Source organism: Stegodyphus dumicola, chromosome 3, assembly GCF_044657685.1.
Source record: "Stegodyphus dumicola isolate Sdum_Otavi_A_Nest chromosome 3, ASM4465768v1".
Classification (NCBI taxonomy): Eukaryota; Metazoa; Arthropoda; class Arachnida; order Araneae; family Eresidae; genus Stegodyphus; species Stegodyphus dumicola.
The window spans coordinates 225,596,975-225,741,153 of NC_140770.1; the positions used below are offsets into that span (position 1 = coordinate 225,596,975).

Consider the following 144,179-nt stretch of genomic DNA (forward strand, 5'->3'; position numbering starts at 1 on the left):
GGTGTTAAACTAAAACCTGCTTACCAACATCAGATTAAAACTTTTTTTGATTTTACAATTTTTGTTCTTATAAAATAATTTTCCACTTCTGAAATTAAGAGTAAATTTTTCGAGGTGTTACACAATGAGACATCAAAATCAAGGTTTAATATCAAACACCGATGCTTATGTAGTAAATACTCTAACGACTAATATCACATTTCTGCATCCCAACATCATCAATTCAGTAATTTTCAAAGGAACTGTTCCTATTCTGTGAAAAATTTTAATCATGCCTCACTTTATTTGTACATTAGTTTATGCACATCATTACTATCATATATTGCTGTAGCCAATTTCCCCTTTTTCATTATTTATGAAAAGAAACATGATAAAAATGAATGTTAAAGGTATTTCAAAATTAGATACGATAGATGAGTTTGGAACAAATCTTATAATGAATTTTGACCCCATTTCATTTCACTTTTAGTTTGAAAGCAACAATGATTTTAAATCAAAATTTTTCTAGTAAAATTTCAAGTGTACAAAACCTAATCATTTTTATTGTATATTTTTTAGTCATTTCTCTTCTAAAATTAATATTATTTCATGTTTAAAAAAAAGATTTTAAAAATTGACAAGTTTTTTTCCCTTGATAATTTTCATATTTAGATATTTTATTTTTAGTGCTTATTACCAGTATGAATGCAAATTTGAATCGAAATATTTTCTATTTCTATGAAGTATTTTTTCTTTCCACATTTTTATTGGAAAATCCAATGGCAGACGGCATCTTAACTATAACAAAAGTTTATCACAATTTTCTTTCATTCTCGCATTTTTATTGGAAAATCCAATGGCAGACGGCATCTTAACTATAAAAAGTTCATCACAATTTTCTTTTATTCTTACTCAACATAACTAAAAATAGATCTTTACAGTAATATTGTAATATAATGTGAATTCATTATGCAGACTACAGAATTACTATGCAAATGATATATATGCATCTTAGTTTAATAGCTATTTATTACATACGTGGCTTATAAATTTCTACACTAAAAAATGACATAAAAGTTGGGACTTGATAGAATTTTGTAAACAGTGTTTTAAATCTTTATTTGAACATTTAAAATATTGTACATCAGGTGGTTATGAGAATTAGAAAAACTACAGATTTCTAAACTATTCAAAATGTCCCCAAGTTAATAACTAAAACACTGAAAATTTTCATAATATAATATAAACAACAGGATGAATATTTGTACAAGATGAGTCAGCAAAAGAGTAAGCCTATCATTATCTAAATAAAAGCCATATGCAAAACTTTTTTAAAAGATTAAGTAAAAACGTGTTGTTTTTTACTACACATGGTTATACTACTAAAGCTACTATGCTTTTTTTTTTTACTTCAAAATAAATTCAACACATGTATATTCACACATAAATAAAACTTAAATAACAAAAACCAGTAATTTTGCAAAAAAAACAAATATTAAACTAACAGAGAACAAACTACAAACATTTTATACATTAAAGTATCCACAAGCAAAAATTCAAAGCAATCAAACATTGCATTTATACTATATGACAATAATCTCTTTTAATCCACGTATTAATTTAGGTGACATGTTCTTATTAATAAATTTTTAACATTTTAACCGCCCCCTGCCCCCACAGAAAACTAAATACTCAAATATTAAATGGATTAAAAATTTTACTGACACTTCATTTTTTTTTTTTTTTTTTGAAAACTTTGGAAGTTACTCCAAAACATATTTCTTAAGAAAAAATTATAACGACTAGTTTATAGCTCATTTTAATCACCGATAAATTTATAATTGATGTAAAAATTACACTTTTTGTAAACTAAGTCTATAAGTAAAAGTTATACTTATTTGCTTCCAAAAATATAATGAACAGTTTGTATTATATTACAAGCTACTTATAACTGAAGCCAGTGCTCATTATCTTTTTCCCAAAATTCTGTAAGTTATTTTTACAAATTCTTCAGCAAACTTAAAAATGTGCAATTTTTTTACAAATATTTCAGTTCTTTCGTATCTACACAAACATATGTATACAAATAAATAAAACCTTTTACTTTATTTACAACTACCGAACACACAAAACACTCACCCATTAGAAATTTTTGTAGTCATATTACTAGATGTACTAATGTTTAAAAGAAAATATGCAAAGAGTACATTTGGAAAATTAGAAACTTCTTACAAAACAAATTTCAAATTTTCTGTCTTTTAGCCTCCATCATATTTATTTAATACTAAAACAATTATGAAGCTTTCTTTCAAATGCTCCTGAAGGAACCTTCATTCTGTTATATGAAGCAAATGTCCAGCCTAAAAGTGTCCTGCTCAGAGGTATGATAATTTAAAGTCCAAAATTAACAACAAAATAATGTTCATGAAAGAACTGCAGGCAATAAAAAAAAAATCATATTCAAAGGAAATTAAATTTCTATGAAAATATTCTATTGTGGTAGTAAACATCAATCACACTAAAAAAAATTAAACATAATATTCGTGTTCACAGAATATTACGATATATTAAAATCATCATACGAAAAATTATAAATATATACTGAATTCTTTATATACTTAAATGTACAATATAGCCATAATGATTAAATTTAATCAGTCCATATCAGTAACTCTTCTGGGCTTTTTTGCATTCTTTTTTAGTCTTTGACCCATTTTCATTTTACCAGGAAAATCTGGAGTATTTTGCGGAGACCTGTTTCCATTTACAGTAGACGATGACGAACTACTGCTACTGCTTCGTGAATCAAGACCAAGAGAATTTATATTAACTGAACCCTCAGCAATAGGTATATTTTCATTTGAGTTTGCATTCATATCTGTTTCATTATTTCTTTCAGTCTCAATAATTCCATTTACAGATGCCATTGATGTAATAGAAGATTTTGAAAAGAGTCTCTCAGCTTCCTTAAACTTTCTGTTCCTCTTATCAGCTTTGCTACTGGTGTTCCTATTTGTAGCTAAATACCTTTCCCATCCTCTAATAATATTTCCATACAGCTGAGTATCCTCCAAATAACTCCCTTCAAAGGCATAGATTTGCCGCTCTAAGTTTGCCAAAGTGTCAGCAATCTCGGCCCTCTTCTTAACCAATTCTGCGAGTTCATTTCGAGCATCTGCAGATGAAGTTTTTGACATGATTTCTTTACTTACGCTCTATCAGTACAACATTCTGAAAAATATAATTTGCAGTTTTAGAACATATTATTGCTTTACATTCACATATTATAATAGCATTATTATTATCTTTCTTATATGAATATAAAAAAGTGTATGGCAACACAAGAGGATGTTGCCACAACTGCTAATGGCACTATATTAAATAACCTATTGAATATAAAAAAGTATTTCAACACAAAACAAAAGGATGTTGCAAATATTATAACCATTCGTTATATTTAAATAAATAGGGAATATAAAAAATCTAGTGACACTTAAATGTATCAAGAATTCTAAACAGCATAAACAGTTATAATCCGGGGAAAAGACTGAAAAAAAAACAGAAAAATGTATGGCAACACTTAACACTATGCTGGGATTCTGAAACTATGCCGCTTTAAAAATTTTCATGATTTTACTGTTGAATTTTGGTAGCATAAGTGGGAAGAAAACAATGTTGAATAATAAAGTTTCAAAAAAAAAAAAAAAAAAAAAGATTTCTTATCAGGCAATGAGTGCAAAAGCACCTTGGTAAATTGAGCTTAGCAAGAGCGTAAAAAAACCTGAACAAATCCTTTGATGTGACATTAAATTATTTCAGATCTTTCTCTCCCCCTCTTTTATTACTTCCTTGTACAAAGTAAAAAAGTATTGTTATTGCGAAAAATTTCGGACATCACATTTCAATGAAAACATCCATTTTTATTGCTATCAAATGCCAGGGCTTAATTTCTAAAAATAGAAGTGCCGGAGCCCTGCGGAAGACTGTCAGGAAAGAGCAATAAGAGTAACTAAATAAATAAAATGACTATTAAAATCATTAATAATTTAAAAATTAAATTGCTAACGAGTATCAAATTAATAATTATTTAATTAATATTTATTAATTAGTATTTAATTTATAATTATTATTTAATTAATTCATATCTTATTACCAAAATAATTAAAGATTAAAGTAATTAATTAATTTAAATTAAATGTAAAGAGATAAAATAAAATTTAATAAGCGATTTTTATATGATTTTATTGCTAAAAATAAAACTCACTAGATCAAATTTCTACTGAAATAACTGTTCCCGAGTTACGTAAAAAACAGGGTTGCCACTCAAACACGAGAATGAAATTCCCTGACTTTTCCAGGTGTGTTTCAAGAAAATTCCAGTCTATCCGCGTAATGTACGTTGGCTGTACTAAGAGGTAAATTAATTATGGTATTACTTGTATTGTGTAGCAAATTCACTTAATTATTTAATAAATTCCAGAGGACATTTATTAATTATTCTTGGTATACTTTGTTTGATAATTTTGTTTAGTTTGCCACTTAAGAAACTTAATAAAATTTAACATATATATATTGGATAACAAATGTATGTTTTATTTAATTATTACTCATGATCATCACCAGTTCAACACAAGGCTAATCCGGTCCTTAACAATGCAATGCTAAATAGTTAGGTTAGATTTTAGGTAAATTTAATTTGCGTGAGGTATGTTCTTAAAAGGCACCTTAACACTTGAAAACACAAATATAATTATAATAGTTGTTGTTTTCTCCACTGAAGATTGAAATTAGAATCTTCCCAATCTGGAATAAAATAAGGCTTTTTTTGCAGACATTCTGCAGCTAAACGAAAGAAAGAAATCTATTTTAATAAATTGAGGTATTTTATATTTATTTCGCAGCATACATAAGGAAAAAATATGTGCATTAAATTTGTATTAAATTTGGTATGTCATCATACTGCTATAATTAATTTCCGGATTATGCCAGAGAAAATTTCCTGAAATTTGGAAATATTATTTACTAATAAAAATAAATTTAGAGGGAAGAAGCGACATTAAATTATATGAATAACATAAAAATAATTACTTAAAAATTGAATTAGAATAATCAACGATATTTTAGCGAATATAGTTATATTACATGGCTAGCCTAGATGACTGATTACTATTTTTTATTTTACTGCAAAATGGCAAGGTATTTATTAAAAAGAAAAGAAAAAAAAAAAAGGTTTAAAAAGATTTTGCGGTAAAATTCTAGTATACGGTAAGGCTTTGGGCACGATTTTGAAAATTGTCGCCAAGACCAAAATGACCCGTTTACTGCGCATCAAGATGTCGCCAAATCCCATTATTATTCTAACCAAAGAACGTCTATGTAAAGAAGAAAAGGTTCCATACAAGTAAAATGCTTTTACGCCGCTAGAATGCGGAGGGAAAATTTGCCAAGGGATTTGGCGACGGAACCTGGCGGCCAGAATTTCCCTCTCCGCTATGTGTACAGGAAATTGAGAAACACGTGTTAAGAAGAAACGCTTTTTGACAAAAAGAAAACTACGAAAATCCGTTTTTAAATTATTGCGAAAAATCCAAGAAGAAACGTTTTATCAAAGGACGTTTCTTCTTGGATTTTTCGCAATAATTTTAAAAACGGGTTTTCGTAGTTTTTTTTTCCCCTGAAAATAACTAATCCATGAATTAATTTACTTGCGCCAAAAAATATTTTCTTTTCCTTTAGAGTTTAACCACTTGCGCTAAGACTAAACTTCACAGTTGCGCTGCCGTGCGCTACAATATAACAAGCGGTAAAGTGTCTCATTTACGCCGCTCCGCATCTGCGAGTGCAATCCAGAGCTGTAACTCGAGAAATAAACAATCTCGTTGTTAGGCGACGTGTGCACCACGTTATTTTCATTTTTGCGATAAATGCTTATCGACGTGTTCACGTCGCTCGCGGTTTGAGACAAAAGCATCTTGACGTGCGTGGCACGTCTTTTTAGTGCAAGTGGTTAAAGAAATTTTAAACGATATTCATTTTATGAACTCTTGATAACGTGACCTTCGAACTTCGACATCAGTTTCGAGCTTTGGCAACAGATATATCAGACATGCAAAGCTGTTTTCCCTCTATGATGGAACGGAGCCACAGCCACGTCTGTTGCAGAGAGGTTTTCCTTCTTTACAATACATATTCTTTGATTCTAACCTCCATGGTACCGTATACTAGGATTAAACCCATTTTGTTTTATACGAGAACAGGTACTTTCTTTAGTTCATGCACTGTACATGCGATTCTCGAGAATATTGGAAACCAAAAGTTGCTTTGCCTTTCTAAAAGACAATCAAATTGGAGCTGCGAAAATTGGCTCTATGCCAACAACCCGAATGACACTCACGTGATACATAATTCGCCAAAAAAGTTACCTCTTCCGACGTCGGCGCAAAAATCGCTTTTTTTGGCTGGATCGTTGTATGAACTTCCCTGACTTTTCCAGATTTTGACAAAAATACTTAAATTCCCTGACTTTTCCCTGAATATTTTGGTCAATTTTCGAATTCCCTGACTTTTCCCGGTTCTCCCGGTTTTCCAGGTAGCGTGGCAACCCTGGTAAAAAAAGTGGAGCCTTCCTATTTAAGACTCCAGTGCATTCCGACTAGAATTAGAATATATCCCAAAAACTAAGAAGCACCGGAGCATGCTCCGTCGCAATTTAAGTTCTGTCGAATGCAATTAACGATGTTTTTGTGGGACATCTGTATGTAAGGACAGAATGAAAGACTCTTTTTCCCCAAAATACCACAAAACTGATTTAAAATGAATTCTGAAGAGATTTTTTCGTGCCGTACGTATGTATCCATCTCACATAACTCAAAAAAGGATAATCTAAGCACATTGAAATATTGCATGCTGGACTGCTATAACATATAGATATGCACTTCCTTTTTGGTTGCAATCCCGCTGCACCAAAAGAATATAAATATATGTAGATATATATTTACTAAAGAAATATTTATTATATTATCTCCTAATATAAATTTAGTAGAATGTATCAAAAAAGAGGGAACCCTTATGAAGGAAGTTTAATTCCGAAAATTGTGTTTTAAAGTAACTTGAAGGTAAATCATGAAAAAAACGTTTTAAGGGGACAGATTTTTTTCTTAAAAATGATTGAATTATGTTGTTAGCTCACGTTAAAGGTTTTTATGCCTTTAGTTAATCTGCATGCAATATTTGTAGAATTATCAATGTTGTTTAAGTGTGGCTAAGCCTAATTATTTTTACCACGATTCGCAACAAAGATAACGCCTTCTTTTATTATTGCGAATTAAATCATGCTTAATACATTCTGGCATTTATTTCACGAAATAAGTGTTTAAGATTTACTTCGTAATTTTTAATATAGATATTTCGAGTTTTTACGTATTTTTACTTTGTCACAAAGTGAGAATTGAATTAATTGAATGAGAAATAGTAAATCGCCTGTAAACAGCTGCTGCTGCTTTTTTTTTTTTTTAATATGTAGTTTTAGATTTATTACAGTATTTAAATAGGGGCAACGATTAGAAAATTCTTCAGATAATATAAATTCTGTGCATTCTTATCTGTCAGTTAAGGTTCTTATGTCTTTAGTTGACCTGCATGCAATAATTGTGGAATTATGAACAATTTTAAGTTTTTTAAGTGCGGCTAAGCCTAATTTTTGTCTGGCATGACAGCCATATTTGTTAACATTTGAAATTTAGCAGAATAGTTGATTTGTTGTCAATCTAGAGAAACTAAGCTTTCAACAGCAAAGTAATTATTGCTAATTAAATTATGCTTAATTCATTCTGGAATTATAATTTAAGTCACAATGACGTTTGCTTGCTTCTCAAATAAGAATGTTTATTTTTATCTGGATATAGATTTACCTGGGATAGATAAGGGGTTTCGAAATCACAGTTATTTTATTACTAAACAATACATGCCCAGTAAAAAGTTCTTGTTTTTCCAGAGATCTTTCTCTAACCTCAACACACTTGCTCCCCAAGCTAGTATTGTGATTTTTTAAATTATTTGTGGTTTAAATTTAATGTAAATATACTTAGTTTTAATTAAAAATAGAAATCGCGTAAAGTTTTATTTAAATTAAAAATATTTTCTGAATATTTTGGGACGAAATACGAATAAAAGTAAGTATGAATGGGAAACGAATGATCCGTACCAAAGTCAAAAAGGACCCAGCACCCCCCATTAACATAAAAAAAAAATTTCATGTGCCAGATGAAAAGAAATTAACGCTGGACACCACCATAATGCTGGACGGCGGTGTACATTTTGTAGCAGAAGGAAGAAACCTCATAGAAGATACATGTGCGAAACATGCAATGCGGGTCTACGCATGTCCCAAAAAGACAAAATATGCTTTAAACAATGTCACAAAAAATGTGTTCTTTGAAATTTAAGAAAAAAAACACCGAGTCTTTATTTTACTGAGTTTTTTTATCCATTTAGCCAAACGTCCTTATTATGTATGTACTTATATTTTCACTGCTATAGAAAAATTATATAAATGTTTATTTTTTAATTTTTTCTGACGACTTACTTTGTAAAATAATGTAAAAAATTATATATAAAGCAATTTTTGCATGCATGTTTTTTTAAATTTCATCATTTATTGGAAACACGCAAGTTAGAAATGCAAGTTTTTTCCCCTACTACCTCAGTAAATTTCAAAGTCCTAGACGTGCGGTGGTTTCACAGTGCAGCTACCACCCACAGAATATAGGGCAAGAGTAGATTTTTTTAATTCATATATTATTTGTCTCTAGGATCATAATATTCAATTTCTAGAGTTTTTAGTTAAAAAAATTATAAAAATAATATCAAGCGCATCGAAGGGTTAAGCTGATGCAGCAAAGGCAGTAACGGTTTTCAAAATAGCAACATGCTAGCAATTTCATGAAGTAACAGATGAAGAAAATTTCAAATTTAAGAAGCAGCAATAAAGAATGAAACCACCATAAATTAAGACTTAAAAAAAAAAAATTCGTTTCTCTGCCACCCATTTTTTCACTTTGAAAACAATGGATAAAAAAGCTCTTCATATTGTTTCTACTATACTTAATGCACCACATAATTTCTATGCAGTGGGAGCAAAAATTTTAAACTTGCCATTATAAAGCTTTATAAATTTCCCATCATTACTGAAAACTAAAGATTCATTCTTTGGGGAGGGGGAATCTTGCTGAAGTGATAACATCATTCCTACCCACTACTATACTTGCCATTACTTTAAATGATAAAGAATCTTAAATTCAACAATCAATCTTATTTAGTTAACCATATACTATCTTCAATGATTCATATCGGTGGAATGTTAACATCCTTTATACCTAAAAATTTCTGCAGATATTGAATCATTTGCAAACTAATAAACTGGCTTTTCATATTAATTCATATAAATAACTTTTACAACTGAATCATCGTGCAAACTATCTTTCCATGCAGTGTACTTCAGACCTTGTCACTAACATAAGTATCATGTTCTCAAACAACAGAACATGAAGATTGAATGTCAGTATTACTGTACGAGGCTTGAGACATCACAATAATACAAAAATTATATTCCATGAACCTCGATTTTGATTTTTTACCACTTGCACTCTACTAAAAAAAATTTAAGAACATTCTGCAAACTTCAAGTTGTTAAAACTTTTGTTTACTTTTCACCCAACCAAATATATCGGTTCAGTTGCTAAAGCAGCAGCTGCATATCTTACTTTTTCATTAGGCTCAAAAATGAAGATAGCCATGGTTCACTGTTATTTGAACATGACAAAGCATACCAAAGCTACTGGCCCAAGGGCAGCCTTCATTGAGGATTTTCTGAACTACTCTTACTGCATATAATATTCTTGCAGAAAAATAAATACAACACAAATATACTTTTTATAACTAGTACTATTTCAGCTTTTGAATACATAGATTTAAACTTCAAGCTGTGTCACTAACATAAGTATCATGTTCTCAAACAACAGAACATGAGGATTGAATGTTAGTATTACTGTACGAGGCTTGAGACATCACGATAACACAAAAATTATCTGAAATCCATGAACCTCGATTTTGACCTTTTACCACTTGCACTCCACTAAAAAAATTTTAGAACACTTTCCAGATTCATTCAGGACTTTCTGGAGTACTCTTACAGTATTCAATATTTGTGTAGGAACAAATATGTTTTTTATAGCTACTATTTCAGCTTTTGAGTACATAGATTTAAACTTCAAGCTGTGTCACTAACATAAGTATCATGCTCTCAAACAACAGAACATGAGGATTGAATGTTAGCAATACTGTACGAGGCTTGAGACATCACAATAATACAAAAATTATCTGAAATCCATGAACCTCGATTTTGATCTTTTACCACTTGCACTCCACTAAAAAAAATTTTAGAACACTTTCCAGATTCATTCAGAACTTTCTGGAGTACTCTTACCATATTCAATATTTGTGCAGCAACAAATATGTTTTTTATAACTACTATTTCAGCTTTTGAGTACATAGATTTAAACTTCAAGCTGTGTCACTAACATAAGTATCATGCTGCCAAACAACAGAACATGACGATTGAATGTCAGCATTACTGTACGAGGCTTGAGACATCACGATAACACAAAAATTATCTGAAATCCATGAACCTCGATTTTGATTTCTTACCACTTACACTCCACTAAAAAAATTTTAAGAACACTCTCCAGATTCATTCAGGACTTTCTGGAGTACTCTTACTGCCTTCAATATTTGTGCAGCAACAAATATGTTTTTTATAACTACTACAGGGTTCATAGCCACATTTTAGTTAAAAAAATAAGCACCTATAAGCACTTTTCAAGGGAAAAAATAAGCACCTGTCTAATTACATTATACACAACTGCATAACCTTAAAAGAAAAATTAGACTTGTAATTTAAAATATGAGCAATGCAATATTTATTAAGAGAATGAGCATTACCTCAACAATGGAAAACAATTAACTTTTTTTAAAAAAATTTAAATGACAGTTCAATTTACAGAATTAGTTTACAATGAGAGGGAAAAAAACTATGCAGAACTAAACTATATTACAAAATTTTAATGATGATATTTCAGTTGAAAATATAGAAAATAAATAATAATAAGCCATATTAATTGTATTCGTTCAGCACCTAATAATAAATACAATTTATTTTTCCACTCATATTAATATTTAAATAATTTAACTTAAATCAAAATTCTGAACATTTTCTAAATTTTCATTGCATAACAGTTTTCCCTTAACATATATCCCAAGCAAAGTAATTTAAGTAAAAAAGAGGCACATTTCTGAAATCAGAAGACGGAAAATTGCTTCATTCAGTCATCCTTTAACAGTAAAAGCTTAACTAACCAGCATACACAGAAATTCCCGAATTTTCCGGATAGTAACTGGAAAAAGAGGAGTGAGGGAGATTGTAGCCGTTCTTTAGATTTAAATTTAGGCTAAATAAATGATTTTGACATTTCGATATGTGCATCATATAAAAACCAAGGGAACTGAGAAATATTCTGCTTAGAAAGCACAGTAAAACTCTTTTAAGTGTTCATAAACAAATCTCAGACTGAACATCAAAATTAATTATCAATGCAAAATACCGCAAACGTTATTGTGCAATATGTGCGGCCTAATTCTTCCATATGTGATATTACGCAATCAGAATCAACACCTGCCGATATTCGGAGAAAGAAAAACTAAATAAAGGAAAAGAAAGAGACTTACTAATCTGGGGTACTTTCCTTTCATTTAAGGCATTCCGAAAATTATTCCTTAGAAAGCTAATCTGTTTAAAAACACACCCATTTTTGGAAGTTTATCTATACTTCAGCAGTTACTGCAATTATATTATTATAAATATTCATACATATACTCATAATATAAGCATAACGATCATAATAAACACGAATATGAACTGACCACACGGACCGAGAATGCAAATTTATTAAAATGTTGATAGAAATTCAAACGTGTGTAGTATTTGGGTGGGAGGAAAAGAATACCGAATGTACCGGAATTTTCTAGGTGGGAGGAAAAGAAAAACCGAATGTACCGGAATTTTCTACATTTTCGCAATTCTTTGGCCAATAGAATGACGTGCATTTATCTGTACTCTCGCGCGTACCACAGGTTACGTTAATGCAGAGGAAGGGAGAAAGCAATTTTTCGGGAGTATGATTCACCATCTGACGTTGCATATAAGGAAGAAAAGTTGTTTATTTAGTTTCGGCTTTGATACGGGGAAAAAAATGCGCGTTCATTAAAAACAAAGGATTAAAAAAAAGCACTAAAAGCAAAAAATAAGCACTAAAAACAAAAACAAAAACAAAAAAAATAAGGGCTTTAAAGAAAAAGTAAGCATCTATAAGGGCCTTTATATTTTATTTTCAAATATAAGGGCTTATAAGCACTTGTAAGGACCGCTACGAACCCTGTACTACTTCAGCTTTTGAGTACAGAGATACATTTAAACTTCAAGCTGTGTCACTAACATAAGTATCATGCTGCCAAACAACAGAACATGAGGATTGAATGTCAGCATTACTGTACGAGGCTTGAGACATCTCGATAATACAAAAATTATCTGAAATCCATGAACCTCGATTTTGATTTCTTACCACTTGCACTCCACTAAAAAAATTTTAAGAACACTCTCCAGATTCATTCAGGACTTTCTGGAGTACTCTTACTGCCTTCAATATTTGTGCAGCAACAAATATGTTTTTTATAACTACTACTTCAGCTTTTGAGTACAGAGATACATTTAAACTTCAAGCTGTGTCACTAACATAAGTATCATGTTCTCAAACAACAGAACATGAGGATTGAATGTTAGTATTACTGTACGAGGCTTGAGACATCACGATAATACAAAAATTATCTGAAATCCATGAACCTCGAGTTTGATTTTTTACCACTTGCACACTCTACTAAAAAAATTTAAAGAACGTTCTCCATACTTTTACTTGTTAAAACTTTTGTTTACTTTTCATCCAAACAAATACATTGGTTCAGTTGCTAAAACAGCAGCTGCATACCTTACTTTTTCATGAGGCTCAAAAATTAAGACAGCCATGGTTCATTGGTTATTTGAATATGACGAAGCATATCAGAGCTACTGTCCTAAGGGATTGACTTTCTGAAGTACTCATACTGCATTCAGTATTCGTGCAGCAGAAATACATCTTTATAACTACTATCTTAGCTTTTGAGTACATATATTTAAACTTCAAGCTGTGTCACTAACATAAGTGTCATGTTCTCGAACAACAGAACATGAAGATTGAATGTTAGTATACCTGTACGAGGTCTGGGACATCCCAATAATGCAAAAATTATGTGAAATCAATGAACCTAGATTTTAATTTTTTACCACACGCAACTACTTTTTTTTTTCCATTTTTAAATGAAATCACATACATAAAAGGAACAGTATTTTACATAAAGGTTACATATTTGAATATGGCAAAGCATACAATAGCTATATGCCTTAGGAAGCCTTCTCATGGAACTTTCTTAGGAAAATTGGCCGATATTCATGTCATGGCATGGGGAAAACCATCAAAATCAATCACGCTAGACAGCCCATTTGCTCGGATTCAAACCCAAGATCAAATATATAAGTATTTAGCAGTTTTTAACCTCCCAACTATTGATGAGACTTACTTTGCGTGAAAGCAGAAATCAAACTAAAAGATGTTATTTAATCATTCAGTTTTAGACATAATATTAAGTGTGCTTAACATATTTAAGATGTTATTTTTTACATTAAAAAATTCTATATATATTAGTTAATATATATATAAAATTATATATACATATTAATTAAACCTACAAAAAGTTTTAAAAGACTGTACTTATAGTTACCACAAAAAGTTTTAAAAGACCGTACTTATAGTTACCACAAAATGTTTTAAAAGACTGTACTTATATGCTATAGACGACATACTGAAAAACAGGTAAAAAATAATTGTTGCTGATACACACAAATAATTCAGGTAATGTCTAACAACCTGCTCATAGTTACACAATTCCTCACTAATTCATTCTTAATTTCATTCCTCCTTGTGCATTATATATTATTATTTTCAATTTTCCACTATATGAGGATCAGCAAATTGTTAGTATAAGAAGTACAGGACAGGGGAAGAAGTACAGTACAAGGCTTGCCATCAACTAAAACCAAACCATCGAATCTCGCAGACATACTCAGGGATGTGATCAGTCGTGTTAGTTGTTGTTGCAATAGTTGGTGAGCAGTAACTACCAGATGTGTACCAGTATAAAGATCAAAGAGCCATGTCTCCATTTAAAATGAATTTCAAGTATGTTTTTAAATGTTGTTAATTTTCATAAACTGTTTGTAAAATCGTAGTAAATTAAATAAAATTTGAATGAACTGCTTAATTATGCCAGTAATTATGATTCTTAGCAAGCCTGACACTCGGAATTCCTAAAAGAATCTCAGAAAAAATGAAACATTCATACCGCATTTTCAAATGCTAAATGTTCAATCGGATGATATGATGAAGTAGAGGATTTTTCACTTTTACAAAACAGACCAGTACTATGCTTTTCTGGCTTAACCCCTTAACAATTAGATAATTTTCAAGAAAACGGTCATAAAAGTGCTTTTTTTTATTGAAGAAAACTGCATAGAAATAAATGCATGTACAATATATGCCTTTTCAATTTCTGGATTTTTTTTTTAGCTAGAAATTTTTAAAATATAATTTTTTAGGAAAAGCCAACATTCAGATTTATTTTGACTGAATGTTGGTTTTCCAGTAAGCCAGGAAAATTTCAGAAATAAGTTTTAAACATTAAAGAAATACTTACGCATAATATAAACAAATTTTTTTCGGTTTACTTTCACAGTTCCGTAAGTGTCTGTTTGAAACTTTAAAAGCATGTCTGCAAATTAATTCAGGTGTTGTACCACTGGCAAGATTTTATACAGCTTGGGATTTGGATGTGTGTTACAATCAAAAGCTTCATTATCTACAAAATGCAGAAACTTGTGTATTTCGTAAAATCTATTACAAGGCATTATGCTTCTGAAAAAAGGTGTTGAAATTGAATGTTTTTCCCTCCAATACATTTTCGTATTGGTTTTTTTGTAATACCTTGTAAAAACTATACTGAGAAATTTAAGAATTTCTTCCTTTGTGGCAGGTATCCAAGGTTTCTATTTTTGGATAGGCGAAATCCTCGAGAATTTTGGTATTGTTTGGCATAGCTATTTGTTTCTGAAACGATGAGATCCACTATATTGTCATTCACAACATACGTAAAATATTATAAGACACCAGAACTTTACAATTTTAGTCCATTCTCATCCAGGCAATAGTACAGATCACTGTTCTCAGATTCACTAACCGAACTTTCATAAAAATCAGTTACTTCAGAATCACTTTCAGATCCATTTACTATAATCTGAATCCAATTCACCATCTGACTCCACAATGTACAGAATAAACATATAAGTATATTTTGTCACAAAACAAAGCCCCGTGCATTCACAATGAGACTAAGTGACTGAGCTAACGATAAAATTACAAAACACATAGCATAAATATATGTTCGATTAGTGCTGACAGTTTAAAATAAAACTATCTCTAATTGCATAAAATATTATTCTGGTGCTGCCATCTGGTGTGTAAAATGAGAAATAAAACTTTTTCCGGGCAAAAGAAATTAATAGGTTTTAATTCGTTATAGCATGCTGCTTTTGAACTCTCCAGCCCGGAAAAATCACGGGCACGAGAAATAGAGGGCGAAACCTGTAGAAAGAGAGAGAGAGAGGGCGCTGTGCCGCCCGTATGTTTCGCTAATTAAGAGTTTTCACTAGAGAGAGTTGAGAGTGGTAGGAACTAGATATACTGTAATATATATATAATATTTGTACATAGTCTTCTCTTCATTAAATAGATTTAGTTAAAAGGAAAGTGTCTTTATTTGGGCCAACAGAACACAAGAACCACCGATAATTCAAGATTAATTTATTACAAAACCTCACCCCGTCATTTTGACAGGAGCGAGAAGGAAAGGGTTAAAAAACAAAACTATTACAAGGGTTTTTCACTTTTATGCACAAAGGTTACAAATGGCAACAAAATGCAAGATACTACCCAAAACAAACTGCAAGGGTTTTCACTTTTATGCACAAAGATAATTTAACAAATGGCAACAAATTGCAAGATACTACCCAAAACTACTTCTACACTAATTTCATCCTGTGGCAGAAGAAACAGATGGTTGAACTTGCTAGGATAAGCATTTGCTTTGCATGCTCATACATGTTCACGTTAATTTTTTAACATTATTGGAAATAAACTAATGATAAAGCAGAATGTGAAAATAAACCTGAATCCAACAGTAAGCAATAACCAAGCTCTGAAAGTGAGAAAGTGATTAACATTGAAATAGATTTAAATGAGCTATTAGCTGGCACTGTATCAACATGTGATGTTACTGAATAGATATCCTATTCTGGAATTTACATCTGACTGGACACATGAATATTTAAAAATTAAATTTGTTTAACAGATATTGAAAACAATAAAATAGAATGCCCTTTCATGTGGTCAAAGAAAGTAAACATCATTTGCCAACAAAAGCTTTTCTTAAGGTGCTGGGATATTTAAGACCATATTTTAAAATTTGAACAAACTAAATAATTCTAACATATGATAATGATTACGTTTATTGAGGCATTTTCAATATTTAAATAAAATACATTTATAAATGATGCACAATTAACTCACAAAAATTAATAAGCACTGCAAAAGCAGTTTGAAAAATCTTACGTTCATGAACATGTATAGCATCTAAATTCAAAACACATCACACACACACATCCATTTCTTCACTTCATTCAAACCACGCATTGGGATTCATACCAAGGTCCTTCAAAATGATAGCACAACTAACCACTATTCCCATCTTCGCAGGGAATAACATCGTTTCAAACCTTCTGAATGAATACAGATACTGCAACCAGGAGATGAGCTTTTAACTGATTTTGAAGAATCATTAGTTCTACTGGCACAAGACAACAGGAAATAAGCATCTCCATTACCTAAACATAGCAGAAAACTACAATTTCAGCATAGGTTTCTGCTATGTAATTCATGGAAAAAATTATATAAGTATGCATCAGCTAAATTTTACACAACACTGCTGTAAAAAATGCATTTTTAAATATAACTGTTTCAAAACTTCTGTCTGAATACAAATGCTGTATTCACAGGATGAGTTTTGAATTACTTTAGGAGATTTCACCTACCCTACTAACACAAGTCAAAGGGAAGTAAGCATCTCCATTACCTAAACCAAAACGTTCAGTTTGTTTCTTTAATCTTTGCATCAGCTGAATTTTACACTACACTGCTGTAAAAAATGCATTTTTAAATATAACTGTTTCAAAACTTCTGTCTGAATACAAATGCTGTATTCACAGGATGAGTTTTGAATTACTTTAGGAGATTTCACCTACCCTACTAACACAAGTCAAAGGGAAGTAAGCATCTCCATTACCATGTTTTAAATTCAAATGTCAGACAATGCTCAAATCTCATCCTTGAACTAAAACTGGATAGGAAAAGAAAAAAAAAGGTCACAAAATTATTAATTCTTTTAATATAGCCATTATTCAACGGTAAAGATGAACATTATTAGATCCCTTAACCCTTTGAATGGCTCGAGGTTTCATTAAAAAAAAACCTAAATTTACCTTAACTGGCATGAGAAACAAGTATCTCCTTTATTTTATTTTAATGTCAAAATGCCCCTGCTACTCTAGACCTATATTTATGTGCTTTTAAAGTATTTGGGGATGACTACAAACCTATTTCAAAAATCTTGATAAATACAGTGAAGTTAAAATTCCACATAATTTTAAATGATGGTTGTGAAACTCTTTCTTACATATGTATATACATACATACTTATGTACATACATATATACTTTTAAGCTACTTCACTAACAAAGCAAACAGTATAACTGTTTAATTTATTTAAATATATTTGTTTTACTAGCATCCATTCACAAAGTTTGCCTATACAGGTTTTTAATACTTTTTAAAATAATTGCTAAGATTCCTTTTTATAAGTGGGGGTTAGAATTAGAGAGCTGCTACACTTACATTTTTTTCATTAACCCTCCGACTGCTCAATTTGTGGACCGAAATCGCTTCAAAAAGTGTGCAATTTGTTTTCTCATACTCTAAATCTATATATATTGAAGAATTGAAAAATGCACTTTTCTTTCTAGAAAGCATTTTTTATATAGATTTCTATCATGAGAAACTAAGTTGGCAGAAAACTAATTTCAGATGTTATCAGCAAATTTTTTTTTTTTTTTAAATTTCAGTTTAATTAAAGTACGTTCTAATTCAGAAGTCAAACAACAAAAATCAGCGTTATATTTACAAAATTTTCACAGGACTAGTTTCGATGGTTTTACCGAACCACCATCTTCAGCTGCAAAACCGCAAATGAACAAGATAGGAAATAATGATTAGATAAGATAAGAAAGCCTGGACAAGAATAAGCAAGTGGCTCTTATCTAATCATTATTTCCTAACTTGTTCATTTGCGGTTTTGCAGCTGAAGATGGTGGTTCGGTAAAACCATCGAAACTAGTCCTGTGAAAATTTTGTAAATATAACGCTGATTTTTGTTGTTTGACTTCTGAATTAATATTTATTCGGCATGTTACTGTGTCTTAATTATAGAAGCCCCAAACAGGCTTACTTTTTGCTTTCTTTTTTGCACGTGGTGTGGCCGCAATTTTGTGATTGCATGAGTTTCGGTAAGTACTTTTTTGCAATTTTCAAGTTATGTTTATATTTTGTATATTTGGATATTGTGCTTTGCTTGTCTGCTTTCATGCATTTTGCTTACAAACGTTTTGTTTTCTATTAATTTCAGTGAGGGATTTTTCTGCTGTTTTGTGTGTGCTTTATTATTGTTTAGTTAATTTAGTTTGATTTTCTGTATTGTTTATTATGCCTTCATCCGTTAATCGTTTAACTAAATTATGCCTGAAACGACAAAAATTCCTGAATCATCTTGACTTTTTACTTAAATGTAAATGTAAAAAATTGATCCTTAATTTTATTCAAATCAAATCTAATCAAAAACCTTCGAGTCGTGTTTCAAGAATTCTGTTAAATTGCAAGCTTGCCTTACTTCGGTCCGTCATAAGGGATAGACGTCCGCAATTGTCCAAAATTGAACGTGAACTCTATAAGCTTCATCTGGAACTCGCTAAATCATATCCAAAATTCACTGCCCTTGAACAAAAGTCTTGGTCTAGAACGGAGAATGCAGTTAACCGTCATAAAAACACCCCTGCAGTTAAATTCGAAAAACTTCTTTTACAATCTTCCAGTTCAAGTAGTTCAAAAAATCTTCCCATTGTAAACATCAAGCCAATAGTTAATATTTCTAATGTTAGTCTTTCAGAAGAACAAGAGAGAATTCTAAAATATAATTTTAACTTCTCACAAACCTGTAAACCCTCGATTCCAAAGATTTTAGCTCCTATCGAAAAAGCTTTCAAGTTCAGTAAAGTTTCAGATTCACAGAAGGAAATGATTAGGCATCTTATCGCTCATAATGTGAAATTCAATAATAAACCTTTGAAACCAAATCTAACTGCGAGAGAAAGAGCTACATTGCGTGAAATTCATTCTAACCCGGATATTATTATTTCAAAGGCCGACAAAGGTGGCCAGATAGTCGTCATGGATAGGAACACTTACATCGATGGTGTCACTAAACTCTTAAACGAAGGACCATATAATCCGATCCCTAAAGATCCTTCACCTTCGGACTTATCCAAAATAAAAACTGCAATCAAATCTTCGCAAATCATTTCAAGCAACTTAAAACATTCGCTTATCCCATCTGTTGCGAATTGTGCCAGATTATATACTCTTCCCAAAATTCATAAAAGTGGTATTCCTTTCCGCCCTATTGTATCAAATTTAGATACTGCCTCGTATCCATTAGCTAAATATTTAGTTTCTAGATTTTCAACTCTATTAGACAATAACATTTACACCATAAAAATTCAATAGAGTTTGTAAAAAAAGTTAAAAACATTTCTCCTAGTAATTTACTCATGATTTCTTTTGATGTAAAATCATTATCCACCAATGTCCCAGTGGAGGGTGCATTAAGATGTCTAGAAACCAGACTTCGCGAATTTCATTTCTCTTGCATCGAAATTGATGAGCTAATTTCTCTCACTCAACTCTGTTTGAAACAAACACATTTTGTTTTCCAAAATAAATATTACAAGCAAACTGAGGGATTAGCCATGGGAAGCCCCCTCAGTCCCATCCTGGCTGATATCTACATGCATTATTATGAATCAAAATTGTTTGAAACTTTAAACTTCCCGGCATGGTTCCGCTACGTAGACGATACTTTACCCTGTTTGAAGGTAATAAAGATGTTTTAAATAGAGTTCTTTCAACAATGAATTCTATTGATCCTGCTATTCAGTTCACTTTTGAACTTGAGACTTGCAATTCTCTTCCGTTTCTCGACATTCTGGTCACACGTAACACATCCAACTTCAGTACTACAGTTTACCGTAAACCTTCATCGGTTTGCTTTCCACCACACTTTAAATCATGTCATCCGACTAAACAAAAGTTAGCTTCATTTTATTCCTATGTTTTCCGTGCTCTTCAAGTTTGCTCCTCCAAACTAGCCCTTGATGAAGAACTAAATTATTTAAAAGCAATAGCTATTGACAGGGGCTTTTCACCCAACATTATTAATCAAACAGTTAAAAAATTCTCATCTCAACACACTAAAAGGCACACTCTTGTTTTAGGAGATTATAAAAATTCTGTTGTCATTCCCTTCTTTCCATCAATAAGCTATAAAGTTGCCACATATTTTGCAGAAATTTAACTTTCGGGTTGTGTATTCTCCCATCAATAAAATTCCGAGTTCCATACTCAAGGACCCCATTCCAAATATGAATTCCTGGGGTATTTATAGGATTCCTTGCCAGTGTGGTTTAATTTACATTGGCCAAACTAAGAGAGCCTTAAAATTTCGTGTCAAGGAAAATGAGGCATATGTTAGAAAAAAGAAAACACAGAGGTCTTCTGTTGCTCAACATTGTTGGTCCGAAAACCACACTTTCAGTTTTTCTGCTGCCAAAATTATTCAAAAAACATCTTCCATTGGAGAACTGGATTTTCTAGAGGCATTTCACATTCATAAAAATCTTTTTGTTCTAGTTAACGATCCTAATTCCATTCCAAATTTGCCTTCGGCCTTTAAAGAAATTATGTTTTAGTTCTGGTTTCACCAACAGATGGCGCCACTTGCTTATTCTTGTCCAGGCTTTCTTATCTTATCTAATCATTATTTCCTATCTTGTTCATTTGCGGTTTTGCAGCTGAAGATGGTGGTTTGGTAAAACCATTGAAACTAGTCCTGTGAAAATTTTGTAAATATAACACTGATTTTTGTTGTTTGACTTCTGAATTAGTATTTATTCGGCGTGTTATTGTGTCTTAATTACAGTATGTTCTATTTATTGCATAATATAAAAAAGTAAAATTTATAAAATTTAAGAAAATATGAAGCACTGAGGAAAAAATACCTTAGAAATGCAGTTTAGTATGACACAGTTCAAAACAGTAGAATTCAAGGCAAAGTCCAACTTCACAATCTTTGCACCAATTTATTGGTTTATTATATTTATTGATTAGATTATTAATTAAATTCAATACATCTAATTACTAATCTAATCAATAAATCTAATTAATAATTCAATAATTTTATTAAATAATCAAGATAATTGCTGAACATTTTATTTTCTAGGAGCTATTTATTTCTGTAAAAAAAAATGCGGCAAAAAGTGAAGTTTGAGCGGTAATACCACGTGCCTTCAAATGCCACAATTTAGTGAACAGCTAACGATATCTGTTGGCCAAAATGTAAACTAAACGTCTAATACTGCATATAATTTGTTTCAATGGTTAAATGGGAAAAAAACAGAATGCGCTCCTCAATAAAGGAAGAAAAACACATGTCCACGGAAATCACAGGATGAGCAGATTTTGTTACATTTGAATTGCCCGTGGAAATCGTGAGATGAGCAGCCAGAGGGTTAATCATTAAAACTTCAGGACTAGAGCTTTCAAATCAACTCTTTGAATACTCAATTAGAACTTGCAGTATGCATATCAATAGGTAAAGAAGATGAAACTGCTAAAAAGAGGATGGTTCGCAGAATGGGAGTAAGCTGTCCACTAATACAATAAATTATCATAAAATCTTAACCAATAGTCATCAGAAGGATTTTCTGACCCAATAGTCTTGTGTAATAAGAATAAATAAGTATGTGCAGCATCTACGCTACATATTCAAGGAAGTTCTTTATTGGGAAATAGTAGTGGGTCCATAGAAGCAAATTAAAACGCATTACACGAGTCGATATTGGATATTCTTTTAGTCTTTAGAAAGTAAGTTTTTCCCCCTATTTCTGCGCAAGACAAATAGGAAAAATAACTTTTTTGTACAAGACAAACTTTGTCAGCACAAACAAAAAGTTTGACCTTTCATTGAATTTTATAGTCTAAACATTTAAAGTTTATTGAATAATATATTTTTTCAGATTTTATTTTATAGATTTATTGTTTATGGAGTCTATATTTGCAAAACACGAAATAATGGATTTGAGGAAGTAAAAAATTCAGAATTCCACCTATATCTGGACCGTAATCATTTCAGTGTCATAATTTCTTACGCACATTTCAAGATGCATAGTTATATAATTTCTGAAAGAGATGATTAAGAATTCTAGGCAACATATATATATATATACGGCACTGCTGTTCAGAGGATTAATACAGCCATTAAACAGTAGGTAAGCAGACTGCAGGTTAGAAAGTCTATATGAAGCTAGCCCACTACATTTTTCAGGAGCTGTTACTTTTAAAATCCGAGAAGCAATTTTTCCCTCATCATTATGCAGTTTTACTGAATTTGGGTATTTTGAGCCTTGTGAGCAATGCATGAAAAATAGCTTTTGTTAAGCAGTGCATGAGCATTAAGTTTTGTACATATTTTGGCAAATGTCAATAGAAATTGTAAAATGTGCAAGATTTGCAGTGATAAAATAGCATTTTTTAAGAGTTTTGAAACTGTTTTTAGTTGGTGAGGAAATAGATGTTAACGAGGGATGTTGTTCTGGTTAACGAGGGAACAAGACTCTAGCCTCCGAAACTTCCAAGTCGGATGTTGTTCTTAGAGGGAAAAGCGACAGGCAAATGAGACAACAATAACAGGTCTGTGATGCCCTTAGATGCCCGGAGCCACATGCACGCTATATTGAAAGAATCATTGTGTGCTTTCCCCATTCGATATGTCTGGATAATCCACTGAATGAGGAAATCTCATTAAGTAAGAGTCATAAGCTTATGTTGATTATGTCCCTGTCTTATGTACATACCGCCCGTCTCTACTACTGGCTGAAAGATTTAGTGAGGTCTTCAAACTGACTCCCAAAGCAGCTTTTAAGGCCATGCCGGAAAGATGACCAAACCTGATCATTCAGAGGAAACAAATTACATAGCGTATTCGGAAACTAAGTACCGTTTCATTCTAGCACCGTTGCAGCGCTGTAATAGGCGTCCCGCGCATGCGCACTAGTCTTTCTTGTTCACTGACTTTCAATTGTTGCCATTTTGGTTGCTCTATGTTGTGTTTTCAGTTTGCTGTGCACATTCAAAATGTTTAAGACACCCTTTCGTGGGCCGTGGGAAGATTACTTCCCACCTACATGATCCTGGGAAATACACCTGTGGGAAGCACAAAACCCACTATAATATATTAGCTTTGGTATTCAGTATTGTGCTGCCATCTGTGTTCAATCGATTGAAAATTGAATTACCACATTTGTTTTGAAAGTTCGAACGCGTTGTGCGAGATCTGTTCCACTGAGACACCTTTTTTGATTTGACATTTGCATTGCTATACGATTCTGCTACAAATGCAAGTAAAACACTGTTTTTATTATAATAACGTTCTCTTATTTTGTATATTTCTGCAAGAACTGTCTAATATTAAATAATAAATAATGGGTGTAAAGTGAAAATGTTATTGCATTGTGTATAAAAGCCACGTGCAATAGGTATGTTGGAAAAATTAGAATATTTTTTAAATATACATTTGAAAATATCATTCAATTCTACTGAGAAAGAAAAGGATTATTTTGGCATGATTTTTACCAAGGAAACTGTACAGAATATTGTTGAGAAAACTCAAATGCAAAGCAGCCTAAGAAAAGGAAGAGATTGGGACGTAACACAAAAGACATTATCCTGAACTGGAAAGAAATCACATCAGAAAAATTGAAAGCATGGGTAGGTATGCATATACTCATGGATAAACATCAATTGCCTGAACTGAAAAACTACTGCAGCACAGACCCTATTCTCAATGTTCAATCAGTAGGAAGAATAATAATCGCAGAGAGGTTCAAAAAAGTAACTGAGATTTTACATGTAAACGATAACAGCACAAATCCATGTGGGCAACTTGGGCATGATAAACTCGATAAAGTCACTCACAATCCTCTTGCAGCTCAATGATTCCATACCTAAAGTCTATGAACCTTCTTTAACATTATGAACAGATGAATGTATGATAGCTTTCAAAGGGAGAACTTCATTGAAGCAGTATATGCCAATGAGGCCTATAAAAAGAGGTTACAAGGTGTGGTGTTTAGCAGACTCTAAGACTGGATATATTCAAAAATTTGAAATTTATTGTGGAAATAAAACTTCTGATAATAAGGGTAAAATATTGAGCTTAGGGGAAACAAACTAAACTATGGAAGATGTGAAACAGACAGGTCATCTTATAGCCTATGATAACTATTTGACATCTTTTAGGCTCGCAAAAAGTCTACTTAAAAGTGGTCTGTTTTCTGTGGGAACTGTGAGGCCGCAAAGGAAGGATCTACCACCAATGCTGAAGGCTAATAACAAACTACAAAGAGGGGAATCAATGTTCCTAACTAAGGAAGGTGTTGCTGCATTAAAGTGGATGGACAAAAAGGTGGTTACATTGTTGACTACAGCACACAATTCAGCGATTATTACATCTGTAAATCGTACACAAACGGATTATACTAAAACAGAAGTACCTTGCCCTAAAGCTGTTGCAGTATACAACGATATCTTGGGAGGGGTTGATTGCTTCGATCAAAGAAAAGACAGATACCAAATATGAAGATGTGTAGAATGGTGGCATTGTATTTTTGATTTTTTTATTGATCTTGGCATCGTAAATGGTTTTATACTGTGGCAAGTAAACAAGAGAAATAGAAGTTTAGACCAGCTAACATTCTGTATAGCATTAGCTTGTCAACTAATAGACGGATATTCCTCAAAAAAGGAAAGGCCGTCCTGCTAGCTTCCAAGCAAAAAGGTGTGCAGTTCCGGATGATATACGCTTAGCCAATGTGGGAAATCATATGCCAAAGATGGTTTCCAACTATAGACGATGTAAGAAATGTAGCACAAAGGCCCAAGAAAAGAGGACCCGCTATATGTGTGCAGTATGTGACGTACCCTTGTGCATTGCAACATGTTTCTCATCTTTTCACGGCAAATAATCGCCTTTAAATTGAATTTTCTCTATGACCATAAAAGGTCCCGTGGGAAGTATACTTCCCACCCCTAGAATTTAAATGTAAACAAAAAATCTGGCAAAATAAAATATATTTCCTTAAATGCTATTGTTTAGTTGATAATAAAACATAAAAAAAAATGGGAGAAATTCAAAAGAGAAATAAATGGCCCACGAAAGGGTTAAGACAATTAGTTCTCCCGCTGACTGTGAGATTCATGCCGTGAATAAATTTTTGAACGCGAGGAATGTAAAACGGGCCGAAATTTATCGTCAAGTGACAGAAGTTTACGGTGAATTCGCGATAAGTGATGAAATGGTGAGAAAGTGGGTAAGAATGTTTAATTCAGGTCGAACAAATGTCCACGCCAAGGCTCGGAGTGGTCGGCCTTCTGTTGTCACCGATGATTTGGTAAGGAAAGTTGATGAAGCAATTCATGAGAACAGACGCTTCACAATGACAACTCTTTCAGAGTCATTTCCACAAATTTCACATACTGTTTTGTTCAAAATTGTGTCTGACCGCTTGAATTATCGCAAACTGTGTTCCTGATGGGTTCCAAAAATGCTCACTGATGTTCACAAAACAAAGCGACTTGGTAGTGCCCTGACATTTCTCACGCAGTACAGTGATGAGGGAGAAAACTTTTTAAACCAAATTGTGACAGGTGATGAAACTTGGGTGTGTCATTTCACACCAGAATCGAAACAACAATCGATGGAGTGGAGACGCACTCATTCTCCGAAAAAACAAAAGTTCAAAGTGACAATGTCATCACAAAAAATCATGTGCACTGTCTTCTGGGATAGGAAAGGCGTTTTGCTTACTGAATTTCTTTTCATAGGTGAAACCATTAATACGGCACGATATTGTGAGACTTTAACAAAACTAAGGCGTGCCATTCAAAACAAACGAAGAGGAATGCTTAGTAAAGGAATTGTGTTGCTCCATAACAATGCTCGGCCCCATACTGCTGGTGTCACTCAATCGTTAATTCGACAGTTTCATTGGGAGCAGTTCGATCACCCGCCGTACAGCCCGAACTTGGCACCGTCCGACTATCACTTGTTCCTGCACATGAAGCGCGAGCTTGGTGGCAAGCGCTTTGGATCTGACGATGACACGAAAAATGCTGTGGAGTCGTGGTTATCGAAACCGGCGGTTTCTTTGACGTTTGGTATACAAAAACTGGTCACCCGCTATGACAAGTGTTTGATCATTGGCAGAAACTATGTTGAAAAATAGTTTAACACATGTATTTTCAGGTAAAAATAAAATTGGATTGGAAAAAATTGTTTTACTATTTTTTTTTTTTTTTTCCTTCAAAACGGTACTTAGTTTCCGAATACGCCTCGTATAACATGGTTTCCGTAGGTAAAACCTAGGCGGGGGGTGCATTCCTTCTCTGTCCTGCACACCATAAAGGGGTGTGCTAAGTGCATATTGCTTACATTATTTCCAGAGAAGATATTAATGAAAACAATTGTATGTAGCATAACTATGTATGGATAGTACAGCAGCAAAAACTGTAGTTGACTTTAATTGTAATACAGTAGTACTGGCACATCAATACATGCCCTTAATCTAGAAAGGATATACACCATACAATTTTCTCAACTTTTAAAAAGTAAGCTTAGTAAAAACAAGGAAGGACAAGCAAGATAATTTTCAGACTAATAATTAATAAGAGTGTCCAGCTCTAAAATGCTATCGATTTAAGTGGCACCTCATTTTTAATACTACTATATGCTTGAAAATGTATATTTAGATTTACAACACAGCTTAAACGATTTACCAGCTTGAATTTTTTTAAACTACATGACTAGATTACAGGAAAATAAATAACAAATATAGATTTTATAAATACAAAATAGAGATGTTTATAAATCATAACTTCTGAGAAATTTTAACACCATCTTAAGTCTACTATTCTCATGCTATATTTCTTAATTCTGAATAATAGAGATTGATAGTTTCTGATTAAAAATTTAGTTTTATAGTACAAGAATTGCCATCAAAATAATATCATGAAATATCTTCATTTCTTAAATTTCTTCAGTCTTGAGTAAAATATGCACCAGAAATCCCATCCTGCATAAAAAATTAATAGAAAATAAATTATATAGAAATGATTTTTGTAAAAATGTATAAACAAACATTTAAAAATATCTCTCTCTTCTAAACTTGGAAAATTAGAGAAAAGTAACATGCAAATTATCTTAAGACACTCCCCCCTTTATCTACAATATTGTGTTTCAAGGCAGACCTGCACTAGAAAATTAACAGAGCTAGAAGAAAAGGAGAAATTAATAGAGGGCCATAAAAATACCTTGACAAGAAGGAACTCAGAAGCAACAACCAAAGGAGATTGTGTAAGCAACAAAAAACGGAGACTGCAGAACAAAAGGAGAAATATGTGCAAAATAGGGTAAGATGCAAAGTATACATGCAATGATACCTATTTCCCTGAAATATTCCTGATGTACCTGATGCTTTCATGGAATGGAATCCGTACACAATCAATAACATCTTCAGCCTGTCCCTTAAGCTGCCAACTTTCCTCAGTACAGATGCAATAAATTAATTTTGTCTATTTTACCTACTTCATATTATGGTTATCTGTTTTGTTTTATATTTCATGATTTCCAATTATTTTCGGTTAAGTTATTTTTGGCATAGTGCCATTGTAAAGTTTATATAAAAAATAGCCAGTCTGTGGTTCGGGAATGAATTAATACATTTTGCATTATTTCTTATGGGGAAATTTGATTCGGTTAACAAACTTCCTTTAGGAAAAAATTTCTTGAACCGAGGTTTCACTGTATATTGTAGAGAAAACGGTAACTGTGAAGATTTCATTAAAGGAAGACTCAGAGATTTTTTTTTTTTTGAACATGCAGTTAAGGTTAACAGCTCTGACAGTGATTAAAGGTTTTATTTAAGTTATTTTCGAGGTTTAAAACAGTTGGGTTTAGAATCAAACTAGAATTCTGTACAAAATGTAAGCACTTATATATACATGGCCACACAAATTAATTTAAAAAAAACTAAAATTATCTATAAGTTACAAATAAATAAAAGCAATATAAAATGTTATGACAAGATGCAAAAACAATACAATTAAATAGATTAAAATATTTACAGAAATTTACCATATATTAATGCAGAATAAACATTTACTACCAAAAAAATTAAAGGTATGTATAGATTAAAATGCATTAAATCATGCAACTAACAAACATGTTCTTCAAAAGAACAGAATGTTGCACTTCAGCACAATGTTTGAGACATAAAAATGAATGATCTGAAATCCATGGAACTGCTTCATAATGGAGTTGCACCTATATGCCAGTTGGCTGATATTCAAAAATACAGAAAGCTTCATAATGGTGACACTGCTTACGGCAGCAAGCACAAACTGAAGATCAGTTTCTTGCTTATAACTCATCTTTAGCACTCTTATGACAATGCTCAATTTTTCATAAAGGAACTCGAACAATCAAATCGATGCAGATGACTTGGTGAGAAAGCCCTACATGTTAGAGAACATACATAGAATATATATATTTACTCAAAAGTATATCTTCCAATGATAAACAAAATGCACAAATATGACAAACAGCAAAATCTACTCTGGATAAAATATTAACTTTTAGAATAATTTTGTCTGCTCACATATATTTGAATATATTTCAGTATACTGAGCCAGTAACGAACTATTTTCAGACTAAAGGGTTACATTACATCTTAGCAAATAATATGGTTAGGGAGGCTGAAAGCTCTTTAAAATCCGTTTCTAGAAACTTCGAATTAATATTTAATGCAAAATCATTTGGATTGCAATAATAAACTAGAAAGGCTGGGTTGTGATATATAATTATAGGAGATGAACTATATCTATTATAAGTTGATAAAGAGTGAAACACATGGACTACAAAAAAATTGTCCAACTATAATTTCAATCGCTCTATCAAAAAATTCGAAGTTACTGTATTTAATTTTATTATGGATAACAATATTTCATCTAGGAAAAGTAGGTTTAAAGGACATAGGAAACTGTATGAAGACATATCACTTCTTGATCCCAAAACCTTTTTCAAAGCCATTGTCGCTGAACTCTTTCGGCTATATATCTACATGTGTAACAATTGATAATCTTAAGAATAAATATCATGACCTACTAATTAAATGGGAAATACTAATAAATTCAATTGAAAATCATTATTATGAATTTTGAAACAGAGTCAGGAGAGTGCTATATCTATTAATGAGCATTCATCCAAAGCTAAATGTAGTTTTTGAGAAAATCGAATCTGGCATGTACAGTGGTGGCCAAAATTGTGGAGACTTTTAGAAATTTTTATGTTTTTGTACTTTGTATGCTTATAGAAAACGTTACGTTTCACAAAATGCAAACTTGTATATATCATTTTAGAGAATTTATTACTGAATTCAATACAAAACACAAAATTCAATTATTTGCAATACAAAAAAAGTTAAACGATAATAGTTATTGATATACATTAGATAGTGATGATTGCAGTGAGTTATCAGTACTTAGTAGCGTACCCTTTATTTTTTATTACAGCTTCACATCTACATTTCATTAAGCTGACAAGAGAAGCTCTTCTTTCGTAATTACATGATGCCAGGAAACAATTATAGCCTCAATTAGTTCCCTTTTATTGATGGGCGCCTCATTCGAACAAGAGTTTTCAAATGGTGCCACAAATTTTCGATACGATTGAGGTCAAGATTGTTTCCTGGCTATGACAGCAATTTAATGCTCTTTGTACAAAACCACTCTTTCGATATTTTGGCCGTGTGGCAAGGCGCAGAATCTTGCTGAAAAATAAACGAAGCATTGTTGGGAAAGAGATCTCTGATGGAAGGTAGAACTTTTGGTTCTAGAATAGTGTCAATGTATTTTCTGGCATTCAGTGTCCCATCGATGACATGAAGACCAATGCCATCTGCTGACATGCATGACTAAATCATAACACTAACTGGGTTCTTCTCAGTTGCTTGAATGCAGTCAGGATGTAGCTCTTCTCCTATTCTACGTCTTACATATTTTTGCTCATCACTACCGAATAACGATATCTTAGTTTCAGCACTCCATATAACTTGTGACCACTGATCATCTGTCCAATTAATGTGTTTCTTTGCCTACGTAGTATTTTTCTTTTTCGTTGCTGAAAATTAAGATAAGGCTTTTTTCGTGGAATTCTACCTCTCAGTCCAACATCTGTTAATCTTCTCCTGATTGTTCTTGAACTGACAGAAACATCAACATCACTCAGATCTCTTCTGATGGTCGCTGATGACTTTTTCTATCTTGGAGACATAGTCTTTTTATTCTTCTGTCATCAATAGATGTGGTGCACCTTTTTTGGCCTTTTCCTTCTTTGTTTTTTATTGAATTTGTCTCCTGATATCGTAAACAAAACTTTCGGTTTTCAGATGAACTGGAACTGAACCACCCACCTGTCTTGCAATTTCAGCATAGGAAAGACCACTTTCTCGTAACACAGTAATATTACACCTCTTTCTAGGTGTCCAATCTACTCTTTTATTTGATGTCATTGCCTCTTGACTAGATATTAAAAAATTTTACAAAAATTCCTACTTGTAATTGCAGTGTGTAAGAAAACAGGTCCTCCTTCTACAGAACAAAGCAAAATAATGAATTGTTTCAAGTGTAAACATGATGTCAGCTTCTACTGGCAGTTAATAACATTTGATTGGTTCTCAGAACAAGAACAGTGATTGGCCAGGAAAGCTAGACATTACAAACCACTTCATGACTGTGTTGTTTATTTATATTAAAGTACGAGGGCAATTCCAAAAAAAGGTCTCCTATTTTTTGGGGATGTAGAGAAAGTTTTAATATGGTTGTTGGCAACACTGTTGTGAGTGGTGCCTTCTTCGCTACCACATAAACACGCAGGCTCTTTGCACGGATGCTCAGTCTTGGCTTGGCAGCCATTCGAAATGGAGCTCCCGATAAACGTTACCACCAAGTGCAAAGTGCACCCAATTATTCAATTTTTGAATGCAAAAGGCGTTAAACTGGTTGAAATTCACCGCCTATTGACAGAAGTGTATGGACAGTCATGCATGGATGTCAAAAACATTCGCAAGTGGTGTAGAGTTTACAGCCTGTCGTACTGAAATTCATGACGAAGAAAGGAGCAGGAGGCCGTCAATTGCCGACGAGACAATCGCGAAAGTTGAGGGGCGATTGTTGAGTTCGTATTTGTTGAGTTTCGCGATTGTTGAGTTCATAAAATGTGTAAAGATCGGAGGATCACCTGGATGCTCCTAAAGCTCCCCAACGCTTCCTGAAGGGCATGGCGGCAAGCTGATATGACATGGGCATTGTAAAACTGCCACAGCGTCTACAAAAATGCATCGACCGAAATGCCGATTATGTTGAAAAATAAAGCATTCTGCAATCTTTAAAGTGATGTAGCAATTACAGAAAATAAACGGTTCTTTGTATATCTAAAAATCTAGGAGACCTTTTTTTTGGGATTGCCCTCGTACATATAACTTTTTTTGTATTGCAAATAATTGAATTTTGCGTTTTGTATTGGATTCAGTAATAAATTCTCTTTAATGATATATACAAGTTTGCATTTTGCGAAACGTAACATTTTCTATAAGCATACAAAGTTCAAAAACATAAAAATTTCCAAGTGTCCACAATTTTTGCCACCACTGTATATAAATTACTTCTGAAATATAATTTATATTACGACAATGTCTTTTTTGCTTATTAGTTAACAATTAAATGGGTAAATTATGAATCAATCATTGCTTTGTTTAGTCACTGTTATTTGTTTATAATAAACTATAAACTTATGAATAAAGTGTTACTTTTCTGCAACAATATATTTTTATTTTATAAAATTTTTTAAGATGATAATGACAGTGATAACTTATATGTATAGTGTGACATTTCATATGGGAGCTTTTGCGAAGCCGGCTGGTACAGCACTTGTACCAGAAGAAGGACCTTTCTCAGACGCCGGCATTGGTACAACTGTCGTACCATCCATGTCCTCCCCATTTTAGAGAATCGCCTATCTGTAGATCTCTGGGTGGTCCATTGTCGCTGCTCAGAGTAGCCGCTGGCTACGCATTATTTCCCTCTTCTTATCAGTTTGGCTACATTTTGGCAAAAAATGCAGGTTTCGTCTCGCGCCAATATACTTGATAATCAAATAGAGGCCATCTCTTTCTCAATCTGTCTCATAATTTTAATGCTAACTTTTTTAGTACTGACTTTTGCTATGATTAAAACTTCAGCGATTTTGCACGCTCTTTAATCTTACCATATTTAATGTTTTTTTAATCATAACAAATAAGAATAGATTAATATTTTAGATTTAATGCCATTCTAGAAAATAGGTAAAACCGCTTTTATCGTTTACTTCCTTTTCATACTTATGAATAATAAGATTTTATTTTGACTTTTTTTGGGGGGGGGGGGGGAGTGCATGAAACCTTTAAGAACTGTTTACTCTTTCGAAGTGCTTCTATTATGTAAGGAATTTTGTTTGATTTATCACAAGATAAATAAGAGACAATTGTATGCATGATAGTTTTTGTGATTTTCATTCATTCAGTGATTGCTTTCAATGATTTTCATTAATTGTAAATTAAATAAAATCAATTTATCTTTAGACCCTCTTTTAGGATGAGATCTGCCAAAATGTATTTAAATATCAGTAAAGCTCACGTTACTTCTAAATTGAATCAAAACATCAGTTACATTGTATAAAATTTCGGCCAGTTTTATTTGCTGAAATTCTTATACTCCTCAAGAGATAAAGGGAATTCAGACAAGTTAATAAAAAATATCTTTAAAAAAGGGTTGTTATTTTGTCTGTAATAAGGTGTATGTCAACTTACTATTAAATGTATGAAAATTAGGATTGGATTACAGAAAAGCATGTGAATGCTATCTGCTTAAGAAGATGGATGCTTTCGTTTAAACCTTTTTAAGAGAGAATTGCTCGCATTTACGTTCCTGGTGGAAAACTCCACATGTAATCAACCCGTTCTTCGGGTTTGATTGGATTAATTTTGTTCGCTTACTGAATTACATCAAAGCACACAACAATTACCTGTATAAGGGGAGTTATGCCTTCATGGAGGACTTTCTAAGAGAAGCTGGCTTGCATTTACGTTACACAAAAACCGTGAATCCAACTATTTAGCCGGGATTCAAACCCAAGCGAGCTACAAGTTTTCAGCCACCTTTACCGTTCTACTGAAGAGCCCGTAAAAATATTGATAAAGGAAAAGTATTGAAATAACCGGTTTAATTTACTAACCTACATTTCTCAATCGACAGTACAAAAATTACGCATATGAGGGGGATTATTTGTGAATAAATAAACTGTATTGCACTTTTCTCCACTATTTCATATTACGATAGAATTATTGCATTTCAAAGTTATTTCTCATGAATTAATTTTGCTCTTCATGAATTTTGATATTTTCAAAGAGAAAATTCCACATTTTAAATAAAAAAATACACGAGAAGATACTTTATGCAAAATTTGGCGTAAACGGTTTTCTTAATTTTGCTTTGAAAATATTCCAGGGTAATCGTTTTCATTACTGGAAGAAATATGAAAAACAGATTTACTACATTGTGTCAACACCCAGTATTTCCTTATTCTTTTGAAAATGTGAAAGATTACTCTTTCTAAAATAAATTAGAAAATATATTATGTGCAAATAAAATATTCGTTGAAAACGAAATAGATTTCAACTTTTGGATATAACGATGGTTTTAGACAAAATTTCTACCTATGAAAAGAAATTGAAGTATAATTAATTCTTCATGAACATTTAAAACTGTTCTCAAAATTCTTTTGATGATTGCATGTATAGGTCACGGATTTTTTTCTCTGCTAACATAAACAAAAGCCAATTTTACAAAGAAAAATTCTCGTTAAAGATATACCTTCTTTGCCTGATAGTCCAATGTAATACTTGTTAAAGTTAAATGATTAAACGCAACCAATGTATCTCGGATTTTGATTTTTATATTATAATAACAAAATTATCGAAAAAAGCAGATTTAAATCTCTGTTATTGTTATGTAAAGCTTTATTATTGCTGTAAGTTCATCTCAAAATCTAATTGTATTGCATCTCATTCTAATTATCTAATGGTAATAAAGATTGTTATTTATTTCATTAAATTAGTCATTACCATTATTTTATTAATGAAAATATGTTATTAAAAATCGCATTCCAGCCTGCAGACTTACAAATCTAGTCCGTATTTACTATATTTTGTTAAATTGTGTTCTCGCTTTCTAATTTCTAATACGAAAATACACAAATATAAATGAAGAGTGAAAACAAAGTTAAACATTCACAAATTATTTATGAGATTGATTAGAAATAGTGAGTGAAATATAAACATTGCATACATTTTGCTCTAAATAAATTGTGCACTGAATATGCATCCAGTACAGCATATTTATTTATGCACCATTTATTTAGAACTTCATTTAAATGAAAGCAAAATAATCATCGAAAAAATTGCAAATCTAGCAACCCCTCTACTATGGTACGTAAGGGTCCGACAAACATGTAAATTTTACTTCATCCATGGAGGGGGACTAACGACTTTTCTCATTAGGAAAATGTCAAAGAGGAGGCAAAACTGTTTCAGATTGCGCCAGTCTGAAGGCTATATTATGAGAATTTCGGGCCGGTTTTAGAAGGTTATGGCTTTATAACGAAAATTCTGTCTTTTTGGACTACAGTCCACTTGTATAAATTATATAATACTTAATATCCATCAATCTCGATTTTAATCTAAAATCTAAGTTTTTACTTGCACTTGTCTATAAAATCTTGGAACTACTCTGATATGCGGCCTCAAGTCGCCATCTTTCTCGCCAAACATTTTTGGCGCAGCCATATAACTCCACACTGCCATATAACTTAAAATTTTAACTTAAAAAAATATCCAAGAATGGCACAATCTAGGCAACGAACGAATCTACAAACTAGGCACACCTCACTTTAATAAATTAACATAACAATAAATTTCAAAGAATACCATGTATACAGCACCCTGTTTAAACTTAAAAAAACATCTACGAATTGCACAATTTAGGCAACAAACGAATCTACAAACTCCTCACTTTAATAAATTAACATAACAATAAATTTCAAAGAATACCATGTACACAGCGTCCTGTCTCAAAAAAACACCTACGAATTGCACAATTTAGGCAACAAACGAATCTACGAACTACGTACACCTCACTTTAATAAATTAACATAACAATAAATTTCAAAGAATACCATGTATCAGCATTCTGGTTTCAACTTTAAAAAACATCTATGAATTGCACAATTTAGACGGTACGCACTAATCAACAAAATAACTAAAATAAATTTCAAACAATAACGACAAAAATTCATACTAAAAAACAATGAACATAACATTCTACAAAATAAGAACAAGAATAAAATAAAATGCACTTACCATGAATCAATGCTTTTTCGAACAGCAGAAATACCAATTTTATATCGCCTTTAACATGCCGCCACGTAATCACTATCGTATTTATATGACAGCCAGACACACTATCCAGAAAATTCTTACTATGGTTCACAAATAAATAAAATAACAATCACAAATCCCTACTTCTATCATGCACAGCCAAGCCACTAAAAATAATCTCCCAGAACCTCTTTCCACACCTCCAAATACCCACTGCCCCTCAACAGGATTGCCACGATGATATTTCCTTTTGCCGAACTTCAATTCAACAACTTTCACCATTTTAGCTTCTCAGACACAGAGCATGACGTGAACCAACGAACTCCAGCGAAAGATTTTTCAACGTCAACAGGGTTGCCATGCAACACGCAATCGCGCCAAAAACCAGCGCAGAACACATATCACCACATTTGGTGAAATTACGGCGTATATCAGAGTTGTACCAAAATCTTTTGTAGTTATTTTCTACATAAGGAAAATTATTTTGCATCAAACCAAAAATAGAGTTCGATTATGTGGATCCAAATATAAATCAATAATATATAAAACAAACTGAAACATGTATATTGCAATTAACATTAAAACAGCATAAGTTTTCTTTAAAGAAACACCATTTCAACTTTTGAGTAAATGTATTTAATCAAACTATGGCACTAACATAAAAGTCATCTTCTCAAGCAAGTGACTATAAAATTGAATGCTAGTTATGTATGAGGTTTGAGACATCGCAATATAAAAGCTATCCAAAATCCCTCAATGTCAATTTTAAATTTTTTCTCCACGTTATTAAAAAGTATTTACTAAATGAAAGCAGACATAAAAAGTGGCGTTTTTTAAACAAAAGCATCAATCTAATTAAAAGAATAACTATTTAACCATTAAGTACTTATTAGTTACAAAATTCAACATGAAAATATATCTGATGTATCAGTTTTTAAAGCAAAATAACATACATATAAAGACAAACTTTCAGTTGTGTGTACTTTCATCCTGGTACTAAGCTACCACACTTAAAATTCAGCCATCAAATCAGCCATGATGCATTTATATTAACAAATGTTGTATCATGGCTACTAGAATGTGTCTTGTTGTTTTTTAAACAAAAGCATCAACCAAATTAAAAGAATAACTATTTAACCATTAAGTACTTATTAGTTACAAAATTCAACCTGAAAATATATCTGATGTATCAGTTTTTAAAGCAAAATAACATATTAGTTGCAAAATTAAGCATGAAAATATATCTGATGTATCAGTTTTAAAGCAAAATAACATGCATATAAAGACAAACTTTCAGTTGTGTGTACTTTCATCCTGGTACTAAGCTACCAGACTTAAAATTCAGCCATCAAATCAGCCATGATAATGCATTTATATTAACAAATGTTGTATCATGGCTACTAGAATGTGTCTTGTTTAAAATGAATTTGTGGTATGTTTCTTGTTATTTATTTTACATAAATTGTTTTTTACGTCACATTATATTAAATAAAATGCATACTGTACTCACTGAATGGATTGCTTATGCATAGTTCAATAGCGTTTCTTGCCAATTGCTGATATCACTATAACACAGAAATAAAAAAATTATAAATTAGGATTTCACAACAAATTATGTTTTATGTGACTGAAAATAAAATCATAGGGCTACTAAAAAAGGGACTTATTTTAAATTTTAATTGCCCAACATAAATTAAATAAATGAAACATTTCTCTGTTATCAGGTAAAACTCTTATTTAGCATTAAAGCATTTTATTTGTTATTAATTAGCATTATTCTTATTTGTTATTATCTTAGCAAGGTGTTTTCATACATTTTATAGCTTAGTGCAGTCATCAAGATGAATATTTGAAATTAATCTGAACATGGTTCAAATTAAAAAATGCAGAAAATTACTTCTTATAGCTAGACTGCAAACCCAGAATACGAAAAGTAAACTGAGGATTTATGCCTAGCAATTGCTGTACGAGGTAAAAGAAAAATGCCCTACAGCACAATCATTCTTTACCTCGATAACACATCACAATTATCATTCTTTAAATCAGTAATTTTATACTAGCCAGGCACAAAATGATTGCAGGACAAAAAAAAAAAAATAAATAAATAAATAAATAAATAAATAAATAAATAACTTAAAATATTTATACTACGACTACTACATTACAGTAATTTATATTTAAATAAGGATTTTTCAGTGAGAGGCTAACTACAAAGTAACCAAAACATTCTTGCCATTTTGGACAGTCAGAAAGAAAAAGGTCTTAAATCATTATTATCACTAATCCTCAAAGTCACCATCAGCATCCAGTGCCTTTTGTCAATGAGTGGCTAACTGTGCAATGCCATCGCAGTAAAACTCAGGAGTCTTGGATGCAAAGAAGTATGCAAGGGCCTTTTCGATGTCTTGAAGGATTTCCCACAAAGATGCTTGCCCAGGAAATGGAAAAAATGGTAGTCTGTTGGTGCGAAGTCTGGGGAGTATGGTGGATGGGGTAGTGTCTCCCAGCCCAGTTGCTGGATAGCATCTCTGGCCTTCCGAGCCACATGCAGCCTCGCATTGTCATAGAGGTGGAGTGCACCACTTGGCGACTAATCCACCAGATACAGAGCATAATCTTGCGTGGGCGGAGAAAAGACCGCATCACGAATCACAGGGTCCCGTGGTGATGACCCATGTCTGGAACGCCTGGGCATGTCCTGCTGGACTCGCTTTTCATTGCTGGTGAGTACTCTATCAAATAGGGATGCACTGCGGCACCGAGTAAGCAATACAAACAGGTAGCAACATGCTGTTGCTTGTTTGCATCGGACAGTGAGTGGGGTAGAATAACATACTTATGCAATTTGAGATTTAGTCTTCCTGAGTTATTTTTCATAAAATTTGTTAAAGAAAAAAATAAAACAGATTTCCCTACCTTCCTTCTTATTGTTGGTCTTGCGTTCATTACTGCTTCTGTGAAATTAAATTAAAAGTCTGTCAATAATAAAAGTAGTAAAGCTCCCAAGCTTGCTTTTTCCCAAGTAAGTCATTGCGATAGAAGTGTACTGGATTGAATGACTTGGGAAAAAGCAAGCTTTAATGGAATTTAAGTTTTAATAGAAATATTATGTTTAATAGAAATATTATAGCTTTTTTATAGTAATATTTTTTATTGTCAACATTTTATTCTCGATAATAAGTTATCAATCATCAAATGTGCGAAAGATATGTACGAAAAGTTTTCAACATTAAATTTTTAAAAAATTAAATCGAACTTTAAAAATCTGTTCACAACATAAAAATCTTATACATTCAGATTTCAAGTTAAAATCAAATAACAAAATATGCTCTCATTATTTGCAATATATTTTATTATACAGTATTTTAAAACTGCGCATTCCGAAGAAAATCAGGAATGCCAAAGATTTGTTCCTTAGATTCCAAGCAAAATACCAGTTCCAATTACAAAATTTTACAGAAAATCTAATAAAATTTTTAATGAATGTAGGAAACTTAAATACGGAAAATGAAATATTTTTGAACATTTATAAGGTACTAATTCAGAAGTCAAACAACAAAAATCAGCGTTATATTCACAAAATTTTGTGTATATAACGCTGATTTTTGTTGTTTGACTTCTGAATTAGTATTTATTCGGCGTGTTATTGTGTCTTAATTTATAAGGTATTTCTCCCGCCTTCTTAGCAGGCCAAAGGCTATTACATCATCAATATATCAAAAGATGTGTTGGTAAAATTTATTATCTTCATTTTTTAGTGAACGTATAAAAGTCAATTTTGTAAAAAGGAATAATTCACAGACAGCACTTGAAAAATTGCCTCCCATAGGAATTCCCTGTATTTGTTTAAATATATTGTTATTGAATTGAATATAATTATTGAAAAGTATGCTTGAAAGAAAAAGTTGCCATTTTTCAGCATTTAATAGTGTAGAAATTTAGGGAAATAATTCAGGAAGAGCAAGTAAACTATTATAAATTTCTTCAAGTGGCAAAGTAATATAGAGGTTTCAAAGTCGTACCCACTTGCTCAGCTTGTATGCCTTTCCCTATGCGGTGCAAATGGAGTCTGATCAGTTCATCAGATACCTGGAAGCGTGCAGCAAGCTCATCCCATGTTTGGCTACTGTTGCTCTATATGGCTGCTCTTAGGGCCGCTGCATGGCGCATCACTAACTGACCTGAACTTCTAAAACCATTGCCTAGCAGTTCATTTGTTAATGGCATCATCCCCAAAGGCCTGGCAAATTCTTTGACTTTATTCTGCTGCTGACAGGACTACTTTAAAAATCACACAGCAAACAACTCCGAACGAGCACCTTTGACGCGTCCATTTCAATCAGTCGCTGTGCAAGTTACGTTTGCAGTAGCAATTCAGCGCGCTTTTGGTCAATGTCTGGACTCGCATCCTAACCACTTCATCGCCAAGTTTGGTGACTATTTTTATGCTGGGGTTCACCTTTCCAATGTTGTATCAGAAACAGTAAGAACTGTTTTAGTTACCTTGTAATTAACAGCTATATCTTCAGGAAAAAATAGGACCAAAAGTTTCGCATTTAAAATAGTTAAGCTTACAGAAGTTTAACATAAAACAGTATTTTTCCACAATTTATAAATTTAATTTATTTAAATAAAATTAGCAACATCATTTGTTACCAATGCATTTAAGTTCTGAAAACATTTAGAGTACAAAGTCAGACGATCAATCGATGTCCAGAATGATCTACACAAACTCTAGATTACCAGCTCAAACCTGCCAACCTCTAAAGATAAAAATTCAGAAGTTTCTCCCAAAAATTCAGAAGAACACGAAGAATTAATATCATGCTTTGATATTAAAAAAATAACAATTTATACAAATAGAAAAAAGAAAATTGTACTTACATTAGTAAATCTCAATTAAGTAGTAACTAAAAAATTTATTAGGAAACATAAAACAAGAACTTAATGTTACACAAAAAAATTATTGAAATGAATTTAGAGTGCATTTTTTTAGCAAAAATTCTTTGGAAAATTTCCTATCATAACAATTAGTTTCCTCATAACATTTAGGAATTAAAATGTTTTCTAGAGTTTTTGGTGAAATTGAAGAACGAAACATAGTTTTGTTTTCTTCACAACACTGAAGACTCTCTCGCACTCAGCATTACTGTGTGGAATTATGAGAATAGCACATAAAACTCTTGCTAGTCTCATGCTCTTGCTAGTAGTTTGATATTGGGATGTTAAGTTGTTTCAACTCATTAATTACCAAGGAGGCAATATTTTCCCCCGTATTTAAAATGGAAGATGCAAAAGATGAGTTTTCATTTCGTTAAAAACATCACAGAAACATGTGACAACGATGGGGTAAAGCTTCCAATCGCTGTCGTTGCTGCCATCGATGACATCAGCATCCGAATTTGTAGCCGAATTTGAAAAAAAATCATCTACTTTCTTTGACGTTGTCGAAGCCGAAGCATTAACTTCATGCTTTTTAGACTTAACATGCTTCACAATGTCGCTTCTTCCACCGTGACTTATTATGAAGTCACACACGCACACGTTGCAAAATGCATAGTTATTTCCTTTGAAGGATTCTTTAATTGTTGGAAATTCGGCTTTGTAGGCAGGCCGAAAATATTGAGGATACGGTTTTTTTTTTAACTCATTTCGTAACAACGACGTATTAAGAAAGTTCGTAGCACGTGCAAACAAAAAAAATAATAATAAATAAAATAAAAAACAGAATGCGACAAAATCCACGCTCGCTGAGTCCCTTGCTGCTGAAGCGAACCCGAAAAAAATAATCTGGCACCCACAAAGAAAAGAGTGGGAGAAACAAGTTCAGCGCATTGGATTGGCCGGTTAAGCGGCGAGTTGGGAGAAACCGCAGGTTACTGGATTCGAAGTAGTCGGCAGTTGGCGGTAAAACACGATGCAATTGGCGAAAAATTCTAAAATTTCGACAAAAATCACTAAAAACACTTGAAAAAGGAAAAAAAATCGTAAAAAATGGATTACAATCGTAAAATCGTAAAAACAAACTCATTTTCTTAAAAATTACGAAAAATTCGTAAAAGTTGGCAGATATGCCAGCTTGAAAAAAAAAATAAAACAGGCCATTCCTCTCAAGTATAGGAATAGAGAAAGTAAATTTAAACATTTTTTTTCCCTACAAATGCTCAGATGATTGATGAATTATACATATTATAATCAGGGATACAGCGTCAAATAATCAAATAATTCCAGAAACATTATGAATATGAACAATTCATAAACAAAATTTTGTACAATTGCAGACAACAGGGGTGTTTGTGGGACCCCAAAAAATCCCCTGAAACTTTTACAGACATACTACCGACATTTTGGAGTTTCGAGAAGGGGGGGGAGAGAAATGAAAAATTACAATTATGAAGTATTGAATGACCTAATTATAAAAGTTCAATAAATTACTTTTTTTTTTGCAAAATTAATAACCATAAATTTTCAAACATATAAACTACTACATTTTATGTAAATATTTTAAATTGCCTGAATTAATTCTTTAAAAAAAAATTATCTAATTTCTGCTGCTTTTTTTCATTTTCTGATGTTTGTGGGCTTGTCTTTCTTTTGTGGTGAACTTCCTAATTCAGGAAGGTTGACTTTTATTTTCCTCATTTACAGTTGAAGAAATTTCCTCGAGAACTGCACATGCAGAGGTAGAAGCAGTTTGCTTTTCTGCTAATGTTTTTCAGAGACTTTTATAGGTGACTCATCTGAAATACATGTTTTTAAGTCCTCTTGATATGTTTTCCAACTTCTGTTCATATTCAGTAAGAGATCTTTGTGAATTGGATCGGTCATTGGATTTTTTGAGCCATATTTTTTACATGAGGTTTCTTTAGAAGCCATTAAATCATATTTAATAGTCTGCACTGCATCTAAGGAATCAATCTTAAGAGAGGTTCTATAGTCAGTGACAAGTGTATCCATTAAGTTGAATGCACTTTCCACTAATGGGCCATGGAAGCAGCTAAGGCAGGCTTTGACCAATTTAGCCAATGTAGGATACTTATAATCATTTGTGAAATCATCTTTTAAATTAAAAACTTTAGACCAATATTTATCAATTGTACACTTGACTTGATTTCCACTTTCATCAGATGTGTAGAGCATTTCTTTGGTGATATCAATATCACTCTGGTATAACCTTATTTCAGCTTCTACTTTTGACTTCATTATCACTAAAAATATGGGACATCAAAGATGATAATTTTTCAAAAGCTAATATTGTACTGGTTTTACCTCTTAGCTCTGGATCTAATGCTGTAAAACTAATTAGATATGAATTTTTAAGGGGTAATTTCTGTTTCATATGCTGTGCTGTATTAGTATAAGCTTTCATCAGAGAAATTTGGAATTCTTTTGCTATTGGATGATTTTTTGATAATTTCTTCAGGAGAGTGGAAGCTTCTGCACCAGTAAATATTACTTTGCTAGGTAGATGGAATTCTGGATTTGTGACATCAACCTTTAATAAATCATTATAAGATGTGCACTCTATATTTTCTGGCTTCATAAAAAAAGACAAATTTTGCCATCAATTTATAAATACTGGAATGTATTAAATGAAGCATTGGTTTTTTTTGTTTCAAATAATTAAATATATGTGTTGAACTCTGGTAATACTGCTGAATATAATGGTCATATGCAATAAAGTTTTGTTTTGAATAACAAATAACCCATTTAGTATTCTTTTTTTCCGAGCTAAAGCATCCTTTGTGAGTTGTTGGGAATGCAAGCAAGAATACACCGCTTCAACAATTTTTTCTGAGCTGCAGAAATATTTCTTTTATTGTATACAGTTTCAACATAAATAATCCCCTTTATCAGTTTTATCCAAGTAGTGAAAATAAAATGCAATAAGAGCATCCCACAGATCTTTGATTCTTTCTAAAACACATAAAATGTACACCCTATGGTCTGGTCTCTTCAAGGGCTTAAGTTTTTTAATGGCAAGGGATTCACAGATTTTGAATAAATTTTCTCTTTTACTGCAGCTTTTCATATCAAAATAGATGTCATCAAACAAATCTTCTAAGTATCTATCAAAACATTAAGCAAATTTTTTTGCACAGTTATTAGCTGTGTGACATGTGTCACCATCAATATCTAATAAGTGAGGTGCTTTGTTTGATCGTAGTCTGGTTTCAACACCCTTTTTTTTCCACGCATTGTGTTACACGAGTGCATTAATACACTAATTAAGTTTGCCCATGGAATATTATTATCTTCAATAGTATTAACAACTGCTTTAAAAACAGCTTCTGAATTGCAAGATTCCATCTTTAGAGATGCAAAATGATGAACTACAACTTCGTTTTGATTGTCGTCATAAAACTGCACCAATATTGCCAGTATACTTTCTTGAGCATTGCTAGTACTTTCATCCAAATTTAGAGAAAATGAAGTCTCCTTTAAAGTTTTAATGATATTTTCCTTAATAGTTTTTGCAAGCCCATATTTCATCTTATAACATGCAGTAGTCCTGGACATTTCCAACGAGTTTAGTGCCATCTGATCGCAGCTCAACTGTTTGCAGAGTTCAATAAAATTGGGAGCTACATTGAAAGTAAGAGAATTCTCGGCGATTAACGAAGTTATTAATACATCTTCGCGTGCTTTTCTTTTCACTACATCCAATGGCCGAGCATCAGTCTCTAGTAAGACATTAGTATTTTTTGAATTAGCATAATTACTTAAAGTCATTGAATGTCTAATGCACTTTGAATATTTTATGTGCGTCACAGTTTTAGAATGATAATCTTGAATCCTTCCCCACCATACTTCAGCAGTGAGTTACGAAAAACATAATATGCTTGTCCAGCAACATTTATTTTCTTGCACCATGTGCCGATGGTATCCCCATTACCATCTCTCCGTTCAATCCAATTCTACCTAAATGCATTCCGGACACCTTCTTCTAATTGTATAATATCACTATTTATATCGAGAAATTTCATAGTGAAATTCTCTTGCGTACATTAATAAAAAAATATTTCAATAAACGAAACGAAAAATTTACACTTGCATCAATAAATGAAGCGAAAATTTTACACAGCGGAGAAAAATAGTTGAGAAGCGATCAATGACAAATAGCTAATACTGCGAAAAATCCCCCTTCACTACTTATTGGCGCCACGCCAGGAGAGATAAGATCTTTGAACCCAGAGTCACCTGATCGCACATCTGGTCGAACGAAGTATCTCCCTTTTTTTTCTGCCGCACCTACTTGCCTATCCAGAAGAGAATGTCCGAGAACCGGGGGAATGAGTCATAACTCGCAATAAGGAAAGAACAAAAAAGAAGTTTTTTCCCCCTTTTCAGGCATTATCACTGCCTTTGGAGAAAGAAAGGAAAAGTTTTCACCACACATGACCTTGCGTTTTCTGCTTTCAAAGCAAACAAAATTACCCTGATCAAAATAAATAATTCATTATTATTCCTACTTCCTTTTGAACGACGATCCCCGGAATTTCCGGGAATCGAAGTTCAAAACCCCCGGAATTCCGGGGTTTCCCCGGAGCACAAACACCCCTACACACAATCAACTATAATGAGTTTTTCCTAATTAAAATGCTATCAAAGTAAGCACTTAAGCATTTCTACTTATCAATTTTCAAATTCCCTAACGTGGCAATCCTGTTTATGTATATATATAAAATAATAGTAGGTAGAAACATTGCAGCGATCTTGCTAAAAAGTTACCAGGAGGTGTAGCTCCACGAAATAGTTCAACACTGTATTACTAAAATATGAACTAAGAATTTTTTAAAAAAACTTATCTGGAAAAACTAGAAAAAAACTGTAAATACGCAAAAAAAAAAACGTTAAAATTAATGTTGGAAGACATGTGAATGCACGAAAAAATATCTGACCGTTGTGATATGTGAAAAGTTAATACACATAAAAAATAGATTGACGGAAAAAATATATGAAAAGTTAATACACATAAAAAATAGATTGACGGAAAAAATATATGAAGAGTTAATACACATAAAAAATAGATTGACGGAAAAAATACATGAAAAGTTAATACACATAAAAAATAGATTGACGGAAAAAATATATGAAGAGTTAATACACATAAAAAATAGATTGACGGAAAAAATACATGAAAAGTTAATACACATAAAAAATAAATTGACAGGAAAAAAAATATACCAAAACATAAAATGCAAAAATTATAATGAAAACATAAATTGCTAAAATACAAAAACACAATAATTACAAAGCGGAAAATGGTAAATTAACCCACTCGTACCCTCTGCCAGGCTTTTCAAGGGAAAAATGACTGAATGTACGAACTAGGCCAAATACCATTATGCGTTTCGCCGAAACAGACCATTGAAGCTCTTGTTTGATGCGCAAAAAAAATTTAATTGTTTTAATAGTTTTAAATTACTTAGATGACCAAATTCTACTATTATTAACAAATCAGGCCTTTTCATTTTTCATAGTAGCTTGATGAATGAAGACTTTTATTAACAAATGACTTTTTTCCAATTTACTCTTTCTTTTGTGGCCAAAAATAAGTAATTTTAGCTGAATTAGCCATTTTCACTTATTTGTAGCAGTTTTGTTCTTCTAACAACATGACTGACGCCATTTTGAGTTCTTTCCGTGTCTTTTCACGTCTGTCACACCCTCCATAATAAAAGAGGGGAACAGGACTTCCCGCCAAAACTACAATCTCAGCCCATAGGCCTATGCAGTTTTAATTGTTACTCCCTCCTACGTCACACGACGAGAAGGAAGGTTGGTAGTACATAGAGGGCATTTGCACCCTTTTCAATTTTTTCGCGATGCTAATGACGGGACCTTACAGGTCAGTTTTTTCGTTTCTTTTTTCCTTTTTTTGTTTTTTTGTTTTTTTTTGTCCTAATAAGACCCAACGACGTTCGTTTTCTTGCAAATTTAATTGCATATTAATTTGACTACAACACCATTCTCTTTTTAAAAGTTCCATCTTCTTTAAGCTGTGCAGCACCAGCCCGTATGTTGTAATCAAAATAAAATAAATAGCAGACCGTTATTTTATTTTGATTTTAATTTTGCATTGCTCGGAGTTGCAATTACATTCTTAACACCCTAATGTGTTTTTCAGCGGACGCGTCAGGAAAAAGGAACAGAGCAGTGAAGCTCCAAAAAAGATTTATTCGGGACTATTCATGTTTTATAAAAAATTTTTTTGCACATCAAACAAGAGCTTCAATGGCCTGTTTCAGCAAAACGCGTAATGGTATTTGGCCTAGTTTGTACATTCAGTCATTCTTCCCTTGAAAAGCCTGGCAGAGGGTACGAGTGGGTTAATTTACCATTTTCCGTTTTGTAATTATTGTATTTTTGTATTTTAGCAATTTATGTTTTCATTATAATTTTTGTATTTTATGTTTTGGTATATTTTTTTCCGTCAATCTATTTTTTATGTGTATTAACTTTTCACATATTTTTTTCATCAATCTATTTTTTATGTTGTAAGGTTTATATTTATTTTAACTAACATTTATTTTAAGTTTAAGCTATCTTTCCTGTCAAGCCTTTACTTTCCCCTGGAATTGTCAATGCCAGAGTATGTAAATTTTAGTAGAACGTGCAAAGTATTCAAATTTTTAGCAGAAGTATTTTGAGTTAAATAGAAAGGTAACGAGTTTGTAGGTGTGCTTTCTTGATTCACGAGCGTAAAGGTTGCTAGGTAGAAATTTAAAAACCGCGCGTTTCGGCCTGTGTGCTTACTTCGGCAGTTAGTTGAATCTTTCAACTTTTTATTCAGAAAGTTTGCTGAAATCTCAGCTGTATCTTAGAACGCGGTTAAGTTAGTTACGTTTAGAAAGTCTCGTAGGTAGTGACTTGTTTTTATTCATTTTTAGTTGTACTTTCTTATTTTTATTTAACCGCCGGGTCGGCGTAGTTTGTGAGCGTCAAGTGAACGCATCTGTAACTTCTAAAGTGGAATAAAAAGGGAGTTAAACCCTTCTTAAGAGTTTGTGTACTTTCCAGTTCATAGCAGTCACTACTATTGTTGCGGGCAAGTTGAGGCCACGCAACACCACAATGTGTATTAACTTTTCACATATCACAACAGTCAAATATTTTTTCGTGCATTCGCATGTCTTCCAACATTAATTTTAACGGCTTTTTTTCGCGTGTTTACAGTTTTTTTCCAGTTTTTTCAGATAAGTTTTTTTAAAAAATTCTTCTTAGTTCATATTTTAGTAATACAGCGTTGAACTATTTCGTGGAGCTACAGCTCCTGGTAACTTTTTAGCAAGATCGCTGCAATGTTTCTACCTACTATTATTTCATATCTTTTTGCAGCATTATGCACAAAAAAATTTTTGAGACCAAATAGGTCTTACATCTCATTACTAGTTAGCTTTACATTTCTATTTCAATTATATATATATACAGTCAAAAGTCTTTAATCCGGACTCGTCGGGACTTCGATTCCGGATTATACATGATCAATTTAAATCTGGTAAGATGGCATGCAGAAATTATAAAATTAAAAATATGAAACTGTAATTTATGAAATAAAGAGCAATTATGATCTAAATCTAGGGTATTAAAATTTACAAAAAAAGCTTAATATTTATTTGTTTACTTTATTAAACATTTCTTTCAACGTGCGCATGCGTAAAGCATACATAACGCATAGTCGAAATTAGAAAATTGCAACCAGAAAACTATTTGATGTGTATTCGTGATATTTACAATGACAAGAAATTTGATTTAAATCATATCAAAGACGGAGTATATCGAGATGAAATACTACATTTAGTAAGGAATTATAAGCCGAATAAGATAAAAACATCTGCCCTGAAGATAAGGATAGTGCTGACAAATCAACTTCCAGTTCATTGCACGCCGCGATGTCTGCAAAAAATAATAAGCCGAATCCAATTCGAAGATTAAAGAACAGCGCAATCTGTAACATTAACTGATATAGATAATTAGATAATTTTAGCTTAGCTTATACCGTCCGTTATACATTAAGCGCACATGCGTAAACGTATTATGTGCAAGCGCACACGCTTATGCGCATGCGTAAAGGTATTACGCGCATGCGTGACCGCATTAAGCATTGACGCATGCACAGAAAGTTTGTAGCTTTGAGGTCTGGATTATGGGTATCCAGATTAACGACGTTTGACTGTATATAGTTCATATAGACAGAATAATTCCAACAAATATTTGTTTAAGACACAATAATTAAATATTTGTTTGTTCTCAAACTACGGAAAAGAAATAAATCCAAATCCAACTCTCAAGAGAACCTATCACCTTACACTTCAGAACGAAGTTTCAGGTTGATATTCATGTACCAAAGAGTTAACACAAAATACAAATTAAGAGTATTCTGCTGACAACTTTTGGATTCATCACTAAAATTCTAATAGACAGGATAATTATACAAATAATTATTTGCTTCTTTTATAAACACTACTCTATAATATATAAATTTCAGACATCACAAAAACCACATGCAGTATAAAGATGGACGACATACTTTGAAACTGATTATTATGTTGTTGCGAAAGTCACTTCATTGGGGGTCTACAGCATGAAATTCCCCGACTCTTGCAGATTTTGACTAATATGTTTAAGCATGAAATTCCCCGACTCTTGCAGATTTTGACTAATATGTTTAATCTCCTGACTTTTTTGGTCAATTTTCAAATTCCCTAACTTTTCCTAGTTTTCCAGGTAGTGTGGCAACCCTGCATATATGTACTATATATATATATGGTTCATATAGACAGAATAATTCCAACAAATATTTGTTTGTTCTCAAACTACGGAAAAGAAATAAATCCAAATCCAACTCAAGAGAACCTATCACCTTACACTTCAGATTGAAGTTTTAAGGTTGATATTCATGTACCAAAGAGTTAACACAAAATACAAATTGAAAGCATTCTGCTGACAACTTTTGGATTCATCAATAAAATTCTAATAGACAGGATAATTACACTAAAATTTCTAATAGAAAGAATAATTATAAAAATAATTATTTGCTTCTATTATAAACACTATTATATATAAATTTCAGACATCACTAAAATCACATGCAGTATAAGATACACTTTGAAACTGATTCAAAGATTTGATTCACTTTACTAAGCGAATTTACTCCAATTACAGAAAATAAGCAATGTAGCTCTTTTTGCTGTTGGATACATACCAGGAATAAAAATCTGATTTTCACTCATGAACTGATTCCTTTTACTAAGCGAGAAAACATCTGAATGACGAAAAAAGAAAGCATACCAACTTCCCACTTCTGGAAAGAAATGTTTATTCTCCAACATTAAAAGTCAGTTTAAATTTTTATCATTTCCCAACTTTTAGAAAAAAAAATTCTAGAATTTTATTGTTAGTTCTATGTACAGGGGTGTTTGTGGGACCCCAAAAAATCCCCTGAAACTTTTACAGACATACTACCGACATTTTGGAGTTTCGAGAAGGGGGGGGGAGAGAAATGAAAAATTACAATTATGAAGTACTGAATGACCTAATTATAAAAGTTCAATGAATTACTTTTTTTGCAAAATTAAAAACCATAAATTTTCAAACATATAAACTACTACATTTTATGTAAATATTTTAAATTACCTGAATTAATTCTTTAAAAAAAATTATCTAATTTCTGCTGCTTTTTTTTTATTGTCTGATGTTTGTGGGCTTGTCTTTCTTTTGTGGGGAACTTCATAATAGCAGGAAGGTTGACTTTTATTTTCCTCGTTTACAGTTGAAGAAATTTCCTCGAGAACTGCACATGCAGAGGTAGAAGCAGTTTGCTTTTCTGCTAATGTAGAAGGTTTTTCAGAGACTTTTATAGGTGACTCATCTGAAATACATGTTTTTAAGTCCTCTTGATATGTTTTCCAACTTCTGTTCATATTCAGTAAGAGATCTTTGTGAATTGGATCAGGCATTGGATTTTTTTAGCCATATTTTTCACATGAGGTTTCTTTAGAAGCCATTAAATCATATTTAATAGTCTGCACTGCATCTAAGGAATCAATCTTAAGAGAGATTCTATAGTCAGTGACAAGTGTATCCATTAAGTTGAATGCACTTTCCACTAATGGGCCATGGAATCAGCTAAGGCAGGCTTTGACCAATTTAGCCAATGTAGGATACTTATAATCATTTGTGAAATCATCTTTTAAATTAAAAACTTTAGACCAATATTTATCAATTGTACACTTGACTTGATTTCCACTTTCATCAGATGTGTAGAGCATTTCTTTGGTGATATCAATATCACTCTGTGGTATAACCTTATTTCAGCTTCTACTTTTGACTTTTCATTATCACTAAAAATATGGGACATAAAAGATGATAATTTTTCAAAAGCCAATATTGTACTGGTTTTACCTCTTAGCTCTGGATCTAATGCTGTAAAACTAATTAGATATGAATTTTTAAGGGGTAATTTCTGTTTCATATGCTGTGCTGTATTAGTATAAGCTTTCATCAGAGAAATTTGGAATTCTTTTGCTATTGAATGATTTTTTGATAATTTCTTCAGGAGAGTGGAAGCTTCTGCACCAGTAAATATTATTTTGCTAGGTAGATGGAATTCTGGATTTGTGACATCAACCTTTAATAAATCATTATAAGATGTGCACTCTATATTTTCTGGCTTCAAAAAAAAAATTTGAAAAATTTTTGCCATCAATTTATAAATACTGGAATGTATTAAATGAAGCATTGGTTTTTTTGTTTCAAATAATTTAATATATGTGTTGAACTCTGGTAATACTGCTGAATATAATGCCATATGCAATAAAGTTTTGTTTTGCGTAACAAATAACCCACTTAGTATTCTTTTTTTCCAAGCTAAAGCATCCTTTGTGAGTTGTTGGGAATGCAAGCAAGAATACATCCCTTCAACAATTTTTTTCTGAGCTGCAGAAATATTTCTTTTATTGTATACAGTTTCAACATAAATAATCCCCTTTATCAGTTTTATCCAAGTAGTGAAAATAAAATGCAATAAGAGGATCCCACAGATCTTTGATTCTTTCTAAAACACATAAAATGTACACCCACCTATGGTCTGGTCTCTTCAAGGGCTTAAGTTCTTTAATGGCAAGGCATTCACACATTTTGAATAAATTTTCTCTTTTACTGCAGCTTTTCATATCAAAATAGATGTCATCAAACAAATCTTCTAAGTATCTATCAAAACATTAAGCAAATTTTTTTGCACAGTTATTAGCTGTGTGACATATGCCACCATCAATATCTAATAAGTGAGGTGCTTTGTTTGATCGTAGTCTGGTTTCAACACCCTTTTTTTTCCACGCATTGTGTTACACGAGTGCATTAATACACTAATTAAGTTTGCCCATGGAATATTATTATCTTCAATAGTATTAACAACTGCTTTAAAAACAGCTTCTGAATTGCAAGTTTCCATCTTTAGAGATGCAAAATGATGAACTACAACTTCATTTTGATTGTCATCATAAAACTGCACCAATATTGCCAGTATACTTTCTTGAGCATTGCTAGTACTTTCATCCAAATTTAGAGAAAATGGAGTCTCCTTTAAAGTTTTAATGATATTTTCCTTAATAGTTTTTGCAAGCCCATATTTCATCTTATAACATGCAGTAGTCCTGGACATTTCCAACGAGTTTAGTGCCGTCTGATCGCGGCTCAACTGTTTGCAGAGTTCAATTAAATTGGGAGCTACATTGAAAGAAAAAGAATTCTTGGCGATAAACGAAGTTATTAATACCTCTTGGCGTGCTTTTCTTGCACAAAAAAGAACAAAAAAGAAGTTTTTTCCCCCTTTTCACGCATTATCACTGCCTTTGGAAAAAGAAAGGAAAAGTTTTCACCACACAAGTTTTTTGCGTTCACACCAGTTTTTTGCGTTTTCTGCTTTCAAAGCAAACAAAATTACCCAGATAAAAATAAATAATTCATTATTATTCCTACTTCCTTTTGAACGACGATCCCCGGAATTTCCGGGTATCAAAGTTCAAAATCCCCTAAATTCCGGGGTTTCCCCCGAGCACAAACACCCCTGTATGTAGAAAGGAGGCTTCAGGTAATCTCAAAACTATAGCTGAAAGAAATCAGATCAGAAAGTTAGTGCTGGATTGAACTGTAACGTCGCTTCAGTTCCATCAAGTTTCTAATTAAGTTTCGTTAAAGCAGAACGGCAACACTTTTTCTTATCTCCACAAAAAACAAAAGTCAGTATTCTATCATGTGATTTACTGTGCATGTAAAACACAAAGAAATATTATGAATAAGTATATATAATGTTGTAAAGGATAAAATATTGATTCTATTGGGGTCAGAGAAGTGTTATTTTCCCACATTTGCATATGAAACACTTCATGAATCGATTTTCCCAATCCGACAGATCACTATTCTTTTTACTCTTCACTCCAACACTGCTAATTGATTCTGATTCACCTATCATGCCAGATCTTTTTCATCAATGTCATTGATAGTTAAGCAGTGAGTAAAAACATGGGGATACTCAGATAACTGGCACTTGGCGAGGTTCCTGAAATCGCATTCGCCAACTTGGGTGATAGGCACCAAACAGTGGGAAGAGTGTTTAGGTTACTAGTCCAGATGTTAATTAAGACAGGGAAAAGGAAAGGATATTTTCTTTCTATATGGTTGATACTTCGCTTTGAGTATCGTGACTTTGCAGATAAATCTTTGTGCTGATGATCTATTGACTTTGTCAGTAGACATTTTGAATTCGCTGTTTAAATATTTTCTAAATTAATTAATTACACTTGTAATTAGAATAAGATAATTTTATTTATATATTTTTTATTTATGGAAGTCATTTGTTTAATCTAACAAATGCTTTTTTCTTATTATGTCCATGTATAAATACAATTAGGATTATATAGAATATCAAAAGCACTCCCAGGCTATTTGCTTAAGGAGAGAGAAATCTGTTAGCCATGGGTTGACTTTGAGACAAACTACCAGTGTGCAACAGTTTTACCCTTCAGCTGCTGAAAGACACCCTGTATCATATAAAAGCAGTTTGGTTAATCTTTGGATTATGGTAACTTGGCGATTTTTTGGCGACCAACCCTGCTGCAGCAACCTGCTAGTTTTTGTTTGAACACCATTTTGTTTTCAAGAAGTAAAGGCTTTTTTTTTTTTTTTTTTTACTCAACATTTTTTTCCAACTATCTGCTAGCCGAGTTACGCTTATGCTAGAACTTTTATGGAACAAAAGTGCTTAATCATGACGAAAATTAGGTGCGAAATAGGGACAAAGTGCAGAATCGCGCACTGCTTGCCGCATTTCTACGAATTGCACATACACGGTATCATCCATGTACACGTCGACCTATTTTCACTTAAAAAAACATCCCAGAATTGCACAAAAATGGCATTACACTCTTGACTATATCCATGTACACTGCTAAAGTCCTAGCTAGTAACCTTTATCGTCTCACCAAAATGTTGCCAAATTACCTGTTACCATATTCCAAAGATTAGCCAGCAGTTTTTTACCCCTTCATAATTACATTTCTATTCAATTATAACTATTAAAAATACAATAAAATGATAATCAGACTTTGAAATGCTAATAAGTTGGTATAAAATATTAAGCAAATATTCTGCTGTTTTCCTATGTCAAGCATATTTCACCGATTTCTTGGATTCATTTTGTGGATTAAAAGTTGGATATATCAGTAAAAAATCTAAACCATTAAAACAACATGAGCATTTCTTTATTTTTTCACAAAAAACAAAGTTAATTAAATTTGTAACTTCAAATTTATATTCTGATGTGTTACTTACAGAAGTTGGACAAAAATATGATAACACATTTAAAAAAACATGTTTCTTTGGTTAATATGGTATAGGAAACCCGTTGGCATCTAAAACAGCTTGCAGTCTTCTCGGAATGGATAAATACAGTTCCTGTATGTTTGCCAAGGGAATATTATACCATTCTTCCTGCAAAACGGTGGCAAGTTCAGATAACGATGTTGGCGGTGGATAACGAGAACGCACTTTCCGTTCCAATGTAGACCACAAAGGTTCGATAATATTCAGGTCTGGTGACTGTGGTGGCCAGGGGAGATGGGACAACTCATCCTCTTGCTCAGAAAACCAGTAATGGACAATGTGAGCTGTGTGAACAGAGGCTTTGTCGTCTTGGAAGACACCATCACCATCGGGGAACAAAGTTTGTACCATGGGATGAACTTGATCGGCCAAAATGTTCACATAAGTCTTGGCAGTCATGTGCCCTGACACAGTTATCATGGGGCTAGCAGCAGAGTCGTATCTAGGGTTTTCAGCGCCCAGGGACAGCTGAAGATTTCGCGCCACCTACTGCTTGCCAAAGATGGAAAACATTTAATTCTAAAATGTTGTAACATCAGTTTCGCGCCCCTTGGATTCTGCGCCCGGGGACAGATGCCCCCCTTGCCCCCCTCTAGCTACGCCCCTGGCTAGCAGAGAACCACGATATGGCTGCCCAAATTATAACAGAACCCCCGCAACAAGCAGTCTGTATAATAGGCTTGAGATGGCGTTCTCCAGACGTAAACTCGGCCAGAAGTGGGGAAACAACGTGAAAGAAGACTCGTCAGACCATATTACTCGCTTCCACTGCTCTATAGTCCAGGCTTTATGACTTAAACACCACCTTTTCTTGTTACGGGCATTAGCATCACTGATGAGTGGCTTCTCAATTGCAGCACGGCTAGCAATTCCCTGTTTATGAAGCTCCCTTCTAATTCTTTTGGTACTCACAGGGTTCGGTAACACAACATTCATTTCAGCAGTAACTTCTGCAGCTGTGGTCTTCTTATTTTTCATCACAATTGCCCTTAATGATCGTCTGTCATGATCACTCAGGACACACTTTCTTCCGCGCTGTGATTTAGCAGATGATGTTTTTCCGCTTTTCAAATATGCGGAATAAATCTTCGATACAGTACCTTTTGAAACACTAAACACCTCTGCTACCTTGCTTATGGAAACACCTACCATACGTGCTCCAACAATTTACCCACGTTCGAAGTCTGTTAACTCTGACATAATGCAATGACAACCTCACATAACAGTACTCCAACAACTGAACTGTTTAGCACATTTACAAAGTTGTATAGGTGGCGTCAATAGTCAAAAATGCCAGCGCCACCTACATATTTTATTAAAATCAATCTTTCTTTTCAAACATGCATTTCACAAGGTGTTTCCATATTTTTGTCCATCCACTGTATATTCATGTTTAATAGTAATGAATGCAAAATAAACAGAAACTTCAAATAAGTAAAAGATAGAAATCTTTGCATCACTGTATTTGCAACAAACGCATAACTGAAATACATTCGCTGACCACATAAAATTGCTTGGGGGTCGCCAGTTTGAAACCACTGATATAGAAAAAGTTTAGATTGCACAAAATAATATTTTAGTTGTACCAAAATAATATTTTAGAATTTAACTTTTCGTGGAATAAATGCAGACAACTTCAAATACCCTTATCCTATTCTATTTGATTGGTCTCTTTCTGAAATTTAAACAACTGCATAACGTAACATCATGAAAAGCCATAGGAGCGCTTGTTACAAATCTTGTTTCGCTGCAGTTATGCAATTCAGGATTACATTTCTTTGGTTACCTACATGAAAACTATTTTCCTACTTAAACTAGAAAAAATAATAAAAATAACCCTCTTAAATTTATTGATTGAAATTATGTACATAAAAGAATCTGGAATGTAAAATATAAACCTGACTGGATGATTGAAAAGCCTGGAATACATTTCGAGGATGCAATATATTACTGTGGAATTACATACATATTTTATTATTTTAAACTTTCATCATTAACTATGTGATATATATCGCATTTTCGTTATTATTACTGCATTTATATAAAGAACACATTTTCAAACATATATAACCATTTTTAGGGATAATCGTTCAAATTAATGGTAAGAATTAAAAACGAGATATATAAAAGTTAATAATGCTGGAGTTATATACAGTCAAAAGTCTTTAATCCGGCTCATCAAGACTTCAGCGATTCTGGATTATAGATCATCAGTTTAAATCAAGCAGTAATTATAAAATTAAAAATATGAAACCGTAATTTATGAAATAAAGAGCAATTATGATCTAAAGGGTATCAAAATTTACAAAAAAAAAAAAGCTCAATATTTGTTTGTTTACTTTATTAAACATTTCTTTCAATGTGCACATGCGTTAAGCATACATTACTCATAGTTGAAATTAAAAAAATTGCAACCAGAAAACTATCTGATGTGTATTTGTGAAACGAGGAATTTAATTTAAATCATATCAAAGACGGAGTACATTGAGATGAAATACTGCATTTAGTACGGAATTATAAACTGAATAAAAACATCTGCTCTGAAGATAAGGATAGTGCTCACAGATCAACTTCAGTTCATTGCGCACCGCAACGTCCCCCACCCAGAGAAGCGTGAAATTGATAAACAGATTTTGGAATGGTTAGAGAAACAAAGGATATGCCTTTATCCATTTTTTGCAGCAATTCCACTTTTTGTTTGATGGACATCGAAACATGCTTTCGCTTTGTAGATCCTTTGGCAGCTCCAGAATCGGAAATTCTTTTTGACATAATCGAAAGCTCAAGCTTACTTTTATAAAATTGCTCTAACAGTCTGCAAAAAATACTAAGACGGATCGAATTAGAAGATTAAGGAACAAAGCAATCAGCAACATTAACTGAAATAGATAATTTTAGCTTAGCCTATACCGTCCGTTATACATTAAACGCGCATGCGCAAACGTCATATGCGCATGCATAAAGGTATTATGCGCATGCATAAATGCATTATGTGTTTATGCATGCACAGAAAGTTTGTAGTTTTGAGGTCCGGATTAAAGACTTTTGACTGTATATCATAATATTAAATACTAAGATGAAAAAAGTATCATAGATTTACTTAATCACAACAATAACCGTTTACAATTTGTTCCATGTAAATGGTTTATCATCGCAATGCAAATGCTACACTTTGCATTATGCAATTTTTGTCCAGCAAAGCTTTTCCCTCTGATATTGGGCTGAATAGGGAATTTTTGAAAAGCGCCTTTTGATGCCATTTCCCCCTTGACGTCAAAAAATTCCTTCTAAGGATATCACTATTCAAGAAGGCGGAAAAAATTGTGCCGAGTGCCACTTATCTGAGTTTTTCCAAAAATATAAGCAATTCAGGGTTTTCATTAGCAGAGAACCTGTTGGCGCTTCAGGAAAGAAACCGTTGGTGCCGTTGCATTTTTACTCGCTAAGCTCGCGGTTATCCAGGGTTCGTACACATTTCTGCACACGGAAATTAAGTACTTTTAAGGACCATTAATGAAAAAATTAAGGACCTATGAGCAAATGGGAACTGAAAAAAAATTCAATTAATATTATCCATGCCTTAATTTCATTTTAGTAATACCATCCTAAAAATGAAACAGATCCCTAAGTAGTATGCATTATTAATAAACATCAATTAATTAACATAATTATTAATAGGTCTGAATAAAATAAACTTCATGCAATTTATCAAGTAGCATTCAATTTTTTTAACTTATAATAGTTGACATATTTGAAACAAGATAAGTGACATTTACATTTTACTAACCGTTAGCTTTATGTTGATTTTTTTTTTAGGTCTCATTTTGTCACATACTTGGTCAGTCTAGAGGTTTAGTAAATAGCAGGTAGATTTTTATGTCAAACGGCATAGGTTGAAATGAGAAGTAAGATCATAATCAGCATGATTCTGAACAAAAGACTGAATGTTGTCACCACTGCTGCTTGTCTAGAGAGAGACCTGCTGATTAGAGCAAAACTAAAAGGACTGACCTAGGCATGGTTTACAAGTGTTGAAAGTTATTCAGGCTCTGTTTGATGCCGTTAGTGTTGTAGCTTCGTGTAGAGTTCCAGGGATTGTAACCCAGTTGATATACTTTAAGGTTCCAATAAGCCATGAAAGCACCAGAGGTGATAAACTGTTTTGTACTATTTTAAGTCTCACTAGATGCAAAGAATAAGTTTTACTTGAATTTTTACTTTTTATTTTATCTTGTGACCACAGTGAATATTAATGAAAGTAAATAACTCGCTTTAATATGTAAAGATAATTTTTAAGGGTAAGCAGTTAGTTATAAATTATTAAATTAGGTAATTTGATAACATTAATCATTATGGATTTACATGGCCACCATTAAATTTTATTTTTTATCCTTTTTTGATATCCTATGGATTTAACAATTTGGGAATTGCCCATGACGAAAAGTACGCAATAGAATTTTGGGTAAAGTGCAGAATCACCCACTGCTTGACTCGTTTCTAAGAACTGCACATACATATCCATGTACACATCGACCTATTTTCACTTCAAAAAAAAAATCCCAGAATTGCACAAAAATGGCACTGCGCACACCCTTTATCTATGTACACATCGACGTATTTTCACTTAAAAAGAAACAGGAAACTGACAAAAATCCAATTGTTTTTACCCTTGTAAAAAGCGGCAAACAAATAAGTGGGCGATTCTGCACTTTACAGATTACAGAGATTTTTTTTCAAAGAAAAGGCATCATTCATTATAGAAAATTATGTTTGAACAACCAACGAGATGAAACTATGCTTTAGCGATAACTCTGTAGCGAAATAGTGATGCATGCATCCATTCAGTTATGTTTAGCAATTTTTATATAAATTATAATAATGATCTGAAATATGTAGTTATTTACTCTTATACTTCCATTCAGTCATGTTTAGCCTTTTTATATAAATTATAATAATAAAAAAGTACTATATGAAATTAGTCTTTCATCTAAATTAAAACATCAATCTTAGTCGTCATTTACTATTATACTTCCTTTCTTGTGTTATGGTTGCCGCAATTATTTTTGGCAGCACTGGCATCAACAATAGTTTGGCGATATTTTATGGCCCTCAAAATCGAATAGTACCTATTTTTTAATAATAAATTAACCTATATTTTAATGAAATTTATCAATGTTACGATGTTTTAAAAAAAATCGTCGAAAAATTCTTAAATCTCAGAATTAAAAATTTTCTATAGAAGCTGATCGTAAAATCGCCAAACTGTTGATAAGACGCCAAATTTAGAACCGTTTAATAAAAAAATTCACATCCCCAAAGCGAAAAGTTGTTTAAAAATGAATTTCGAAATGCTTATGTTTCACTTCTTGCTTAGAAATTCGAGTATTCCATCATTTATATTAGAAATAGAAACAAATTATAAACCATGAACCCATTCAAAACATAACCATATGTGTCGGTGAAACGCCAAAAATATTCCTACAAAATGCTAATTCACATTTGAAATGGCAGTTGTAAAAACAGACAAATTTCAGATGATTAAAATTAAGGACTTTTAAGGACCAAAAACCGATTCCAAAAAATCTAAGGACTCTTAAGGACCGTACGAACCCTGTTATCGACAATGAGCCGAGCCATAAATTTGATACTTTGTAAACGTGATTTTTAGTGCATGTAAATTCAAGTTAGCAGACAAAACAATATATTAAACATATGGTAGTAAAAATTCACAAATAAGCATGTAGATGTAAAACTAACCGGTTAAACGTGATATATGAAAATAAATTTGTATTAAATTCAAGTTAGCACAGAAAAGATTATATTAAGCATAAGACAATATATAAGCATTTATAACGGAAATAAAAATTCATTTAAAAATATAAATTAGTATGAATGTATTGAAATTAACCAGTTAAATGTGATAAACGAAAAAAATTTGTCTTAAATTCAAATTAACACAGAAAACAATATATTCCTTACACCAGCAGTGGTTTGCTAATTTTGATGACCATGGTGATGCATCAAACTATTCTGCATCTTAGATAATCAATATTTTTTATTTCAATTTAATCATCTATTTATATCACACCTACCATCCTCTGAAAAATTGTTAAAGCATTAACAATATATTATCTCGTTAAAATTTTACGCCATAAAAATTTACCGTATTTTTCGCCATATAAGATGCACTTTTTCTCCCCAAAATCAGGGGGGAAGTGCCTGCGTCTTATACGGCAAATACAAAAGCCCACCATGGCCCTCCGCTGCCCCTCCAACTCTGCATACATACCTTACCGCAGGAATACTGTCCACTCCGTTCCCTTCCACCTCTTGGTGCCGTCTGAGACCAGGAAGCCCCGCTCTGCCTCGCACTGTATTTGGACGGTCTCTGCCTCACGCTGCGATTGGCTGAGCGAAGAGGCTCGTGCCTTCGCTCACTCCCGCGCTGGCTTTGTGCACTTTTTGGAGTCTCGTAAGCCAGCGCGGGAGAGGGTGAAGGCATGCATCTCTTCGCTCAGCCAATCGCAGTGCGGGAGCAAGCGGAGGCGCGGATAGCTGTGAGCTGTGATATATGTAGTATGGTATATCTGAATGAAATATATCATATTTCATACCACCCCATCAAGATGTCGAAGCAGAAGAGACTGGCATATAAAGTTGCTTTCAAGCTGGAAGTAATAAAATTTGCTAAGGAGCATGGAAACAGAGCAGCGGAGAGACACTTTGGGCCACCTCCAACTGAGAAAATGATAAGAGTGAAGGAAACAGGAGGATCAGCTCCAAAAGTTGGATAAAAGCAAGCACACCTTGCGCGGACCAACTGCAAAGTGGCCAGAGTTAGAGGTAGAAGTAAAGGAGTGGATCACACGTCACCGGCAAAATGGACTTTCTGTCTCAACAAAAAAGATAATCTATGAGGCCAAACGCATTGCTGTGGAGAAAGGCATTCAGGATTTCACCGGATCACCATCGTGGTGCTATAGATTTATGAAGAGATCTGGCCTTTCTATGCACACCAAAACCAGAATTGCACAAAAAATGCCAAAGGAATATGAATCAAAGATTCTGTCTTTTCATAAGTTTGTTATTGATGCAAGGAAGAAGAATAACTTTGAAATGAGCCAGATTGGGAACATGGATGAAGTCCCGCTAACGTTTGATGTGCCATCTAACAGAATCGTAGATAACAAAGGAGGCAAAAGCATAACCGTAAAAACCTCAGGGCATGAGAAAACCCACTACTCGGTTGTGCTGTCCTGCTGCGCAGATGGTACCAAACTGCCGCCAATGTTGATCTGTAAAAGGAAAACATTCCCAAAAGAAACAATTCCACAAGGAGTCATCGTGCACGTTCATGATAAAGGATGGATGGACGAAAATGGCATGAGGCTGTGGATTGACAAAGTGTGGCCCAAACGTCCTGGCGGGCTTCTGAAGAAATCTTCCTTGTTGGTGCTTGACCAGTTCAGAGCGCACATTACAGAAACTACTAAAAAGAACTTTAAGGAAGTTAAGACCCAAATAGCTGTGATTCCTGGTAGTCTTACCAGCCAGCTGCAACCTCTGTACATTTCTATTAACAAACCGTTCAAAGTTCTGATGCGAGAGGTGTGGAACACCTGGATGGCAGCTGGGAACCATGATCTGACTCCTACTGGACGGATGAAGAGGCCCACTATCACACAAGTGTGTGAATGGGTTAAAAGGTCATGGGACTCCATAAAGAAAGACACTGTTGTAAAATCATTCAAGAAGTGTGGCATTAGTAATGCCTTGGATGGAACAGAAGACGACGTCTTATTTGACACCAGTGAGGAAGAAAGTGATGACAATGACTGCGTGGATCTGTCCTTCCTCATTTCTGATAGCAGTGAAGAAGAGGAATTCTTGGGGTTAGAATAAAAACATGACAGCCTTATTATTGTTACTTTCACTGTTTGCTGACTGTTTATGAGAGTAAAGACAGCTCTTAGTATGTTACATGGTTGACATAAAATTTTTCTTAAACTGCTGTTAACTTTATACAGTTGATATAAAATATTTTACTACAGAATTTGGTTCATAATCTTTTTTTTTTTTTTTTTCTAGATTTGCCTCCTTTAAAATTGGGTGCATCTTATACGGCGAAAAATACGGTATTTATTCTCATAATTTTAGATGACAATAACCAACAATAAAAATAAAAGCATTACTTATTTAAAATGCACATTTTTGCGGCCTACGGAAACAAGTTATTTTAGAGGTTGGAAACCTCATGGTTCTTAGAGCTGTTAATAATTAAGAACAAAACGTGAACAGCCGTGTTACAAATTAGCATTCACCTCTTCCGCCGTATTGTCTTCCTTTCATCCCAAACTGAGAACTGGCCTCTATCTACGAAAATATTTCTATCTATTTTTTATTAAAAAATTCAGAAAAATAATAATAAATAAGAGAAGAATAATATAAACCTGCAAATGCGAACAACGACAATGATAATTCAACTAAATGAACGCAAGAGGAATGGTTGCAAACTTCAAACAAGCGAATACGATAAATATGCTGGATTACCAGGTTTTGAACTATTATCGCCAAAGTTGGCGATGTTTACATTTACTGGGTTCTCTGAAGTGCTTCCGCAATTCAATTCAGTGAGCAAACAGTTCTGATCCGATCCCACAAAAGAGCAGTTTTGCAAATTTCTAATGTAGAAGCTGTTTTAATAATGAAATAGCATTATTTTACTAAAAATTTTTTGAATCTTCAGAATAGCTCCACAGCTTAACAGATGAATTATAAATACTTGTTTTACATAAAAATAGTCTGTATGTTTTCAACTAAGGAAAGGGAACGAATCCAAATCCAACTCTCAGAAAAACCAATCACCTTACACTTCAGAACGAAGTTTCAGGTTGATATTTATATACCAAAAGTTAACACAAAATACAAATGGTAAGTATTTTGCTGACAACTTTTGGATTGCTTGATTGATAAATCTAACAAATGTTTACTGGTTTTTGTTCATTATTTTTTTGGATCTCTTAATAAATATTTTTTTTGGTACAACTCTAATACAGTCAAAAGTCGTTAATTCGGACACCCATAATACGGAATGATCTATAATCCGGACCTCAAAGCTAAAAATTTTCTGCGCATGCGGCGCGTTGGCACATGCGCACAGGCGTTTTACGCGTGCATGTAAGACCTTGACTACTGCGCATATGCGTGTGCGCAAGTGCAGAATACGTTTTCGCCTGCGCGTTTAATGTATAACGGACGGTGTAAGCTAAAATTATCTAATTATCTATTTCAGTTAATGTTAATCATTGCATAATCTTCAAATTGGATCCCGCATATTATTTTTGGCAGACTGTAAGAGCAATTTTATAAAAGTAAACATGAACTTTCGATTATGTCAAATAGAATTTCCGATGCTGGAACTTCCAAAGGATCTACAAAACGAAAGTATGGTTCGATGTCCAACAAACAAAAAGTTTAATTGCTGCAAAAAATGGACAAAGACATGAAGAATGTGACAGAGAGGTTAGTGAAAACGAAAAAATTTCGATTGACAAGTTAGTCGGTATTCTCGGCACAGCAATTAACGGGGCTTGAACAGGGGAACTTTGTAACTGAACAAGAAATTATGTCTGTTTTAGAATTAAAGACTTTTGACTTTTTAAAACGAAGCAACTTAAACAACTTACATTGAAAGAAATGTTTAATAAAGTAAACAAATAAATATTAAGCTTTTTTTTTTTTTTTTGTAAATTTTGATACCCTTTAGATCATAATTGTTCTTTATTTCATAAATTACGGTTTCATATTTTTAATTTTAGAATTTCTGCATGCCATCTTACGAGATTTAAACTGATGATCTATAATCCAGAAAAATCGATAATCCGGAATCGCCGAAGTCCCGACGAGTCCGGATTAACGACTTTTGACTGTATATGCCTTAATTTCACCAAATGTGGCGATATGTGTTCTGCGCTGGTTTTTGGCACGATTGCATGTTCTATGGCAACCTTGTTGACGTTGAAAAATCTTTCGCTGGAGCTCGTTGATTCGCCTCTGTGTCTGAGAAGATGGGAGGGAAAGATAAAATGGTAGTTGTTGAATTGAAGTTCGGCAAAAGGAAATATCATTGTGGCTATCCTGTTGAGGGGTAGTGGGTATTTGGAAGTGTGGAAAGAGGGTCTGGGAGATTATTTTTAATGGCAGTGCATGACAGAAGTAGGGATTTGTGATTTTATTTATTTGTGAACCATAGTATAAATTTTCTGGATAGTGTGTCTGGCTGTCATGTAAATACGATAGTGATTACGTGGCGGCATGTTAAAGGCGGTATGAAATTTATATTTCTGCTATTCGAAAAGCCATTAATTCATGGTAAGTACATTTTATTTTATCCTTGTTCTTATTTTGTAGAATATTAGGTTGATCTTTACATTATGGTAACTTGGCGATTTTTTGGCGAAAATTTGGCAACCAACTCTTCTACAGCAACCCTCTATTTTTTCCCCCCGCCGCCATTTTGTCTTCACGAAGTAAAGACATGTTTCTTTTCTTTTTATCTACTGAACACTTCTTCCAACAATCTAGTAGCCGAATTACACTTATGCTAGAAATTTTATCAAACAAAACTGCTTAATCATGACAAATATTCACTGCAAAATTGGGAAAAAGTGCACAATACCATACTCCTTGCGCGTTTTTCAAATAACACATACACATAAACCAAGTACACGGCGACTTATTTTTACTTAAAAAAACATCCCAGAATTGCACAAAAATGGCATTGCGCACACTCTTCACTATATCCATGTACACTGCTTTTTTCTCATAAATTAGAAAAATTTCACGAAAATACATGACAATTTTCTCAATCTTTAAACCCGGTAAAAAGAACATATATGAAATTACCTGACCGCGAAAAAGTATTTACCCTTTCCAAATATGAACATTTCCACATATAAAATAAATAAAATATCCAAAAACTTTTACCTCTAAATCATCTATTACATTATACACGTCACCAACGAATTCATACCACAAGCATTACAAATACTTAGTATCAAATATTTAAATTATTTCCATGCACGTTTATTTCAACTTAAACATATACCAAATTCCTACAAACATAAAATTCACAAAATAACTCTCATTTCATTAAAATATAATTAAATTCAAAAACACTACTTAAAATATAAATGAGCACATACATTAAATTAATAAAAATTACCTTACAATCCTAATTACTTTAAACTAAATCATTGCTAATAACAATTTTCCCAATAATACCAAATTCCTTTCCACCTTACATTTAGAACAATGCATAAAAATAATATCCTCAAATAATTAAAAATACTAACTTACCTAATCTTCTTCAGAATCTTGATTACGTGGCGGATACACATTTCTAATTCATTCAATAAAATTATTTAAAGATTTTTTCTGCGAATTTTTCCCCCATACTTCCTCCGCTAAATAAAAAGCAAACTTCTCTTCATCACAATGCCTAAATACCCATTTCGAATTCACTTTAGTTAGTCCATGGGATACAAAAATTAAACAACACTGTTTCACACAACACAGAATAAAGCTAAATACAAAATTTCCACATTTTTTCCCGATTTCCCCCCTTTTCCGATTGAAGAACCGTAATTCGTCCATTAATATCACATGACATATCCCATGATCTCTCATTTTCCTCACGCAAAATAATGCGTAATCGGAACTGAGTACTGCTCACATTATTACCAAAGTCCCAGGTAGTAACCTTTATCGCCTCCAAAATGTCGCCAAACTACCAGTTACCATATTGTAAAGATCAACCGAATATTATGTTCATTGGTTCTTTAGTATGAATTTCTGTTATTATTGTTGTTTTTTTTTAATTGTTTGAAGTTTATTTTAGTTTATTTTGTTGTTTAGTGTCTAGACTGTGCAATTCGTAGATGTTTTTTATAGTTGAAACAGAACGCTGTGTACATAGTATTATTTGAAATTTATTGTTATTTTATTAAAGCGAGGAGTGCGTAGATCGTAGATTCCTTCTTTGCCTAAATTGTGCAACTCGTAGAATTTTTTTTAAGTTTAAACAGGATGCATTGTACATGGTATTCTTTGAAATTTATTGTTATGTTAATTTATTAAAGCGAGGTGTGCGTAGTTTGTAGATTCGTTTGTTGCCTACATTGTGCCATTCGTAGATTTTTTTTTTAGTTAAAACATGTCTCTGTGTACATGGATTCTTGTCAAATATTTTTGGTTAGAAACTTTACGTTTTTGCTATCTAAATTTTTTGTTTTGGGATTTTTAGCTAAATTGTATGTTGAAAATGTAGTTTTTGCATGTGCAAAAACTGCATTTTTGAAGACATTTTAGGCTAAAAGTTCGAAATGTAGACAAAAAATTTAGATAGTAATTTGGCAGCGTGAAGTTTCTCGCCAAAAATATTTGGCGACTTGAGGGCGCACATCATAGTTCCTTTTTTTTTATATTATTCAAGTTTAAACTTGTATATATTTATATATTTTTTATATCTAACAAATATTCATCTTCATATATTATTATATTCTAGAAAAAAAGGACAAAAATCATCCATACAATATTTTAAAACAAAATTTTGTGTACCTTGTAACACAATATATATGCAAGTATACTACTGAAAACTTTTGATTTTATCAAAAATGCTTATTAATTCATTTGCAAAAAGTACTCAGGGAAAAGTGCAGAATCACTCACTGCTTAGCGTGTTTTTAAGAACTGAACAAACTCATTATCCACATACACATCAACCTATGTTCACTTAAAAGTCAGAGAAAATTGACAAAAATCCAATTCCTCTAACTCTTATAAAAAGCACCAAATAAGTGGGCGATTCTGCACTTTACCCAAAGCACTCATTACATGTTTTATATAGTTACCTGTATGTTTTCAACTAAGGAAAAGGATCAATCCAAATCCAACCCTCGGAAAACAAATCATCTTACACTTCAGAATGAAGTTTCAGGCTGATATTCATATACCAAAAGTTAACGCAAAATGCAAATTGTAAGTATCCTGCTGACTACTTCTGAATTCAATGGATATTCATATAAAAAATACATGCAATTTTATTTCAAATGTTAATACTTCTTTATTATTACAGACCCCTTACGTTATTGGCCCAAAGAAGTCTATGATCAATTGATTACATCAAATCTCCACTAATATAATCATACCAATATATAATACTTCCACACATTAAACAAAAATTACCATATTTATTAAATTAAAAAAATATATCGCCAAAACAGTAGTCGCCATGTTACGCAAAGCACCCGGGACAGAAATCAGTATATTCCAAATTAACATTTCGATCCAATTAAAAATTTACAAAAGGTAAAATCCTAGTACTCGGTGCAGCCTTAGCGCGATTTTGAAAATTATCGCCAAAACCAAAATGACCCGTTTAACTACTCATCGTATATATCCCGTTTACTGCTCACCATAAAGTCGCCAAAACACTTGTGCACCGGATACTATGATTAACCTAATGCGGAATAAAGAAGTCATCTTACAAAGACACAAACGAACTATACACTTGAAAATAAAGGCCAATTCAAAATATTCATTCAATCAGAACTTTTAGGGTTAATGTGGCAGCTGGCCACGTGTAAAAAAAAAAAAAAAAAAAAAAAAAAACCAGCTTGGTTTAACACCTTATACAATTAATTGCTTTATTTGAAGTACAGCGTATAACTCACAAGAAAGTGAAACACTATTATAAAATACTTACAAGGAATCAAATGTAATAATACTGAAATCATATACATTTCATACTTACACATTTCTACCACGTTAGCACAAACGACTTCTTTTTGAAATACCATCACTAACTAATGCCATACCATAGAGGTAAATTGCTAAACATTCTCAAGTTATTTTTTTCTTTTTGTTTTTTTTCAAAGCACTCTTTTATTTTATTTATTTATTTATTTTTTATGAAATGCTTCTAAAATTTCCAAAGCTCTTTTTCTTTCAAAAAAGTAAATAAAATGTTTCTATATGTGTTTACATAACAATAGATTGTGAAAATAAAGACAAATATCCATACGCGATTTTTAATGCTTGTGACGACATTGTTTGCAATACTGAAAAGTCGTCCGTAAACATTTCGTGTTGCGATTTTCTATTTGAATAAATGGCAACAGTAAAAGAAGAAAATAAACATTAGAATTTGTTTTCAAAGAAGAAATTCGTTATCATTTTATTCTGTTCTCTTGTCAGTAAATTTATTTAAAGAGAGGTGTTCTCTATAGTATACTGTTAAAACATTAGACCTAAAAACTGGTGATGGCATTCGTAACTGATTGATAGCGATTAAATGTCTACAAATGAGAAATTGCTTTGCACAGATTCGGAATTGCCAGAGTAAATTTAAAACTTCCTCGTTTTTGCAAACTTGACCCCAAAATAGGGTTTCTTTAGATGGAAACAGAATTTCGCAACACTCCAACGCTGATAAAACGAAATATGATTATGTCGTCAGTTTGATCAAAGCAAGAGCATTTTCACAAGTCGCTGATATCCTTGTCAAACCACCAGATGATGGCAAATGTCCGGTCTTTAAAAAGAGGCTTATGGAAATTTTTACCGATTTTGAATCACAGAAAACTCAGAAGCTTCTGATTGAATTGGAATTGGATAACAGGAACCATCCAGCGAAATGGGCAACTTGGTGATGGAGCAGATGCCGGATGAATTTTTTGAAAACTTTGTGGATGTAGCGACTATTGCTTAATATGAGGAGCATTTTTCGGTAAGGCCCGTCTACACATAGCGATTTCCTTCGCGGACTTAGCTGGCCGACAATATCTGAAATAGCTCGCCTGTCCAAACGGAACGATTTTTTCGTTAGTATAGGAATTCACTGTGAAAGGAAGTGTTCCCGCCCTCTCCAGCGTCACACTGTCTACGATTTGTAAACAAAGCTTACAGTGTTGTCAAATAGTCAAAATAATGGATGACTATTTTACTTTAAATTGCTACTATAGATACAACTACAATTTTGAACTTAGCTACTGCTACAGAAGGGAGAAAAAAAATAAAAGAAAATGCGTTTGGACCAGAAATTGGGTCAAACGACGAGAAATTCATGGCGCCTTCGTAATACTCTGCTTCGGGAGTTGCGTATTGAAGACACGGTACAATTCGGAAAGTATTTACAGATGATGCCGCGTGATTTTGATTTTTTCCTAAATTTAGTTTGCAGCAAAATTTTTTTTAAATATGCTTTTCCTTTGTGTAATGAGTACACAAATTACTCCTTTTTTATTTTATTTATTTATTTTTAAATTTCAACTTCTGGCACTCCCATTTGAGCACTTAAATCTTGAAATAATAAAATAACCCTGTTTCAGAAAAAATAAGTAACTACTGTGCTTTAAATCAAAGCGTTTATTAATAAATAAATAAACAATAATGTCATCAATATAAAACCAGTATGAGTAAAAAGTAGTGTGTATTGTGTGTATTTAATTATGGCAAAGCACACGAGGGCTATCCGTAAAAAGTAGTAATAAAGAATAAAGATTACTACATTACAATGCAACAGTGTAATTTCAGTTCAAAAATTTCAAAATAAGAAATATCATAAAGGTGAAAAGTCTTAATTAGCATATTTATTGAACATTAAAAAACTAATATCAGCATAATTAAATAACTAATACAGTCTGATAACTATGCTCATATGACTCTATCAGTTAATCACATAATAAAATTTAGCAATAAATTAGGTTGTAATTTGTTTTCGCAAAATGCAATTCACACAAAACTGAGTTTGTGACTTATGACTTTCTCTTGAGCTGGTATGCAACTACTAACACGTGCCAACGAAAATAAAAAGAAAGGCGTCAAAATTCAATAAACACCGCATTCATAGGCGAAAAAATAAAAAGTGACTTTTAAGTCATGCAATTCGAATTTAGTGATAGGGAAACGAAATTAAAATGTCCTTGCAGGCGCAGAAAGTCCAAAATTTAGGTGAGGGATGGAACCCGCGATCTCGATGTACGAAGAAAAACCTGCTGTACTCTTTACCACTGGCTATAATCGCTCGCGTCGGAGGTGTAGGAAAAGCTATGAACTTCGTACGTGATTAACTTCCATTTTCTGCGAAGTCAATGGGTCTCTGTGCTACTTTAAATCTGCCAATATTTTCATTTAGTACCCATGACATGGCATCATTAATAGTTCTGGGAACTTTTCTTGGGGAAGTTAAAATAATTTTCACCCGGAATAGAAAATATTTGAATATATAATCTAATGGGGGAAGTCAATGCTTACCAAAATAAGAGAATCTCTTAATTTTTATTTTTAAAATTTACATTACTCGTGTCTCACAACACAACATTTTCTCTGCAGAAATCTATTTGTTGAAAAGTTTCGCTCCAATGAAATGCAGCCATGTTTATTATTCCAAATGAGGAGAAAAGCACGTGATTACTCATAGCAATCTTATTGGCTAGAGACTCCGATTTTATCGTACGCTGGTGAGCAGTAGTGAGCAGTGAATACCAGTTCTGAAATCGCGGCAGAGAACATGACAATTCGCACTATTGTTTTTCCTTATGCTGTACATAACTGTATATATCTTATTACTGTATTATTTTATGTATCTACTGTTAGTATGATTAATTGTATTAAAGTGTATTGCGTAAAGGCATATCCTTATTCCTTCGATCATGTCATATAATTGATTATGCGCGCACTTAATCTTCAAATTCGGCCTAAGGCTCCTCTAGGTATATAGGAGCCTTAGTTCGGCCTGCAGAGCAGGTGGTGTTTCCTTCAGACTGGTTATGTGTACCCCGCATCAAAGACTTTACTACCCTGTGAACTGTTCCTGCTAAATCTTTGACACTATTAGGACTTCGCATGTGTTCGAAAATCGGCAAATTACTACACCGGGCTAGCGATCACACGCGGGAACCCTTTTGCGAAAGATTCAAGTTTGCCTGAGCCGAGAACATGACCGATTTCTGGAGCATGCACAGATCCTTAAAATTGTTTCTCTACGAGAAAATCGCTTCGTGTAGACCGGCTTGTACCAGGACCAGACTCAGAAATGTATGTATATACAATGGCTCACAAAAATAATCGGTTACTTTGATTTTTTTGTATTCTTTAATGAATCTAAAAACTAAAATAAATTAAAACAAAAAGAAAGGCTTTTATTTTATTATATTTAAATTCGTCATTTTTTATAGTAAATACATTTTCGAAAAGATGAAAAGTAAATCAAAATCAATATTGTTGCGTGCGTACAGTCGGTCACAAAAGTATTCGAACACCGGTACCCTATCAGAAAATGACAAGATGGCGTTTTTTTTCTCTTTCTCTCTGTGTGTCGTGTTATTCCATCCTAGGTTTTCTTCTCCCCCCCATCTTGGAAAAAACTGGAAAAAATTGGTTACGATCTCTTTTTGAATGGGGAGATGCCATTTTGAGAAAAAGCTGACGACCCTATCTTGGAGAATGAACATGACCGCTCTACACACCCTTTTACTCTCTCTCTTTCTCTGAATTGGGAAGCTATTTTGGGAAAAAAGCAGACGACCCTATCTTGGAGAATGGAAATGAACGCCTCTCCCTCTCTCTTTGAAATGGGAAGCCATTTTGGGACCCTCTATTCTTGGGGAGGGAGAAAACTGAAGTCTGCATTTCGCTGTCTCTGAATGCGGAAAGCCCTTTTGGGAAAAGCGGACCCTCTTCTTCTGATCTTGCAGAACTGGAAATGAACGCTCTACACGATCTCTCTTTGAATTCAGAAGGTATTTTGGGACCTTCTAATGTTGGAAAACTGAAATGGACGCTCTACGCATTTTCTCTCTCTCTCTCTCTCTCTTTCTCTGAAATGGGTAGTCATTTGAACTCCCTAACTTTGGAAAAAAACAGAAATGAACGCTCTACACCATCTCTCTTTGAAAATGGGGGGGGTGTCATTTTGAGACCTCCCTCCCCTAAACTTGAAAAAAAACTGAAATGAACGCTCTACACTTTCTCTCTTTGGACATGGGTAGCCCTTTGGGGACCCTCTCCTCTTGGTAGGAAAAAAAAAGAACTGAAGTGAAGGCTCTACACAATCTCTCTTGGAATGGGATCCATATTTCGGGAAACGTGGATCACCTCATGCTGGAAAACTGAAGTGAACCACCCAGATTGGACTCTATATAATATTTTTTTTAATTGACATCATGACCCTCCTCCAATTTGTTATTAAAAATTTTTTTCGATTCTACCTCCATGATTTCTGGACCCGTTGGAACTTGTGAACCCGGCTGTGATTCTACCTCCATGATTTCTGGACCCGTTGGAACTTGTTTACCCGGCTGACATTCTACCTCTACAATGTCGGGACTTTTTGAAGCTTGTGGACCCGTCTGACATTCTACCTCTACGATGTCGGGACAGGTTGGAGGAGGAGAAGAAGATACTGGAAGAGGTTCTGTCTGTGAGGAATCCAAAAGAGGCTGCCTGTTTGAACAAGTCGGGGAAGAAGAAGAAGAAGAAGAAGCTTCTGGATTCTGAAGCGGATCTTGCACGCCAGGTAGGTTCCGGTAAGTCGACCGTTTTTTAAGAGGTAATTTCTTTTCTTCCTCCTCATCTTCAATCGTGATGACTTCAATTTCATTCCGTTGCCGGGTCGATTTTGTTTCGGGCCATGACGACGGTTTGGTCCAGCTCCTCTTATCATCTAAGGAAGGGATGGGTAAAGGTGGCGGAGGGTTTTCTTCTTCTTTTTCTTGAAACATCATCGGCGATTGGAAAGAAATCTCCTCTTTCAATTGTTTCCAAAGCGAGTACGAGCACCGATCGACGAGAAAGAGACTCTTCTGGGTTGTGACGATGAGATATTGCGTTTTCGGGGGAACGACATAGTTTTGAAAAGGTCTTAGAATATATTTCTTATATTTCATCCTGTCGCTGACTTTAAAACTTCTTTCCTTCAGATTGGGGGACGATGATTCGTAATAGGCGAGAGGAGCGGCTGTGGTTTGAACAATATGAACTTCGTCCTCAGCCGTCGTTCTCACTCCAAACGTAAAATATCGTTTCGTGAGAAAAATATTCTTCCACCGAAAACTCGTGCGCGGATCCGTATATCCCCGGTCTGTTTGAATGGGCCGTCTTAAAGCTCGATCCATCCGATTCCAAGAGAAGGGAGATTCCTCTTTCGTTTGTTGCGATTCGAATAAATTTCTGTATATATTCTGAACGAGCAGGTTGGAGGATTCGACATCTTGGTTGAAAGAAACGATCGCTTGATGAGGTGGTAAATGCGGAATAAATGTCGCACAATAACACGCCAAAAAAATTTTCAAGTTGGAGATTTGCTTTAGCGTCTTCAAATCCTCCCCGTTCGAAATCCGTTGAGTTGGAAAAACGTCTAATAGCGACATGGCTCCCAATGGAAAAGAAATGATCTCGCCCAGTACTCTCGTCTTTTTATATATCTATATAGACACACACAGACACACATAGAGGCTCTATGACGTCCGTTTTATTTGTTTTTTTTTTTGTTTCTCTCTCTCTCTCTTCTTTCCAAGAAATCTTATCTCCATGACCTCTTTTTCTTTTCTTAAAAAGATGAATGTGTGTGGGAATGAGGAAGTGAAAGTAATAATTTAATAAACAAAAAATTATCCAACCATAACCTTCTTTTTTTTTCAAAGTCACCCTTTCCAATCCAAGGACGTCCAGAGATAGAGGAAGCAGGGAGAGAGGAGGAGGAAGGAAGGGAAGGTCACACTCTCTTTCTCTCTATAAATAAAAGGGGAGAGCCCCAAAGTCGTATTTTTGTCCAAGTGGATCATGAGGAGGCATCCCCAGCTCACTACGTGTATTCCTTTCAAATATAAATATGTTGATCTTTCCTTTTATATCATCCAAGGAGTCGTTTACCTGAAAGCCTCCGATTTTTCAAAATGTGCGGGTTATTATACCGTGGGGAGTTATCAAAAGATGCGGGACGAATTTTTGTCCGACGAAAACGTGTTGATGGCTCGTGACATTCCACCTTTGGATGCACAAATTTTGTTAATGAAACGAGCCAAATATTTTTACACGTCCCACTTTCTAACCGTCTCGCAAATGAATAGGATTATGGATCGTCTTGAGAAGACAAAAGGGATTCTCGTTCATTCTAGTGAATGGTTGCATAAATGTTTGCACGAACCTCTCTCGATCGAGAAGACTGGGAAGAATACCTATTATATTCTTCTCGAGGACTGTCCTCGTTCGTCTCATCTTAGAGAAGCTACGACTTTTGAAAAAATCCTCGAGCAAGAAAAAATAGAATGGTGGAACAACTACCCCATCCCTCTCCCCGAGCATCAAGAGGAGCCTGTTCAGAAGAAAAAGAAAAAACCTTTCCGAAAGCCTATCCTCATCCTCCTCGATAATGATGGGGATGAGGAGAAACCTGTTCAGATTCCTCTCCGTTTGTCAAAACCCGTCGAGGATGAAAATCCTCTCCCTTCCTCAAAACCCCTTGAGGAAGAGAGACCCCTCGAGAAGGAGAAATCTCTCCCGTTGTCAAACCTCCTCGAAGATGAAAAACCTCTCCATTTATCAAGACCCCTCGAGAAGGAGGGACCTCTTCCTTTATCAAACCCCCTCGAAGATGAAAAACCTCTCCATTTATCAAGACCCCTCGAAAATGAGGGACCTCTCGATTTGTCAAAACCCCTCGAGGATAAGGGAACCAAAACTTCTCTCTCTTTCGAAAATGAGGGACCTCTCGATTTGTCAAAACCCCTCGAGAATAAGGGAACCAAAACTTCTCTCTCTTTCGAAGAGGAGGGACCTCTCAATTTGTCAAAACCCCTCAAGAATAAGGGAACCGAAAATCCTCTCCCTTTCTCAAGACTTCTCGAGGAGGAGGAGGAGGAGGAGAGACCGCTCCATGTCTCAAGACAGGACCCCCCTCTATCTCTTGAGGATCCGAGGGAAACGATTCCTATTGAAAAACCATCTATCGACGATCCCCAGAAAAGGTCTTCGGAGGAGATTAGACTTCCATGTAGAAAACGAATCTGCCACAATCATCATCATCATCATCATAATAATAATAATAATAATAATAATAATATACCCCCTTCTCAACAACAGAATCCTACAACATTTGCAGATAAATGCATTCAAACCAATCCCTTTATAGTAACCCTTTTGATTGGAGAACCCGTGCATTAGCCTCGAAAAATAAAATGAGATTCTAGACTGTTTCTATGACCAGAATGTTAAGCCAATAGATAGGTCTAGCTCAGAATTTTTCTTTTTAAAAGAAAATAAATAAATAATCCAAAGACTATTCGTAAATATAAATGGTAAAGTCTCGAGTCGGCTGGAAAAAAATTTTCAGAGCTGAGAAAAATTCTACAACTCAAAAAAAAAAAAAAAAAAAAAAAAAAAAAAAAAAACTTTTTGTTAATTTTTATCATGTCTTAGACATGATAAAAATTAACGACCCCCCTTTCCTTTTCTTCTGGGAATGTTGTCTCACTCTTTTGAAAAACAAATCGTGATTCATTCATGGAATGATTGCCATTAGCGAAAGGATGAGTCATGGTCTATTTTTAGAAAGGGTGAGACATCCTTCCCAGACAAAAAGGGAGGGTCATTAATTTTTTATCATGTCTAAGACATGATAAAAATTAACCAAAAGTTTTTTTTTTTTTTTTCATTAGAGAATTTTTATCTCAGCTCTGAGAATTTTTTTTTTCTCCCAGCCGATTCGATACTTTACCATTTTATTAAGAATGATTTCTCCCTGATCTATTATTTCAAAATTCCAAGTTTCGCTTCAGAACCATCTGTGCTGTTGAAGAAGTAACATGATATATGTATTTTGTTTTAATGAGTTCTGTCAAGATTGAATTGTGCAGGATCGACCTTGCGAATTTCTTCTCTGTGTCTTTAAATAATAATGATACCGAACTGCTTTTTGTAGAGCGCAATGGAAAAAACCTTTTGTATGGTTAGGACAATTCATGTGTTCGATCCCATTGTATTTGAGAATCTCTTGCGTCGATCCCGAAATGCAATAAATGGATCTTTGCAACCATTTCTCTAAAAACTGCCGTTTCATTTCTCCTCGCACCCAAATCATGGAAAAAGGTTCCGTCAACATCGTTAACACCCATGGAAAATAACTGTACGGAATTTCTCCTTCGTACCACGACAAGCCGTGATAATAATCACTCGCCCACACAGCGGTTCGTTTTTCTTTCTCGGTGAGCATTTGCCATGGAAACGGGGGTTTAAAAATAAATACCCCTCGAGAAGTACCGTCCAATGTGACGTAAGCCAATTCTTTCACAATAAAGGCTCCTTGAGAATCGTAGAAACCTTCAAAGTCGAGCACGAGTTTCATGTTTTTTATTTCTTTTTCTTTCCAAGGTGACCTTTATTATTATTATGATGGATGTGTATTGAGATACGCACGATATTATTCAAAAAACAAATATATATACGAATGTGACCTTTCCCAGAATTCATACGACCTGTCACGTGCAACCTTCTCTCTCTATATATATATAAAAGAGGAGACGGCGAGAGAACGCTATCCATTTTTTCCTTCAGGACACACAGCGAGAGAGAGAGAATTTTGCTTTCTTTTTTTCCTCAATTGAAGAAGATGGACATTTTGAGTACCAAACCTCTCAAAGATTCCTACATTGTTCTGGACATGGAATACTTTCACTGTTATGATCCAAAGACGGGAGATATATGTTTCATCTTGAAAGAACTGGGCTACATCACTTGCGATTTAACCTTATGCGGATCCATGATTTTTCTCCCTCCTGTCCATTACGATGACTTATCGTCCCGCAATCAAGCTGTGGTCAACCAGACTACAAATAACCGACACGGCCTTCAATCGACCGAGGGTCGTCTTTCCTACGAGCATCTTCCTACGATCCTGAAAATACTGACCGAAAATGTGGAGGTGATCTACGTCAATGGATACGATAAAGCCGAATTTTTCAGCAAGCTCTGCCAGCGATCCGTTTATGAGTTTTACATCCCAGGGAAAACCGAGTGGCGGAACAAGTCGAAATGCACGCTACACCAATATTTCCAAAAGATGATTCATTGTGCCGAGAACAAGGTGAGAAATTTTCGATACCATTTGATGGAGGGTAGTTACGTTTTCCGGAAATTACATTGTTACCCCTCCGAGAGCAAAGCTGTCGAAGAGGAGGCGGAAGAATCTCCCCAGGAGAACTCGTGCGACGATGAGGAGGAGGAGGAGGAGGAGGATGAACTTTCTAATAATAATAATAATAAATGTCTAAGTTGGGATGCTTTAGAGACCCAAGAATATTGGTCTCAACCCTTATCTCACCTAGACCTGAAAGAGGATCCTCAAGTGTACTCTTTGTGGTCCTCTTCTAAAATTTGGTCTTGGAGAGAACCCTTGAATGTTCATGAATGAAATGGTATGTAAATCCCTAGAGAAAAAAAATAGAAAAAAAAGTTCCCTTTTTTTTGTAATATGTTGATTTCTTTCCAATCCCATTTCTTTTCTATAACTCCAGCCCAATCGACGAGAAGAAGACGAATTTTCCAAGTTACACAAGACGAATCTTCCAAGTTACACAAGACGTAGAAAGATTTCACAAGGATTTATAAATCACACTCTCCCACATGATATATGTATAGAGAGAAAACGACCCTCTGTTCTCTAGCCAATACGTCAAGACTTCCCTAAACTAAGAGAGACCATGAGTACCGAGGAAACCTTAGCAGAGCAAGTGGAAAGACTTTCAAAGAGATTAGAAGAGTTAAGACGGGATAGATTTACAGTTCCGCCGACTAAAGAGGAAACTATCATCGATTTCAACAAACCGCTGTACTTTCATCCCCTACCCCAAAGAATGAGACGAGTGGACTCGCCGTTGAACAGTTCCAATGAGAAACAAAATGTCACTTATTTGAATAGCCAATTTCAACACATGAATATTTCATAAGTATTTTTTTGTTTTTTTCCCTAAACCGTAGGGAGATCGGATCAGTAGTATTTCCCTTTTCATCGTCGAAAAAGATTGGGAGGAAAAATCTTTCTCAGCTCTCTCAGAAAAATATTTCAGCCTTAAAAAAAAAAACTTTTTGTTAATTTTTATCATGTCTTAGACATGATAAAAATTAACTCTACCCCTCTTTTGTCTGGGAATGTTGTCTCACACTTTCTAAAAATAGACCATCACTCCTCCTTTCTTAAAGAATAGAATTCCAAGAATGGGATCTGGTCTATTTTTAGAAACGGTGAGACCCTATTCCCAGACAAAAGGCGGGTAGAGTTAATTTTTATCATGTCTAAAGTTCAGGGTCCATCCATCTTCTTATGTGAAACGGTGACCCTGACAAGATCGAGATAAACAAGTCCTGTGAGTTGTTTTGTAATCTCGACGCGATCCAAGAAAGGCTTTTTATTTTTTATTTTTTTTTTTTTGAAATAGGCGGGGTGTGGGGAGAGAAAATATTCTCACGACCCTCAGATATCTTTTCATAAATATATTTTTTATCAAAGTGTTTCTTTCATTCCGATCCTTTTAAGAGGTTGGAATGACCCTGACATTTAGATGGGGTCGCGATCCCGACAGATGTCGCGCGAGTATAAAAGTGTGTGTCCTCCGCGAGATTTCTTCATAGAACAGAAGAAGACGTGAACTGAGCTGGTAAGTCCCTTTGGTCCTATGAATATAGTTATCTATAAACTCCATTTGATTCTTAGTTTTTTTTAATAATGATAATAATCATAACTTCATTTAAAAAGACCTTTGAAACTTCTTAACCCTTTGAAAAGAAAAATGTCTCTTTCAAGACGACGACTCTAAAACGTTTTATTGTTTTTTTCCCCCTTTCTAGATCTTCCCTGTTATACATATATACCTTTTCGATTCTCTTTTTTGCTCCTGTTTGTGGAAGACATCACCGTATTCATCGCCATGGCGTGTTCAGAAAACTTTATCGTGCTCGATCTAGAGGGTTTCCAGTCCTACAACCACAAGAAGGGTGAATTTACCTACGTTTTAAAAGAATTGGGCTATGCGACAAAAGATTTTTTGACCGTGGGATCGTTGACGTTTACTCCTCCTCACCCCTTCCACCAACTGAGTGAAAAAAACCAAAAGACAAATGCCTGGCTGACAAGAAACCGGCACGGACTTCGTTGGAACGAGGGTCATATTCCCTAGAACCATTTAGGACGCATTCTCCAATCGCTCACTCACAGCTTCTCCACGATTTATGTGGTGGGATGCCAGAAAGCTAAATTCTTTGCTAAAGCCTTGGATTATCAAAAACCCGTGACGGAAATTTATGTGCCAGATGGAATCATTTGGAAGTATCGGGAAAAAATGTGCCCGACATCATCAAAGGATGAAATATTTCCATTGTGCCGAAAACAAAGTGCGCAACTATCGATGGCATATTATGGAAGGAGATTTTCATATCAATCACGTCTATCCAGACGGAACGGAGAAAGAGGAGAGGATTCAGGAGGAAGCAGACAATCCTCTGCAAGCTTTTGATAAGGCCTACGATCAGTTAGAGAAGGATCCGTCCCCAAAAGCGTACGATAACCTCATCCAGAAATGGGATAATCTGTCCTGTTTCCAAGTGATGGAACATCCGGATGAGCATACGCCTTTAAACTTGATGGTCTCTTCTTCTTTGTCGTCAACTCCCTCCAATAACTCGAGGAAGACGGAGGGTTGGGGAGACATACCTGAAAATATTCCCCATTACGATCCAGCAGCCTGTTGGGACGAACCTTCCAAAGAATCTCATGAGACCCCCAAAATATCTTCAGAGGATCCAAAGACAAAATCCACTGAGAGTTGGGATAATGAACGGACGACTCATGCTCTAAAATCCACTAAGACTATGTCCACTGAGTGTTGGGACAATGAACAGACGACTCATGCTCCAAAATCTACTGAGACTATGTCCACTGAATGTTGGGACAATGAACGGACGACCCATGCTCCAAAATCGACTGAGAGACTATGTCCACTGAGTGTTGGGACGATGAAACCGAAAAGACGACAGAGAATTGGGATGACCGTTCTCAAAAGTATTTGAATTGATATATACATAAACTCAGGAGAAAAATAAATAAAGAAAAGATTTTTAGAAATAAGTAGAGAAAGGTTCTCCGCTTTCCCTATATTTATGGAAATGGACTGAGAAGAGAGAGAGAGAGACGAATCAGGAGACCAAAAAAAATGGGTCTTGGAAGGAATGAGTGCAAATGCATTCGATTCCTTCCAAGACTCATTTTTTTTGGGTCTCTCTCTCATCCAATCTTGGAAAAGAACTTTGTCCTATTTTTCTAGGTCCATTCAGAAAGAAATGAATCTATCCATAAATTTTCTTAAAAGAAAAAAAAACAAAAAGATCCATTACCTCATGACGGTCCAAAGTCGAGAATCTTGGAAAAAGTTATCCACTCTCTCCATCCAGTCAAGCTTCTCTGTAGAAAATCTAGTAGGTGCATCTGCATTCTTGAACACCCGGCAGTTATTATTGGACGCGAAACGTCGAATGCTGAAATAGTTAACAGTGAGCCCATTCTTAAAGAAACGGGGATGTTTTATTCATCTAGTCGAGTGCGGAAAAATTTCTGAGAGCCGGAGAAAAATTTCTCTAACTGAAAAAAAAAAAAAAAAAAAAAAAAAAAAAATACCCCCCTTTTAGCCTGAAAATTGATGTCTTCAATTTTTCGAAAATTGAAGACATCAATTTTCAAATTTTCAGACTAAAAAGGGGGGTAATTTATTTTTCAGAAACTTTTCCCAGCCGACTCGATGTGAATAAAATTTACTGTTTGTTAAGAATGTTATTTAATGGATCGATTTCAACCTATCGAGTTTCGCTTGAGTTCCGGCCGTGCTGTGGGCCCACCTGGATACAAGTTTTCCCATTTTGGAATAGAATAAAACTTTACTGTTTGTTAAGAATGTTATTTAATGGATCGATTTCAACCTATCGAGTTTCGCTTGAGTTCCGGCCGTGCTGTGGGCAAACCTGGATACAAGTTTTCCCCTTTTGGAATAGAATTTCCGTCAAGGTAGGCTACTTTTCCTCTTTTTGCATTTTTCATGTCATTTCATTTGTATTACAATATACTGAAAACGGGCGTTCGAACTGATTTCTAGGCTATTTGTATACAAATGGAGCTCGATCCAAGAAAGAAATGATGTCTTTTTTTTATTTTGTGGACTGCCAATTTGTATTGGAATATACTGAAAACGGGTGTTTGAGTCGATTTTCAGTATATTTCAATACAAATAGAGCTCGGTCCAAGAAAGAAATGATGCCTTTTTTTTATTTTGTGAACTGCCAATTTGTATTGGAATATACTGAAAACGGGTGTTTGAGTCGGTTTTCAGTATATTTCAATACAAATAGAGCTCGATCCAAGAAAGAAATGATGTCTTTTTTTTTTTTATTTTGTGGACTGCCAATTTGTATTGGAATATACTGAAAACGGGTGTTTGAGTCGGTTTTCAGTATATTTCAATACAAATAGAGCACGATCCAAGAAAAAAATGATGTCTTTTTTTTATTTTGAGGACTGCCAATTTGTATTGGAATATACTGAAAACGGGTGTTTGAGTCGGTTTTCAGTATATTTCAATACAAATAGAGCTCGATCCAACAAAGAAATGATGTCTTTTTTTTATTTTGTGGACTGCCAATTTGTATTGGAATATACTGAAAACGGGTGTTTGAGTCGGTTTTCAGTATATTTCAATACAAGTGGAGCTCGATCCAAGAAAAAATTATGTCTTTTTTTTATTTTGTGGACTGCCAATTTTGTATTGGAATATACTGAAAACGGGCGTTCACGTTGGTTTTCAGTATATTTCAATACAAATGGAGCTCCATCCAAGAAAAAAATGATGTCTTTTTTTTATTTTGTGGACAGCCAATTTTGTTTTGGAATATACTGAAAACGGGCGTTCACGTCGGTTTTCAGTATATTTCAATACAAATGGAGCTGGATCCAAGAAAAAAATGATGTCTTTTTTTATGTTGTGTACAGCCAATTTTGTATTGGAATATACTGAAAACGGGCATTCACGTCGGTTTTCAGTATATTTCAATACAAATGGAGCTGAATCCAAGAAAAAAATGATGTCTTTTTTTATGTTGTGGACAGCCAATTTTGTATTGGAATATACTGAAAACGGGCATTCACGTTGGTTTTCAGTATATTTCAATACAAATGGAGCTGGATCCAAGAAAAAAATGATGTCTTTTTTTTATGTTGTGGACAGCCAATTTTGTATTGGAATATACTGAAACGGGCGTTCACGTTGGTTTTCAGTATATTCCAATACAAATGGAGCTGGATCCAAGAAAAAAATAATGTCTTTTTTTTATTTTTTGTGGACAGCCAATTTTGTATTGGAATATACTGAAAACGGGCGTTCACGTTGGTTTTCAGTATATTTCAATACAAATGGAGCTCCATCCAAGAAAAAAATGATGTCTTTTTTTTTTATTTTGTGGACAGCCAATTTTGTATTGGAATATACTGAAAACGGGCGTTCACGTCGGTTTTCAGTATATTTCAATACAAATGGAGCTGGATCCAAGAAAAAAATGATGTGTTTTTTTATGTTGTGGACAGCCAATTTTGTATTGGAATATACTGAAAACGGGCATTCACGTCGGTTTTCAGTATATTTCAATACACATGGAGCTGAATCCAAGAAAAAAATGATGTCTTATTTTATGTTGTGGACAGCCAATTTTGTATTGGAATATACTGAAAACGGGCATTCACGTTGGTTTTCAGTATATTTCAATACAAATGGAGCTGGATCCAAGAAAAAAATGATGTCTTTTTTTTATGTTGTGGACAGCCAATTTTGTATTGGAATATACTGAAAACGGGCGTTCACGTTGGTTTTCAGTATATTACAATACAAGTGGAGGTGGATCCAAGAAAAAAATGATGTCTTTTTTTTATTTTGTGGACAGCCAATTTTGTATTGGAATATACTGAAAACGGGCGTTCACGTTGGTTTTCAGTATATTTCAATACAAATGGAGCTCCATCCAAGAAAAAAATGATGTCTTTTTTTTTTATTTTGTGGACAGCCAATTTTGTATTGGAATATACTGAAAACGGGCGTTCACGCTGGTTTTCAGTATATTTCAATACAAATGGAGCTCCATCCAAGACAAAAATGATGTCTTTTTTTTTTATTTTGTGGACAGCCAATTTTGTATTGGAATATACTGAAAACGGGCGTTCACGTTGGTTTTCAGTATATTTCAATACATATGGAGCTCCATCCAAGAAAAAAATGATGTCTTTTTTTTTTATTTTGTGGACAGCCAATTTTGTATTGGAATATACTGAAAACGGGCGTTTGAGTCCTTTTTCCGACTATTTATATACACATTCCACTATATTAAAATGACGTCATGGTTGAGTCCAAACAGAGTCGTCCCCGGATAGAGTCGCCTCCGGACAAAGTCGTCCCCGGACAATTTTATACCGAATTTGTATAGAAATATACTTAAAATGGGCTTGGAGGGGGGGCGGAGTCCAAACAAAGTCGTCCCCGGACCATCTTGATGACCAGACATATTGCCTTTTCAACAGCCCGTATTATTCTGAACAAAAACGTGGAATACTTTTATAGAAAAGCGAAGAATTGAAAGTGAAAGTCAAAAAGCAAAATGGGATCGGCTGGGAAAAATTTCTGAGAGCCGAGAAAAAATTCTGAGTCAGAAAAAAAAAAGAAAAAATATATAATATATATATTATATAATATATATATTATATAATATATATTATATAATATATATTATAAATACTTTTCGTTAATTTTTATCATGTCTTCTAGACATGATAAAAATTAACTCATCCCCCTTTTGTCTGGGTATGTTGTCTCACCGTTTCTAAAAATAGACCAGAACCCAGTCTATTCTTGGAATTTAAAAGGATGAGTCATGGTCTATTTTTAGAAAGTGGGAGACAACATTCCCAGACAAAAGGGGGTGAGTTAATTTTTATCATGTCTAGAAGACATGATAAAAATTAACAAAAAGTTTTTTTTTTTTTTTTTTTTTTTTTTTTTTACATCTCAGAATTTTTTTCTGAGCTCTGAGAAATTTTTCCTAGCCGATCCCATTTCGTTTTTCGACTTTCACTTTCAACTCTTCACTTTTCCTATCCACTGTCGTTGGAATTGTGTTCACTGGAGGCTATTTCTTTTTTTGCAATCTCGCTTTTAGTTTTCTCTGAGATTCTTTAGAAATGGCTATACAAATTTCACCATCTATATAGAGATGATGTCCAAACAAAGTCGTCCCCGGACCATCTTGATGACCGAATATGTATAGAAATAGTCTGAAAATGGGCTTGAGGGCCGGTTTCTGGACGATTCCTCTACAAATTCGGCCGCATCCAGAAAAACAAAAATACATAGTTTCTTTTTGGGTGGACAGGAGATGATAAATTTCTTTTGTCTCTCTCCCAAGATTGGAGGAGAGAGTGGCCCAAAAAAATGGGTCTCGGAAGGAATCGAATGCATTTTGAAATGCACTCATTCCTTCCAAGACCCATTTTTTTGGTCTCCTGATTCAACTCTCCAGTCTATGGAATAGGGAAAGCAGAGAACGTTTCCCCTTCTTTAAGCGACTGGAGACCATATCGCATCATCATCATCATCATCACCATGACAATCGTCCTCTTTCTGATACTTTTCAACGAAGGCTTGATGTCTCTGGATGATTTTGGGGAGATGATGGATCCCGAATTGAGTGATGAAAAAGAGAGGACTCTTTTTCCGTTCTTGTTCGTCTTGCACAGTCTCTCGGAGGGTGATATACGTTTCCCCGTCCTCCTCAATTTTCGTCAGAGGTCTCATGAATATTTTACACATCCAAGGGAAGAGCGACTTGTTATGCAGGGATTTCGAAGCGACGAAAGCCGCTTCATTCGAAGTGAGGACAATCTGGTTCGGTTGACCCCATTCTTTGGAGTAGTTGTCCAAATCGCCTAGTCGAAGAAAATGGTGTCGATTAGGAAAAAAGACTTGGAGAACACTCGTCGTATGCGAGACGTTCGTAGGTAAGAGAGTCAAGATATCTTTGGCATTCCAGTACAGGAATCCTAGATCCACATACGCGTGCACGTAATAGTCATCGTTATATTCCAGTTTGAGCAGCATGGCTTTTGTATTTTTTTTTCCGTTCTCAAGGCGAAACACTCGTCTGATATGAACAAGAGCTCGCTGGCGATCCGTTTATATAGACTCCTCAGAGAGAGAGAAAGAGAGGGGAGGAGGAGGAACAAGGTTGATGAATTCTAAAATAAAAAAAATGATAACGAAATGAGTGTTTGTGAAGGTCATAGAGAGATGATTATAGAGTTGTTTTATTTTTTATTTTCTCAAAAGAAAAAACCAAAAGGGTCCCATTCCATACGACATGGCCTTTGAGAAGGTGACGGGGTCATGTGTCTACAAAGTTGATAAACTTTAGAATAAAAAAAAAGCTTTCATCACGTAGCTCTCGAGAAGAAAATGACAGGGGTCTCTAGGAGAAGGTCATAGGTAGTATACAAAGGATGGTTGTTTTTTTTTCTTTCGTTCCTCTCAATCCCATGACCTTTCAAAAGGTGACGGGGTGTCCTTTAGGAAAAAAAATAGAAGGTTATAGAGAGAGAGAAAGGTAGACAAAGTTGATTTTTTTTTCTAGAAGTCAACCGTCACGTCGCCCATCACGTGGTCTTCTCGTATATATAGAGAGGCGAGTGGAAGACAGACTCTATTTCCCAGAGAGAGAGAGAGACTGCTGTGCGTATCCATATTTCTACTCAAGATGATGATCCGCATCTTATATAATGAGTTTGTGAGCATTCGCTGTTATGTGGATGACGGAAGATTGTTTTGGAACGCTACGGACATTTTGCCTCTGATTCATACTTCCAGTAAAAGAACCTGGGACATTCTCTCCGTGTTTTTCGACGAACACCACGTCTTCAGGAAAATAAAAGATCTTGAGAGTCTCGGCAGTTCTCAAGAGGGATATGTCCTCTCCAGCGAAGAAATGTTACATCTGGCCGAAAATAATCCTAAAAATAATCAGCTTCTGGCCTGGGTGTATAGCATTTTAACTCAGCCGCTGGTTCGAGTTGTACCCAATCAACCCGTTTACCGACTGCTCTATCTGGGGGAGAAATTTCCCTTCATCACCCTCTTTAATCTGGGAGTGCGCTACATACCGCCTCATCCAGGCATGACGGATTCTTCTACTTACCCTAAACAATATGCCAGCGCTTATTGCCAGACAGACCCCCGTCAATAAAAGGTCGTCGAGACTCAAACGGATCCTCTGGTGGTCTCTTTAAATGTCACTAAAGTTATCACCTTCTAAAAAAACAACCACCACCACCCAAAAAAAATTTGCTCCTCCTCCAAATTTTTTTTTATCTTCTCGAAAGAAAAAAAAAAGAAACTTTTCCATCTAGCCTCTTTCTTTCAATCCCTCTTAAGAGAGAGAGGAAGGAGAAAAGAAAGAGAGTTCTGAGGAGGCAAAAGAAATGGGTCTGGAAGGAAACGGGTGCATTGCGAGAAAAAGAGGGTCCTCTTTTCATTTCTCGAAATGCACCCTTTTCCTTCCAGACCCATTTTTTTTTGATCACTTCTTCAAACCAATCTTGGAAAGGTGGGGATACAGTAAATTGTGCGTAAAGTCCATTTCGATCAAGACTGGATTTTTTTTTGAAAAGAAAACATAATGTTATATATAGATAGCTAAATCTTTATCATGATATTCTTTAAGAATTTCTTTGCCATTTGTCAAAGAAGGGGACTATAATTGAAGAATTTATGAATTTGGGAACATGTCACCCATGACAAATCTAAAATCTTGGAAGTGGATACTGGAAATCCCCGCTCTGATCATAATTCTGAGTTCTAGCATGGGACATTTTTTTAGATCAATAAGCTAAACTATTTTTCTAGTCTCATATTCTCTCGTGACTAGGGTTTCAGATTTTGGATAGAGAGAGACACTGTTCTGAACAGAAACGTGGAATGCTTTTATAGAAAAGTGAAGAGTTGAAAGTGAAAGTCGAAAAAGGAAATGAGATCGGCTAGGAAAAATTTCTCAGAGCTCAGAAAAAAATTCTGAAATGTAAAAAAAAAAAAAAAAAACTTTTTGTTAATTTTTATCATGTCTTCTAGACATGATAAAAATTAACTCACCCCCCCTTTTGTCTAGGAATGTTGTCTCCCACTTTCTAAAAATAGACCATGACTCATCCTTTTAAAGAATAGAATCCAAGAAAAGACTGGGTTCTGGTCTATTTTTAGAAACGGTGAGACAACATAGCTAGACAAAAGGGGGGTGAGTTAATTTTTATCATGTCTAGAAGACATGATAAAAATTAACAAAAAGTTTTTTTTTTTTTTTTTTTACATCTCAGAATTTTTTTCTGAGCTCTAAAAATATTTTGCCAGCCGATCTCATTTCGTTATCATTTTTTTTTATTTTAGAATTCATCAACCTTGTTCCTCCTCCTCCCCTCTCCCTCTCTCTCTCTGAGGAGTCTATATAAACGGATCGCCAGCGAGCTCTTGTTCATATCAGACGAGTGTTTCGCCTTGAGAACGGAAAAAAAAAATACAAAAGCCATGCTGCTAAAATTGGAATATAACGATGACTATTACGTGCACGCGTATGTGGATCTAGGATTCCTGTACTGGAATGCCAAAGATATCTTGACTCTCTTACCTACGAACGTCTCGCATACGACGAGTGTTCTCCAAGTCTTTTTTCCTAATCGACACCATTTTCTTCGACTAGGCGATTTGGACAACTACTCCAAAGAATGGGGTCAACCGAACCAGATTGTCCTCACTTCGAATGAAGCGGCTTTCGTCGCTTCGAAATCCCTGCATAACAAGTCGCTCTTCCCTTGGATGTGTAAAATATTCATGAGACCTCCGACGAAAATTGAGGAGGACGGGGAAACGCATATCACCCTCCGAGAGACTGTGCAAGACGAACAAGAAAGGAAAAAGAGTCCTCTCTTTTTCATCACTCAATTCGGGATCCATGAACTCCCCAAAATCATCCAGAGACATCAAGCCTTCGTTGAAAAGTATCAGAAAGAGGACGATTGTGATGGTGATGATGATGATGATGATGCGATATGGTCTCCAGTCGCTTAAAGAAGGGGAAACGTTCTCCGCTTTCCCTATTCCATAGACTGGAGAGTTGAATCAGGAGACAAAAAAATGGGTCTTGGAAGGAATGAGTGCATTTCAAAAGGCATTCGATTCCTTCCGAGACCCATTTTTTTGGGCCACTCTCTCCTCCAATACTGGGAGAGAGAGAGAGAGAGAAAAGAAATTTATCATCTCCTGTCCACCCAAAAAGAAACTATGTATTTTTGTTTTTCTGGATGCGGCCGAATTTGTAGAGGAATCGTCCAGAAACCGGCCCTCAAGCCCATTTTCAGACTATTTCTATACATATTCGGTCATCAAAATGGTCCGGGGACGACTTTGTTTGGACATCCTATCTCTATATAGATGGTGAAATTTGTATAGCCATTTCTAAAGAATCTCAGAGAAAACTAAAAGCGAGATTGCAAAAAAAGAAATAGCCTCCAGTGAACACAATTCCAACGACAGTGGATAGGAAAAGTGAAGAGTTGAAAGTGAAAGTCGAAAAACGAAATGGGATCGGCTAGGAAAAATTTCTCAGAGCTCAGAAAAAAATTCTGAGATGTAAAAAAAAAAAAAAAAAAAAAAAAAAAAAACTTTTTGTTAATTTTTATCATGTCTTCTAGACATGATAAAAATTAACTCACCCCCTTTTGTCTGGGAATGTTGTCTCCCACTTTCTAAAAATAGACCATGACTCATCCTTTTAAATTCCAAGAAAAGACTGGGTTCTGGTCTATTTTTAGAAACGGTGAGACAACATACCCAGACAAAAGGGGGATGAGTTAATTTTTATCATGTCTAGAAGACATCATAAAAATTAACAAAAAGTATTTATAATATATATTATATAATATATATATTATATATTTTTTCTTTTTTTTTCTGACTCAGAATTTTTTCTCGGCTCTCAGAAATTTTTCCCAGCCGATCCCATTTTGCTTTTTGACTTTCACTTTCAATTCTTCTCTTTTCTCTAAAAGTATTCCACGTTTTTGTTCAGAATAATACGGGCTGTTGAAAAGGCAATATGTCTGGTCATCAAGATGGTCCGGGGACGACTTTGTTTGCACTCCGCCCCCCTCCAAGCCCATTTTAAGTATATTTCTATACAAATTCGATATAAAATTGTCCGGGGACGACTTTGTCCGGAGACGACTCTATCCGGGGACGACTCTGTTTGGACTCAACCATGACGTCATTTTAATGTAGTGGAATGTGTATAGAAATAGTCGGAAAAAGGACTCAAACGCCCGTTTTCAGTATATTCCAATACGAAATTGATTGTCCACAACATAAAAAAAGACATCATATTTTTTTTCTTGGATGGAGCTCCATTTGTATTAGAATATACTGAAAACCGACTCGAACGCCCGTTTTCAGTATATTCCAATACAAAATTGGCTGTCCACAACATAAAAAAAAGACATCATTTTTTTTCTTGGATCCAGCTCCATTTGTATTGGAATATACTGAAAACCAACGTGAACGCCCGTTTTCAGTATATTCCAATACAAAATTGGCTGTCCACAAAATAAAAAAAAAGACATCATTTTTTTCTTGGATGGAGCTCCATTTGTATTGAAATATACTGAAAACCAACGTGAACGCCCGTTTTCAGTATATTCCAATACAAAATTGGCTGTCCACAAAATAAAAAAAAAGACATCATTTTTTTCTTGGATCGAGCTCCACTTGTATTGAAATATACTGAAAACAACGTGAATGCCCGTTTTCAGTATATTCCAATACAAAATTGGCTGTCCACAAAAAATAAAAAAAAAAGACATCATTTTTTTCTTGGATCCAGCTCCATTTGTATTGGAATATACTGAAAACCAACGTGAACGCCCGTTTTCAGTATATTCCAATACAAAATTGGCTGTCCACAAAATAAAAAAAAGACATCATTTTTTTTCTTGGATCCAGCTCCACTTGTAATGTAATATACTGAAAACCAACGTGAACGCCCGTTTTCAGTATATTCCAATACAAAATTGGCTGTCCACAACATAAAAAAAAAGACATCATTTTTTGCTTGGATCCAGCTCCATTTGTATTGAAATATACTGAAAACCAACGTGAATGCCCGTTTTCAGTATATTCCAATACAAAATTGGCTGTCCACAACATAAAAAAAGACATCATTTTTTTCTTGGATCCAGCTCCATTTGTATTGAAATATACTGAAAACCGACGTGAACGCCCGTTTTCAGTATATTCCAATACAAAATTGGCAGTCCACAAAATAAAAAAAAAGACATCATTTTTTTCTTGGATCGAGCTCCACTTTTATTGAAATATACTGAAAACCGACTCAAACACCCGTTTTCAGTATATTCCAATACAAATTGGCAGTCCACAAAATAAAAAAAAGACATCATTTCTTTCTTGGATCGAGCTCTATTTGTATTGAAATATACTGAAAACCGACTCAAACACCCGTTTTCAGTATATTCCAATACAAATTGGCAGTTCACAAAATAAAAAAAAAAGACATCATTTCTTTCTTGGACCGAGCTCAATTTGTATTGAAATATACTGAAAATCGACTCAAACACCCGTTTTCAGTATATTCCAATACAAATTGGCAGTCCACAAAATAAAAAAAAGACATCATTTCTTTCTTGGATCGAGCTCCATTTGTATACAAATAGCCTAGAAATCAGTTCGAACGCCCGTTTTCAGTATATTGTAATAGAAATGAAATGACATGAAAAATGCAAAAAGAGGAAAAGTAGCCTACCTTGACGGAAATTCTATTCCAAAAGGGGAAAACTTGTATCCAGGTTTGCCCACAGCACGGCCGGAACTCAAGCGAAACTCGATAGGTTGAAATCGATCCATTAAATAACATTCTTAAAAAACAGTAAAGTTTTATTCACATCTAAAACTCAAGCGAAACTCGATAGGTTGAAATCGATCCATTAAATAACATTCTTAACAAACAGTAAAGTTTTATTCTATTCCAAAAGGGGAAAACTTGTATCCAGGTGGGCCCACAGCACGGCCGGAACTCAAGCGAAACTCGATAGGTTGAAATCGATCCATTAAATAACATTCTTAACAAACAGTAAAGTTTTATTCACATCGAGTCGGCTGGGAAAAGTTTCTGAAAAATAAATTACCCCCCTTTCTAGTCTGAAAATTTGAAAATTGATGTCTTCAATTTTCGAAAAATTGAAGACATCAATTTTCAGACTAAAAGGGGGGTATTTTTTTTTTTTTTTTTTTTTTTTTTTTTTTTTTTTTTTTCAGTTAGAGAAATTTTTCTCCGGCTCTCAGAAATTTTTCCGCACTCGACTAGATGAATAAAACATCCCCGTTTCTTTAAGAATGGGCTCACTGTTAACTATTTCAGCATTCGACGTTTCGCGTCCAATAATAACTGCCGGGTGTTCAAGAATGCAGATGCACCTACTAGATTTTCTACAGAGAAGCTTGACTGGATGGAGAGAGTGGATAACGTTTTCCAAGATTCTCGACTTTGGACCGTCATGAAGTAATGGATCTTTTTGTTTTTTTTTCTTTTAAGAAAATTTATGGATAGATTCATTTCTTTTTGAATGGACCTAGAAAAATAGGACAAAGTTCTTTTCCAAGATTGGATGAGAGAGGAACCCAAAAAAAATGGGTCTTGGAAGGAATCGAATGCATTTGCACTCATTCCTTCCAAGACCCATTTTTTTTTGGTCTCCTGATTCGTCTCTCTCTCTCTCTTCTCAGTCCATTTCCATAAATATAGGGAAAGCGGAGAACCTTTCTCTACTTATTTCTAAAAATCTTTTCTTTATTTTTTTTTCTCCTGAGTTTATGTATATATCAATTCAAATACTTTTGAGAACGGTCATCCCAATTCTCTGTCGTCTTTTCGGTTTCATCGTCCCAACACTCAGTGGACATAGTCTCAGTCGATTTTGGAGCATGGGTCGTCCGTTCATTGTCCCAACATTCAGTGGACATAGTCTCAGTAGATTTTGGAGCATGAGTCGTCTGTTCATTGTCCCAACACTCAGTGGACATAGTCTTAGTGGATTTTAGAGCATGAGTCGTCCGTTCATTATCCCAACTCTCAGTGGATTTTGTCTTTGGATCCTCTGAAGATATTTTGGGGGTCTCATGAGATTCTTTGGAAGGTTCGTCCCAACAGGCTGCTGGATCGTAATGGGGAATATTTTCAGGTATGTCTCCCCAACCCTCCGTCTTCCTCGAGTTATTGGAGGAAGTTGACGACAAAGAAGAAGAGACCATCAAGTTTAAAGGCGTATGCTCATGTTCCATCACTTGGAAACAGGACAGATTATCCCATTTCTGGATGAGGTTATCGTACGCTTTTGGGGACGGATCCTTCTCTAACTCATCGTAGGCCTTATCAAAAGCTTGCAGAGGATTGTCTGCTTCCTCCTGAATCCTCTCCTCTTTCTCCGTTCCGTCTGGATAGACGTGATTGATATGAAAATCTCCTTCCATAATATGCCATCGATAGTTGCGCACTTTGTTTTCGGCACAATGGAAATATTTCATCCTTTGATGATGTCGGGCACATTTTTCCCGATACTTCCAAATGATTCCATCTGGCACATAAATTTCCGTCACGGGTTTTTGATAATCCAAGGCTTTAGCAAAGAATTTAGCTTTCTGGCATCCCACCACATAAATCGTGGAGAAGCTGTGAGTGAGCGATTGGAGAATGCGTCCTAAATGGTTGTAGGGAATATGACCCTCGTTCCAACGAAGTCCGTGCCGGTTTCTTGTCAGCCAGGCATTTGTCTTTTGGTTTTTTTCCCTCACTTGGTGGAAGGGGTGAGGAGGAGTAAACGTCAACGATCCCACGGTCAAAAAATCTTTTGTCGCATAGCCCAATTCTTTTAAAACGTAGGTAAATTCACCCTTCTTGTGGTTGTAGGACTGGAAACCCTCTAGATCGAGCACGATAAAGTTTTCTGAACACGCCATGGCGATGAATACGGTGATGTCTTCCACAAACAGGAGCAAAAAAGAGAATCGAAAAGGTATATATGTATAACAGGGAAGATCTAGAAAGGGAAAAAAAAACAATAAAACGTTTTAGAGTCGTCGTCTTGAAAGAGACATTTTTCTTTTCAAAGGGTTAAGAAGTTTCAAAGGTCTTTTTAAATGAAGTTATGATTATTATCATTATTAAAAAAAAACTAAGAATCAAATCGAGTTTATAGATAACCATATTCATAGGACCAAAGGGCGTATGCTTCAAGTTTAAAGCTCAGTTCACGTCTTCTTCTGTTCTATGAAGAAATCTCGCGGAGGACACACACTTTTATACTCGCGCGACATCTGTCGGGATCGCGACCCCATCTAAATGTCAGGGTCATTCCAACCTCTTAAAAGGATCGGAATGAAAGAAACACTTTGATAAAAAATATATTTATGAAAAGATATCTGAGGGTCGTGAGAATATTTTCTCTGCCCACCCCCCGCCTATTTCAAAAAAAAAAAAAAGTCTTTCTTGGATCGCGTCGAGATTACAAAACAACTCACAGGACTTGTTTATCTCGATCTTGTCAGGGTCACCGTTTCACATAAGAAGATGGATGGACCCTGAACTTTAGACATGATAAAAATTAACTCTACCCGCCTTTTGTCTGGGAATAGGGTCTCACCGTTTCTAAAAATAGACCAGATCCCATTCTTGGAATTCTATTCTTTAAGAAAGGAGGAGTGATGGTCTATTTTTAGAAAGTGTGAGACAACATTCCCAGACAAAAGAGGGGTAGAGTTAATTTTTATCATGTCTTAGACATGATAAAAATTAACAAAAAGTTTTTTTTTTTAAGGCTGAAATATTTTTCTGAGAGAGCTGAGAAAGATTTTTCCTCCCAATCATTTTCGACGATGAAAAGGGAAATACTACTGATCCGATATCCCTACGCATTAGGGAAAAAAACAAAAAAATACTTATGAAATATTCATGTGTTGAAATTGGCTATTCAAATAAGTGATATTTTGTTTCTCATTGGAACTGTTCAACGGCGAGTCCACTCGTCTCATTCTTTGGGGTAGGGGATGAAAATACAGCGGTTTGTTGAAATCGATGATAGTTTCCTCTTTAGTCGGCGGAACTGTAAATCTATCCCGTCTTAACTCTTCTAATCTCTTTGAAAGTCTTTCCACTTGCTCTGCTAAGGTTTCCTCGGTACTCATGGTCTCTCTTAGTTTAGGGAAGTCTTGACGTATTGGCTAGAGAACAGAGGGTCTTTTTCTCTCTATACATATATCATGTGGGAGAGTGTGATTTATAAATCCTTGTGAAATCTTTCTACGTCTTGTGTAACTTGGAAGATTCGTCTTGTGTAACTTGGAAAATTCGTCTTCTTCTCGTCGATTAGGCTGGAGTTATAGAAAAGAAATGGGATTGGAAAGAAATCAACATATTACAAAAAAAAAGGGAACTTTTTTTTCTATTTTTTTTCTCTAGGGATTTACATTCCATTTCATTCATGAGCATTCAAGGGTTCTCTCCAAGACCAAATTTTAGAAGAGGACCACAAAGAGTACACTTGAGGATCCTCTTTCAGGTCTAGGTGAGATAAGGGTTGAGACCAATATTCTTGGGTCTCTAAAGCATCCCAACTTAGACATTTATTATTATTATTATTATTAGAAAGTTCATCCTCCTCCTCCTCCTCATCTTCGCACGAGTTCTCCTGGGGAGATTCTTCCGCCTCCTCTTCGACAGCTTTGCTCTCGGAGGGGTAACAATGTAATTTCCGGAAAACGTAACTACCCTCCATCAAATGGTATCGAAAATTTCTCACCTTGTTCTCGGCACAATGAATCATCTTTTGGAAATATTGGTGTAGCGTGCATTTCGACTTGTTCCGCCACTCGGTTTTCCCTGGGATGTAAAACTCATAAACGGATCGCTGGCAGAGCTTGCTGAAAAATTCGGCTTTATCGTATCCATTGACGTAGATCACCTCCACATTTTCGGTCAGTATTTTCAGGATCGTAGGAAGATGCTCGTAGGAAAGACGACCCTCGGTCGATTGAAGGCCGTGTCGGTTATTTGTAGTCTGGTTGACCACAGCTTGATTGCGGGACGATAAGTCATCGTAATGGACAGGAGGGAGAAAAATCATGGATCCGCATAAGGTTAAATCGCAAGTGATGTAGCCCAGTTCTTTCAAGATGAAACATATATCTCCCATCTTTGGATCATAACAGTGAAAGTATTCCATGTCCAGAACAATGTAGGAATCTTTGAGAGGTTTGGTACTCAAAATGTCCATCTTCTTCAATTGAGGAAAAAAAGAAAGCAAAATTCTCTCTCTCTCGCTGTGTGTCCTGAAGGAAAAAATGGATAGCGTTCTCTCGCCGTCTCCTCTTTTATATATATATAGAGAGAGAAGGTTGCACGTGACAGGTCGTATGAATTCTGGGAAAGGTCACATTCGTATATATATTTGTTTTTTGAATAATATCGTGCGTATCTCAATACACATCCATCATAATAATAATAAAGGTCACCTTGAAAAGAAAAAGAAATAAAAAACATGGAACTCGTGCTCGACTTTGAAGGTTTCTACGATTCTCAAGGAGCCTTTATTGTGAAAGAATTGGCTTACGTCACATTGGACGGTACTTCTCGAGGGGTATTTATTTTTAAACCCCCGTTTCTATGGCAAATGCTCACCGAGAAAGAAAAACGAACCGCTGTGTGGGCGAGTGATTATTATCACGGCTTGTCGTGGTACGAAGGAGAAATTCCGTACAGTTATTTTCCATGGGTGTTAACGATGTTGACGGAACCTTTTTCCATGATTTGGGTGCGAGGAGAAATGAAACGGCAGTTTTTAGAGAAATGGTTGCAAAGATCCATTTATTGCATTTCGGGATCGACGCAAGAGATTCTCAAATACAATGGGATCGAACACATGAATTGTCCTAACCATACAAAAGGTTTTTTCCATTGCGCTCTACAAAAAGCAGTTCGGTATCATTATTATTTAAAGACACAGAGAAGAAATTCGCAAGGTCGATCCTGCACAATTCAATCTTGACAGAACTCATTAAAACAAAATACATATATCATGTTACTTCTTCAACAGCACAGATGGTTCTGAAGCGAAACTTGGAATTTTGAAATAATAGATCAGGGAGAAATCATTCTTAATCAAATGGTAAAGTATCGAATCGGCTGGGAGAAAAAAAATTTCTCAGAGCTGAGATAAAAATTCTCTAATGAAAAAAAAAACACTTTTGGTTAATTTTTATCATGTCTTAGACATGATAAAAAATTAATGACCCTCCCTTTTCGTCTGGGAAGGATGTCTCACCCTTTCTAAAAATAGACCATGACTCATCCTTTCGCTAATGGCAATCATTCCATGAATGAATCACGATTTGTTTTTCAAAAGAGTGAGACAACATTCCCAGAAGAAAAGGAAAGGGGGGTCGTTAATTTTTATCATGTCTAAGACATGATAAAAATTAACATCATGTCTAAGACATGATAAATCATGTCTAAGACATGATAAAAATTAACAAAAAGTTTTTTTTTTTTTTTTTGAGTTGTAGAATTTTTCTCAGCTCTGAAAATTTTTTTCCAGCCGACTCGAGACTTTACCATTTATATTTACGAATAGTCTTTGGATTATTTATTTATTTTCTTTTAAAAAGAAAAATTCTGAGCTAGACCTATCTATTGGCTTAACATTCTGGTCATAGAAACAGTCTAGAATCTCATTTTATTTTTCGAGGCTAATGCACGGATTCTCCAATCAAAAGGGTTACTATAAAGGGATTGGTTTGAATGCATTTATCTGCAAATGTTGTAGGATTCTGTTGTTGAGAAGGGGGTATATTATTATTATTATTATTATTATTATTATGATGATGATGATGATGATGATGATGATTGTGGCAGATTCGTTTTCTACATGGAAGTCTAATCTCCTCCGAAGACCTTTTCTGGGGATCGTCGATAGATGGTTTTTCAATAGGAATCGTTTCCCTCGGATCCTCAAGAGATAGAGGGGGGTCCTGTCTTGAGACATGGAGCGGTCTCTTCTCCTCCTCCTCCTCCTCCAGAAGTCTTGAGAAAGGGAGGGGATTTTCGGTTCCCTTATTCTTGAGGGGTCTTGACAAATTGAGAGGTCCCTCCTCTTCGAAAGAGAGAGAAGTTTTGGTTCCCTTATTCTCGAGGGGTTTTTACAAATCGAGAGGTCCCTCATTTTCGAAAGAGAGAGAAGTTTTGGTTCCCTTATCCTCGAGGGGTTTTGACAAATCGAGAAGTCCCTCATTTTCGAGGGGTCTTCATAAATGGAGAGGTTTTTCATCTTCGAGGGGGTTTGATAAAGGAAGAGGTCCCTCCTTCTCGAGGGGTCTTGATAAATGGAGAGGTTTTTCATCTTCGAGGAGGTTTGACAATGGGAGAGATTTCTCCTTCTCGAGGGGTCTCTCTTCCTCAAGGGGTTTTGAGGAAGGGAGAGGTTTTTCATCCTCGACGGGTTTTGACAAACGGAGAGGAATCTGAACAGGTTTCTCCTCATCCCCATCATTATCGAGGAGGATGAGGATAGGCTTTTGGAAAGGTTTTTTCTTTTTCTTCTGAACAGGCTCCTCTTGATGCTCGGGGAGAGGGATGGGGTAGTTGTTCCACCATTCTATTTTTTCTTGCTCGAGGATTTTTTCAAAAGTCGTAGCTTCTCTAAGATGAGACGAACGAGGACAGTCCTCGAGAAGAATATAATAGGTATTCTTCCCAGTCTTCTCGATCGAGAGAGGTTCGTGCAAACATTTATGCAACCATTCACTAAAATGAACGAGAATCCCTTTTGTCTTCTCAAGACGATCCATAATCCTATTCATTTGCGAGACGGTTAGAAAGAGGGACGTGTAAAAATATTTGGCTCGTTTCATTAACAAAATTTGTGCATCCAAAGGTGGAATGTCACGAGCCATCAACACGTTTTCGTCGGACAAAAATTCGTCCCGCATCTTTTGATAACTCCCCACGGTATAATAACCCGCACATTTTGAAAAATCGGAGGCTTTCAGGTAAACGACTCCTTGGATGATATAAAAGGAAAGATCAACATATTTATATTTGAAAGGAATACACGTAGTGAGCTGGGGATGCCTCCTCATGATCCACTTGGACAAAAATACGACTTTGCTGCTCTCCCCTTTTATTTATAGAGAGAAAGAGAGTGTGACCTTCCCTTCCTTCCTCCTCCTCTCTCCCTGCTTCCTCTATCTCTGGACGTCCTTGGATTGGAAAGGGTGACTTTGAAAAAAAAAGAAGGTTATGGTTGGATAATTTTTTGTTTATTAAATTATTACTTTCACTTCCTCATTCCCACACACATTCATCTTTTTAAGAAAAGAAAAAGAGGTCATGGAGATAAGATTTCTTGGAAAGAAGAGAGAGAGAGAGAAACAAAAAAAAACAAATAAAACGGACGTCATAGAGCCTCTATGTGTGTCTGTGTGTGTCTATATAGATATATAAAAAGACGAGAGTACTGGGCAAGATCATTTCTTTTCCATTGGGAGCCATGTCGCTATTAGACGTTTTTCCAACTCAACGGATTTCGAACGGGGAGGATTTAAAGACGCTAAAGCAAATCTCCAACTTGAAAATTTTTTTGGCGTGTCATTTTGCGACATTTATTCCGCATTTACCACCTCATCAAGCGATCGTTTCTTTCAACCAAGATGTCGAATCCTCCAACCTGCTCGTTCAGAATATATACAGAAATTTATTCGAATCGCAACAAACGAAAGAGGAATCTCCCTTCTCTTGGAATCGGATGGATCGAGCTTTAAGACGGCCCATTCAAACAGACCGGCGATATACGGATCCGCGCACGAGTTTTCGGTGGAAGAATATTTTTCTCACGAAACGATATTTTACGTTTGGAGTGAGAACGACGGCTGAGGACGAAGTTCATATTGTTCAAACCACAGCCGCTCCTCTCGCCTATTACGAATCATCGTCCCCCAATCTGAAGGAAAGAAGTTTTAAAGTCAGCGACAGGATGAAATATAAGAAATATATTCTAAGACCTTTTCAAAACTATGTCGTTCCCCCGAAAACGCAATATCTCATCGTCACAACCCAGAAGAGTCTTTTTCTCGTCGATCGGTGCTCGTACTCGCTTTGGAAACAATTGAAAGAGGAGATTTCTTTCCAATCGCCGAAGATGTTTCAAGAAAAAGAAGAAGAAAACCCTCCGCCACCTTTACCCATCCCTTCCTTAGATGATAAGAGGAGCTGGACCAAACCGTCGTGATGGCCCGAAACAAAATCGACCCGGCAACGGAATGAAATTGAAGTCATCACGATTGAAGATGAGGAGGAAGAAAAAAATTACCTCTTAAAAACGGTCGACTTACCGGAACCTACCTGGCGTGCAAGATCCGCTTCAGAATCCAGAAGCTTCTTCTTCTTCTTCTTCTTCCCCGACTTGTTCAAACAGGCAGCCTCTTTTGGACTCCTCACAGACAGAACCTCTTCCAGTATCTTCTTCTCCTCCTCCAACCTGTCCCGACATCGTAGAGGTAGAATGTCAGACGGGTCCACAAGCTTCAAAAAGTCCCGACATCGTAGAGGTAGAATGTCAGCCGGGTAAACAAGTTCCAACGGGTCCAGAAATCATGGAGGTAGAATCACAGCCGGGTTCACAAGTTCCAACGGGTCCAGAAATCATGGAGGTAGAATCGCAGCCGGGTCCAGACATCCTAGATCCCTCCACTCATCCCAAAGAGACTCCAAGTGTTTCAAGACAGCCTTGTGAGGATCCAGCCCTTCCCGTATGGAATGATTATATGGACTTACAAAATTTGGTGCAACAGGAAGGAGAAGAAAATAATCATACGGATGGGTGGGTCAAAGACTGTTTAGATCATTTAACCTCGAATGAAATTGAACAGTTATGGAATTGCATTTCTGAAATCACATCGGAAATGGGATAAAAACCAAAACAAAAAAAAATTTTAATAACAAATTGGAGGAGGGTCATGATGTCAATTAAAAAAAATATTATATAGAGTCCAATCTGGGTGGTTCACTTCAGTTTTCCAGCATGAGGTGATCCACGTTTCCCGAAATATGGATCCCATTCCAAGAGAGATTGTGTAGAGCCTTCACTTCAGTTCTTTTTTTTCCTACCAAGAGGAGAGGGTCCCCAAAGGGCTACCCATGTCCAAAGAGAGAAAGTGTAGAGCGTTCATTTCAGTTTTTTTTCAAGTTTAGGGGAGGGAGGTCTCAAAATGACACCCCCCCATTTTCAAAGAGAGATGGTGTAGAGCGTTCATTTCTGTTTTTTTCCAAAGTTAGGGAGTTCAAATGACTACCCATTTCAGAGAAAGAGAGAGAGAGAGAGAGAAAATGCGTAGAGCGTCCATTTCAGTTTTCCAACATTAGAAGGTCCCAAAATACCTTCTGAATTCAAAGAGAGATCGTGTAGAGCGTTCATTTCCAGTTCTCCAAGATCAAAAGAAGAGGGTCCGCTTTTCCCAAAAGGGCTTTCCGCATTCAGAGACAGCGAAATGCAGACTTCAGTTTTCTCCCTCCCCAAGAATAGAGGGTCCCAAAATGGCTTCCCATTTCAAAGAGAGAGGGAGAGACGTTCATTTCCATTCTCCAAGATAGGGTCGTCTGCTTTTTTCCCAAAATAGCTTCCCAATTCAGAGAAAGAGAGAGAGTAAAAGGGTGTGTAGAGCGGTCATGTTCATTCTCCAAGATAGGGTCGTCAGCTTTTTCTCAAAATGGCATCTCCCCATTCAAAAAGAGATCGTAACCAATTTTTTCCAGTTTTTTCCAAGATGGGGGGGAGAAGAAAACCTAGGATGGAATAACACGACACACAGGGAGAAAGAGAAAAAAAACGCCATCTTGTCATTTTCTGATAGGGTACCGGTGTTCGAATACTTTTGTGACCGACTGTCTGATTATACTGGGAGAACCATAAAATCGGAAAAGCGATGGGTTTCACAGTTAACGAGGCAATCGAAGACAGACTGGGAAAGAGAGATCCTTTTTTTTAGCTGAGAAGCAGATTGCCTTGGAAATCCGTAACTCTGACTATATAATTTCTCCATAGACTCTTTGAACGGTATTCAGGAGACATCCTCCATGAGGGAAAAAAAATCTCCCCTTCCCCTTCTAAATCGACTGGAAAGAGAATGAGGTGGAAGAGACCCATCCACGAGAGATCATACTCTTGAACGTCAGACAAATATGAAGTCGAATAGCTTAAACAAAAAATGCTTGAAATGTCATCGAGTCTCGAAAATCTAGGCCTCTCTCTCTCTGAAGGAAATGAGAAAATGGGAATCTGCGTTTTTCTTCCTCAACGGCTGACATTCATCTGAAGTGACACTCGAAATGCTTAAATAGATAAACGAGAATCCATTCTTAAAAAAAATGGCGCTGTGTCGTCAATTGGAGAATCGAGTCGGCTCGGAAAATATTTTGAGAGCCAGGAAAAAAAATTTTTTAACTCTGAAAAAAAAAAAAACTTTTTGTTAATTTTTATCATGTCTTTAGACATGATAAAAATTAACTACCTTCCCCTTTTGTCTGGGAATGTTGTCTCACCGTTTCTAAAAATAGACCATCACTCATCCTTTCTAAAAAGAATAAAATTCCAAGAATGGGTTCTGGTCTATTTTTAGAAACGGTGAAACGGAGAGACAACATTCCCAGACAAAAGGAGGGTAGAGTTAATTTTTATCATGTCTAGAAGACATGATAAAAATTAACCAAAAGTTTTTTTTTTTTTTTTTTTTTTTTTTAGAGTTAGAGAATTTTTTTTCCCGGCTCTCAAAATTTTTCCCAGCCGACTCGATTCTCCATTGACAAGACAGCACCATTTTTTTTAAGAATAAACTCTCGCTTATCTATTTAAGCACTCCCAGTTTTGCTTTAGATGAGTGTCAGCCGTTGAAGAAGAAGCATCCTGTCACTTGGGAGAGACATATTTTGAGGAGTCAACATGTTGTGTGAACCGTTGAGATCGATTTTTCTCTTCCCGTTGTGTGGACATTGTTGAGCGTTTTGTGAAGCTTTGAAAGAATGGAGGGGTTTTGATGGAGAATATTTCTTTTTATTGAATTTTTAAAAAAAGATTTAAGATTCACATTTTATAACAGGTTTTACATGGAAAGAAGGTTTTTCTTCTAGTTTGACGACTTCTTTTTCTTGGGAGATGTTTCTATTGGAAAGATGGAAGGAAAGACGATTCCCACATTGAAGAAGGTTCATGAGAAACTCGTACGGATCTTGGTTCTCTTCTCGAGCCGATATATCATACGGAATCCGGGACATGTTTTGCAATCGCTCCAGTTCCTCCTCGTATTTTTGCTTGCTCGCCAATTTCATGCGGGGACGAAACTGGTCCAGAATATACAATCCCTGGGGTTGAGTCACTCGAGAAAAAGCGACATATTGCTGAAATCGATTAAAAGGTCCGTGCATGTAAATTGCGATCGACGGAAAGGTGACTCCTTGGGCTTTATGAGCCGTAATCGCTTCGGCTAACATCAAAGGAAACTGTTCGCGATAAAATGCGAGTGTTTTCGTCGAACAGGTGTCAATACGAATGGAGACGCGATCGATAGGAGCTAGACTATTCGAAAATTGCAGCCAGACTCGCGTCACAACTCCGTCTTCATCCTGGTCTATTTGGTGTAGTGTTCCAATCGCTCCATTCATCCATCCTTTGGATCTGTCGAGCGTTTTAGTCAATTGATATCGCGCTCCTCTTTGTAAATGGAGGACGGATTCGAGATTCGCCATCTGAGATCGATGTAAATGTTGACTCCGTTTCATCATCCTCTTCCGCAATTTTTCGCTCTCGGAATAAATCACGTCTCGAGCCAGACACGAACAGTACGTCCCTCGGGATTGGAGACGTTTCATATTATATTTCTCTGCATCCTTGCTCGAAAAACAGAGAATAATAGCTTCGCGAGGAATTTCGTCGAAACTGCGAACGCGGGACTGGAAAAATGCCACATCGTCCGGTTCTAAAAAGTGATTTCTCGTTAAACGATCGAGTCTCTCCTCGTAATCCAGAGAGAATCGCATACATTCGACTAGTTCATAGTAGAGCGTGGATTGAGGCGTCCACCACCCTTCAGAATAAAAAATGGGCATGTCGCGAATCGGTTGGAGCTGCCGCAAATCTCCGAATTTAATCATATGCACATTCCCAAACGGTTTATCCGGCACATGACACAATTGTCGAAGTTGCTGGTCGAGGCGCGAAACTAATTTGGATCCGATCGTGGAAACGTCATCCAAAATCACCATCCGTAAAGGAGCATACAGGGGTCTGTAATAGTCTAAAGTCTCTTGGGTCAGAGGTCGAACAAAAGTCCCGTTCATTTGAAGACGCAGGGCATGATGCAAAGTATCTCCCGTAATGTAAACCGCTCCTTGAGCACTGAGTGCGAGTTTGAGAACCGAGCACGCTTCGCTAAAAAGAGGCGTTCGAATCAGAGTTTGGTATAAAGCTTGGATCAGGAAAGATTTACCCGTTCCGGCAGATCCTTGCACAATAATATCCAGAGGAGGGGGACGTTTCGATTCAGGTAACGCGTAATAGGTGTACAAACGGACGAGAACGTAGATCAGAAAATTGTATTGTTCTTTATTACATTGTCGAATACATTTTTGATAGGCTTCTTCGGACCACATATCCTTATACTGCAAATTCGTATAGCTTTCCCACTGCTTGGGAGGAAGATATTTCTTTCGCGGTCGGGAGTTCTTTTTAAGAACAGCATAACGTTCCTTTTGAAGTATTCGTTCTCGCTCTCGATTAGCTGAATTGCTTCGCCAGCGTCGTTTCTGTTCACGCATTCTTTCCCTAAGACGTTCTCTACTGGATAGGCTCATCGTGACACCACTCAAAAAGGTGAAGTGTGTGTATAGAAAATCACTTCCTTTAATTTATATACATACACTTTTTGAGGAGGGGGGATGTGAAATGACCTCGTCTCGAAACGAACCAATAGCACTTCGAGAAGACTTGGAACGAGATAGGTTTCTTAGAAAGAGAGAGAGCGACACAAAAAAATATATAAAAAATCAGAATGATTTATCCGTCGACCTCTGGGCTAAAAGTAAACAAACAAAATTTGAAAAGGTCAAGGTGAACTCACTGAATTCATCTTAGAAATCAGATAAGAAAAAAAAATGAGGGTACCCATGTTTCCTCTTCAACAACATAGACTCATCTAAAACGAAACTCGGAATGCTTACACAAATAAACAAGAATCCATTCTTAAATAAAAAAATGGGGACGTCTTGTCGATTGAGTCGGCTGGAAAAAATTTCTGTTACTCAAAAAAAAAAAAAAAAAAAAAAAAAAAAAAAAAAAAAACTTTTGGTTAATTTTTATCATGTCTTCTAGACATGATAAAAATTAATGAACCCCCTTTTTGTCTGGGAAGGATGTCTCACTCTTTCTAAAAATAGACCATCACTCACCCTTTCTAATAGCAACAATTCCAAGAATGAGTCATGGTTTGTTTTTCTCGAATGGGTGAGACATCCTTCCCAGACAAAAAGAGGGGACAGTTAATTTTTATCATGTCTATAAGACATGATAAAAATTAACCAAAAGTTTGTTTTTTTTTTTCAGTCAACTTGGCTGGACAAGACATCTCCGGATTCTTTCTGGAATGGACTCTATGATCTATTTAAACATTTCGAGTTCCGAGTTTCGCTTCAGTTGAGTGTGAGCCGTTCAAGAAGAAGAAACCATCCTGTGAGTGTAGAGAGAGAACTATTCCTTTTTCCATTCACCCATTGTGTTAAACCGTTCAGATATTTGCTTTTATTAATATTTTTTTTCCTAACCCACCCGTCTTTAAACAATAGAATAGTTTGAAAGGGTCAACCCATTTTATAGATATCAACCTCATACCCTCATCTCAACGGGTCTCGAGTGGGAGGAAGGAAGGAGCAGGCGACGAGAACTAAGCATGTCTGTTTATCGAGTAGACGCATCGGGGAAGGAACGATACCCGACCGACCCCCAACATCCTCATTACGAATTATACGTTACGGATCCTGAAGAAAATCCTATCTTGGCTCGAGACGAAAATGGTCATGAGTATTACGCGGTAGATTTAAACGGAAACCAATACATTTTAGCTCCTCGACGGTATGCCCGAACGGCTTTTGGACGAGAATACTACCCGAAATTTCAAAATGGGGACGAGTATTCGCTTTATACGTCTGTTTTATTCCCTTATGCCAAAGACGAATCGGGGCATGAAATGTATCCTAAAAAGGCGGATGGAGTCGAATATTGTTTAACGGCCGGCGATCGAATTCGTTATGCTCGCGATGCTTGGGGAAACGAGTTTTATCCTCGAAGAGCGGATCAGCAAACGGAATACCTCTGTGAAGAAGTGGGGTATGCGAAAAGAGCGGACGGATCCGAAACGTATCCTAAATTTTATATCTACACTTCTGGTTAAGATCTCTCTCTCTCTCTCTCTCAAAAGAGAAGAAAATAATAAAGAGTGTGTTACTGCAATGGAGCATTCTGACGCGGAACCTGTTTCGTATTCCATTTGGTGTGTGAAATGCCGAACCAAGACCGATACGGTCGACGTCCACTATCGCATGTCGAAAAATCGACGCCGATGGTCACGGGAAAATGTCAGGCGTGTGGAACCAAGAAACAACAGTTTATTACAAATGCTTCCGTTCCACCTGGAATTCAGTTCCTGGATGAGGAGGAAGAAAAAGGAAAATGTTCCGAGTAAGAAGAAACAAGTATATTCAAATCAAAAATTGGAAAAAGATGGATATTACTATTATATGCTCTCCTAAAGCGGGTGGTTCACCTTTACAGTTTGGCATACAGACGGATTCGCATAATCCGGTTCCAAGACTCGTGAATTTTCCTCAACCGGCAACTCCACCCTTAGATACTTCTTCTTTGAATGAGTTTTCTAGCATTCTGAAAGAATATCTAAACGTCGTGAGAGAATTGATTCTTCCCCTGCAACGAAACGTTGAAGAAAAGAGCTCTGAATGTGGAAGCAAGGACACGGATCCAAAGCCAAATTCGGAGGGTTGAAAGGGATAGGTGAAAATCCATTATTAAAAAAAAATGGTCATGTCATGTCTTGTCGATCGAGTCGGCTAGAAAAAATTCTCTAGATGAGATTGAAAAAAAAAAACTTTTGGTTAATTTTTATCATGTCTTAAGACATGATAAAAATTAACTCTCTCTTCTTTTTTGTCTGGGAAGGATGTCTCACCCTTTCTAAAAATAGACCATCACTCACCCTTTCTCAAGGCAATTATTCCAAGAATGAGTCATGATCTATTTTTAGAAATGGTGAGACAACCTTCCTAGACAAAAATGAGGGACAGTTAATTTTTATCATGTCTAGAAGACATGATAAAAATTAACCAAAAGTTTTTTTTTTTTTTTATCACTCAGAAAATATTCTCCAGAGCTCTGAGAATTTTTTTTCCCAGTCGACTCGATGATCCAAACAACAAGACATCCAAAATTGTTTCTAGAAGAAACTCTCGCTTCTCTATTTAAACCCCTCGCGTTTCCAACTTCAGATCCGTGTGTGCTGTGCACTCAACCTAGAATTGCGCTTTTCCTCCCTCCTGGAAAGAGCCTTTTTTTTTCCTGGGCTCTTAGCATTTTTTTCTCAGCTTCATTTCCATTCTCCAGGTTTCTGTCTCCTCCTTTCCGTTAACACTGCAAAATTTCTAAATTTCTCATCACTCGGAGCTTGGAAATCTGTCATCAAAAAAAACATGACATAGCTCTGTTTTCAAGGAGTCGGTTTAGATTCGTTAGGATCATGGCTGATTTTCCATGATGGCTCTCAAACCTCAATATTAGAGTTTGAAAGGAATAAGGTAAAAAAGTTCGTCCTAGATATCCAACGAAACGTAAAAAGAGCGACGAGGATCTAAAAAAGCTACGACCCTTTCCAGAAGGGGAGGGAGCAATGGATATTCAGGTAAGTCCACAGCATGGACTGCACGAAAATGAAACGGCATCCGCAGATAACAGAATGTTCGAGATGTCTCTCGTCGATCAAGTCAGCTGGTAAAATTTTCTAAGAGCTGAGAAAAATGTTCGCATACCTTCACAGAAATTCTTTCCAAGAAGGAGAAGTGTGTATCCAGGTCGAATTCACAGCACAGACTGAACTGAAGTTGGAAACACGAGTGGTTTAAATAGAGAAGGGAGAGTTCCTTCTAAAAACAATTTGGATCTGTCTTGTTTGGATCATCGAGTCGGCTGGGAAAAAATTCTCAGAGCTTTGGAAAAAATTTCTGAGTGATAAAAAAAAAAAATTTTTTTTGGTTAATTTTTATCATGTCTTCTAGACATGATAAAAATTAACTCTCTTCTTTTTGTCTGGGAAGGATGTCTCACAGTTTCGAAAAACAAACCGTGACTCATTCTTGGATTAATTGCCATGAGAAGGATGAGTTTTGGTTTCGTTTTCGAAACGGTGAGACATCTTTCCTTGACAAAAAGAGGGGACAGTTAATTTTTATCATGTCTATAAGACATGATAAAAACTAACAAAAAGTTTTTTTTTGTTTTTTTTTTATTGCTCAGAAATTTTTTCTCCCCCTCCAACAACTCAATGGACTAGACGATGAGTTTTTAAGAATGGACGTTTTGTTATTTATGCAGATATTCCGAGTTTCGCGTCAGGTAAATGCGCGCTCACCTTAGATTGGATTCCCTTCAGACAGGTCTAGAGATTGGATAACCCATCAAGAATTCTTCAACAGGTTTTTGGAAAAAAGAAATCGTCAAGAAGTGAGTATTGATTTTTGATATTTTCTTTTCAACCTTGGGTCAGTTTCTAGTACATTCCTATACTAATTCCATTGTATTTAAAAAAAATAATGTCAGCACGGACTGATCTGACCCGAAACGCTTGCCCATCCAGTTGGCTGCTGGAGGGAGGGAAAAAAAAAGAAATTTGTTGTGAAGGATATGTCAATTCTTTTCTAAAAATAGATTTCTAAGAAAAGAATGAACCTTTGTTGGAAATCTATTTTTAGAAACATGTCTAGACAACATGTTGACAAGAAAAAAAATTCTTTTTTTTCCTGAGAGTGAAATGATTTTTTTCTTTCCACCCACTTTTCTTATTCTTTGGGAGGAAGGAAGAACTTCCCTTCCCCCCGCCTTTTTTCCTCTAGTATTTATATAGATCCGAGTTTTTCTGCTTACAGGGTTCATTCTCGTTCTTCCTTCTCAACCGAGCAAAACTAAAATGTCGACCGATGCCGTTGCACTTCTACCTACCCTGGTGGAAATCACGCCCGTCTGTCATCTCGATGTAGCTGATCAATGGGAACCGCTCTCCCGTTTCGAAGAATGGTTTCGGGACCCGGAGCGTATGGAACAAATCGTCCAAGAAACCATGTGCTATTTATCCTGTTACGATGGAAAAATCCTGCATTATTTTTCGTCCATCGAAGTTTTCAAGCATTTTGCTTTCCAATCCATGATGGAGGCAGGAACCTTTCGCTTACACGCTTATCTGCGATGGGAAAATGTGATCGCCGTCGATGCTGGAACTTTTTTAAAACTGTTTTACGTTTCACCCGAGTGGGTTCATATTCTTCAAACCGGAGAAGCTTCTATCCGTCTTTATGGATGGGAAATGGAATCAGAAGCCGACGGGTATCGTATGATTCCCTATCGACTGCGAGCTCGCTCCGTGTATATTATTTACGGACCTCTTTACTACCAACTGCAATTTCATGACAAGACGGTGTTTGCCGTAGACGCCCTCTCCAGGAAGAAAATGGAGTCTTTACGAGCGTTGCATCCTGAACAACATTTCCAATTCCCTGCTCGCGAGGAAGAGAGGAGAAGGAAAAGATCCAGAAGGAGGAGACACCTAAAGAGGTACTAAAAAGAAGTCGGAAGGTAGAAGCATATTTGTTTTTTCATTAACGGAAAAAAACTGTGGATCATTCTTTGTATATTTCTTGGGAAAAAAAAGAAGAAAAGACTAATAGTCATAATAGAGGGAGTTAGGAGGGACCCCATCTATATATAACTCTCTATATAAATCGGAAGCGTCAACAGGACGGTCCACCGAAAACAATCTACCTTATCTTTCTCAGAGCAGAGTGGAAGAAAGGCCAAGATGCGTGGACTCATTGGAAGCAAAAAAATTCGAGTGGTTTAAATAGATAAGTGAGAAAAGATTTTGAGAGGTGTTGTTTTATGGATGGAGCTGGCTGGGAAAAAAATTGGCAAAGCTCAGAGAAAAATTTCTGAATTGAAAAAAAAAAAAAAAAAAAAAAAAAAAAAACTTTTTGTTAATTTTTATCATGTCTTATAGACATGATAAAAATTAACTCTCTCTTCTTTTTGCCTGGGAATGATGTCTCACCGTTTCGAAAAATAGACCATCACTCATCATCCTTTCTAAAATAATAGAATTTCAAGAATGGGATATGTTCTATTTTTCGAAACGGTGAGACATCATTCCCAGACAAAAAGAAGAGAGAGTTAATTTTATCATGTCTATAAGACATGATAAAAATTAACCAAAAGTTTTTTTTTTTTTTTTTTTTAACTCAAAATTTTTTTCCAGAGCGCTGAGAAATTTTTCCCAGTCGACTCACTCATCCAAACAAGACATCTAAAATTGTTTCTAGAAGGAGCTCTCATTTTTTTCTATTTAAGGAACTCGAGTTTCGGCTTCCCATCAGTCTGTACTCTGCATTCAACCTGGATACCCATTCTTTGGAGATAGGGGGGAAACTTTCGCAGTTTTTTTTCCTGAAACCCTCTATGGATCAGAGAATCTCACACATATCCTCCTCCGTGGATCGAAATGGACTGACCGCCATATCTGTTTTAGATAATAGTTTTGAATTTTCCACCTCCTCCACAAGATTGGACTATCTCAATATTTTTTAAAAGAAAAACAAAATTATTCTTTATGATTATTCTACAATTTTTAGGTTTTCTTTCCCCCCCCACCCACTCTTTAAGAAGAATAAAAACATAAAGCACATTGAAACAGTTCCGATAAATTTTGAAACTGAAAGTCCATCACCTTGTTCTCCACGGGACTAAAATAAGTTTCCCCGGTCTGAGAATCTTCTTGGATTTGAAGAGGTTCTCTCATCACACTCTGAAACCAGGTCGAAAAGAGGAGAGCGTGTGGACCCAAATCGTTGAGCAGTTTTTCCAGGGAATCGAAGGTGATAAAAGGAGTATAGCGGAGAATCCGGCTAGGGCGGTCCGACGTATCGATCCAGAGATCCGTCGTTAAGGATCGGTAAGGGCAAAAAGGGGCTTGAGAGATCCATTGCTGAATAGTCCGTTGACTTTTCGGACTCATCCAAGTCCCTTGCTGGGAAAGGCAAGTCACGAGTTCCGATCCTCGAAAATAGAGCGTGCCCGACCCCAAGTAAAACGTGAGGGGAATTGTCTTGGCGAAACGGAAACGAATCGCGAGGGAAAAAGACTCTCGCCGTAACCACTCCATGGCGTTTGGTTTTTTTTTCTCTCTCTCTTTCTCCTGAGGATGAGATGGAAAAAAAAAGAAAAGACAACTTTTCTCTCGGTTTCTTTTATATATAGGAAGAGAGAGGGGAAGGAGTGTTCTCGAAAAGACTCATGGGAAATTTCTTCTTCTTCTTTTTCGGGTAGGTGGGAGGAACTCGTTTTTTTTTTTTTTGGTGGAGAGAATGCGTCGGATGACATCCCGAGACATTTAAAAAAAGAATAGATAGGATGGATTCTTCAAATGAGAAATGCGGGGTGGCTAAGGGATCTTATTTTAAAGAATATTATTACATTATTACCATTCTTCGAGGGTGAGACGTCTTACCATTAAGTCAGGTAATCCGAGATGATGAGCATTCCTTTTGACATGCCTCATATGTTTCCTAATAGTTATGTAACATAAATTTTCCAGGCTAAGAATACGTGGTTCAACAGCATAATTGAGTAACCGCATATTTTCCTCTTCCAATTTTCCATTTTTTCGCCAGCGTTCTAAAACGGTTTTGGGATCGCAACACCGGACATTCGCACCAGCAAGCAACAACATATCCACGATGAGTTTGCATCGTAATTGACAGGCATAGTGTAAAGGGGTAAAACCAAAAATATCATGTTTGTTCATGTCGCATCCAAGAAGAATCAGTTGCCGAACGATATCATCCATTGAGAACAAAATAGCGAAATGTAAAGCATTTCTTTTCGTTAATCTGTGTTCATAAAAACGGGTGGTTCCGCGTTTATTATTAATTTTGTGAATATCCATTGATGAAAAATGTTAGAAAAACTCATATTGAATTCAACTCTATTAAATTTACGCGTAGCTTCTTTGATAGATAGGTAGGAGATATCCTTAAATTCTTCACTGGACGGGGTTCTTGAGAAGAGAGGGTAGAACCATGTTGGAGAGCACACACTCATTCTAAAAGAAAACACGGATTGAACTAAAGCGAAACTCGGAATGCTTAAATAGATGAGCGATAGTCCGTTCTTAAAAAATTGGATGGTTTTGTCCATCGAGTTGGCTGGGAAAAATTTCTGAAAGCCAAGAAAAAAAATTTCTAAACCTTAAAAAAAAAAAAAAAAAAAAAAAAAAAAACACCTTTTGGTTAATTTTTATCATGTCTTAAGACATGATAAAAATTAACTGTCTCTTCCTTTTTTCTGAGAATGATGTCTCATCCTTTCGAATATGTTTCTAAAAATAAATTTCCAAGAAAGAAATGAGTCATGTTCTATTTTTAGAAGCATATTGAGACAATAGGTTATCAACATCATTTGAAAAAGAGGGTATAGTTAATTTTTATCATGTCTAAAGACATGATAAAAATTAACAAAAAGTTTTTTTTTTTTTTTTTTTTTTTTTTTTTTTTTTTTTTTTTTTTTAAGGTTAAAAATTTTTCTGAGAGAAATATTTTTCCCAACGACTTATCTTTTTTACTCTTACCTACTTTCATTCCCCCCTCTCACTCTTTCTCTATATAAACGATTGCAGAAGGAATCGCGGCTCATTTTCTTGAGCAGATAGGTCTAGAACAGATGGCTACGGGAGACTTAATCATGACGTGTGAAGACGATAATGAACCCTGTTTGGACTTGCAACCTTCTTCGCCTTTATATGAATGTGTTTCTTCGGAGAATGAGTATATCACGTCGTGGTCTGATATATCGCCAACTCCTTCTCCTCCACCTGTCCGCCGTAGGATCAAAAAGAAGAAACCTAATCCAATTCGTGATACTCCTTCTCTGAATTTCAATCCACCGTTATCGCCCATTTCGTCTTCTTCCTCTCATTATTCAGAAATAATGGACCAATCCTCTCCACCACACATGCGTTCTACAATCGAAGATCTTCCCTCCTCATCTCATTCTACTTCTTCTACTAAAAAAAAGAAATATCGAACTGAAATTCATCCGAGTGTCATAGGTGTGCTGGCCATCACGTCTGATGGATACACTCTGACAAACAGTGTCCGGTTTGCCTCTAGAGACATGAAAACGTATCGACCGCATACCAAATGGATTCAGCAATTGAATGAGGATCTGCGAAAACTTCATATTCAAAGACTGTATGTCGCGAATGAACATTGTCGAAAAAAAATTTATCAATTGCTCCGTGTTGAATCTGTATGGACAGTAAGCTATAAACTTTCTCGTCGTCCACAGAAATGTGAGTATTGTGGAACGAAATATTGTCATCGATTTATGGCTATGATCGCCCTGCAACAAATAGTGAAATATGGTGTCAATAAATATATTCATTGAAGAACCAAATGAAGTGTCTTTTTTTATAGATGATGATTAGTATTTTGTCCAACCTCCTCTGTGTTCTATGACAGATGCAATTCGTCGAGGCATGGACGCGATTAATGTTTCAAAATAAGTGTCTTCCAAACTATAAAAAGCATCGCGGACCAAGTCCCATAATTCCAATCGGTTTCGAGCTACCCGATTCGCTAATCGACGTTCTAATTCCGCCCAAACATTTTCGACGGGATTCAAATCAGCTCCTTTAGGAGGCCAGTCTTCGACCATAGGAATTTCATGTTCTCGAATCCATTGTGTGACGCGTAAACTCGTATGGATCGGAGAGAGATCGTGCATGAACAAGAGACGGTGTTCGGTGATCAAAGGGTTTAAAGAAACATCGGGAGGTTGACTATGATCGAGAAGTACCGGCTCTAAAATATTAGAGAGGTAATAGTCGGCATTTAAATGCTGGATCCCGATTCGACGGATTTGGTTGGGAAATTTTCCGCTCATGCACATCCAGACACTAAGATTAAAACGACCGGAACGTTGACGGCCTTCTAACGCAGAAGAAAAATAACGTTCGTCTTGATAACGCAGGACCTGTCGAGGCCGCCATACGCGAATAGGACCGTACCCGATCGAACTGAATACTTTCTCGTCGGAAAATATAATCCGGGACCAATCATCGACCGTCCATTCCGCACGCTGAGAAGCAAAGTCGTAGCGTCGTTGACGATGCATCTCCCGCAAATAATCTTTTCGGACGGGGATGCGCGACACTAATCCTTTTTCTTTTAATCGTCGACAAACCGTTTGAGCGGTGCAAGGCACTTGTAATCGACGACCAATATCCTTCGCGGGTAAAAAGGGATCACCCGTCGACATTTCAAAAATACGTTGATCCATTTCTTGGGTCGTGGCTCGAGGTCGGCCGGATTTGTGTTTGGTTTGATAGTTCTCCTCATTTTCCGAGGAGCGGGAGATCCAATATTGAACTGTGGAAGGAGCGACATTCAAGTGTCGAGCAATTTGACGAACCGTTTGCCCTCGTTCATAATACGAACGACGAATGTCCCGTCTTATTTCAATAGGTGTACACGGCATGATAAGAATAAGAATAATACAAGTAGGATCTTGGTTACCATGTTCCTTGATTTCATTTCAACGTGTCACGGTCCCGATAAAATCGTAGCAGGTGTCAATGGTCAATTGCAGTGCACGGAATGTGATCAAATTCAAGATGCGTATGCTTTTATTTTACAAGCGTCCTTTCCTGATGACAGTGATCCGTTCTTATCAGCTCGTCTAGCTCGAGAATATGCGAATTGGACGGGAGATTTGAACGTACCCTGCACATTTCCTCTCATAGGGATTCCTGGTATTTTACCGATCCGTAATGTTTCCGTCACGTTACGTATTTTATTAAACGGGATTCGATTATTACAATGCGTGAATGCCCCTTTTCGATCCCAGGCCGAACCTTTTGAATCGTATGAATCGCTCGAACGGTTCATGATCGAATACATGGACGAATACGCCCAGCATATTGAAAAAATCGCCAACGAAGAGAATCACTCCCAAGTCGATAAAGCGGCTCTGCACGCTCTTTTCACTAACATGAAATCGCTCATGGAAAATGTCCATCAAGACGAGGACCAACCTTTCAATTTCTTAAGTTATTATCACAAAGTCCTAGCTCCCTACGTAAAAATATGTGACGGCGACGATGCTTCGTTCCTTCTACCTCCTACTTCCAAGGATGTTGAAAAGGATCCCGCTTATCAATTATGTTTGGAAATGAAAGCCTCGAATCAAATTCGGGCTCGTTATTCTCCTTACACGACCCTATTTGATCTTGTGCACGTCATGATTTATTGCAATTTATGCCGGAACGAACTCAACGTGGTGGCGAATTTCGTGTTTGAGTTTGGAGTTCACATTTGTCGTCGCCCCTTCTTCTTCAAAGAATCGTTCTTGACCCAGCAATTGCGAAAACTGGTCACTTCTCAAATTACGTACCATCGGAATACAGAATTCTACTACCTCCTTCGAGAGATTCAACAAGGCGGCACGTGCGATGCCTTATCACTAGAATTTATTGAAAAAATGAGTCGAATCGAAACCTTTTTAGCGAAAGTGTTCCTAGGAAAAGCGGATGATCTAATAAAGCAGTTTGCGTTCAAACAAAATTTCCCCTACGTTCTGTTTGTTCCGAAAGAAGACGAAGAGACGACGAAAAAAGCCACCCAAATTGATGAGTACCTCGGATATCTTTTCGGGACCGGGTTTATTATTTCCAAGCTCAAAGGTAAAGGATCAGTGAAAGGTTCGATCGCGACGGGTAAGAAATTTTACCGTCTTGTACAGAAAGTGGCCTTGAAAATACGCGAATTTGAAAAATCCGACGAAGAAATTTTCTGGACGATGGAAATGGTGAAACTGTTCTTATGTTCCGACGGGTATATGGAAAAAGAATTGAGAATGTTACTCAATGTAGCGACGAAGGAATCTCAAGTTCCCTCTCGTCAAGAAATATGTCAAGGAGGAGGAGGAAGAAGAAACGAAGATGGCGAAGAGATGGATATGTCATAATCAAGTAAATCATTGGGAAAAATGGCAGACGCAGAGGAAGAAATCTGTGGAATTTGCTTGAAGGCCTTCAAAGAAACGAAACGCCATAAAGTCTACAATCTCGATTGTGAGCATTCCTTTCATATTAAATGTATAAAGAAATGGATTCGAGAGTATGGTAAAAAGAAATGCCCGACCTGTCGGACTCGTATCAGCCAGGATGATATGCTGTATTTTACCAGCGGAACATTGCAAATGGAACATTTAAGAATAGATTCGGATGAAGAGGAGGAGGAGGAAGAACCAGAGGTGGAAGAACCGCCAAGGCAACGACGAAGACGAAGACCCGAAGAAGAATTAGTCGATCTGGGAGGCCATGGTCTCATTTTTTAAGGGCCTAGTACCAGTCAAACGAGACCCAGAAGACAGAGAAGAGAAGATTTAGTGGGAGATTATGCTTATATGGATACACCTAGACAAAGTTCACCTACCTCAGTTGATGAAGAACGGGAAGTCAACCCTTATTTTGGTCGACCGAATGCATTTTGGAGAGAAATGAGACGACAAAGACGAAGTAGAAGGAATTAGATGATTCTTAAAATAAAAATAAATACAGTACGCAAAAATGGAAAAGTAAGACTCACGACTGGTGTATAATATTTTGTTATCAACAGATCCATCTCCTATACATTGTTATATCAACAGATCTATTTCCAAATGGAAAAGTAAAACCGACCGACTGTTGAAAAATATTTCTCAAAAAAATAATAATAATAAAAAAAAAAAAAACTTTTTGTTAATTTTTATTATGTCTTTTAGACATGATAAAAATTAACTGTACCTTCTTTTTTATTTTGAATGATGTCACCTTTTCTAAAAATAGATTTCTAAGAATGAATCATGCTTTTCTTGGAAATTTATACTTAGAAACATGTCTAGACAACATGTTGACATCATTCCAAACAAAAACGAGGGTAGAGTTAATTTTTATCATGTCTAAGACATGATAAAAACTAACAAAAAGTTTTTTTTTTTTTTTTTTTTTTTTTTTTTTATATATCACATTAGATTTTTTAAGAAATATTTTCCACCAGTCGGTCGGTTTTACTTTCTTTTTTTGGAGATTTTGATAACGACATATAAGTCGATATATAAGTTTCACTCACTGGGTTCTGATTCATTCGTTTTCGCCTTTGCTTTCACGAGATATCGAGACCGCTTCAGCATTTCGAAGGAAGCTCCTTTGATGTTATACTGTTTCTTCAATCGTCGCTTTAGATTAAATAAATACTGGTAATGAGTTTTTCCAAATAGTTTGGATGGAGGAGCATTGAAAAGAAACTGGAATAACTTTATCTGATTTGGATCCTTATAGACTTCTAAAGATTTAGACGCAAACGCTTTTCGTTTCTCTGGATCATCGTTTAGATAGCCCAAGATGTGAATCATCCTCAATTCCGTTTCTAATAGTAATAAGACTATCAGCGACAGTTCATCTGTTTCATAATTGGAGAGACAGTGATTACGGATTTGATTCATCTGCTCTGCTGTAAAAAGTTGGTGTTTTCGACGACGAGGTTTCTTGACCACCACCTCATCTGCAGAAGGTAAGAACCATTTTCGTCGAATAGCATTTAAAGCATTTGAAATATATTTCGCGGAACGTTGTTTTTGATCGATAAGATATTGGTGATATTCTTGAAGTGTTTCGGTATGATTTAGATGCATTTGTAAACACCAAGTTTCATATTGATTTTCATAAATAGAGTAGACTAATTTACTAGTTTTTGAGGGAGACATGATGCTTCTTTTATTTTTGGTATAATGAAGAACTCTTACTTATTTATAATTTTTTAATAGGTTTTTGAATCAAAAAAAATATTTATAATAATAAGAAGAAACAGTAGAAACAAAATGGCCGAATGTTGTCCAATTTGCTTAGACGAACTCATTGCCGAAGATGTAGAAACCATTTCTACTTTAACGTGTCAACATCAGTTCCACACGAAATGTATTGACATTTGGAGAGAAAAAGCATTGACGTGTCCTGTCTGCCGAGAACCGTTTGAAGATGTCCTGCAGAAATTAACTTCTATGTTTCTCCCTTTGCGACGTTCTTTTTTATATGATGTAATTTACGATTATGAAAACCGCATCAGGTTTTCAGACGATGAGGCTGATTTAGATGATTTACTCATGTATGAATTATTGGGACCTAGGGAAACTTCTGAGGAGGAAGAGGAGGAGGAAACAGAATCAATCGAACCTGAGGAAGAAAACCAGAGTGAGGAAACTAATTGAGACTGGAAAAAGGAATCGAGACCATAGATGGGTTTGAGTAAATTAGCCGATGACGGATGTAAGGATCGGACTCGAACCGATGGAATGGATTGGGACTGATATTCATCCCATTTCTTTAATCCCATCCGAAGATTTAAAGCCAATGACTTTTTCATATATTCGGAAAGAAGGAATCGCCAGGTTTTGGGACGATACTTTCCAACAATCTCGAGAGCGTTTAACATGCTGAGATAGCATTCTTGAGCTGTACGACACAGTTTCAAATGAAAGACAACATCCATTTCATTCTCGACTTGCTTCCACCATCTCCCAGTTTGATATTTCCTTGGGTACAGCACTTCATTGTGTGGATATATTTCAGCCTCATCTTCGATCCACGGTTTCATGGTACTGGAAGGAAGGTCGTAGGGATCGCCTAAATGATAATTCAGTAACTGACAATTAGATAAATTGAGATGAAGATGGCTCGTGAAAACAATGAGACGATCGGCATAGGCTGGTTTGACCACCGAGTCTCCAAAATTCGGTTCGATCCAGATGAGAAGATCGCAATGCGTGCCGTCGCATTCGTAAGACGGATCTAACCCGCTGACGAACCAATCGTTGGAATCGTCGAGAAGAATATGGACCGTTTTATGATGTCGAACAAAAAGGGTTTCCAAATGATAGGATAAGAGGGAAGGATGCCTTCCTAAATTACCTAATACAACGGTCACGGGTGCATCTTGACATTTCTTGAAAAGATCTTGAATGGAACCCATGCTGGTTGTTCCGCATACTTGATTCCCGAGACGAGTCAGAAAAGATCCCATGCTTCTTTATTTTTTTAACGCAGCTCGCATATATTCTTGATCTTTCTGGAATTCCGATTCAGGATAAGGTGGCTTTTGAAGACTGGCATTCACTTCATTATGAAATTGAAACCAGACGTGGGCAAAGTGTTCGCTTAAAAACCGTTCTTTATACGTTTTGAGTTTGGATAAGTAATGATACACACAAATCCCGCATCGGAGAGTTCGATATAAAGATTCTGTCACAAAGTCTCTCCAAAGAGTTTTCGCGAGACGAATATCCTCGTCCTGCTCGTCCTGAACTGAAAACGCTTCGGCCATCCAATGTAAAAGCCGCCAGTAATAAGGACCAAAGACCAATGTGTTGTGGTAATTGATGTGATGAAAATAATCTTCGGCTGGAAAAGGTTGTGGGGATACGGAAATGCCGATCCGGGTCATCAAGTCTCGAATCGCCTGACTTTTGCCCTGGAGTAATTCAATCACCGCTTCGTCTAAAAAGAAAAAGTATTCGCTCTTCCATCGAATACGGTACAGGAGCGTTAAGACGCAGTACGTAGTCAATTTAAAGAGTTGAATCCAACTGTATTCGCCTACCCAAGCTCCAGGTCGTAGAAACGTCCGTCCCCATTTATCTTGGTTCATTAAATTGGCCATGAATAATAAATAGGTGACGACGACTTCATCTAATCGTTGTTGGGGCTCTTCTTCTCGGAAAGCGGTCGTAAAGTGGGTGACGTCGATACCCGGAGGAGGTGAAGAAGAAGGGGTTTTGAAGTGTAAAAGTTCATGAATTTTATGAGCCACGAACGGTGAAACACGAACCTGGCTTTCTTGGAGTTCGTTCGAAACGATCGGTTCATCTTCTAAATAAGTTCGTTTTAAACGTTTAAAGGTTTGAGCATCCATTCTCTTTACTTAAACCACCATTGACGAAAACGGCAATACCAATCTCCCACGTCTTTATTTTGCACCAAACTACCGAGCAATTCCCCGAAAGTTGTAAAAATCGTCAGCTTGCGAATGTATCCAAAAGCCAGAAAGAGAAAAATGAGTCCGTTGATGAGGAGGAAAAGGAGAAAGAACCAGCTTTGTGTTAAAATGAGACAAAACAGGATCACGAAGGACGTATACGCTCCAGCGACTAAAAGCGTTCCTAATGTTAAGGAATCCATTTGTTTTTTTTTTCTTCTTCTTCTCTATTCTTGACCTAATGTCTCGTAATAAAGGGTCCGATACGTAATATTCTGGTAAGCATTATAAACGGGATGGTGGATAAAGAGAAATAATAAAATCCATAAGAGGATCGATACCATATTTTTGTTTTCTTTGTTTTGAGTCAGAAGAGAAGAGATAATAATAAAGTAACTCATATTAATTAAAAAAATGGTACGAAAGGATAAATCCAAATCTGATAAAGCGGAACGAAAATTGCTTCGAATGGAAGCAGCTCCTCCTAATCATGTAGGAGACCCAGTCGTTGACAACCCCCTTAACAATCACCCTCCAAGCAATCCATCTAACCATCCTCCTCCAATCCATGACAATCCTCCTAATAATGATAATGTAGGCAATATTCCCATGGACGTGGATGAGGAAATAATTCGTCGGCATAGGCGAGATCTCCTGAATTACGAAGAATACTACCCCGATCGAATGAAATCAGATAAGCGCTATGCCAAATTGGCTGACGGAAATGAGATTTATGCTAAGAATCGACAAGGAGATGAATTTTATATGCTGGATCCCGATGGAAATATTGTGTTTGCAAAACAAATCTCTCCCATCACCGGTAAAATAACCCCTGTCTATGCCGTCGATCATCTGAACCGTTCTATTTTACCCGTCGACGCCCAAAACCGTCCCGTGTATGGATTTGATAGTGATGGGGAACCCATGTTTCCCATGGAAAACGGAAAAATGGTGTATCTGTTCTACGGAGGAAAAGAATGGTATCCGGAAAATCCTCAGACCAAAGAACAAATCTATGCTTTAGACGAGCACCATCGACCCTATTTTGCCAAAGACGAGCATCAAAAGCCTTACTATGCTCGAAAACTCGATGTCAATCAATTCCCTATCGAATATGCCCCTCTCGATTCCAATGGTCAACGGATCTATATTCCCTTAGAGAACAATAAATTCCAATACCCGTTTAATCTCGTCACAAAACGACCGCTGTTCGAACTCTCTCCGGATCAGGACGAAATGTATTTCCGAAACAATACGCTAGGTGAATATTATCCCGTCAACGAATTCAACGATTGAAATTTACGCTCGAGATCGTTTGCACAATGTAATGCCGGCTAGGAACATCGATGGAACCCCTTATTACACTAAGAGAGCGAGTGGGGACGAATACTATCCCAAGCAACTCAACGGTCTCGAAACGTATATTCGAATTGGAAATAGGGACGAACCGGCCTTAGATGCTTTAGGAGGAGGCATTTATGCGAAAGATGAAAACTTGGACGAATATTATCCGAGAATTTACCACGACGACAATGACGAATAAAGCAAAACGATTACCAAAGGATCTTCGATGGCAAAAGATGAGTATTATGCAGTCGACAATCTTGGAAATCAACGATATAGAAAGGATCGAAGGGAATTTGAAACATATATTACCACTGACGATCCCAGTCTACTGTATGCCCTAGACAAATATAAAGTTCCCCATTATGCTAAGAAACCCGTGTATATCGGTGGAGAAAAAAAATTTGAGGAGTATTATGGAAAAATCAATAACTTGCCCGTCTTTCTAAAGTACCAGGGTCGAGAAATTTATGCCAAAGAGCATTCCGGGGCCGAGATGTATCCCAAAGATTTGTTTGGGAACGACATGATTGCTCGAGATGCCGACGGGCGGTATTATTATGCTAAAGATGAGACAGAAAATGAAAAATATCCCTTGTTGGCCGACGATACGGAACACAAGCCCGAATACATGTCTTACGCCCTCGATGAAAACGGTATTCCGTTCTATCCTATCAATGCTCAGGGTAAACCCATCTATCCTAAAAATGCTACAGGCGATGAATTTTATCAAATCCTTCACCCTTTCACTCAGCAAGTCATCTTTGGAAGAGATACCGATCAAAACCAAGTGTATGCGCGGAAAGCGGATGGAGGCGAAATTTACCCGGATAGCGGTCAATTCGCCATGACGAGGTTGAAAGAATTCTTTTATGCTCATGATAAGAACGGGGTCATTATTTACCCGGTCGATCAACACGGCAACGAACGATATTTAGTGACGGACAAAGGATCGTACGATCAATTGATGAAAGATCCGGCCGTGAAACGATACGCCAAAGATGCAGACAATAATGAAATCTATCCGGAAATTATTCATGCCGATAAGCGCATTACCCAAAAACCTTTAGGAAACCGGTACGCTCAAAATAAATTGGGTGAATATTACTACCCGGTCGATCGATACAATAACGAGTACATTGTCCAGTTCAAGAAAGTGAGTGAGGAACAAATCTTTGCGAGTGGATACCCCATCACGTGTGATCAAATCATCATTGTTCCCAATTTAAATGACAAGCCCTGGACGCCTGCGTTTATACGAGACCCTAGAATTGAACCCGAAAATTTGATAGGCTACTTGTACCGATCGCATTCGAAACCGATGGATTATTTGACCAATTTGAGATCTAAACGCGCTTCTCGACACGGGTTCCAACCCTATAAAGTTATATATAATAACTCGGAGGGTAAAGTGGTCGAGAAAGTGGAAAGCGGTCTTCCAGGACAAGAAGATCCAGTGGAAGAGGAAGAGAAAAAGAAGAAAAGAAAGAAGAAAATATATGGCAACCCGATACAGTCTGACGAAAATAATCATCAATCCACCACCAACTGGACTAAAATCATTCTTTCTATGATAGGTATCTTGGTCATACTTGCGTTCCTAATCTGCATTAATATACTGTTTAAAAACTAAAGTCGTGAGAGAAAGAAAAATATCTGAAACAATCCATTCTTAAAAAGATTGGGATGTCTTTTCAATCCAGTCGGTTGGAAAAAAATTTTCAGAGCTGAAAAAAAAAAAAAAAAAAAAAAAAAAAACTTTTTGTTAATTTTTATCATGTCTTCTAGACATGATAAAAATTAACTATCTACTCTTTTACTCTTTTTGTCTAGGAATGATGTCTCACCCTTTCGAAAATTAGACCATGACTCACCCTTTCTAAAAATAAAATTCCAAGAAATAAATGAGTCATGGTGTATTTTTAGAAACATGGTGAGACATCATTGAAAACAAAAGGGGTTAGTTAATTTTTATCATGTCTAGAAGACATGATAAAAATTAACAAAAAGTTTTTTTTTTTTTTTTTTTTTTTTTTTTTTTTTTTTTCATTACAGAATTTTTTCTTAGCTCTGAGAAATTTTTTCCAGCCGACTGGATTCACAAGTCATCACCATTTTTTTAGGAATGAACTCTTTCTTATCTATTTAAGCATTTCGAGTTTTGCTTCAAATGTGTACGTGCTGTTGAAGAGGGACCCACCTAGATCCTAGTTGACTCATTCATGGGGAAGGAAAAAAAAAGTATTCTATAACGTGTTGGATAATGTTGGAGGTAAGTCTCTTTCTTTTTCATTTTTTTCTAAAGATTTATGAATGACAAACGGAAAGGTTTCTTTCTTGTACTCTTGAAGGCGATGAAAATAAAACAAAGCTTCTTGGAAAGCACAATATTTGGTCCGACCTATATGTTTCGGACAAAACGATGAATATTCATAGTTCATTGGTATGGGCGCGGTATGAAACGCCTCCTTGGAGACGAAATTGAAATAAATAGGACGGGCCAGTATCTGGTACAAAACATTAATTTTCCAATAATGAGGGCAGGAAATGTTTTTATATCCTGCCGTTAGAGCTACGAGAAACGGTTTTAATTGATCGTACGGCAAATGACCCTCATTCCATGAAAAGCCATGCGTTATATCCGCTAACGGTAAATGAACACTCGATACACTTTGTTTGGCGGAATAGGATAATTCAGACCACGGTATGGGTGGTTCCACGTAGATAATGCCTTGGGAACGATCATGAGTGATATAAGCCACTTCTTTAATAATATAGTCGGAAAAGTCATCATTATAAGAAAGATTGATTTCTTTGGCGAGAGGATCACCATTCAATTCGAAACCTTCGAAATTGAGAACGATATAGGATTCCATGTTTTATTTTTATCGGTCATCTTGTTTCAGGAGAACATTGAATCTAAAATCCTCTACGGTTATCACATGAAAATCTCTCAATTTGCCTTTTAGATAGGTGGCTCCAACTAAGTGGATGGATTGAGTTCCATATTTTTTCTTTAATTGTTGGAAACAAATCCGCTCTGATACTTGTACTGCAATAGGTCCTAGACGTATCTTATCCTTGCGGGTGAACAGAGTTATATATTCTATACCCACTCGATGTTGACGAAACTTTTGTAGAAATTGTATTAAGGACCAAGATTGAAGACCCAAGGTCGATTTTAAATCTCTTTCCAAATTAAACGTGGCAGTATGGGAAATAAGAACAATATATCGAAAGGAGGGACCTATTTGTCGATTGAACCGTTCGGTGATTCGCCATGGAAGAAAGGTTGAATGATTCATTTTTTTTTCAATTTAATTAATTTTTTTTTCTTCTTCTTCGGTTCGAAGGATTAAACAAGCATGGCAGAGTATTACGATATTTCTGTTTTGAAAACTATTCAATTACCGATTGATCGACTCATCCGATTCGTGATTGGGCAAAATCCTCAACTTGAAAACTATCAAGCGACGTACCGGTTTCTGAATTTATTTTTTGAGATTACGCCTCGACTCGTTCGAGATTTTCAATCACAGGCCGTTGCTCATATCCGTCACGTATTAGATAATATGTCGCAATATGGACACCTATATCTTTTAATCGATCAGCAGCCCCTGTTTAATGCCCTGGAATGGAATGATGAAGAATTTATTTTATCGAATGAAGAAGTCTTAGACCCTATTCGCAAAATGGCCAGTCAGTTTTTTCCTAAAGATTCTGCTCATTACCATGTCACTTGCATCTATCTCTTATATTTTTACGCACTACTCGCGAATCCGAAATATACTTGGATCACAATGGATTATTTAATGCACGGCAATAAATATCATCAATATTTATTAGCTAAACATGCTCACGAAGAAAAGTAAAAAATAAAATCATTAGACGAGAAATTTATTTTTGAAAAGATAAAGCAATATAATGGAATTTTATCCGAATCGATATGGTAGCGAATATTACAAATATCGAAAAAAAGATCCAGTCTTTGTGAAAAGTGAATATGGTCATGAAAGGTATGCCATTCACTCCCAAAAGGGGGAAATCTATCCCGACAAAGGTGATCCTTTCGCTAAAACCCGAGACGGCCTTCCATATTATGCCAAAGATCGAAAAGGAAATGAAAAATATCCTCTACAACGTAAAAAATCCCTCGTTATTCAAATTCAAAACGAATTCGTTCTGGCCAAATACGCGGACGGAAAAGAACGATACCCGGTGGATTTCCGAGGGAACGAATATTATTTAGTGAAAAATGAAGAACCTTACGTCCTGAAAGATGCCCAAGGTGAAATCTACTTTGCTAAAACATGTAGTGGAAAAGTCCTCATTCCCTGGAATTATTTTGAACAGTACAAGTATCTTCTCTCAGAACATTATAAACGCACATGCGATGCTGCAGGAAACTGCGTTTATCAATCCACGGTACCCGTTGAAGAAATTCTTAAAAAGTTGTTCCCATGCCTCTGTTTGTGCTTAGCTGAAATACCTACAATGGCTTTTATTCTAGCAGCTACGTTAATGTCAATACCAGGACTACGTTCTTATATATAAGAACAACGTTCTTATATATAGTCAGTGAGAAGAGAAAGAATGACTCGAAGCTGGCTGAGAAAAAATTCTATTAAAAAAAAAAAAAAAAAAAAAAAAAAAAAACTTTTTGTTAATTTTTATCATGTCTTTAGACATAATAAAAATTAACTCTACCCCCCTTTTTTCTTTTTGTTGTGAATGATGTCTCACCCTTTCTAAAACTAGATTTCTAAACAAAAGAATGAGTCATATCGTTCTTGGAAATTTATTTTAGAAACATGTTGACACCTGATTCAAACCAAAATAGGGGTGAGGGGTGGTAAAGTTAATTTTTATCATGTCTAAAGACATGATAAAAATTAACAAAAAGTTTCTTTTTTTTTTTTTTTTTTTTTTTTTTTTTTTAATCTTTAGAATTTTTTCTCAGCTGTTAAGAAATTTTTCCAACCCGACTCGATCGACCGGACATCACCATGTTTTAAGAATGGACTCTCACTTATATATTTCAGCATTGCGAGTTTCACTTCACATGATTCTGTGTTTTTGAAGAAGAAACATCTTGAAATCTGGCTTTCTTCAGTCAACTTTTGTTTTTTCCAAGTCATTACACAATGAAATGTTAGGAACCTACCTCATGCATATGTAAAAAGGTTAGTAATTCTTGTCTTTTTTCAGATTTTTGATGGTAACATTATCGTAATAAATAACTTGTCTTTTATGCTGAGGCAGATCAATGGGTTCATCGTCCACTTTTAAATGTTTCGTGGTTGAGTGTTCTCCCTCTTCGTCGTCATGCTTTCGTTTGAGAGACGAATTCAATTCGGCATTTTCAAACTGAAGGGGTTCTACTATATCCAAAGAAGAGGAAATATTATTTTCGGCTGAAAAGGAACTGAAATCCATTTCGGTCCGTTTCAAATGTCCAAATTCATCATTGAAACGCATAATGAGTTCCGTTTCGTGGATGGAAGTGTCGCGCATCGTTTTCAAAAATTGTCGAATGGCCGATTTCAGTTCGTTGAAGGTCGTAACAGAACCGGGAATGATTTGTACATCGGCATACTGTTTGAATTGTGTAAAAATATCGGTCGAAGATAAAAATTCTTTTTTGAATTCTACTAATATTTCAGGTTCGGAACGGTAACGGATCATGCCGTCCTCCATGTTAATATTGTGGGCCAGATGCAGATAAATCATTAAAAAGAAACCTTTATAGGAATCTTCGACGATAGAATCTTTGGTTTCGAGTAAATATTGATCCTGCATCACTTGTTCTGAGGTGAGGGATGGAGCATTTTTCGTAAACACGGCGTCAAAAGGAATTGCTACCACGCGATCATTAAATGCCTCTGTGGCCGTACACACTGGGAACGTATTGGTAGAAGCCATGAGTTTGGCACTGGGAATCGCTCCTACATTTTGCTCGTACAAATTCCGAAAACTGGTGGTCGAATTACCCGTGATTTCTTTCACGAGGATTTCGTTTAATTTTCCCGACATTTCTTCAACAGTCACTACCCGACAACAAAATAACGAAGAGGCCAGTTCGGGTTGTGCTGATAGTCCTTGACCACTCGTCGTTTGTAAATTGACGGCTCGAATGCCATGACTATAGCCTCCAAAGACCTTCGAGATCATTTGAAAGAATTTACTTTTTCCATTGCGCGTGTTGCCTTTCAAAATAAAAAATTTGCGACCGTAATTGGTCGCAATGAGAAGACTGGCCAGGACATCTAAAAGGTACATGAACAGATCGTATTCGAAACACGTATATTTACACATGTGCACATAAAAATGAAGCATGCTTTGAATGAGCGGGTTGGTTTCTAGTTTGTCATGAAACTCGTGCACTTTTTCCCGCAGCGTATCCAGTAAATCGTCCGTGAGGTCGAGAAAACAGCTTTTCAGGTATTGTAGAAAAAATTTCCGGTCGGTTAATAAACGATAGATGGCTATCAAATCCGGATCGTGACGAAATTGCATCAACTCGTGTCGACTAAAATTGATGCCCAGACATCGATCCGATAGGTAAAATTCCGGAACCGTCCCTCCTACATGACCCGTCAAGAGATTCAGAACCCCATCGTGGGTTCGAATATGCCATTTATGTCGATCCATTTGAATGATTTTACGATCAATGTTGGTTCGACTCAGAATGGACGAGACCACATAATTAATGTTGACCTGTTTCATAATGTCTGTGAAAGGACACATGTTTTTAGTTTTATCGGCAAACTGATTCCGAGCATAGGCCTGAATGGAGGACCAGATGGCATTCATCAGGTTTAGAATTTCTATCTGGTGGGGCACTTCTTGCCAGTACTCGTGGATATTATTCCACATATAGCGTTGAGGTTTCTTGCAGGAATTGTGCATGGTAATGACGAGAATCGGAAAATATCGCTCTTGAATTCGATGAATTTGTTCCACGAGCTGATCTTCAGACACCGAATATAAAATAACGCCTTTCATGGTTTTGATAATAGCTTCCAGTTTATCTTTAAATTTGTAAATTTTAGGATTGAGATTCGAACCACAAAAGAGGATCGTGTCGAGAGTAAAATCTTGGGAAATGATATCTATAATTTTACTGTTGATTTTTTCTACAGAATCTATGAGTTCGTGAGATTCTAATATCGTACGCAAATGGGATGCGAGTGTATGGGAGGACATTCGTAAATGTTGACACAAGGCAAAAAAGACAGGTAAAAAATAGTAACCTTGATTGTATAATCGTACGAAGGGGATTGGGATCGGAATGCAAACTAGGATTGTCTAACTTGAGAGCTTGATTCACCGTCTGGAATACATCGTTTTCGATGACGATAGAATTTTGACTTTCCCGGTACCATCGTTTTAGAGCCCGGTTATTCGATTCAAAGTCTGAAATCACAAACCCGTTAAACTTGATAAAGTAAAACGTTTTTAACCAATGATGACCTTCGGTTCCAAAATCCTTCCCTTTGTAAATATACATCGGGGTTTTTAGTTTATACACAAACGTAGCCACTTTTTCATCGTCGGGTCCAGCTTCCTCAACTTTGCTAATAAGCGTGGGATACGATACTCGATACAAAGGATCGTACAGTGTCACCACAGGCATCATATATTCATAAAGTTGTTTTTGAATATCCATTGGCTGGAGGTGGAGCAGTTTACGAAAAAAGGAATTGGTATTATCCTTGCGACGTTTAAATTTTGATTGAATGCCTAACAATCGCATGCTGAAAGCATTAGGATTGGTCAAATATAAACGCCAGGTGGTTTGTTCGTCTACATAAATAATCAGCATGGGTTCGTATTTATTCGTATAGGGCTTGGAGGAATTCACAAGCGTCGCATTCGCTAAAACGTCCAACTGGAAAATAAATTCAGATGTTTCGTGATAGAACCGGGGTTGAAGTTGCCTGCAGAATTGAATATAATCATCATGAGCGATCGAGATTTCCGGCAAATGGACATGAATACCACCTCCTGGACGAATAGCCACAATAAAAGTAAAATGCTTAAGGGATAAAAAGTAAAATTTTAAGGTTGAGAGAATAACAGAATCTACATAATCGTAGAGCATAGATGAAGGAAGGGATGCATCGCATTCGGTTTTAATATCAATATCTAGGATAAGGGAATGATGGGTCGTCGAGCAAAGATCCATCGTTAAAAAAAGATTTTCGGCAGACGTTCGAGTATAAAATCGAGAAAATTGTGCGTAGTCTTTTCGGTTACAGTAAAAGATTCCTCCCGACATCTGGTAGAAAATGTAAGCATCGTTGGGCGCATCTCCAACCGAATTAATCCTTGTTAAATAATGGAGGCTCTGCGACATGATTATATATCTTTAACTTGATTAATATTTCTTAAAAAAATACAAGCAATGCTTTGTAAGTAAATATCCTATAAAATCTCCACGTGCTCCTCTAAAGAATAAATAAACTGAGCACTTTTACCTTCATAAAGTCTGTTCCTATATACTGTTGAATTCACGGCACAGAATGATTTAGAGTGAAATTCGTTTCGCACATCTTAAATAGATAAACCAGAGTTCTTTCTAGCCAGAACTCAGAAAAAAATTCTAAAGTAGATATTAAAAAAAAAAAAAAAAAAAAAAAAACTTTTTGTTAATTTTTATCATGTCTTTAGACATGATAAAAATTAACTACCTTCCCCTTTTGTCTGGAAATGTTGTCTCACACTTTCGGAAAATAGAACATGACTCATCCTTTCTAAAAATAGAACTCCAATAAAAGAATGGGTCAAGGTATATTTTAGAGAGTGAGACATCCTTCCCTGACAAAAAGAGGGGACAGTTAATTTTTATCATGTCTAAATACCATGATAAAAATTAACAAAAAGTTTTTTTTTTTTTTTTTTTTTTTTTTTTTTTTTTTTTTTTTTTTTAAATATACATTTCAGATTATCTGAGAAATTTTTCCCAGCCAGCTTTTACTTTTCTAGACATAAACGTCCTTGTTTATGTCCTTGAATGACGTCATCTCTCATGTATATATAAAGCGTGTAAGTTGGCTCTGTAGACTTATTCCTTTCGAGGAAGAAGGCGAGATAAAGTAAGCTCTGTCATGGATAATGAAAAGTACTACAATGTTTCGGATTATGTGGAAGCGTATGGAAATGTTTATAGAGAATATTATTTTATAGCTGTTCGTTTCAAACTACCCATCTTCCATGTCGATACTTTGAAACATTTTAGCCCGGGTCTCGTTCGAGCACCTTGCATTCTCGTGGTCAGTGAAAATCGACTCATTTTCCAAGGAGAAAATTTAGACAAAGACTATCCGTTTCCTCATGGGTCTTTAGTCTTTTGCGTGCATGGAACAAAAGAGGATCCTCGTTGGATTAACGTCTCTAGAGATACGACCGATCAGTTTTTACAAAGTTTATTTCCCTCTCGAGATTTTATCAAGGTCTCCTATGAAAATAATACCTTATTTGTTTGTTCGACCATCAATCCGTTTTTCTTGTTCTGGAAAGTACTTCCTCGCAATATGGCTTTTCGCGCCTTAAGCGATCTGACGATGACCTACATAAAAAGAGAACCTTTCCAGTTAGAGCATTGCATGCGCCTCCGATTTTTCAAACGAAATACGCATGTCTGGGAATCGTGGTCCAACTGGTATCACTATTTACATCCCATGCTCATCCTCCACTTCATACATTTTACGGGACAAGCTGCGAGTGCTCAATTGGCTGCCAAACTTCATAAATTGTTTAAACGCTCCCTTCCACCTTACCTGCATACGGATTCTATTCCATCGGACTTTTATACTTGTGAAATTACTTTTGACGACACGAAATTAACCGGTGTTTGGTTTGTCGTTTTGAATATGTCTTTAGTGATGTATGTGTCGCACATGATTGTGTCATTCCATCATGAAACGTTCCTCGACGTGAATCGTGAACAATGTAATTATTGGCTACCGTTTTACCGAAATAATGAATTATGGACACGAGAAGGATTTAAAATATACGTTTCCCACTTTAGAAAGAATCGTCGCTACTTGAAAGAAGTCATGATTTGGTTATCGTCCCGCTTCGAAGAAAAATATCAATATATGTTGCTCGATTTGAACAAAGTAGCCTACCTTTTAATGATTTAAAAAAAGCAAAAAGAAAAGAATGTTACAAGAACTGGTTCGATGTCTTATTCAATACCAGTCCGACCCCACTTTTATATCTTTAAATGTCGTTGATGGTCTCAAACAAAATCTTCGAGACGACGTGATCGATGCTTTTCTCCTGAGTCGACCTTTACTCCATCTCTATCCTCAACTGTATAAAAAGAGTTCGAGCATCATCGATTTCTTGTTTCGCATTTCGGGCTTGCATTTGGAAGAGATGGAATCGCAGGACCTGGAAAACAAAATCGCTTCTTTGGAAACTCAATTGGAGGCAGATCGGAAAGCTTTTGAGAAACAAATCGAGACGCTCCAACAAGAGCACCGGAACGAAATGCGTTATTTTCTAGCAGAAAAAGAACAATATGTGAATACCGCTCGATTCGGAAAAGAGCATTCAGTCGTGGATTTGCAACGACAATTGGAACGCCTTACATGGGAGAAAGAAACCCTGCAGACTGAGTTGGAGCAGCTGAAACGGAATCACGAAACCTTACAAACTCAGTGGGAGCAATTGAAACGAGATCACGAAACCTTACAGACACAAATTCGAACGCATGAGTCTGAAAAAATACAATGGCAGAGGCAAATAGTAGAACAACAACAACAACAACAACAACAATTGAATAATAATAATAATATCGAGTTTCCAAACCGTTTGATGAACGAATGGCAAATGCTCCACCAACGCTACGAAACGGGACTTGAAGAATGGATGCAACGAACGGAAAGTTTAATCTGCCCTTTGCAAATGGCTTTACAAGAAACGATCGAGCAACTGAAACTTCCTCCTTCTTCTACGACTACGGTCATTGAAACTTTACCGCTCGAATCGCCTCCTTCTCAGCAGCTCATGATCGAGTCGTCGCGATCTAAATTAGAGCAATTACAAGAAACCCTCGACCAGTTTTTAACATCGTATCAATCGGAACAAAAACAGCACGTCCAGCAATTGAACGAGGAACTGAAAGGACAATTGACCTTTTGTCAAAACGAAAAACGGATGTTGGAAAAGCAGTTGGAGCAGGGTCAGAAAGAACGAACCGACCTCCTGCAAAAATGGAAAATCGAGTCCGAAACACATTTCCAGGAAGGTATTCAACGCGTTCTTGACACGCTGCAAAAGAAAAATCTTCATATCGAGACGATTCTTCGAGACGAAATGGCTAAACAAATGAAGGAGTTCCACGAAACGCAGTTTATGACGTTTTTACAGACGATCCTTCCCTCCTCATTTTGGAAACCTTTAGGTGCGAACCAAGATTGGAAAACGTTTTTCTTCCAGCAAATTCAAACGTATATCCAGTATTTACAAAATTGGCAAACCCAGCTTTTGAACCAATTAACACTTCTCGGGAATGCTTTAAATCAATCGCTAACGCCCGACAATTTAGCTCATACCATTCTTCACAGTCTCCCTTCTTCCTCTAAAAGCATGATGGAAGACACGACCCTCTTGCAACGACTGCACGATCTTCAACAATCGATTGAGAACCAGAACGAAGCGAAGGAGGTCCTACAACAAATCCAAGCTCAACTCCATCGGGATCGTAGCCAAGAACATAAAAAATTACAGCAGAGTCTAGAACATGAAAAACGGCAACGCGTCGCTTTAGAAAAGAAACTGGAGGTCCTGAAAACGAATTTGGTAACTCTGATACGGACTAAATGGAATGCGTATTTTGGGGCCACGGATTACGATCAGATTCTTGCAGAACTCGAAAAAGTATTCCAATTCAAAGAAAATCTAGAGAGGACCCTCGAAACGCAATTGGCGCAACTGAAAGGTCATTTTCCCGAAATACCGGTCGTTCAATTCGATAATTTGGCGTCGAGCATGATCGAATGGGCTCGACAGGTCGAGAATCGCAACGATTGTGAAGTCGAGCTCCGTAAAACCAAAGAACAACTTTTCGAATTGAAACAGAAACTCGATCAAGTCGAAAGTAGTTATACGAAATGTAATGAGTACCTCCTCTACGCCAAAACGAAATTAACCACGTTCCTAAAAACGATCCGTCAGAATGACCCTAGTGATCAAAGAAAAGATTGGCCGAAAGCCGTTGTCCATCAACTCCAAAACGTGATTCACGAGCATCGACAATTTCAAGATCTCGTTTATAAACAAATTGTCACGCTTCGAGCCCAGTTTCCGAACATACCAGATCCCATTGAAGAATTGGCGAATTCGGTGATTTTATATTTCGAGCAGGAACGAGACCTATATCGACGGCAGTTGGAGGAACGTCCTCACATCACCGAAGTGAAAGAACCCACTACTGTACCGGCCATTACGTATCCTACGGATCAAGTGGAGGAATTACAGCGGGAAGTGAAAGATTTACAAAACCAACTGGAAGTGTCTCGGTCTCGAAACCAAACTTTAGAAAACCAACTGGCTAAAGCTCTCGTAGCTCCGCAGGATGTAGAAATGTCCGATACTTCGAAATATAAACGAAAGCACGTATCGACGGTCGACGAAGACTATGTAAGAGGTCTGTCATTGGATTTACAAGATGCCAAACACGCTTTAGATCGATGTCTGGACGAAAACGCCCACTTGCAAAAGGAATTGGAACACATTAAAACCGAACCAACCCCTTCTCCCTCCGTATCGTCCGATTTCAAAATGCTCAGCGACCTGTTTTATCAATTATACGTGTCCTATTTTCGATTACGATTTGATGTCGTGTACGGAAAAACCGTTTTTTCGTCGGGGGAATATATTAGATCCGTGCTGAATAAATTGGATTTCGTGGATCGAAGCATTCGATCCAATATGACTGTGAAAGAATGGACCGATGTTTTATTGCAATACATCAAATGGGACGTACAAACTCTGACAGGAGGGTTAGATTGGCAGGGGTCGCATACAGCCTACATTAAAGATGAATTCTTAACCTATTGCATGAATCAAACGATTGAAATCATTGACCGGTACGCGAAAGAATTGAGGAAACAGACCGAGATGTTTAGAAGTCCATAAAATAATAATAAAGGGAAACTATGGAATATTCAGAGTTAATCGATCGTATTCTTGCGCACCCGATTTTAAAAGCGGGGATTGACGAAATCGTTGAAAATAACCCGAGAACGTTAAACCTCGTGAGCCGGGAATGGAAAAATATATTAGCCAACAATCCTCAGTTTCAAGATTTTCAAGCTAAAGCGATCCCGTTCCAGCATCCCGTAGAAAAAGGTTATATTCAGATTGAAAATATTAAAGATTTCAATCATCATTATAATATTCTCGTAGCGGGGTATTGGGTTCTCTGCGCTACTAATTATAAGAGGAATCTGAATGCCCATTCTTTCATATGTAAACTCTGTCCTCCTCTGGTGGACATTACCAAAGCCGTGGCCGCCGATCATTCCCAAATGCTGATTTCAGAACAATGTCGGTTCTTCATTGAAAAATGTAGACCTTCTCTCTGTAAAGCGTGTCGGCAAATGAGTCAACGAAATGATCTGAATTCTCAGATGTCTCAAAATCAATGGTGTTTACGCAAAACCAAAGTGTTTGATGGAACGACCCTTTTAAACGTGTTTCAAGAAACCCTGGACCAAGAATTTGTGAATAACGATATGTTTATTGGTATTTTAAATATTAAAATTAATTCGCGGTACTTTTACGAAACGGACGCTTTGTATTGTAGAGTAGGAGGCATTTGTAGAGATATGATTCTCTTTCAAGAAGATGCTCTGAATATGATCGAAAAACCCGTGTTTCAGTTAAATATTTTAGAACCTTCTTCGAGAAATATTATTAACGAAACCATTTCCACTACCTTCGATAAAGAGAAAATCAAAACTGAAAAGGTGGATCCAGACCAGGTTCCCATCAAAAGCAAGATCAATCCAGATCTGTGCAAACCATTCAAGAAAGAGAAGCCTAAGAAGGAGGCTGAGGATGTAAAAGGCAATGAGGATCCAGTCTATTTAGGTGAGGTTTCTGCCAGTCCTATGAAGAACAAATTTAGTAAATTTGCGTATAAACCGTACGCTCTCAGGTCTCGTCGTGATCTGGATGATCTGGATTAGAAGTTAAAAAAAAAAAAAAACTTTTTGTTAATTTTTATCATGTCTTTAGACATGATAAAAATTAACTACCCTCCCCTTTTTGTCTGGGAATGTTGTCTCACTCTTTCGAAAAATAAACCGTGACTCATTCTTGGAATGATTGCCATTAGAAAGGATGAGTTATAGTCTATTTTTAGAAAGTGTGAGACAACATTCCCAGACAAAAAGGGAAGGGGATTGTTAATTTTTATCATGTCTAAAGACATAATAAAAATTAACAAAAAGTTTTTTTTTTTTTTTTTTTTTTTTTTTTTCAGATCTCAAAAATTTTTTCCAGCCGACTCGATCAACAAGACCATCATTTTTTTTCAAGAATGTGTTCTCACTTATCTATTTAAGCCATTCAAGTTTCATTTCAGATCGTTTAATGCTGTGGTTTGTGTACAAGCTTCTACATGATGAAAACAGATTCTGTGTCAAGGTATATTACCATTTTGTTTTTTTTCCTTTTTACATAATAGAAATTTTTCTGTACTGACTTTTTAACCCCCCCCCCCCAACCAAATCAATTTATTTCTCCAAACCTTTTCGCATTTAGCAAGTTAGGAACCGCGTATCAGAAAACTGCATGGCATTTTTCATAATGAGATTATCGGGCAAATCCTTTCTCGTCAATTGTTTATTTAAAGCCGTTTCTTTGGGATACGTGATGCATTTGGATTGATAGAGGTACGAAGATCCTGTTTCTTCTCCCATCACAACAATCGGTTCAGGGTGACAAATATCTTCTAACGTATAAAACCCAACCCCTTTCTTGTACGCGACATTCGAAATGACGGTTTCGGGAACGAGGTCTAAATTGGGTAGTTTATGAAAATCGAATAAACAATGCGCCAGCAGGAAATTGTAAAAAGGAGAGAATTCCGTTTTAGGGTCGACAAAAAGACCTCCATTCGCCATGTCGCATACCTTTATCTTGTCGAAGAGCGTCGCTACATTTGAATTATTAATATAGTGGTATAAACCGCAAAGACGTTGTTGAAGCGTGCTCTTGAAATGAACCATCATTTCTTCTTGCATCTTCGTAGTATTGTTCACGCCTAAACCAATTTCGTTCGTGTTGCCAACACTTAAATTCCGTAGCAGTTCGTAATGGAAACGCCGATCAAACACATCCATGGCGTTATTGCGTTTCAAGTCGGTCGGGTCTTGAGAATACAGGTGGTTGATATAGTGCTCGATGCACGGGTTGAGTTTAAACGTGAGATCGTCCAACTGGACGTCGTGTAAATCGGGTCGGAAATGTTTATCCAGGAACTCGCGTGTCGGTAAAATGACAGTATTTTTCGGAAACGAGAAATTTTCCTTCACAATCAGGAAAGGTCCAACGACCTTGGTATGCGATTCCGATTCCATTCGATGATAATAAATTTGCAATCCATAAGGATTTCAAAGATGGTTCAGGCAGAGAATATTCCAAAACGCCGAAATATTGTCCGACCCACAAGGAATTTTTCGATTATTAAAAATACAATTGGATTCGTTCATTGTCTTGGTTTCTGAAAATCCGGCAAGGGTCAAGAGACATGCGATTTTTTAACAAGTCTGGAGGCAAAGTCGCTAAACAATTTAAACAATTCGACATTCCTGTCAAACGAGCAGGGGAGGTCGCTAAAGTCGTCGCGAAGAATAAACCCCTTCAAAAAGTTTTTGATAAAGTGTTTAGTAAGAAAGCTCTTCTGACCGCAGGAGGGGTGACGGCCGTCGCGCTCGGTTCTCAATATGTCAACCAATACATTCGGGACAATTCGGGCTGTTTTCTCTACAACGGAGGGGACATGGTTTGTAAACTTAAAGAATTGAGTTGTTGTCAACCCGAACCTGTTCACGGGATCGAATCGTGCACGGGATTTCCTATTCAGCAATGGAATGCGTGTGAAGGGTACGACAACGAGAAAGAGGATACGTGTTGTCGATTATGTGATTGTCAATATCACGATTGTACACCGACGCAAGAATTGAAATGCCGTCGACCCACGATCGGTGAAGCTTTAACGCATTTCAGTCAAGACGTGACGGGTTCCATCACGAGTGGTATTTTAGATGTTTTGGGTAATATACCGTACCTAAAACCAATCTTGTTGGGAATCGTTCTTGTCATCATCGGCCTTATTATTTGGAAATTCGTATAAGAAAAGATGGATATCGTTACACTTCAATCCTTAAAGACTCCTATCGATCACCTTCTTCATCATAAATATCGTCCTCGACTGAATACCGTGGTACCTCAATATATCAAATTTCATAAATTTCCGCCCTTCACGAGCCTCGTCACGCTCGAACTGGTGCGCGATCCAGAAGTACGGGAAGCGGTGCGAGACTATATTCAAACGCTGTTTCGAGAAAAAGAGAAATACGGCTATTTGTATTTTTTGAGTGAACAAAACCTCGTACTTCCATTTACAATTCAATGGAATACAGAATTGGTCGTGGATACACTGAACTTTTTTACTATCATTACGGAAATAGATCAGATAGCCGACCAGTTCGCTCAACGGGGAGATATGACGTACGAAATAACTCGCGTTGAAATACTCTATTTTTTAGTGTTGATTGTGAATATTCAACTCAATTGGATCACGGTCGATTATTTGCTACGATGTAATCAGATGTATGATTACTTGATTGCTGCTCCTAATCGAATCTTGACCAATTCCGAAATGGAAAAGAATACAATATGATCTCCAAGTTACGAAATGCTTCTTCTTCAACCCTCCTGAGCGATCTGAAGTAAAACTTGAAATGTTTAAATAGATAAACGAGAGCCCATTCTAGAAAGAATTTTGAGATGTCTTGCCAATCGAGTCGGCTAGGAAAAATTTCTGAGAGCCCAGAAAAATTTCTGTAGATGAAAAAAAAAAAAAAACTTTTTGTTAATTTTTATCATGTCTTAAGACATGATAAAAATTAACTCTCTCTTCTTTTTGTCTGGGAAGGATGTCTCACCGTTTGAAAAAACAAACCATAACTCATCCTTTCTCATGGCAATCATTGCAAGAATGAGTCACGGTTTGTTTTTCGAAACGGTGAGACATCCTTCCCAGCCAAAAAGAAGAGAGAGTTAATTTTTATCATGTCTTAAAGACATGATAAAAATTAACAAAAAGTTTTTTTTTTTTTTTTTTTTTTTAAGCTCTTAGAAATTTTTTCCAGCCGACTCGATTCACAAGACATTTCAAGATGACGTCATCGTTTCAAGAATTGTGTATATCAGTGGATAACTTTCGCACTTCTTGTGAGTTGAGTTCCTAGCTGAGCTAAGGGAATCACCATTTCTCAATCTACAGATATTTGTTTCGTTTTTTTTTTCTCTTTACAACAGAACACATGGAGAGGAAACTGGTCGTTCCATAAATGCAATTCTTAACCGGACAATATCGAGAAATTTTCGAGCTTCCCGACTTAGGCGAATGACGATCGGGGACGATGAATTTCTTGGTATAATGATACCTTCTTCTTCTTCGGTTTCGACCGTTTCGGCCGAAAAGCATATTTTATGTCGAGCCAAAGTTAGAGCCAATTGAAAGAGTTTCAGATTGCCGTACCTGATTTCTGGATCCGTGGAACGATTCTGATGATAAAATTCCAGCCATGATTGAACCAGGTAAGGTAGATGAGCATAGGGTTTAGCAAGTGGAACTGGTTTTTCTTCTTCGATTATGGTCAGACACCATAAATCATGAGGAATGGAAGCATATCGAACTCGGTGAAGCGCATACTGACAATCGTATTCGTAACTCTCGAGAAACGTCAATTCGCTCACATCTGTGACGGGATGGAACAGACACGCCGTGTTTCTATTAGCAGGTTGTTTCGGATGAGATTCGAGCATGACATAACTTAAACATAAGAAAGCCTTTTTGTATTCAAACCCGATGATCGTCGAACAGAGTACGACCGGTTGAAGTGGATACGTGGTTTCTGGTTCGTAAAGAATAGGAATCCAGTGCACGGTCGGGGGAATGGCTTGATATTCCATGTACCGCTGATACGGTGATCGAACATATAAAATCGTTTCCGGTTCAGAACCGTTGACGACGAGTCCAATGCATTTCCCGTTAGGATTCGATCGAATAGCATTTTCGAACCCGATTTGAAACGGGTATTCGATCAAGAGTCCGACCTTCTCAAGCGAATTTCTCTGATCGTACGTATTCAAAATATCTTGGACAATATATTGAGGATGGTGCTGATACGTCCATTGTTTTTGAATGAGCGCCGTACTCTTATTGTACTCAATGGGAAACGGGATGGGTTTCTCAGGATTCACGGACGGTAAAAATTCAATAAAGGAAGACGGAAAAGCCGTTCGCGTTTTCAGAGGATCGTAATAAACGTCCGGTCGATCTTTCCATTCGTTGATGAAATTATGGACGAGGTCATTCTCGTGATGGACCTGGTTGGATAAAAAACAAAGACGATACCTTTTCCCTCCGTCATCTTCTGGTAAATGTAATCTGGGCCCGTTATCATCATCAAAGTAATGTCCTCCTGGATACGGTATATCCCATTCGTCTAAATATAGAATTGTATGATTATTTTGGGAGCGGTACACGTTTTCGAACACGGGATTTTGTAAATACCGTTCGATCGTTTTAGGATCTTTCACAAAAAATGGTGGGGCGAAAAGTTTGAAAAGATTGTGGGAGGATTCCGATGAATTCGGGATCGTGGGGAAAGTGACCCGTTCGTTTTCTAAAAGAAGGATCCATGACGCATTGCGTTGAAGAAAAACGGTACACGACAAGTCCGACATTTTACAATAGGCGGCTAGGGCGAGAACGAGTGGTTTCTGACTCGGGACTACTTTATCGAAATGAACGAGTTTTCGAATCACAGAAGGTTGAAGCCGCATATGGGCTAAGGGAAAAAAAATCGTATCTTGAATCACATTGAATCCTCCTAAATGCAAGCCATGAAATTGGCTGTAAAGTGTAGCGTATTTATGAATATTCATTATCCTTTGTTTTTGAGAGGGTCGGATTAAAAAAAGAAGAAAATAGACATCTGAGAAAGTATCCGCAAGTGGAAAAGCTTACGATGAGCCGATTTTATAGTTGGCGTAGTATCCGAACTGACATTCGCTAAGGGGTCTAATAAAATCTAAAATCCATGGCTAGAGAATAGATGGGAAAGTCTTTTATGCTTCTGATAAAAACCGCTCGTTGTAAATGCAGAATCCATTGGTTAGAACAGATGCGGGAAATGTATTTGGAATTCTAATAAACAGACCAAACTGCCTTGAGTATCTGCAAGTAAAAAATCTTACGATGAGTCAATTTTATGGTTGAAGTAGAATCTTGGATCCATTAAGGATATTGATAGAACTTGTATGTAAATAGAGAGAAAGGAATGAACAAGATAAAATGAGTTATGAATCATTTCTCCGATCCGTTTTTGGATCTAATTATAAGACATTTATGCCTTTTATTCATACTATTCAGCTTTACTGTTTATTTGTCATTACATTAGTAATTTGTCTGACCATCTACATGATTTATGAAACACAGCAAGATAAACATTAGGAAAACTATGTTCCCCCTTCATGGTATTTGTTTTTCAGACATATATATTATGGATTAAGTTATTTCTTTATCAATAGCGTCAGATCCTGGCACCCATTCAAAAAATCATTAATAATAATTTAATATCATTAATAAAATTTTGAAACCTTCTAGTATAAACCTTTTTATCAAATTTTTAGTAAAATAAAAAAGATCCTAAAATCCTTACCTTTTAAATCTAGTGTGTCCCATAGGACAAACCGGTTTGTCCTATGGGACACACTACATTTAAAAGGTAAGGATTTTAGGATCTTTGTTATTTTACCGTCAAGGAAAATTTAAAAGTTTTATGGAATCCTTATATTTTTTTAATCAATTTACTTTTTAGGTACCAAAAAAGGATTAGATTAAAAAATATAAGACGAAGTGAAAAATAATAGATAATAATTAATAATGAAGGGTAGGAATCAAGATGGATACTGAGGAACCTACAACTTTATCTGAAAGGAAAAGAAAAAGAAAAGCATATTTGAAACATTATTGGTCACTGGAACGAGTAAAAGAAGCAAATCGATGGAGAAAACGAGAAAGGCGAAAAGATCCAAACGTTCGATTCAAAGAAAAAGAATACCAACGAATGAGACGATGGAAATGTTGGGATAACGCTCTTCCTAAACATAGACATAAGCCTGACAATACAGTATTCAAACAATGTCCGTCGATGGAGGAATGTCAAAATATTATTAAACGTATGAATATTTCGGAAGGAACACGAGCTAAGTATGAATTTTATTTTAATGAATTCTATGATTGGTATCAAAAACATGGTGACGGTATAAAATATCATTATAAAAGAGCACTAGAGATATATGAAAAGTATCTGACTGAGGAAAAGAGGAAATCGTATAATAAAATAAAAAATAAAATCGTGTTTTTATACCGTTTGCTCGGTGAAAAAAGGGAGCGCTCGAAACAAATTCATATTAAAAGATGTCAAGGTCCCCTTCTTACATTAAATGATCTCAAAAAACTTAGAAAAATAGTTATAGATCGCTATGAATATGAAGAGATGGCTTTATTTATTCTTGTCATTCTTGAAACTGACTTAAAAGCAAACGAAATTTTAAAACTTCTGAACGAAACAGATCTTCGACGACATTATGCAGAAAAGAAATTGGCATCGTCCAATATATGGGATCAACGTAATCGGTTTTTGTATGAATTTTTGGCTTGGGTTATTGCCGGCCCACTTTTCCCTCGATCATTAGATGGTTGCTTAAGAAAATTAAAACGATTTTTTCGAAAGTATTTTCCGTATCGACCCTTTAATCCTTCCTATACTATCATTAAACGTTCCATGAAAATTGCAAAATATCGTAAATATATACGAGAAGAAGCTAAAAAAGAGATGGAATCAGTAACACAAGAGTCTATTCTTTAAAAAGCTTTCAAAAAATATAGGGATCATTGCTTTTATGGATTGAAAAAGATAACCAGATTGGATCTTCAAAAGCACTTCGTAATCTGAAGTAGAACTCAAAACACTTAGATAGGTTCAAAAAAAATAGGATAATCATTTCTTTCTAGTAAAACGAAAAATAATTAAGAAGGAAAAATCTCTTACCTTTATTGAAGCATTTGTCGTAACGTAGAAGCTGCGTTGAAAGATGTTACCTCTTCAGCAGTACAGACTGATCTGTAGGGAATGTCGGATTGTTTAAATAGATAAGTGAGAGTCTGGATAATTAAAAAACCATAAGGATCAAATCGATTGAATTGGTAAAAAAAAAAAAAAAGAAAAAAAGAAAAAAAAAAAACTCTCTTTTTCGTCCGAAATTGATGTCTTCAATTTTTCGAAATTGTACATGCCTTGGCTCATTTAGATGTGTTTGATTTATACGATCACGCTTACTATGATACACACCAGCACGTTCGAGATTCAGTTTTCTTCCGATTATATTTCTATGGACAAGTCATTTGGGGAATATGAAGCAAAAAAAAAATGTCTTATCCTTCCAAAGTTCCTATTGAGTATGTTCAAAAAGTGTTAGAAGAGAAATTAAATCGAAACGTGCGTCGTTCTGAATTGACAGGGACATGTTCGTTGGGGCACGTTTTATTCGACTTGTCTCATTTACAAAAATTTTTTCCCCGCTATAGTCCAGAAGAGTTTATAAAGTTTCGAGACGATAAATTTATAATCATTCCGGGAAATTACTGGTATGACGCTATGAGTGAAGAACCTCGTGTCCAAGACTATGTAAAACGTTTCTTAAACCG

The 144,179-nt window shown here is 35.7% G+C and overlaps 1 protein-coding gene across 5 annotated transcripts; it reads right to left on the bottom strand.

The window, feature by feature from the left end:
• Positions 1-963: 963 nt before the first annotated feature.
• On the bottom strand, positions 964-69,051 carry Eaf6 (chromatin modification-related protein EAF6/MEAF6). Of its 5 annotated transcripts, none has more exons than XM_085813863.1 (4): positions 68,955-69,049; positions 37,767-37,821; positions 27,724-27,802; positions 964-3,210 (listed from the first exon to the last, which is right to left on the bottom strand). In XM_085813863.1, exon 4 carries the CDS (start codon positions 3,174-3,176, stop codon positions 2,634-2,636), a length of 543 nt encoding a protein of 180 aa, XP_085669989.1. In that variant the 5' UTR covers positions 3,177-3,210; positions 27,724-27,802; positions 37,767-37,821; positions 68,955-69,049; the 3' UTR covers positions 964-2,633. The 5 variants fall into 5 exon arrangements, with proteins under 5 accessions (XP_085669989.1, XP_085669990.1, XP_085669991.1 ...); XM_085813864.1 differs by lacking the exon at positions 68,955-69,049 and adding an exon at positions 39,173-39,210; XM_085813865.1 differs by lacking the exon at positions 27,724-27,802 and having other exon boundaries at positions 68,955-69,051.
• Positions 69,052-144,179: the final 75,128 nt, after the last annotated feature.

Excerpts from the sequence above, each read along its gene's own strand:
- Eaf6 (XM_085813865.1), bottom strand. The coding sequence starts at position 3,176 with ATGTCAAAAACTTCATCTGCAGATGCTCGAAATGAACTCGCAGAATTG.